The sequence below is a fragment of the Tamandua tetradactyla genome, chromosome X (genome assembly GCF_023851605.1).
Source record: "Tamandua tetradactyla isolate mTamTet1 chromosome X, mTamTet1.pri, whole genome shotgun sequence".
In the NCBI taxonomy this organism is placed as follows: Eukaryota; Metazoa; Chordata; class Mammalia; order Pilosa; family Myrmecophagidae; genus Tamandua; species Tamandua tetradactyla.
The window spans coordinates 118,518,892-118,663,070 of NC_135353.1; the positions used below are offsets into that span (position 1 = coordinate 118,518,892).

A 144,179-nucleotide genomic window follows, 5' to 3' on the forward strand; every position below is an offset into this window, starting at 1 on the left:
ATCTCACTGCTCCAAACTACTCCTTCTCACAACAAAGTTCTCTGGACATATCACTACATACATATGAGGACACATAGCAGTGGAAAGAAGTCAGGCTGCCTAGGGACTTTGAGACTTTAGAAACAACACGGGCAGTTATTTCTGAGTTTATTGCCTCCCATATAACCAGCATAGGGCTCTGCAGAAGCCTCCAATCCAGAACCACCAATAAACACAGGAGAAAAGCTCCAAGATAAGCTGCTCCCCCTAGCCAAATGACTGTAAAATGGTGGTCTAACAACAGGAAACCTTGTTGGCAATGCCATCCCAAATTGGAGCCAAACACCAAAAGAACAGCAATGCTCCCTCATTCCATAGTGGTATCCTCCTTATTTATCCACCCAGAGGTGTTGACAAGGCTGAGCAGGGAGCTAATCTTCCATTTCCTGCCTGGAAGAAGCAAACAATGCTTTGATTACCCCACTGGAACTTGCTGGCAGTTCAAGAGAGAAACTGTTCTTCCATCCACATTCATAAGAAGCAGGTGATGATGTTTTGATGATTCTCCTGTAGGAAGAATGTCTGAAGACAGATGGGAGTTCTTAATCCATTCCTGCATTAGGTGCTCAGATGACCCTAATACAATAGTTTCAATGGGATCTAGTAGTGAGCTGATTGTCCAAACCCATAGGGCAGCAAAGGGACTTAACAAAGCAGTTCAAGATAGAGCTACTCATCACTGGGCTTCACCTCCCTGCTGCCAGTGACAGCATGGCCCATCAAGGAGCCAAACCTGCAAGTTCATCCAAAATCAATGAGACATAATGAGATGATGCAAGGTTGTTAGATTCAGTTGTCAACTTGGCCAGGTGAACGTGCCTAGTTCTGTTGCTGTGGACATGAGCCAATGGTACGTGAACCTCATCTGTTGCTCATGCAGTCGGCTGCATGTCGGCTAGGAGGCATGACTGCTGCAATGAATGATGTTTGAGTTAATTGGCTGGTGCTTAAATGAAAGAGCTCAACGTAGCACAACCCAAGCAGCTCAGCATACCTCAGCTCAGCACTCGCAGCTCAGCCCAGGCCTTTGGAGATGCAGAAAGAAATCACCCCGGGGAAAGTTGTTGGGACCCAGAGGCCTGGAGAGAAGACCAGCAGAGACCATCCTGTGCCTTCCCATGTAAGAAAGAACCTCAGTGGAAAGTTAGCTGCCTTTCCTCTGAAGAACTAATGAAATAAATCCCCTTTTATTAAAAGCAATCTGTCTCTGGTGTGTTGCATTCCAGCAGCTAGCAAACTAGAACAGTTGGCATAGTTAGCATACCACTTTCCAACCATTTCTCACTTGTCAAAAAGGCCAAGTGGTGAGCAGGAAGAAGTTAGTGGGGCAAAACAGACAGTTCAATATCTAACCTACCTACCTGCCTTCAATGAGGCAGCGTGAGTGCCTACTTTTGGAAAGGTTATAGGTGAGGAGCCAAATGTGAACAGCTACTTGGCTCCTCTACTACACTTCAACAGGAATGATGTCTGCTCAAAAAAGAAGACTAAACAGTATCCAGTGTCTCATAATATAATATTCAATATGTTCAGTATACAATAGAAAATCAACCATCATACAAAGAACCAGGAAAATCACAGCATGAATGAAAAAAGATAATCAATAGACAAGACTGAGAGGAAACAGATGTTGAAAATTATCAAATAAGGATTTTAAAGCAGCCATCAAAAAGTGCTTCAACAAACAATTACAAATTCTTTAGAAAGAAATGAAAAATTGTAAAATCTCAGCAAATAAATAGAAGTTACAAAAAAAGGAATAAATGGAAGTTACAGAACTGAAAAAATGCAATAACTGAATTTACCAAAACAAAAATCCTTACAAGATGGGCTCAATAGTAGAGTGGAAATAAAAGAGTGTAGAATTAGCAAATTTCAAAAGGGGCCAATAGGATTTATCCAATTTGAACAGAGAAAAATTGAACTTAACACCACCACCAACAACAAAACACAGTCATAGGGACTTGTGAGAGAATAAAACAAGAGCTGACATTTGTATCATCAGAGTCCGAGAAAGAGAGGACAAAGAGAGAGAGACTGGAAACAATTCAAAGAAATAATGGCTGAAACTTTCCCAAAAGAAAAATGTATGGATTCACTCTTATGAGTGAATAAGAGTGATTTTATGATTTTATGATTCACAGTGATTCATAGTGATTTTATGATTCACTCTTATGAGTGAATAATAAAAACCCAAATAATTCATACCAATATGCACCATAAATAAATTTCGGAAAACTAAAACAAAGAAAAAGACTTTAAAATCTTATAGCAGCGTGAAAGGGTGCATGGGTAGTTCCATGGTAGAATGCTCGCCTTACATGCAGGAGACCCTGGTTCGATTCCCGACACCCGAGAGGGAAAGAAAAAGAAAAACAACCCAGAAACATTCAAAAAATCTTATAGCAGCATGAGAAAAATACTTATTAATTATAAATACTGACTTGAAGACAATCAATTTCTTATTGAGACTATAGAGACCAAATTGAGGTGGCACAACATTTTTCAAGTATTGGAAGAAAAGTAGTGTCACCCTACACTTCTATAACTGGTAAACATATCATTCAGGAATAAAGGAAAAATAAATATATTATAAGATGAATAAACTAAAAGAATTTGCTTCTAGCAAACCTACCCTTAAATAATGGATAAAGGAATATTTCTGAAAAGAAAGGAAATGATAACAGAAAAAGTATTGGAACTTAAGAAGGGAAAAAAATCACAAGAATTGGTTAGCATAAATGTAAATATATTAAATTACCTTTATTCTCATGAGTTTATGAAATTACATTTGATGACTGGGCATATCAATTGTGGTGCTCAATGCATGTAGACAAATGATTAAGAATGCTTATATTTAATAATCAGGGAGAGAAAATGGACCTACATGAATGATTTCTACCCTTCACTTGAAGTGGAAAAATGTTGAATCCAGTAGACTGTGATAAGTTAAGTATGTAAATGTTAATAACTAGAGGAACCACTAAGAAAACTATATAATTACTATACTAAAAACACTTTAATTAAATCATGATTGAATTCTAGTAAACGTTTATATAACTCATGGAAAGTAAGAAAAAAGAAACAGAGGAATGAGAAACGAAGAGAATTGACAGAAAAAAATAATAAAATAGCAATCTTAGGCACTAAAATACTAATCTAATTACCTGAAATTTAAAAAATCTAAACAATTCAGTGCAGAGTGAATAAGAGTAGATAAAAAAACAAGAAAAATGTGATTCCAGTATATGCTGTCTACAAGAAACTCATTTCAAGTAAGAAGTTTAGGTAGGTTTAAAGTGAAAGGTAAGAAATGATATACCATGCAATATTATTTTAAAAAGCAAGAATGGCTATATAATATCAGATAAAGTAGACTTCAGAACAAAATAAAATCACTAGAGACAAAGAGAGACATTATATTATGATAAAATGATCAGTCCACATGGAAGATAATGATTCTATGTGTGTAAATACCAAGCAAGAAAGCCCAAAATACATAAAGCAAAAACTGATAAAGGTGAAGGAGAAAAAGAAATTATGAAATTATAGTTCAGGTCGTCAACAGCCCATTCTCAGCAATTGGTACAACTACTGGAAAGAATTCAGCAAGAGCATAGAAGAACTAGAACAATGCAATTAATCAACAGGGTCTAATTAATATATTTTGAATATTCAACCCAACAACAGCAGAATACTCTTTTTTTTTCAGATTTCAATGGAGTATTCATAAGGATAGGCCACATCTTGGACCATAAAACCAGCTTAATCAAATTTAAACAAAGAACACCAGTGAGGGTAATTTAATAGGTAAATTAAAAGGCCAGTATTATTGTATTTTCCTTTTGTCACTTCTCTTTTTTTTATATATATAATTGAAACAAAGAATGTATAAAAGTATAGTTATATATCTATGTTTATGGGAACACAATGGGCAAAGATGTAATTTATGACAGTAACAACATAATGGGGAAGACATGGAAATATATAGCAGCAGAGACTTTTTATGTTATTGAAGCTAAGTGGTATTAATGCAAACTATATCACTATAAGTTTAAGAGATTAGCTGTGAACCTCAAAGTAACCTTAAGAAAATAACTAATAAATATGCAGAAAAGAAAATGAGAAGCGAATCAAAATGATGTACTGGAAAAATAAAATAAATACAAAATAAGGCAGTAATGGAAAATTTGAGGAACAACAAAAAAGACATATAGAAAATAAGCAAAAAAAGATGGCAGAAATCCTTCCTCATTGGTAATTACTTTACATGTACATGAACTAAACTGTCCAATTAAGAGGCACAGATTGGGAGAATGGATTAAAAAAACATGATCAAGAGACTCATTTTAGATCAAAAGACACACATAAGTTGATAGTGAAAGGATTAAAAAAGATAGTTCAGCTGAATTCAAGTGACAATTCAGAAATCACTTTGTTAAATATTTAGGAAATATATATATAAGAAATTTCAAAACGGAAATGCAAACACACTTTACACGCAAAAAATATGTATGGGATATTCAAACTGGCAGAAATAAAATGTAAAAAACTGAAACAGAACAATAAATGGGAATGTTTATTAAAGAAGTCCTCCTATAAAGAGAGGGCATATCCTCATGACTTTATTCATAAAGACTTCCACAGTTTCAAAGAATACATATTTCTCCTGTAATACTTTCCCTTCTGAAACCCAGAAAAATATGAACACACAATCTCATGAGAATACCATGAAATATTTTTAGCAAAACATTAACAAATAAAATATAGCAGTACATTTCTTAAATGCACAATATGTATAAATTGGGATTTGTGCAAAGATAAGAACATACACATTATATATTTCCCAAGCCAAAAGTGATTAAATGTGAAGAACTATATGAGAATAACTATAAAGCTAAACTAAAAACATAAAAAGAAAAAAAAATAGTCCATGAATGTATAAACCAAAGAGAGATGAGGAGGTATAGTAATATAAGGAAAATTAGAGTTTACATTCAAAATTGTGTCAAAAGACAAAGAAGGAGATTATACAATAATGAAATGGTGCATCCATCAAGAAGATATAGCAATTTAAAGTGTATATACACCTAACGGTAAAGTCCCAAAATACATGAAGCAAAACCTGCCAGAATTGAAGGGACAATAATAGTTGAAGACTTCAATTCCCTAATATCAACAATCGCTAGAACTAGACAAAAAATTAATAAGTAAATAGGGGGCTTGGACAACACTATAAACCACCTGGACCTATCAGGCTTCTAGAGAAGTTTTTACCCAACAACAGCAAAATGCACATTATTCTCAAGTACAAATGGAACTTTCTCCAGGCTATACTATACTTTAGGTCATGAAACAAGTCTCAATAAATTCCAAATGTTTGAAATCATACAAAATCTCTTTGATGACCACAGTTGAATGAAAACTAGAAAGTAAAACAGAAAAAATATTGGAGACTTAAAAAATATGTGGATATTGAACAACACACTCTTAAACACCAAATAGATCAAAGAACAAATCACAAGGGATATTAGAAAATACTTTGAGACAAATTAAAATGAAAATATGAAATACCAAACCTTATGGGATACAGAGAAAGCAGAGCGCAGAAAGAATTGAAAACTATAAACTTCTACTTTAAAAAAAAGGAAATTGATAATCTTCCAATTTTAAGGAACTAGAAAAAGAAAAGCAAACATACCAATACCAGTCAATGTAGTATACTACATCAATGAGGTGGAAAAACATGAACATCACATTTGATGCAGAAAAAGCACTTGATAAAACCAAATACTCAATAAATTAGGAATAGATTTAACTTCCTCTCATGATAAAGTGGATTTATGAAAAACCCACAGCTAACATCAAACACAAAAGTGTGACTGAAAGTTTTCCTCCTATTATTAGGAACAATAATATTCATCACTTATATACAACATTGTATTGGAAGTTCTAGCCAGGACTAGAAAGAAACAAGTCTAGCAAGAAAAAGAAATTAAAGGTATGCAAATTGGAGAAGAAGAGGTAAAAGTATATCTATTGATAGATGACATGATCCTATATACAGAAAAGCCCAAAGAACCCACAAAAAATATTAGCACAAATAAATTCTGCAAAGTAGCAGGTTACAAAATCAATAAAAAAATCAGCTGAATTTCTATATACTAAAAATGAGCAATCCAAAAATCAAATGAAGAAAGCAATGACTTTTATAATAGCATGAAAAAATAAACATTTAGGAATAAATTTGAGATATTGCAAGACTTGTAAACCAAATGCTACAAAATGTTTCTGAAGGAAATCAAAGATTATCTAAGTAATTGAAAGGTATGTATTCATGGGGTGGAAGACTTATTGTTAAGATGACAATATTATTTCAAGTGATTTACAGATTGAATGCAATGCCTTTCAAAGTGTTAATGGTATTTTTTGCTGAAATGGGAAAACTGACTACAAAGCTTATATGAAATTTCAATGGATCCTGAATAGCCAAACCAATATTGAAAGAGAAGAACAAAGTTGGAGGGCTCATATTTCCCAATTTCAAAACTAACTTCAAAGCTACAGTAATCAAAATCCTGTGGTTCTGGCATAAGGACAGACATATAGATCAATGGAAGGTCATTGAGTGTCTAGATATAAACTCACACATCTGTGGCTATGAATTCCAAAAAAGACTGCCAAGACCCTTGAGTGAAGAAATAATAGTCACTTCAAAAATGGTGCTGTTTTCACGGTATGCAAAAAAACAAAGTTGGACACTTACCTCACACCATTTACCAAAATTAGCATATAATGAATGGATCAAAGATCTAAATAGAGAGCTAAAATGTTAAAATTATAAAACTCTTAGAAACAAAGAAGAAAATTGTCATGAATTTGGATTTGGCAAAGATTTTTTAGATATTAGAACTCATAAAAAGCACAAGCATGAAATACAAAACTGATAAATTCTGTGATAAATTGGAGTTCATCAACTTAAAAGCTTTTGTGCCCCCAGCCCACACAGGCACAACACCAATCCACTGCCCTGAGCTCTTCGCATGCACACAAAATATCATGTGCCCTAGACAAGTGCACACCAGGGCTCCACCCACAGACCCGTGCACCTGAAGAGCCACACCCTCCCACAACTGGGTGCCCATGCTCACAGGCACCAGCATAGCATCCACGACCTGTGCCTATACCTGTGCTGCAACGCATCACTCCACTGTTGTGTCCAACCCTGCATCTTGCATCTTGCTCCACATCCATCCTGCAAATACCAGGCTTAAGACTACTGAAGGAAATCAACTTCCAAAGTAAACCAATCAACATATTTACATGCCATGAAAACAGCAGAAGATCACTAAGCATATCATGATGCACACAGAAATAGCCCAGCCTAATGACCAAATTAAAATGCCAGAGGAGACACAGATTTGGAACAACTAATCAAAGGTGTTCGTATAAATCTACTAAATAAAATAAATGGGATGGCTAATGATGTAAAGGAGATCAAGAAGACACTGGAAGAGCATAAAGAGGAATTTGAAAGAATAATTAGAAAAATAGCAGATATCACAGAGATTAGAGATGGCATAGATCAAATAAAAAACACACTAGAGATACACAACATCAGATTTGAAAAAGCAGAAGAAAGAATAAGTGAACTAGAGGATAGAACAACTGATTTCGAATACTCAAAACAGTAAATGGTTAAAAAGAGAAAATTTGGGGGGAAAACTTCCCAACCCTTATAAAGTCAAAGAAGCTCAATGAACTCCAAATAGAATAAATCCAAATAGGTCTTCCTCAAGACTCATACATACTATTCAGTCTGCCAAAGATTGAAGAGAGGTAGAAAATCCTGAAAGTGGCAAGAGAAAAACAGTCTACTACATACAAGGGTAACCACATAAGACTGAGTTCAGACTGCTCAACTGGCAATATAGAGGTGAGAAAGCAGTGGTATGATATATTTAAGATCCTGACAGAGAAAGACTCCCAGCCAAGAATTCTGTATCCAGTGAAACTGTCCTTCAAATCTGAGGGAGAGATTAAGATTTTCACAGACAAATTCTGAAAGAATTTGTCAACTAGATACTAGCTCTACAAGAGATACTAAAGGGAATTCTGCCAGATGAAACAAAAAGATAGGAGAGGGAGGTCTGGAGGAGGGCACAGAATTGAAGAGTACCAATAAGGGTAACTTAAAGGATAAAAAGAGAAAGAATGACACTGTTAAATAATTTCTATTCTTTTCTTTATCTGCTCTTTGGACTGTATACAATTTTGATTATCCTGTCTTCTAACCCACTGATTCTTTTGCCTTTTCAAATCTGCTGTTATATGCCACTAGTGTATTTTCAATCTCTACTATTGTTTTCATCCCCATAATTTCTGCTGTTCCTTTTTATAGTTTCAAATTGTTCTTTATACTCACACATTTTCCTTTTAATATCCCTTAACTCTTTATCCATATTTTATGCTTATACATATTTTCCATATTTTCAGCCCAGCTGAAATAGTTGACCTGCAGAACTTTCACCAAAATAAATTATTATTTTTTATGTCACTAATTTTAGGGGTGGTTCTAGGTAGCAAAAGCTAGCTGATACAACCATTAACTGCCATCCATCAAATCCAAATAAAAGTACTTAGATAGGGGGAAACTATTTTTCATAGTAGAAATTTAACCTCTGTTTAAAGAGTTTGACATTTTCCCTGGAGTCAGAAGGAAAGGGATAAGGTTAAAGCTTCTAATATTGTTGAGTCTAGTCTATGTGCCAAGCCCTGTAATAAACCTGCTGTCTCATATAATATTCACAGCATCTCAGTGAGGCTTATTATTTCCATAATTTATATAAAGGAAAAAAGTGTACAATGGACTTGGGATTTGAATTCATGTCTTCAAGTCTCCTTATCCTGTGTGTTCATGACAGGACCATGTCCCATCAAAATAAATATTTTTTCAAGGGAAATGGTTGGTTATGACATTGCTTGATGATGTTAATAGTTGACTTCTTAGGTAAGGTGCTCACTCACTTGTCAAGAAACACTGAGTTCAGAGAGAGGTATTTTCCATCCTCTTCTTAACAATGTATAGTGAAAAGAGCACCTGAGTGCCTAGCTCACTTCCACCAATTAATATCTATGTTACCTTGGTGCTTTACATAACAATTTTGAGCTCCAATTTCCACTGCAATGATATAATAGAATGAAGTGACACAAATGAAGATATTCTATTTTTCGTCACCCCTGGCAAAGATTTTGATAAAATTTCCGCCTTCATAAGTGACTCACTGATGTTTGTTATGGGTTATTATGATATTTTTGTATTGACTCTATATTCTGTATCATAATGGGTGTATGTATCATGTCCGGTACATGAGAAGTTCCTGTTGAACTGACTCACACTCTGATTAGTCTGACTTCAAAGCTAATTGAATACCACTCAGTTAGTTACATTTCACTTATGTTAAGAGCGGCTGAGATTTAAAGGTCATTCCTATTGATGCACTCTTCCTCCTCTTAAAATCTTTTTCAGCTGGAAAATTTACACATCCCAGATAACAAAGTTTCCATTGAAAAGTTCCAAGTCACCCACAATCAAATCAGGGTGTATCTGCGCTGGATCAAACAACTCTGTGTTCCATCTGCATTTTCTCTGATTTAGGAAGGAGCAGGCAGATTGAAAAGTGACAGCAACGTTTGAAGCATTATTTTGTGAAGTTGGGTGCCTTACTTAATGATGTACATTCCTAAGAGAGAGAACCTCCCCAGAATCATGTGTTACCTGGGACAGGAAAAGTTAGTGGTTAAATACCATGTCAGAACCCTAAGGTGTGCTCACCTAGGCCCATCATTCAGGGGAATGGTCCATGACATACTGGAGAGATTTACAGGATATATTTTTTCATAAGCATTTTAATGCAGTTTTATTGAGATATATACACATACCATATAATCATCAAAAGCTTACAATCAATGGTTCATAATGTCATCATATAGTTGTACATTCAATAACACAATCAATTTTTGAACATTTTCATTATTCCAAAAAAATAAAAATAAGAATAAAAATAAAAGGGATCACCCAAAACATCCCATACCCCTTATCCACCCTATTATTTATTTATATTTTGTTCTTATCTTTTACTCATCCATCACTGGATAAAGGCAGTGCCAGCAATAAGGTTTTCACAATCACATGATAACTCTGTAAAAGCTATAGAGTTATATAATCATCTTCAAGAATCAGGGCTAAAGGGATTACAAGTTCAACACTTTCAGGTATTTCTTTCTAGCTATTCTAATACACTAAAAACTAAAGAGGGATATCTATAAAATGCATAAGAAGAAACTCCAAAACTATCTCTCTACAGTATTTGAAGTATCTCATCCACTGAATATTTATTGTTTCATTTCTCTTCCTCATTTTGCTCAAGAAGGCTTTCTCAATCCCACAATGCAGGGTCCAGGCTCAACCCCAGGAATTGTGACCCACGTTTCCAAAGAGACTTACACCTCTGGGAGTCATGTCTCACATAGGGAGGGCAGTGAGTTTATCTGCAGAGTTGGCTTAGAGAAAGAGGTCATATCTGAGCAAAAAAGAGGTTCTCTGTTGGTGACAACTTAGGCATAATTATAAGTAAACTTAGCTTCTCCTCTGCAGGATTAATTTTATATGGGTAAATCCCAAGATTGAGGACATGGACTATTAAATTGATAGTTACCAATGCTTGCGAGAATATCAGGAATTCCCAGGTGAGAGCATACAGTACTAGTCCTTTTGTTTCTGGTAAATTTTACTCAATATAATGTCCTCAAGGTTCATCCACGTTGCATGCTTCATGACTTTATTTTGTTTTATTGCTACGTAATATCCCATATTTGATATACAACGATTTGCTTATTCACTCTTCAATTGATAGACTTTTGGGCTATTTCCATCTCTTGGCATTTGTAAATAATGCCACTATAAACATTGCTGTGAAGTATGTCTATTTGTGCCCTTGCCTTCAGTTCCTTCAAATATATACATAGTAGTGGGATCGGGGTATTATATGGCAATTTTATATTTAGCTTCCTGAGGAATGACTAAACTGCCTTCCAGGGTTGCATAATTCTACATTCCCACCGACAGTGAATAAGTGTGCCTCTATTTCTACAACCTCCCCAGCACTTGCAATTTTCTGTGTGTTTTTTATAATGGCCATTCTAGTAGGCAAGAGATGATATCTCATTGTGGTTTTTTGTACATTTCCCTAATAGCCAGTGAAGTTGAGAATCTTTTCATGTTTTTTTTTTAACATTTTTATTGTGAAATATAACATATACAAAAAAAATTTCAAACTACATTGTAACAAGTAGTTTTAGAACAGATTTCAGAGTTTGGTATGGGTTACAGTTCCACAATTTTAGGTTTATCCTTCTAGCTGTTCCCAGATATTGGACACTGAAATAAATATCAACATAATGATTCAGGAGTCATACCCATTTGTTAAATCCTATCTACTCTGTTATAACTCCTCCTTCTCCTTTGATCCTTGTCCCAATCTTTTGGGCTATTTTGGATATGCCCACTCTAAATCTTTCATGTCGGAAGGGCTGTCATTTATATGGGATGGGGGATGGAACTAGTTGATGTTCTTGGAGAGGCTGGCCCCTCTGCATTTCAGGACTTATATGGCCTAGGAACAGCACATCTGGAGGTTGTAGGTTTCTGGAAAGTAATCTTAGTGCATGAAACATTTGTAGAACCTCAGATAGAGCCCTAGGTGTTCTTTAAGGTTAAGAAGAATGGTTGTGGCTGGGGTTTGGGAAGCCCTCATGTGCTGGTTTGAAAGGATTATGTATTCTAGAAAAGCCATGTCTTAGTCCTGATACAATCTTATGGGGGCAACCATTTTTTTTTAAATCCCTATTCAGTGCTATAGTTTAAAATCTTGATTAGATTATTTCCACAGAAAAGTGACTCACCCAACTGTGGGAATTAACTTTGATTAGAGGGTGATCCACTTAGTCCAGGTGGGTCTAGATTAGTTTACTGGAATCCTTTAAATAAGGAAGCATTTTAGAAAGAGAGAGAGAAAGAGAGAGCGCCATGAGAACCAAGAGAACCCACGCAACCAGAGACCTCTGGAGATGAAGATGGAAAATGCTCCTGGGGGAGCTTCATGAAACAAAAAGCCTGGAGAGAAAGCTAGCAAATGTCACCATGTTCACCATGTGCCTTTCTAGTTGAAAGAGAAACCCTGAACGTCATCGACCTTCTTGAACCGAGGTACCCTTCCCTGGATGCCTTAAATTGGAGATTTCTATATAATTGCTTTAATTCGGACAATTTCAAGGCCTTAGAACTGTAAATGTGCAATTTAATAAATTTCCTTTTTAAAAAGTCATTACATTTCTGGTATATCACATTTCAGTAGCTAGCAAACTAGAACATCTTGTGTGCTAGTTTAATTCTATTATGTACCCCAGAAGAGCCATGCTTTAATCCTGATCCAGTCTAGTGGGAGCAGTCATTTCTTTTAAACCTGATTCAATATTGTAGGTTGGAAAATTTTCATTAGATTATCTCCATGGAGATGTGACATACCCAATTGTGGGTGTGATCTTTTGATTAGATCAAGATATGGCTCCACACATCCCAGATACATCTTGATTACTTTATTAGAGTGTTTTAAAGGGGAAACATTTTGGTGAAACTTCAGATATGACAGAGCTGACAGAAATTTTGTAGCAGAGCTGACACAGATGCCGACACTTGGAGAACAGAGACATGGGTATTTGGAGATGCTTGGAGCCCAGCAGATGTTGCCATGAGATGTTAAGGAAGCCAGAACCTGGGGAGAGCCAATGGAAGCCAAGAGATAAAAGCCAGCCCCACAGAAGCAAAGTGAGGCACACCCACAGGACCAGAGGCTGAAAGAAATAGAGCCCAGGAGCAAGGGAGCAGCTGATGCCAACCACATGACTTCCCAGTTGACAAACACATTCCAGACCCATTGGCCTTTCTTGAATTAATGTGTGTTTCCTTGGATGCCTTAGTTTGGGTATTTTTATAGGCTTAGAACTGTAAACTTGCAAACTTAACAAATTCTCTTTTTAAAAGCCATTCCATTTCTGGTATATTGCATTCTGGTAGCACTTAACAAAGATTTTGGAACAAGAAGTGGGGTGCTGCTGCAGTTTGCAAATACCACACATGTTCGAATAGCTTTTTAGATGGATGAGGGGAAGATTCTGGAATAGTTGTGAGGAGTTTGAAAAAGAAGGTCTAGAATGCTTTGAAGAGACTGTTGGTAAAAATGTAGACTCTCATGATATTTCTGATAAGGCTTTAGACAGAAATGATGTACGTGTTATTGCAAACTCTTGTTTTAAGGTGGCAGAAAATTTACAAAATTGACTACTGGGGAAAGTGTGGCCTGGTTTCTCCTTACAGCTTATAGTGAAATGTGACAGGAATGAGATAAGCTAAGAACTGAACTCTTGGGTACAAAGAAGCCAGAAATTGATGGTCTGGAAAATTGTGGGCTTCCTGAAAGGGAGACCCCAGAGAATAGTTCCCCACATGAGAATTTAACCAAAGATGGAACCAGTTAGCCATTTCAGAAAAGACAGGATTGGAGATGGAGTTATCCAGAAGGATTTGTGGGATGTCCTATTACCTGATGGTCATGATCCCTGTATACTACATAGAAAACCAACAAGAGTGTTGTGAGATTTGTATAAACAGAACTACTGCCAGGCTGAATCAAAAGTGACAGAAAAGGGACAAATTGAAGGCAAAATGGCTTCAGAGGCAGAACCATGGAAGTTAAAGTCTGGAGCCAGGAAATCTTGGGCCAGGATTGTGGCCCCATCCATGAATGTGGAGAGGGTGAGTTTGCCCCAGAAGCAGAGGGGAGGCCTTCCACTTCGTTGCCAAGGAAGAGTTATACCTAGAGTGGATTGCATAAAGCAGGGATTGGTGGGAGTCTGGCTGCAACCCCATTGTTCTGGAGGGGTTGATCATGCACCCTGGAGATGGCAGAGATCCTGGGTGCTACCTAGATGTATGGAGAGGGTATAGCTGAGAAAAAGGTGGTTCCCCCAATGAAGCCCAGTGTTGCAAATCAACACAGCATTTGGAAAGAGAGAAAAGCCACTGTGTAGCCCCTTGGAAAGGGTTGGGCCACCACTTTCTAAAGCCCCGAGGATAAATGACTCAGACTTTGAAATCAAATGGAGTTTGCCCTGCAGGTTTTCAGAATTGTTTCAGTCCAGTGGCCCCTGTTTACCTTTCAAAATTTCCCTATGGAAATGGAAACATATTCTATGACTGTCCCTGCTTTGTGTGCTTGCAGCAGATAACTTGTTTGGAGTTTTACAAGTCCAAAATCAGAGAAGAAATTTGCCTTTAGAACAAACCATGCCTGTAGCCGACTTTGATGAGATTTTATACTGGTTTTAAATTTGTATTGTATTTGTATTGTTACTGAAATGTTTCAAGGCTTTGCATTATTGTAATGGGGTGAATGTATTTTGTATATGGAAAAAAAAAAACATTTCATTTTTGGGGTCCAGAGGGTGGAATGTGTTGGTATTATTCTATTATGTATTCCAGAAAAGTTATGTTTTAAACCTTATCCAATCTTGTGGGAGCAGCCATTTCTTTGAATCCTGATCCAATATTGTAGGGTGGAATCTTTTGATTAGATTATTTCCAAGCAGATGTGATGCACCCGATCGTGGGTGTAATCTTTTGATTAGATGGAGATGTGACTCCACCCATTCCAGGTAGGTATTGATTAGTTTACTAGAGCCTTAAAAGGTGAATCATTTTGGTGAAACCTCAGAAATGACAGAACTGACAGAAACTTCATAGAAGAGCTGACACTTGGAGAACAGAAACATGGATATTTGGAGATATCTGGTGCCCAGAAGATTTTGCCATGAGATGTTAAGCAAGTCAGAATCTGGAAAGAGCCAAGAGAAGCCAAGAGATGAAAGCCAGACCTAGAGAAGCAAAGTGAAGGAACCCACAGGAACAGAGTGTGAAAGCAGTAAAGTCCAGGAGCAAAGGACCAGTAGATGTCAGCCACATGACTTCCCAGCGGACAGAAGAGCTTCAGACCTATTAGCATTCTATGAATTAAGGTGTATTTCCCTGAATGCTTCAGTTTGGACATTTTTATAGGCTTAGTACTGTACACCTGCAGCTTAATAAATTCTCTTTTTAAAAGCCTTCCCATTTCTGGTATAATGCATTCTGGCAGCATTTAACAAACTAATACACCTGGTAATTTGGTAATTAGCAATGTCTTGCTGATGCTAGCATGAGTGTAGACTACAGAATAGCCTCTTGATTCTATTTGAACTCTCTTAGCCTCTGATATGTTATTTTGTTCCAGTTCTTTTGCCTATTTTTGTCAGGAAAGTATTGCCAATCCCACAGTGCCAGGACCAGTCTCATTCCGGTGAGTTATTTCCCACATTGGAAGGGAGATTTCCATCCCTGGATGTCATGCCCCATGTAGGGGGGAGGGTAATGATTTTACTTGTGGAGTTGGGCATAGACAGAGAGAGGCCACATCTGACAACAAAAGAGGTTTTCTGGAAGTAACTCTTAGGCATGACTGCAAGTAGACTTAGCTCCTCTGCTACAGAAATAGGATTCACAAGAGAAAGCCTCAAAATCAAGGGCTTGGCCTATTGACGTGGTAGTCCCTAATGTTTGAGACATTGTTCTAGATTTAGCTAAAGTGACAAAATGTAATATACCAAAAACAGAATGGCTTTTAAAAAGGGGATTTATTAAGTTGCAAGTTGACAGTTCTGAGGCCATGAAAATGTCCAAATTATGGCACCAAGAAGAGGTTATCTTCACTTAAGAAAAGCTGATACTGTCTAGAACACCTCTGTCAGCTGGGAAGGCATATGGCTGTCATCTGCTGAGGTCTCTGGCTTCTGGGTATCTCCCTCATCTGGGAAAGCACATGGTGATGTCTGCTAGCTTTCTCTCCTCATTTCATAAGGCTTTCCTGGGGGTGTTTTCCTTCTGTGTCTCGGAAAATCTCTGGCTGTGTGGGCTCTGTTGGCATTAATGCTGTTTTCAAAATGGTTCCCTCTTAAAAGACTTCAGTAAGCATTAACATTCAATAGTAGTTTTCCCTTTATACCCTGATATTATAAACTCTTTGTACAAAATGCATGCCTTTGAAGTAGTTCATACAAAAACTTATTTATCTTATTTATATGTGTAGTGATAATCTGTTCATGGAAGATCTTATTTTTAGTGTTATTGGTGGGATATATGGCTCTATACAACCCTTTTCAATCATGTTCACCTTCAATATGGCAATATTACCTATAGACCCACTAATGAATCACCTTCACTTCCGTCCATCTCCTTACATTTAAGTTCAACCTCATTAGCGAACTGTTCACCCATCTCTAGCCTCTGGGTATCTCTAGGATCCTTATATTCTACATTATAAGCCTCTGAGTTTACCCTTACAAAGGTCATAATGGTGAAATTAGACAGTATCTATCCTTTTGTGTCTGGCTTCTTTCACTCAGCATTATGTCCTCAAGGATCATCCATGTTGTCATATGCTTCGGGACCTCATTTCAACTTACTGCCTCATAGTATTCCATCATATGTATATACCACATTTTGTTTATCCACTTGTCTGTTGATAGGCACTTGGAATTTTTCCATCTTTTGCAATTATGAATAATGCTGCTAGGAAAGTCGGTGCGCAAATGTCTGTTTGTGTTACTGATTTCAGGTCTTCTGGGTACATACCAAGGAGTGGTATTGCCAGGTCACCAGGCAACTCAAAATATTTAGTTTTCTAAGGAACCATCAAATGTCTTCCATAGTGGCTGTACCATTGTATATTCCCACCCATAGTGCATAATTGTTCCAATTTATTGACATTCTCTCCAGAATTTGTAGTTTCCTGTTTGTTTAATAGCTGCAATTCTTACCCATGTGAGGTGATATCTCATTGCAGTCTTGGTCTGCCGTTCTCTTATAGCTAATGAGAATGAGCATCTCTTCATGTGCTTTTTAGCCATATGTATTTTCTCTTTGGAAAAATGTCTATTTATATCTTTAGCCCATTTTATAATTGTGTTATTTGTCCTTTTGTTGTTGAGTTGCATGATTTCTTTATGTATACAGGTTATTAAATATTTAGCTGATATGTGATTTCCATATATATTCTCCCATTGAGTTGGCTGCCCTTCATTGTTTTGACAAAGTCTTTTGAGGATTTCTCATTCATCTATTTTTTTCTTTTGTTGCTTGTGCTTTGGTATAAAGTTCAGGAAGCTACTTCCTTGTGCTGGTTTGAAAGAATTTGTGTACCCTAGAACAGCCATGGCTTAATCCTAACCCAATCTTGTGGGAGCAGCCATTTCTCTTAAACTCTATTCAGCACTGTATATTGGAGATTGATTAGATTATCTCCACAGAGATGTGCCTCGCCCAATTGTGGGTATTAACTTTTGCATAGAGGCAAATGTGACTACACCTATTCCATGTGGGTCTTGGATCTGTAATTTTAGGTCTTTCATAAGAGTTGGGAAATTTTCAGTGATAATTTCTTCCATTAGTTTTTCTCCTCCTTTTCCCTTCTCTTCTCCTTCTGGGACACCCACAACACGTATATTTGTGCGGTTCATATTGTCCTTGAGTTCCCTGATACCCTGTTCAAATTTTTCCATTCTTTTCCCGATAGTTTGTTTCTTTTTGGAATTCAGATGTTCCATCCTCCAAATGACTAATTCTATCTTCTGTCTCTTTAAATCTATCATTGTAGGTATCCATTGTTTTTTCCATCTTTTCTACTTTATCCTTCACTTCCATAAGTTCTGTGATTTGTTTTTTCAGTTTTTCTATTTCTTCTTTTTGTTCAGCCCATGTCTTCTGCATGTCCTCCCTCAATTTATCGATTTCGTTTTTGAAGAGGTTTTCCATTTCTGTTCGTATATTCAGCATTAGTTGTCTCAGCTCTTGTATCTCATTTGAACTATTGGTTTGTTCCTTTGACTGGGCCATATTCTCAATCTTCTGAGCGTGGACAGTTATCTTCTGCTGCTGGCGTCTGGGCATTTAGTCAGATTTCCCTGGGTGTTGGACCCAACAGGTTGGAAGATTTTTCTGTGAAATCTCTGGGTTCTGTTTTTCTTATCCTGCCCAGTACGTGGTGCTAGTGGCACACGTTTGTCTCACGTGTTTGGAAGGGATCCCCCCGGTTTCTCCGCCGCCTGGGGATTTCCGATCCAATTCTCTCAGTTGGTCCAGGGGGCCGCGCGTGGTGGGGGCGCCAGCCGCCGCGGCTTGAGGGGACCCTGTGGCTCCTTTATTAATGCCCCTATTGGTGTTTGGTTGGACCCAGTCCCTGCCACTGTCGGAAATTCCCTCCTCTCCCTAGAGGGGTGCCGGTTGTCGGCCACCGCGGCCTGGGGAACTTGCCACCGGACCAGGAAGCCGCCTGTGGGGGAGGGGCACCGGTCGCCGGCTGCCGCGGCCTGGGGAACTCGCCACCGGACCAGGAAGCCGCCCGTGGGGGAGGGGCGCCAGTTGCTGGCCACCGCGGCTTGGGTAGCCCTCTGATCCGAGACTCGTAGCCGGTCCAGGAAGCCACCCGCAAAAGAGGGGCGCCAGCCGCTGCGGCTTGGGAAACTTGTCTCTCCGAGACTCTCAGCCGGCCCGGGAAGGAGGGAGGGAGGAGCTCCGGCCGCCAGCTGCCGTGGCTCGGGGAAGTGCGCGCCGCTCGGGGATCTCACCGCAGCAGAGTCTCGCAGTCAGTCTAGCCAGTCCAGACTGGGGTACGCTGTGTGTCCATTCCCTGCTGTGGCCCCGGGAGCTGTTCTGCACTGTTTCTGTTCACCTAGTAGTTGCTCTGGAGGAGGAACCAAGATGCGCGTACCTCACTAAGCCGCCATCTTGGCCCCTCCATGTGGGTCTTGATTAGTTTATTGGAATCGTTTAAAAGAGGAAACATTCTGGAGAAAGCTTGAGAATGACAAGAGAACTACAGAGTCCACCAGCCAGTGACCTTTGGAGATGAGGAAGAACGCCTCCAGGGAACTTCATGAAGCAAGAGGCCTGGAGAGGAAGCTAGTAGATGTTACCATGTTCGCCATGTGTCTTTCCAGTTGAGAGAGAAACCCTGAACTTCATTGGCCTTTCTTGAGTGAAGATAACCTCTTGTTGGTGCCTTAATTTGGATGTTTTATAGACTTGTTTTAATTGGGACATTTTCTTGGCCTTGGAATTGTAGGCTGGCAACTTATTAAATTCCCCCTTTTAAAAGCCATTCTAGTTCTCGTATATCACATTCCAGCAGCTAGCAAACTAGAACATTCCTATTACTAGGTCTTGATATTTTCCTATATTTTCTTCTAGATTTATGGTACTGACTCTCATATTTAGATCTTTGATCCACTTTGAGTTAATTTTTGTATAGGGTGTAAGTTAAGGGTCCACTTACATTCCTTTGGCTATTGATATTCAAGTCTCTTATGCCCATTTATTTAAAAGACCGTTCTATCCCAGTTCAGTAGATATGGGGACCTGGTAAAAGATCAATTGACCATAGATTTGGTGGTCTATCACCACACAATCGATTCAATTCCATTGGTCAATATTTCTATCTTTGTGCCAGTACCATGCTGTTTTCACCACTGTGGTTTTGTAATAATCTTTAAAATCAGGAAATGTTAATCTTCCCATTTTGTTCCTCTTTGTAAAGATGTTTTTAGCTATTTGAAGTCTCTTTCCCTTCCAAATGAATTTGATACCTAGCTTTTCCAAGTCTTCAAAGTAGGTTGTCAGAATTTTTATTTTTATTGCATTGAATCTGTAGATCAATTTGGGTAGAATTGACATGTTAACTACATTTAACCTTCTTATCTTTGAGCATGGAATGTCTTTCCACCCTATTTAAATCCTTGATTTCCTTTAGCAATGTTATGTAGTTTTTAATGTGCAGGTCCTTTACATCCCTGGTTAAGTTTATTTCTAGAGACTTGATTCTTTTAGTTGCGATTTTGAATGGAATTTTTTCCTTAATTGTCTCCTCAGTTAGGTCATTGGTTGTGTATAGAAACATTACTGATATTTGCACATTAATCTTGTATCCTGCAATTCTGCTGAATTTGTCTTTTAGCCCAAGAAGCTTTGCCATAGATTTCTCAGGATTTTCCAAGTATAGTATCATGTCATCTTCAAATAATGAAAGTCTTATTTCTTCCTTTCTCATTTGGATGCCTTCTATTTCTTTGTCCTGCCTGATTTTCTAGCTAGAATGTCTAGTACAATGTTGAATAATAGTGGTGACAGGGGGGATTTCTTGTCTTATTCTCAATCATAAGGGGAAGGCTTTCAGTATCTTTCCATTGAGTACAATGCTGGCTATGTGCTTTTCATGTATGCCCATTATCATATTGAGGAAGTTTCCTTCGATTCCTGCTTCTTGAAGTGTCTCTCTCAGCAAACAATGGTGAATTTTCTCGAATCCTTTTTTCAGCATCAATTGAAACGATCATGTGATTTTTCCCTTTCGATTTGTTAATGTTGTATATTACATTGACTGATGTTTTCGTGTTGAACCACCCTTGCATTCTTGGTATAAACCCCACTTGGTCATGGTTTATAATTCTTTTAATGTATCTTTCAATTCAATTTGCTAGTATCTTGATGAGAATTTTTGCATCTATATTCATTAGTACGATTAGCCTGTAAGTTTTCCTTTCTTGTAGCATCTTTACTCAGTTTTGGTATCAGAGTGATGTTAGCTTCATAAAATGAGTTAAGTTGTATTCTTTTGTCCTCATTTTCTTTGAAGAGTTTGAACAGGATTGGTAGTTCTTTGATAAAATTTCCCTGTAAAGTCATCTGGCCCTGGGTCTTTTTTTGTAGGAAGATTTTTGATGACTGATTGAACCTATTCACTTTTGAGTTGTTTGCTGAGATCTTCTATTTCTTCTTAAGTCAGTGTGTGCTTTTAGAATTTTGTCCATTTCATCTATGTTGTCTAGTTTGTTGGCATATAATTGTTCATAGTATCCTCTTATGATTTTAAAAAAATTTATTCAGGGTCCATGGTAAGGACCCCACAGTCATTTCTGATTTTGGTGATTTGCATCTTCTCTTTTTTACTTTGTCAGCCTAGGGGTCCATCAGCTTTATCGATTTTCTCAAGAACCAAATATTGGTTTTATTGATTCTTTCTATTGAGTATTTGTTCTCCAATTCATTTATTTCAGCTTTAATCTTGTTACTTCTCTTCTATTTGCTTTGTGGTTAATTTGCTCTTCTTTGGTTCCTCCAGATAAGCCATCAAATCCTTCACTTTTGCTCTTCTTCTTTTTAAATATAGGCTTTTACAACAATTAATTTCCCATTCAGCACTGCCTTTGCAGCATCCCATAACTTCTATGTTATATTCTCATTTTCTTTAGTTTCATATTTACCAATTTTTCTTACAATTTCTTCTTTAACCCACTGATTATCTAAGAGTGTATTATTTAATCTCCATATATTTGTGAAAGTTCTGTTTCTTTGATGGTTATTGATTTCCAGCTTCATTTCATTGTGATTAGAGAAAGAGCTTTGAGTAATTACAACCTTTTTAAATTTATAAAGATCTGTTTTGTGCCCCAGCATATGATCTGTTCTGGAGAATGTTCCATGAGCACTAGAAAAGAATGTATATCTTGGTGTTTTGGGGTGTAACAATCTATATATGTCTGTTAGGTCTAATTAACTTATCAAATTATTTAAGTTCTCTATTTTCTTGTTGATCTTCTGTCTGGTTGTTCTATCTATAGAGGAAAGTGCTGTATTGAAGTCTCCCACTATTATTGTTGAAATGTCTATTCTCCACTCAGTTTTCCCAATGTTTGGCCCATATACTTTGGAGATCCTTCATTGGAAGCATACACATTAATAAATGATTTTTCTTGATGAATTATCCCTTTTATTAGTATGTAGTACATTAGTATGTAGCTTACATGGACCATCTTTTTCCATCCTTTCACTTTCAATCTATTTGTATCCTTGCACCTAAGATGAATCACTTATAAGCAGCATATAGATGGATCAAATTTCTTAATCTACTCTGCAATTCTGCAGCTTTTAATTGGTGAATTTATTCTGTTACCATTCAAAGTTATTACTGTAATGCATTTCTTGGAATTTTTTCCTTGATGTCCTCATCAAATTGCTCTATACTAGTGTATAGACACATTATTGATTTTTGTATGTGGACCTGGTATCCTGCCACTTTGCTGTACTCATTTATTAGTTCCGCTTGTTTGGGTGTAGATATATTTGGATTTTCTCCATATAGTGTCATGTCATCTGCAAACAGTGAAATTTTACTTCTTCCTTTCCAATTTGGACACTTTTTGTTTCTTTTCTTGTGTAATTGCTCTAATTAAAACATCCAGCACATTGTTGAATAACAATGGTGGCATTGGGCATCCTTGTCCTGTTGCTGATCTTAGAAGAAATGCTGTCAGTCTTTCCCCATTGAGTATGATGTTAGCTGTGGAATTTTTTTAACCTTTTTTTATTGTGTAGTATAACAAAGTAAAGAAACAAAAAAGCAATAGTTTTCAAAGCACTTTTCAACAAGTAGTTACAGTACAGATCCTGAAGTTTGTCATGGGCTACCAGACATTCCACTCAGATTTTTTCCTTTCAGCTGCTCCAGAATATAGGAGGCTAAAGAGCTTAAATACTTTTTTATCATCACAATTGACTTTTTTTTCTTCTTTTTTGTGAAAAATAACATATATATATAAAAAAGCAATAAATTTCAAAGCACAGCACCACAATAGTTGTAGAATATATTTCAGAGTTTGACATGGGTTACAATTTCACAATTTTAGGTTTTTATTTCTAGCTACTTTAAAATACTGGAGACTAAAAGAGATATCAGTTTAATGATTCAGCATTCATATTCATTTGTTAAATCCTATCTTCTCTGTATAACTCCACCATCACCTTTGATCTTTCCATCCCTCTCTTTAGGGGTGTTTGGACTATGGCAATTCTAAATGTTTGCTATTGGAAGCGTCTGTCACTAATATGGGGTAGGGAGATGGAACTATCTGATATTCTGCAGAGGCTGGGCTAGGTTTCAGGACTTATCTGGGCCAGGGACCCAACTGGAGGTTGTAGGTTTCTGGAAAGTTACTCTGGTGCATAGAACCCTTGTGGAATTTTATATATTGCCCTAGGTGTTGTTTAGGATTGGCTGGAATGGTCCTGGTTGGGGGTTGGCAGATTGTGCTTTGAAATTTATTGCTTTATTGTTTATATGTTATTTTTCACAAAAAAGAAAGAAAAAAGTCAATTGTGATAAAAAATATTTAAGCCTTCTAGCCTCCTATATCTGGAGCAGCTAGAAGGAAAAATCTGAGATGCTTGTATAGTAACCCATGACAAACTCTGGTATCTGTCCTATAACTACCTGTTGAAGAGTGCTTTGAAAACTATTGCTTTTTCTGTTTCTTTGCTTTGTATGCATGTTATACTGTACAATAAAAATATTAAAAAAAAACGGAAGACAGGATAGATCATTTAAACAATCCAAACACAAGGAGCCCAGAATAATAATGAAGCCCCTTAAACTTGTATAGTTTAATGTAATGCCTGGATACATCCCAGAGTTTATTAAGCAGGTAATCAAAAAGTATTGGCAAAGTCCCTTGAGGGATGGGAGAAAAAATAAGGAACTATTAAACTTTACTACTGGGGAAACCCTGGATACTGTTCCAAACATTAGGTACACCCAAATTAATAGGCCAAGCCCTTGATCTTGAGGTTTGCTCTTGTGAAGCTTATGTATGTAGTGGAGAAGCTTAGTCTATCTATAGGTATGCCTAAGAGTCACCTCTGGAGGACCTCTTTTCTTGCTCAGATGTGGTCTCACTCTCCTTAACCCCAATTCTGCAAGTGAAACCATTGCCCTCCCCACTACGTGGGACATGACATCCAGGGGTGAAAATCTCCCTGGGAGGTGATCCCAGGAATGAGCCTGGCCCTGGCACTGTGTAGTCAACAATGCCATTCTGACCAAAATTAGGAAGAGAAGTGTAACAAATAAGGTATCAGTGGCTGAAAAAGTTCAAATGGAGTCGAGAGGGTACTTTGGAAGTCACTCTTTTGCATGCTTCAGTTAGACATTGCTACCTATTATAACTTGCCAAATCCCAACCGAAACCATTCCTGCCAATCATAAAGAACACCTAGGGCATTATATAAGTTTCTACAAAGGTTCCATGCACTAGTGTAACTTTTCAGAAACCTACAACCTCCAGATGTGTTCCTGGACCAGATCAATTCTGAAATGCAGTGGGGCCAGCCTCTCCGGAACGTCAACTAGTTCCATCCCCCATCCCATATTATTGACAGCCCCTTCTGACATGAAAAATCTAGAACTGGCATAGCCCAAATACCCCTACAGAATGAGAGAAAGAGAAAAGGAAATGGTGGAGTTATACAGAGAAGGTGGGTTTAAAAAATGAATATGAAGACTGAATTATTATATTGATATTTCTTTTAGTCTCCAGTACCTTAGAGCAGCTCAAATTAAAAACCTAAAATTATGGAATTGTAACCCATAACAAACCCTGAAATCTGTTGTACAAATAATTGTTGCGATGTGCTTTTAAATTGTTTTAAAATATATGTTACTTTTCACAAAAAAGAAAAAGAAATGATTTGATGATAACTGCACAGCTATATGATGAAATTAAGAGCTATCAGGCAACTTAAATTTTTTTCTGCGAAGGTATTATGACAGTAGATACCCACAGTTCACAGATGTAGCTTCAGTATTTTTGGAAGCCCCACTGGCTCATTTTGGAAAGCCTATCCACTGGGCTTGTGTCTAAAGAATTCTTACCAATGTGAAGTACCTAGGACCTATTTAAATTAGAATGTATTTTTAAAAATAAACTATTCAGAAAAACAAGCATAATCATTAGGACTGATGTATGTGACAACATGGATGGATGAACCTTGAAGACATCATGTTGAGTGAAAGAGGACATATTGTACGATCTCACTGATGTGAAATAATCAGAATAAGCAAGCAAATGGGGGTTAGAATCTAGAAAATAGGTTTCCAGAGGGCAGGGTGGGGGTAGGAAATAGGGAGTTAAATCTTAATACGTACAGAGTTTTTATTTGGGATGATGGAAAGTTCTGGTAACGGATGGTGGTGATGGTAGCACTATATTGTAAATACAATTCACACCACTGAATTTGAAGGTGGTTAAAAGAGGAAATTTTAGATTGTACATTAAAAACAAAAGTCCATGAATCTATAATACAAACAGTGCACCCTAAATTATACCACATACTATTGTTAATAGTACACGTACTTTCATCAATTATAACAAATGTGCCATACCAATGCAAGGTGTTAACACTAGGGTGGTAATATGGGCATTCTGCATTTTATGTATGATTGTTCTCTAAACCCACGACTTTTCTAATAATAAATTATACATATAAAAGGAAGAAGGAAGAAGGAAAGAAAATCAAAAACCTAATTGCACACCTGAAGAAACTAGAACAAGAACAACAAAATGACTCCAAAGCCATAAGAACGAAATAAGTAACGTAGATTAGAGAAATAAATGAAATTAAGAATAAAAAATGAAGAGAAATAACAAAACCAAAATTTGGCTCCATTTTAAAGATCAATAATACTTACAAGCCCTTAGCTCGACTGACAAAAAAAAAGAAAGAAGACACAAATAAACAAAATGAGCATTGTGATAGGGGACATTACTACTGAACCTATAGAAATAAAAAGCATCATACGAGGATACTATCAACAACTGTACACCAACAAATTAGACAACCTAGACAAAATGGACAAATTTCTAGAAACACATGACAGTCAGCACTGACTGTAGAAGAAACAGAAGATCTCACCAGACAAATTACAAGCATAGAGACTGAATCAGTCATCAAAAATCTCCCAATAAAGAAAGCCCAATACCAGAGGCTTCACAGGTGAATTCTATCAATCATTCCAAGAAAAACTGAAGAGCATGGAACACTACCTAACTCATTCTATGAGACCAACATCACCCTAACAGCAAAGCCGCATACAAGAAAAGAAAGTTATAGAATAAGTTCTAAAAAATCCTCAACAGAACAGTTTAAATAAAATCTAACAGCAAGTCAAAAGAATTATACCCCATAATTAAAGGGGTTTTAGCCTGGGTATGTAGGGGTAGTTCAATATAAGAAAATTAATGAGTGTAATACACCACATCCACAAATTGAAAGGGAAAAAACACATGCTCATCTAGATTTATGCAGAAAAGTCATCTGACAAAATCCAGCATCCCTTCTTGATAAAAACAATTTGAAAAATAGGAACAGAAATAATCTTCCTCAACACTATAGAGGACATATGAAAAAACCCACAGCGAACAATGTACTCAATGGTGAAAGACTGAAAACTTTCTCTCCCAGTTCTGGGAAGAGACAAGAATTCCCACTGTCACCACTGTTATTTGACATTCTGCTAAAAGTTCTAGCTAGAACAGAGTTAGGCAAGAAAAAGAAATAAAGGTCACCCAAACTGCAAAGGAAGAAGTGAATCTTTCCCTATTTGCAGATGACATGATCCTATATAATTAAAGCCTGGAAAAATCTACAACAATGCTACTAGAGCTTATAAATGAGCTTGGCAAGTGGCAAGATCAACAAGCAATAATCAGTAGTTCTCCTTTACACTAGTGATGAGCAATCTGTGGAGGAAGTCAAGAAAAAAATCATATTTACAAGAGCAACTAAAAGAATCAAATATGTAGGCATAAATTAAACCAAGGATGTAAAGGACATGAACACAGAAACCTAAAAAACATGGCTAAAAGAAATCAAAGAAGACCTAAATAAATGGAAGGGCATTCCATGCACATGGATTGAAAGACTAAATATCATGAAGATGTCAATTCTACTCAAATTGATTTACAGAGTCAACACAATTCCAATCAAAATTCCAATGGCTTACTTTGAAGAAATGGAAAAGTCAATTATTAAATTTATTTGGATGGTTAAGGGGCCTTGAATGGCCAAAAACAATTTGAAAAAGAATGAAGTTGAAGGACTCCTGATTTAAAAGCATATTACAAAGCTACAGGGATCTAAACCTGCATGGTACTTGCATAAAGACAGGTATATTCACCAATGGAATAGAATTGAAGTTCATAAATAGACTCTCACATCTATGGCCAATTGATAATTGGCAACACTGCCAAACCACTCAACAGGGACAAAATGGACTCTTCAACAAATGGTGTTGAGAGAAGGAGATATTCATATGCAGAAGAATGAAAGAGGACCCTGTCTCACACATTATACAAAAACTAATATAAAATGGATCAAAGACATAAATATAACAACCATAAAACCCCTAGAAGTAAAATTAGGGAAGTATCTTTAAGATACTGTGGTAGGCAATGGTTTCTTAGTCTATACATCCAAAGCACAAGGAAGAAAAGAAAAAAACAGATAAATGTACGCTCTACAAAATTAAAAACTTTCTCTTCTCACCTGCCATGCCAGAGGCCCGGGTTTGATTCCCAGTGCCCGCCCATGCAAAGAAAAAAAAAAAAGAAAAAAAACTTCTGTGTTTCAAAAGACTTCGTCAAGAAAGTGAAAAGAAAATATTTCAAACCCCATATGCTGGTTTGAATCTGTTATGCACCCTAGAAAAGACTATGTTCTTTAAATCCATTCTTGTGGGGGCAAACCTGTTGTGGGTGGGACCTTTTGATTGGTTGTTTGCATGGAGACGTGATCCACCCAGTTTAAGATGAGTCTTAATCCTTTCCTGGAGTCCTTTAAGAGTGTTCTTGGAGAGAGAGAGTTTAGCTCGAAATGCCCCAGAAGAAACCAGCAAGGACCCACAGGAGCCCTGAGACATTTTGGAGAGAAGGAACAGCAGACGTCACCATGTGGCTTCTCCTGTGACAGAGGAACTCCAGATGCCCTTGGCCTTTCTTCAGTGAGATATCCTCTTTTTGATGCCTTAATTTGGACATTTCCATGGCCTTAGAATTGTAACTTGTAACTTAGTAAGTCCCCATTGTTAAAAGCCAAACCCTTTCTGGTATATTGCATTCTGGCAGCTTTAGCAAACTGAAACACCCTAAATCCAATAAGGCTTTAAAATTCTGAATATATGAAGAAATCCTCCTTTTCAGCAATAAAAAGAAAAATAATCTAATTAATAAGTGGGAAAAAGACTTGAATATTTATTTTTCCAAAGAGGAAATGGCTAAAAAAGCACATTAAAAGATGCTCAACATCACTAGTTATTATCGAATGTAAATCAAAACCACATTAACCTATACTTTCACACCTACTAGAATGGCTGCTTTTGAAAAAATAGAAATCTACAAGTGTTGGAGAGGATGTGGAGAAATAGGGACACTCATTCATTGCTGGTGGGAATGTAAAATGGTGCAGCTGTTGTGGAAGACAGTGTGGGAGTTCCTCAGGAAGCTAAGTTTAGAAATGCCATATGATCCAGCGATCCTGCTACTATGTATACACCCAGATGAAATGAAAGCAGGAATTCAAACAGAATTTGCCCACTGATGCCCACAGAGGCATTATTCACAATTGGCAAAAGATAGAAGTAACCCAGTTGTTCATCACCAATGAGTGGATAAATAAAATGTGTAATATTATGCAGCTGTAAGAAGGAATGAAGTCTTGAGTCAATGTGACCAGTGGATGAACCTTGAGGACACTATGTTGAGTGAAGTAAGCCAGACACAAAAGGACAAATATTGTATGATTTCACTGATATGAACTAATTATAACAAATAAACTGGTAGAGTTAGAATCAAGAATATAGGTTACCAGGGGATAGAATTGGGGTAGACTATAGGGAGTTGATGTTTAATTTATCAAGAATTTCTATTTAGATTGATTGTAAATGCTTTGAAGTATTCATCAGTGATGGTAGCACATTATTATGAATGCAATTAACAATGCTGAATTATGTTTGTGAATGTGGTTGAAAGGTGAAGTTTGGGGTCGTGCATGTTACTAAAATGAATATTAGAAGATAAAACATGGAACTGTATAACACAGTGAACCCTACTGTGGACGATGGACTAGAGTTAGTAGTACAAGTATATGAATGTTCTTTCATGAATTATAACAAATTTGTGACACTATTACAAGGTGCTGATAATAGGTAGGTATATGGGGAAAAATATACCTAATGTAATCTATGGATGACAGTTAACAGTAATATTTTAATATGCTTTCATCAGTTGTAACAAAGGTACCACATTAATGCAAAGAGTCAATAATAAGGGTATATGGGAACACTGTATTTTTTACATGACTTTTCTGTAAACTTACTTCTTTAATTAAATAAAATAACAATATTTTAAAAAAATTATGCTAAGTGAAGAAACCAGACAGAAATATACATTTTGTAGGATTCCATTTACATAGAATGTAAATATAAATAATTCTATAGAGACATAGTTAGAGTAGTGGTTATGTAGAGATGTGGAAAGATAGAGTGTTGAGACATGACTGCTAAGGGATACGGGGTTTTTCTTTTTGGAGTAATAAAAGTGTTCTAAAATTGATTGTGTTGATGAATGTCCAACTATGTGATTATACTGAAAGCCATAGATTGTACCCATTGGATGGATTGTATGGTATATGAATATATCTCAATAAACTGTTTTAAAAACCAGTAGTGTTTCCATACAATAGTGATGAGCAAGCTGAGGAGGAAATCAAGAACAAAATTCCATTTGCAATAGCAGCTAAAAATGAAATATTAAGCAATAAAGTTAACCAAAGATGTTACAAACTTGTACATAGAAAACTATAAAACACTGCCAAAATAAATCGAAGAAGATCTCAATAAATGGGAGGACATTTCATGTTAATGGATTGGAAGACTAAATACGATTAAAATGTCAATTCTAACCAGACAGATTCAATGCAATCCCAATCAAAATTCCAACAGCCTACTTTGGAGTAATATAAAAATCAACTATCAAATTTATTTGGATGAATAAGAGGCTTTGAATAGGCAGAAACATCTTGAACAAGAAGAACAAAGCTAGGGATTCACACTTCCTGACTTTAAAGCATGTTACAAAGCTACAGTGGTCAAAACGGCATAGCACTAGCATAATGATAAATATATTGACCAATGGAATTGAATTGAGAGTTCAGAAACAGACCTTCACATCTAGGGACGATTGATATTTGACAAGGCTGTCAAGTCCACTCAATTTGGAAAGAATGGTACTGGGAAAATAGGATATTCGGATATAAAAAATGAAAGAAGACCCCTACCTCATGCCTTATATAAAAATTATTGAAGATTTTAATGTAAGAGCCAGAGCTATAAAATTCTTGGATGAAAATGTAGGGACACATCTTTGGGATCTTGTGTCAGGCAATGGTTTCTTAGACTTTACACCCAAATCATAAGCAATGGAAGAAAAATAGATAAATGAGACCTCCTCAAAATTAAAAAAAAACTTTGCACTTTGAAAGGTTTTGTCAAGAAAGTGAAAAAAGAACCTACTCAATGTGAGAAAATATTTGGAAACCACATATCCAGTAAGGGTTTAATATCCAGAATATATAAAGAATTCCAACAACTCAGCAATAAAACACAAACAACTCAAATTAAAAGTGGACAAAAGACTTGAATAGACATTTTTCCAAAGAACGTATACCAATGCCTAAAAAGCACATGAAAAAATGTTCAACATTGCTAGCTATTAGCGAACTGCGAATCAAAACCCCAATGAGAATTCTCACACTTACTAGAATGGTTATGATTATAATAACAACAATTTACAAGTGTTGGGAGAGGATGTGGAGACATAGGGGCATTCATTCATTGCTGGTGAGATTGCAAAATGGTGCAGCCACTGTGGAAGACAGTTTGGCAGTTCCTCAAGAAGCTAAGTGCAAAATTTCCATAAGACCTGGCAATCCTGCTACTAGGTATATACCCAGAAGAACTGAACACAGACTCGAACAGATATTTGCACACCAATGTCCAGAACAGCATTATTTACAATTGCCCTAAAATGGAAGCGTCCCAATTGTCCATCAAACAATGAATGGATAAACAAAATGTGGTATATACATATTATGGAATATTATTCAGCTATTAAAAGGAATGAAGTTCCGGTGTGTAGGACAACATGGATAAACCTTAAGGCCGTTATGCTGAGTGAAATAATCTGGCACAAGAGGGCAAATATTGTATGATCTGACTAATAGGAAGTTTAATTATAATAATCACATTCATGGAGATAGGCTATAGGATATAGGTTATTAGGGGATAGATGGTGGTAAAGAATGGGGAACTGATGCTTAATTTGCACAGATTTTCTATTTAGGATGAATGTAAAGGCTTGGAAATGGATGGTGGTGATGGTAGCGCATCGTGAGTATAATCAACATTGCTGAACTATATATGTCAGTCACCATGACTCCTAGCAAAAGTCACTTAGAAAGCAGATGTGTGGTAAGGGCTGGCCCAGGGGAACAACAAGATCAGTGAAGCACAGTGGCTTTGTCCTAAGAACCCTGCTTATTGCAAACCAATGTGGGTAGCATGTCACCCTTTCTGTGAAAAGATGGCGGTTCCTCAACAGGACATGTGTTTTTAGTCTTTTCTCTGGGAGGGCAATACATTTGTGGGAGTCCATTCTCCCTCTACATCCTGTGCTCTTCCTGGTCAGCAGCAGGGACATACATGCCAGGATGCCTGGGAAGAATTAGACAGATTCTTTCATGGAGGTGTGGCCATTGGCTCAGCCTCATCATCGCAGCTCTGCTTACTGAGCTGGGGGATTCCCCACTCCTCTCACCTCTGAGGTTCCTCAAGACCGACATAACTTCAGAAGAAAAGAATGGAAACTGTTGGATGTGCTAATGTGAGAGGTGGGGCTAAACAGGAAGATGTGGTAAGAGAAAGGGCTATGGCAGGTACAAAGCATAATAGCACACATTGTTTGTTAACTAGGAGTCAATCACTTTAGTGAGTACTGACTTCTTTTTTTAAAAAGCAGTTTATATTCACATTCCATCAAAACTGTACAATTGATGGATTTTAATAGATTCACAGAGTTGTGCATTCATCACTACAATCAATTTTAGAACATTTTCTTTACTCCAAAAATAAAAACCCCATACCCTTAAGCAGTAACCATTCAATGTCTCTATACTTCCCAAGCCTATATAACCACTAATCTATTTCTGTCTCTATTATTTATACTTACATTTTATATAAATGAAATCATACAATATGTAGTACTTTTTGTCTGATTTCTTACACTCAGCATAACGTTTTAAAAAATTATTATTTTTAATCACAGAATTTGTAGGTTTGCGGAAATGTCATGTAAAAAATACAATGTTCCCATATTCCCCCTATTATTGACACTGCATTAGTGTGGTACCTTTGTAACAACTGATGAAAGAATACTGAAATAGTACTATTAACTATAGTCCAAAGTTTGTGTTAGGTGTATTTTCTCATATGACATCCTATTATTAACACCTTGTATTAGTATTGTACATCTGTTATAATTCATGAAAGAATATTCTTGTACCATTAACTCTATGTTTTCGGCTAGGAGGAAACAGGTGTTCCCCATTTCAGAAGACGGGAAGGGGTCTAAGAACTGTGGTTAAGTGGCAGCCATGTGTATAGATGGGGGTTACCATAGGAACTTGATTGCCATGAGGTGCTGATGTGCAAACATACTTCTGAGAAGGAATGAGTATCTGGAGACCAGGGGTTTCTTTCTGACTGTGGGACCCTGAGCAAATTACCGATCTCTCTGAGGTCTCAAATAAATTAAAGGCAATAAAACTTGTCCTCGTCGATTCTGCAGATTTGCAACCCTCCTGGAGATTTCACGTGTAAAAAACTATTCTAAACCACTTATTATGGTAGCAGTGTTTTCTTTGTGCAAATTTCCCCTTTTCAAGGGCTACCTGCTCTGCACAGCTCCTGTCATAAAATTCCACATTTGCAGTTGGGCATCTCAGATTGACCCTTATCCTGTGGCATGTGCTCTTCCTAATTTTAATCATGCAAGGCTCCCGTTGCCTACAAAATTAATTTTAACCCCTTGGAATGAAATTGAAGCCCTCCAAATCTGATCCTAGCCTTAGTCTGTCTTTAGTCCCTTATGCAAAGTTTCACTCCAACAAAACCAATCTACTCATTGTCCCCTCAACATACTATGTGCAGTTCCACCTTTACTTCCAAGGTTTTCTTTAGCCTGAGGTCTGCACTTCTCCTCTCCCCTCCCCACCTCATCTCCATTTCTGCTTTGTGTTAGTTTTCATTCTAGGAAGGCCAGATTCAAGTTCTACTCCTCCAGGAAGCCCACTCTGACTTCCTCATGTCACAGTGATTGCTTCTATTTTTGAACTCCCCTCCCATAGCAGACCTGGCTGTCTTATCCATTTGGTAAATGAGTAAAATGAGATATAATAGTTTTGGATATTGTTACCTATGCTGTCACATTTATATTCTGCTTCTTCTACTGGATAACAACACACTTCTTTATATCAGAGACTGTTTTACCACCTGTTTTACCCTCACTTCTTAGGATGATGCAGCATAAGTTACAGTGCTCAAAAAAGGTTGGTTGAGTATAATAATGAAAAAGTTGTACTATGAAAACTATTTTCTCCCTAATTACTTTTCTTGGATTTTGATGAGTGGAAATTAAATTAATGATTCTATCAACTAGCTTTTGCTGCCTAACAAATCACCCCTAAATTTAGTGACATTAAACAACAATAACTTATTTTCCTCAAAATTCTACAGGGCAACTATTTCAGCTGGGCTCAGGTGGACATTTTTTCTGCTGTTCTCAGCTAGGCCCACTTATGCATCTGTGTTCAGCATCTTCAGCCAAGTGAGGCTGGATGGTCTAGGACGGCCTCACCCACATGTCTGGCAATTGGCTAACAGTGAAATGGTGCTCTATGCTCTTGAAAATGGGTTTTACTCTTTCAAAAAAGGCATAGTTTCCTGGCTCATGTACCCCTCCCACCCGCCACCCCCCAAAAAGGCATAACTATCATTGCCTTATCGCTCTAACTAATTTGAACATTTCATTGCCATTGTTTTAGACCTGTAAGTTGTGATCTCCTTATCCAGAAACATGCTATAACTTTGCCAGTACTAGGCCAGCCTATGCCTCTTTCCCTATTATTATGTTTCTAATTCTCTTGTTTTCAATCAGTAAACATAGATATAATGTGATGCAAAAGTGATTGGATAGATTACAAAATTGCACCTCTAGTGAAACGAGGGGTTAGTGCCTGGTAATTGGGAAACAGACCTGGGATATGGTTGGGGCCAAGTATGACCATTGATGGCTTCCTCCCCATTCGAGACATCAGCCCAATCCCTGCCAATCCCTGGCTTTGCTAGCGTGCCTCTTCATTTATTCAAGTCCTCTTTAAAAGCGTTGACTAAAAAAATGTATTGTTTTCTACTACCAAGTCCTAATCACTTATTTTGATAACTTGGTGTAGTATTTGTTTTGTGGTGAATATCATCATTCCCCCCCATTATATTTTCTACGTGACTGTGGTTGGTATATATGAAAGCTATGGATACTTTTATACTTCGTTCTACCATTAAAAGGAATTTATTTTTACATTGTTTCTCAAGTAGTGAATTTTTGGCTGTGGGGTGCCACTTCTCGGCGGGGTAAACAGGATAACCTGAGAGATGATAAAGCAGCAAGTGTCCTGGATTCTGAGTCGGAGATTTTTAGAAACGGACGTGAAAAGGGTTTTCCATAAACATGTTTTCCAAACCCCCACCCAGTCTATCAGTGTGAAAGACAGAAAAGGGTGGAGAGCATTGAAGGTGGAGAGTCTTTGGATTTAATAAAACTTCATTTCCGGTGTTTCTCCAGTTGTTAGGGGTATGTAAGTCAAAGTGAACATGGCCTAAAGAAATAGGTGAGGAGGTTACTGATGAGGACACTGAGGAACGGAGTTTTGGTAAGGTAAGGAGGGGTTTAAGAAAACTGTTTCATTCGGGGCTGTGCCAAGACTCAGAACCTGCACCCGCTGATGAGATAAAGCCACATGATGTGAGTCAGCAAATATTAGATATTGTTTTGCCAAGCATACCGTCGATCACTGTGACAAAACCAAGCCTTCATAGAAGTGAATTTACGCTATACGTTACGGGGAATGATGATAATGGCTTGGCCTTTCCGTGTGTAAAACAATCTCGTGTTGGTTTCGTACAACCTGGTTGGGAGGGTGAGGAGAAACGTTCAGCTGCTCCACAGCCACATTCACCTCAAAGAGACACGTGGAAACAATCTTGGCCACAGTCACCAAGTGGTGACTATAACTCCACGGAAAGGAGATTCCTTGCCCCAGAGATCCTGGGCGCCTGCGCAGTCAGCCCGAGGCGTCGGGCGCGGTGGAGCCGGAGACCCCCGCCCCGCCCCCTCCCTCCAACACGAACACGCCGGTGCACGGGAACGCGCACGCGCACGTGATTGCGCCTCAGCTCGCTCCATCCCGCCGGGGGCGAGCAAGAGAGGGCGCCGGACCAGGGCCAGAGAGGCGAGTGGGCTCCGTGGAGGGTTGCGGACTCCCGGGCGGTGGCGGTGGTGGTGGCGGCGGCGGCGCCGCTTCCACCCAGGCGTCTGGGCTCTAGGGATCCGCATTTCGCTCCTCTGGCCCCCGCACGGCGCTGGACCGACCGGCTGGCCTCCCAAGAACGGACTGACTGACGTACCTCGCGCTCTCCCGCCCCCGCCTCGCGCTCTCCCGCCCCCGCCTCGCGCTCTCCCGCCCCCGCCTCATCTTTCCCTCGGTTCGGCTGGGCTCGCGCGCCAGGCGCCAGTCTCTCCCCGCCCCACGCCTCGGCCCTTTCCCTACCCCAGCGCCTCGGCCGGCGGCGGCGGCGACCCGAGCAGCAGCAGCGGCGGGAGGAGTCGGCCTTGAGGATGAAGTGCAAGCCGAACCAGACGCGGACCTACGACCCGGAGGGGTTCAAGAAGCGGGCGGCGTGCCTGTGCTTCCGGAGCGAGCAGGAGGACGAGGTTCTGTTAGTGAGTAGCAGTCGGTACCCGGACCGCTGGATCGTGCCGGGCGGGGGCATGGAGCCCGAGGAGGAGCCGGACGGTGCGGCGGTCCGAGAGGTGTACGAAGAGGCGGGAGTCAGGGGGAAGTTAGGCCGGCTCCTGGGCATATTCGAACAGAACCAAGATCGCAAGCACAGAACGTATGTGTATGTACTGACGGTGACTGAGATCCTGGAGGATTGGGAAGATTCGATTAGCATTGGGAGGAAGCGAGAGTGGTTCAAAATCGAAGATGCGATCAAGGTTCTCCAGTGCCACAAGCCCGTGCATGCCGAGTATCTGGAAAAACTAAAGCTGGGCGGTTCCCCAGCCAATGGAAACTCCATGGCCCCGTCCCTGCCAGATAGCGATCCCTAGTATGTACCGATCCTGCACAGACTAATGATTCCCCCCCCACCTTAAAAGGTGCTCCAGGAACGATTCCTGGAGCACCTTTAACACCATGTGCAGGGTAGAGGGAAGCTTCTTTTGTTTCCTTGGCAAATCTCTGAATCACGCTTGCAAAGTGTCTCGATTGCCAGGCAGTGCTTTCAGACAATTTGCGCGTTTTTCAGATGCTTTGAAAATACCTTCTTGGTAGCGTTATAAAATATTTCAGTAAGCCAAAGACGACACATGGGGTTTTTAAAAAAGATGCCTTAACTGCCCACCCTGCGCTTGGGGGACGGTGGGGTGGTATGCACGCATGTTGTGTTTCTTTTACATTTCACATCTTAATATGTGAGTGTGTGTGTGTGTGTGCGCGCACGTGCATTTTTGATACCATTTTTGTGGTTTGTTTTGTAGTGGAGGCTTTTAAAATCCAGTCGGCTTGATTGTGTTCACATCTTTTATCCCCCTACCCCCTTAACTTGTTTTCTCATTCATGTCATTAGTTCTTGACAGCAGGTTCTTTCTGTTTTCAATTTAAAAAAAAAAATCCTTAGAGACATTTTATGTCTGGTGCTCTTTCTGCATGGGACAGTTTTGTCCTGAGAAATGTTATCCAATTTGTGCTTTTCAAAAATTTATTTGTTTATTCATATATAGATAATTTGATTTTCCAAAAATTTCCAATTAATGATTTATTCACTGTTTACTTGTAATGACCATTTCTCCTATAGCTCGAGTGTGGTTTAACAAATTATTACGTTATAAGTAGATATTTTTCATGGAGCTATTGTTTGCCAAACACATCTAGACATATACATCTTATCATGAAAACTACTCATGAAATATGCTATAGCATGCTCAAGTTCATCTGTTGCTCCTTTTACAATACCCTAGAAGAACTATGGTTATCTCAGTATAAACTAGTTTCTGGAAGAAGGCTGTTTCACATATTTGAATTTAATGACATACAGTTGAATTTCTCTGGCTACCAGTAGTCACAGGAATGCAATCTTATATGGTGATTACATTACTATTGAATAAGGTTGCTGTCTTAATTTTCAGCTGTTGAAGACATCTTAAACTCTCAGGACACCTGAACTATACTTTTTAAAGATTGTGGATAAGTGTTTCATCTCACGAAAAACTTATTTGGGTGCCAAATTAAGAACTGTTACATTTTCCTTGAAACTTGCTTAAAATCAGGAGCCCCATTTAAAAATACATAGGTCCCTCTTCTGGAGCTCTCTGTTCTCCCAGCCATGTCAGAAATTAGAGGGAGAGCCAACTTTGTGAAAGGGTATTAGAGAGGAAAGATCATTCCATATATAATCCTTAAGCATTTTGAAAACATTCTACTAATAAATAATGAGTACAAAGTGGAAAATAATGATTATTTAAACATTTTGTTACCTCTCAAAGTGATCTTTTTTTAAAGTTACTGCTAAACATGTAATGTTGCACTTTAAAAAAATTTTAATGTTTTATTGATATGCAATACACAAGTCCTTATCATAGAACAATGAATTTTTACATAGTGAGCACACATAATCAGTGTCCAGTTCAAGAAATAGAACATTACTTTTAACTCAAAAGCCTACCTCATGGGCAGGCCACCGCGGCTCAGCAGTCAGCAGGTTGAGTTCTTGCCTGCCATGCCGGAGACCAGGGTTGGATTCCCAGTGCCTGCCCATGCAAAAAAAAAAAAAAAAAAGCCTAACTCATGCAACTTCCCATTCACTACCTTGTCCTCCTGTTTTCTAATCCCACTGAAAAGTTTTGTTTGTTTTTGAACTGTATATATTATTTTTGATACCGCTTATATGTGTTTCTTTTACGCATCATAGCATTCAAATATGTTTCTGTTTGATTTGTGCTGAGTCTACAAATTGAAAATATTTTATGATTACTGCTAAAACATGGGGCTATTGCACTTTTAAAGGAAGTTTTGTGCCACTGTTTTGAATATGAATCTTTTTACACATTTACATCCAGTTAAACAAAGTATAAATTTCAGCAGTTCACAAATTTGTTTCTGTGTTAAATCTGTCAAAGAAAAGAGTAAACTAGAAAATGAGTGACTTTTTAAAGCCAATGTCAGTTTCATTATCTGAATTATGTAGTCTAATCAAATATGGTTATTGAGTATTTTTCTTTTTCTCTAACACCAATATTGTTTGAATTTTTGAAGCATATATTTTTAATTCTGAACTAATTTACTTTTTCTGTTCAGTCTCAAGACTAAAATATTTTTCCCAAGAACCTACTTATTCAAAAAGATTCTTAAATTCTACATTAACACAGCAGATATATTGGATCCTTATTTTATAGATGTTTTTCTAAATAAATTTTCCTGAAATGCTGTCAGAAGTATTTTGGAGGCTTAACTTAATATTTTTATTTGTAACAGGGCATCATCTTGTTTGCTTCCTTAATTATGTATTTAATAAAGGCAAAAATACACAATATTCTTATTAACCAATTCTTAAGAATTGTTTGCCTGAATATTTATATTTATATTTCCCCCAGAAACATTTAGGGTGAGTAGTTCTGTTTATAAGGCTTGATAGTCAAGTTCATGTAAGTAGTTCTTGTGAAATATTCTCTGGAATCTAGTCAAAATAATTAAAGGATCCAAGGAGATTTTTTTTTCCAAAGACTTAGGTCAAGAGTTTCAGGCTAAAACACTTGACCAGAGGGAGTATATAGAAAATTTCTACCACCTCAGTTCTCCAAAGATTGAGGTACAGTTGAGATTTTCACCTTCTAAGAGCATGTTTGGTGATGGCACTAAAAATGTACAGCTAAATTTTTTTGCTCTCTCCATGACAAAAATACACAATATTCTCCACAGATAATTGAGGTTTGCTGACATGAGAAAGTAATTTTCTGCATGTTTTATAAACAGCTGTTATTTTCAGCTGGTCAAGTGCTTTATTACAGTTAATGGATAGAGAAGAAACATTAGAAAAAAGTTAATAAAATACACTGAATACATGAATACATCATTGTTACTGTTTTTGTAACTAAATTTTTTTCAAGAAATCGTATGTATGGATATAGATAGGTACAGATATATAAAATCTGTTGAACACACTGAAAAGAAGCAAACTGAAAGGAGAAAATTGTTATAAAATAACTCATTTCTTTATTGCTTTGCATAGATTCCTTTGAGACAGTTGATAGAAAAGTTTTTGTCTTGCTTGGCTTTCATTTAAAAAGGTTAGTTAATGCCAATTTGTTTATGTTTAGAAATATACAGGCAGGAGCAGTCATCTTGAAACTGATACTAACATTGGAGGCTCCTTCCAGGTAACATGGGGTCTTTACTCAGTGGTAAGGACTTGGAAGCTGGAGTGGTTTCCAGTCTTCAGAGAGAGTACCTCAGAATCATTTGTTTATCTGGGAAAAGGCAGGTGAAAGGCCTTCCTCACTAAACTGGGCAAAGCTTTCATCTCCAGATTTCCATTGTAAGGGAGTTACCAGTCTCTACCATAAAGAGTTTTATCAATGTTTTCTTGTTTTGTTGCCTCCTGATAAACTACTGTACTGTATTTACCAGATTTTAAACACTTATGGGCAAACAGCACTATAAGACTTGAAGTAACTATGGTGACTGACATTATAAGAGGTAGCTGGATGTGCTAGAAACTGTATTGGAGCTTTGAGATCATACAGACCTAAGGTTGAAAATCAGTTCCTAATTATTGCCTAGTTATTAAACTATTTGATTTTTTAAAAATCTTTCATTGGAAAATAGCAAAAACAGATACTTGATGAACATCTCACTATGAAAAGCCTTTCCTGCCCACCTGGGTTAAGAAGCCATCTTTGGCGTCATGATTCTCACAATTTATTTTAATTATCTATTTGCATGGTTGTGTGGCCACAAGAATGTAAGTTCTTTGTTGGGTGGGAACCAGCCTGGATTATTTCTGTAAGCCTAGAATCCAGAACCTGGAATTTAGGATTTTTTTGTGGCTTAAATGTCTGCCCACTCGCCATTTGCAAAACTTCTAATACAAGAATTTTTCTGGTGTTTTTGTTTCAAAATATTTATTAGCCAGTTACTCCCTTAGCTATTGATCTAGACTTGCATCTGCATTAGATATTTCTGTGAAGGCTCTCCAAATGCAGTGTTTGATGCACATAGTAGGCCCTCAGTAAATTTGTTGATTGGAATAATTGTGAAGTTAGTGTAAGCCTGCTAATTATATGTTGATTTGTTTTTTCCAGATGAACAGCAAAGATATTCAGGATTGCTTTGAAAGAACTATTGATGTGAACTCACTGTTCAATGGAATTGTCAAGTACAGGTGAGCATTTCCATGTTCCCAAGGAGACAGCTCACCTGATTTTCCTCCTACATCTTGAGACACTCTTTCCCTGACTCCTTTTGCCCTAGTTGTTGTACTATTGTATGTGAAAAGATAATTATTTCAGCACCTGTAGCCTTTGTTGTATTTTAATGATGTATCTGCCTTCTCCATTAGCCTATGATATCCTTGCGAGTAAGGACCTTGTTTCTTAACTCTGCAAGTCTCCTGCACCTGTGACACTACTTGAAATATGGTTGGCATCACTGAAGGTTCTTTTATTCAATTAATGTTTTTGTAATCACTGTGTGGGAAAAAATTCCCCTTCCAATCTGGTGCTAATAGAGTATCTGCTATCTAGGCACCATGTATGTGGCTTTTGTGTATTGGGTGTTTCAAAAACATTTTGAGGCAGTTTTAAGATATCTGAGGACAAAATATTATCCATATTTCTATGTCATATCCCATAGTGGCTAGCACAGTTTTAAGATTAGTCCATAATTTGGGGCAACATTTTGTAGAATCAGTCCTTCGCATAACAACTTTAGTGTTTTTATACTACTGTTAATTTGCTTAAACTTTTATTCAAAATATATCATTTACTATAAAGGTAACTGTAAAAATGAATACAATGAATACAATATAATATTGTGAGGTTTTATAAAACTAAATTTTAAAACTATATACAAATAATCAAATTTAATTTTTTTGCAGTGTCCTAGCCACTTCTTACATCTTAACTTAACATCTCTTTGAAGAAAACATTGTTTTTTTTCATTTTATACATTCTGGATACTGTATTATTTGATGCCAGAGCGGATAAAGACTGCAGCAGAGGCAGTTTCCAAGTTAATTATGCCATTTAGTTTTCCTGGGTTTCTTTTGCTTCTGCTACTGATTCATTTGACTACAATTTTCAGCCCCCTTTCCAATACACTCAGCTAGCTCCACCTCCCACTTGGTCGTTCTCTGTGTGAGAATGCGAATAAAGGGCTGAGACAGAGCTAATTTGTTGTCACTGGGAAAAGGCTTGGGGAAAGAAGTCTACTCTCAGTGGAGAAAAGGAAATAAAGGGTTTAAAAGAGAGAATTTGGGTCAGCTGCCTTTAAGGAATTGACAAACATGTTTAGAGGAAATTTTATAGAATTTTTTATGGGGTGTATGATGACAGAACTCTTTCCCAGCTCCAAGATTCCTCTAGAATGGCTTTAATATGAGAGTTTTTTTTTTAATTAAAAAGCAATTACAACAGGAAAATTTCAGTCTCCATTTTAGTGTTGTACCCATCCTCATGGTACCAGTGAAATGCATTGATTGTGCCCCAAATCTTTCAGAATTTGAAAAAAATTCTTCATAAATTACTGCTATTCTTTTTTAAGATTGTGATATGGTATTATAGTTATGTTTTAAAAAACTCCTTATCTTTTAGAGAAATGTACTGAAAAACTGTCAGATCATATGATATGCTGCTGTTATTTGCTTAAAAATAATCTGAGGGTGGGGCAGGTGAGAGCATAGATGAAACAAGATTGGGTATGAATTGATAATTGTTAAATTTGTGTGATGGATATTTGGGAGTTTATTTTACTATTCTCTATACTTTTGTATATGTTTGAAATTTTCCATAATAAAAATTGAAAGAAAAAACAAGTTTCAGATTTTACTTGTAGGACCCCCTGTTTTCCTAAGATTTATGTAGAGAAGGCTGGTCAGTCAAGACAAATCCATAACCCAGAGAGAACCTAGGTTTTGTTCCTCTAAAAACCCATATTTTGCTCCTGAGCTAAACTTGTTGACAAACTTCCGCTTCCCTTAGACTGAACTCCTTCCTTGGAAGCCCCCCAGCTCCATATGCAAAAAAGATTTGTAACCCCACCAATATGCCACACACGGCCGGAAAACTATAAACCCGAGTGGTGGACATCAGCTTAAGTTCCACATAAGACCACACTTTATCCTTTTACAAAATGATACTGATTTTTTTCTGATTACAATGTTAGTTCGCCTTAATTTCAGAAAATTTGGCAAATTCCAAAAGAATGTATGAATTAAAAAAATAACACTTGATACCAGAGATAACCAAGTTTAGAGATTAAATATATATTCATTTCCAGACTTTTTTCTCTGCATGTATAAATATATGTAAATAAGTATGGCATAAGTGAGCCCCATCTACCTGAGTATTTCCCAAAATCCATGACTTTTTTATTGTCAGTCATGTACCATACACGTACCTTATTATTTCTCAGAATTTTCTAGGCTAGTGCTCAGGGCCATCATGGAATTTGTGCTCTGCCATGCACAAGAGCAGCAGGCCCAAGTTTTGCTGCAGGTAAAAATTGGCTGGTTCTTTGTTTTCATAATTCTCTCACAAACTTCTTACCAACCAAGCATTGAGTCTAGGGATTGGGGCATCAGTTCAGAGGGGGTACCCGTTTTAATAATTCATGCAGTTATAATGTATAAGCTAAAAGTAGGCCTTACCTGTTTTCCAGAAAGATCCTCCTGTCTTCTCTGGATCCTCAGCCAGTTACCATAACACTGCCTCTCTACAGCTTCTGACCCTCATGTGGTTACTGCTCCTCTGGGCACAGCAGTTTCAACTGGTGAACAAGGACACCACCAAACTGGTATCAGGAAAAGGGAATCTTGCTCACCTTCTTCTACCTTTTTACCCCAAGAATGTGTCCTTAACCTTCCCTAATTTCCTACAAGACACAAGAGACCAGGCTGTAACTTTTAATGAGAAATTGTTGAAGACTACCAGATTATGTGAGGGGCATGTAATACCAAAAACACAATTTACAGCTACACAAGTCCTTTCTAGGTTCTGTCACTAGATTGGTTCCTTAAACAGGCTGACTCTAAACTACCTGGAGAAGTCTACCCCAACCCTGCCCTCCCATCACCACCACCAAAAACTGAGTTTATAGTTTCAAATCATGGATGCACTGATTCCCAGACCCATGGAGAAGAGAAAGCTTTTCGTGCATCTTAGTCAGCAAACAGTGTCTCAGACTTACATTCCCAGAATCAAAGGTATACACTGAAATCAGTGTAATGGATCAGAGAGCTAGAGTGTGGAGGATTGGGGGTGGACATTCAGTTTTGTCTTACTCCAAAACTCATGTTCCATGTTATGAAGAAGACGACTATTGACAATATAGTGAACTCAGTGATCCTCTTCTTTCTGGGATGAGAAACTGAGAGAACCTAATAGCCCATACGTGGTCCAAGAAGAGCTATTAACACTGGTCTGTGAAGTTTACACACAGGTTTGAAGGAGAAGCAGGCCAAGACCTTTGGCAGATTAGACTTCTCTGAGACGAGTGCTGAGGGGATAGAGGGCTTGGGGCAGGTTTTGTAACTGTTTACTCTTTTCTTTTTTATCTAACCACTCAAAATTTAGAGCTTGCTTCTTAGGTGTTATTAAGACACAGACTGCCAAGTCAATCTTAGCCCAGGGTAATAGCAATGGCATCACACTCTCTAGTGGACATTTTAGGAGTTAGCCCAGTCCAGGATGTATTCTTTTTAGAGCAAGGAAACTTTTCCTAATACTTCTGCCCAGAAACACTCTGCTGCCCAAGCCTATTTATAATTAGCTTTCTCTAATCCTGGATGAAATGTATGTATATTCCATATATGCAAGAGCCTCTGTTATGTCCCAATCAGTAAAATATTGAGTCCTTTAAGCTGTGTGTTTTCATCTAGTTTTAACCAGGTAGATAAATAGGAAAGTATTTGTATTTCTCTAGTATCTCCATTCTTGCAACTGAGCTGTGATAAAGCTATTTAGAACTGTATGCCAATAATTCCTTTACCTCCAGGGATTGATATGGCCCTGCCTTCATGGAGCTTTTGGTGTTTTGTGGACACAGATAATAAAACAAGAACTTCCAACAAAGTGTACTGTGTTCTTTAGACTAGTAGGAATTCAGAGGTCTCTGCCAGCACATAGCAGTGGGGACTAAACTAGTTTAGGGGGAAAGATAAAAAGATTCTCAGAAGAAGTGCCATTCACCTGAAGGATGAATAGGACATAGCCAAGTCCTATGGAGAATGGTGGGAGGGTGTTTCAGAGAAAGGAAACAGCAGACATGAGTTTCTGGAAGCCAGATAAACGGTGGTGTTTTCTGAACTGGAACATGTTCATTATATCTAGAACATAATCTGATAATGTGGAAAAGAAGGAGGGATCTTCTATAAATAAAGCTGATGGGGTAAGATTAAGGCAGATTATAGAGGGTCTGATGTGACTTTTTCAGGGATTGGAAGAGAGGAAACAACATATCAATTTGTCTGAAGAGTAGAGAATTATTAAAAAGGCGATAAGATGTTCTGATAATAATCCAGGTAAGAAATGATGGTGACCTGAATTAGGGTGTTGACAATGTTGAAAGAAGTCATGTTTAAGAAATATGTAAGGTTTAAAGAGTAGATGTGGGAGATGAAAGAAAGCGTATGTCATGGATATATTTAAAGATATTTGAATGAAACGACTGAGTTAATGGTACCATTCACTTAGATGGAATATAATAGAAGGAAAACATTAGTTTTATAGGAATTAGAATAATGAAATTGCTTTTATATATATGTTAGTTTCTTGGTACTCGAGATACATTAACTTGGAGATATCCAACAGACCAGAGATACCAAGCAGTACAGCTTAAAAGAGAATAATAAGCAGGTAGATTTTGGAGTCATCAGCAGGTGGGGAGAAGGTAAAGAGATGGGTGTACATAAGTGTATGTAGAGAGAGGACAGCAAAGATGACCAGTATCCTGAAGAGTATCAACATTTCAGAGGTGGATGCAGGACTTCCAGAGTGGTTTTATGAAGCTAGTGGTGGATACTTTCTCTAGTGAAACAACACATACATACACATACACATATATATATACATATAAAGTCATTGGAAATTGTCATAAGGGTGTACAGCAAATGAAGAAACATTTATTCAAGAAAATCTACTAAATCTCAGCATTTGTGGCATTTGAGTCATGACCTATTCCCATCCTCCCCAACTCCATGTGACAAAAACTACACTCCAGATCTCTACCATATATGTATATGATCAAGAAGATGAGGACTACCTTTGCTCCCAGCATCTAATCTAGGGCTCTGGTTTCACCCCAGGAGGGGAAGGTTACCATGATCTCTTATACCCCTAGCTCAGTGTCGCAGAAGTGCTATTCTAGTTAAGTCTTGGCTAGAAGACTAGCTCCAAATCATAGGGTGAGGGCTGTGCCTGAAGTGTGACATACCAAGAATAGTGGGGCCCCAATGTCCTGTGCCATAAATCCTTTAAGGCTGAAGTTTCCACATGGAGCAGGGTAACCTGACAAAATCATTGGCTATCATGTCCTCCAGGACCCATTGGTACAGCAAGGCCATCACTGTGGAAGGAGAGGGCTACCTATGCCATTTCTGGTGCTGTAGCCAGGGTGGAGGGGAAGGCCATAAGAACCTAAGCTCAGCACCTACCCCAACCCTGCCCTCCCGTCACCACCAGCAAAAACTAAGGGGACTGAATTTATTTGGAAAAGAGCTTGGAGAAGTTCATGACTAAGAACGTTATTGAGAACAATAGACATCTTAGTGGCAAACAATTAAGAGGTGGCTAATAGCTTTAAGATACTAGTAGCAACATGGAAAATAGTAGACCAGCCCGAAATTTAACAGACTGAACGGCAAAAAGATAGTCAAGAGGGTGGGGCATGGTGGCTCAGCAGGCAGAGTTCTTGTCTGTCATTCCTGAGACCCGGTTTTGATTCCCGGTGTCTGCCCATGTGAAAAAAAAGGATAGTCAAGAAAGATTCTCCTTAGATCACACTCCTCCCTGGGAGTCCAGAAGGCAGTTTACATGTTCTGGGCTAAATCCATTTAGCCTCAATCTGTGGAGCATAGTTGAAATCATTTCCCATGCCATACACAGGTCTATCAACAAAACACTGAATTCTTACTGGCTTGAGCACAGCCTCGGATGAAGCCTTATCTGAACAATAAACCATTCTTTGCAGGCGTGACTCCTAAGAAGACAAGCTTAAAAACCTAATGGTTCCAAAGATGGCAGCATAGTGAGGTGTGGAAATTAGTTCATCCTTCAGAGCAGCTAGTAAATAGCCAGAAATGGTACAGAACAACAGCAGGGTGAACGCCAGTTGCCAGAAACACAGCATACACCAATCTGGACCAGCTGAGATGGCTGAGATCGCACATAGAACTGTAAGTCCCCCAAGCCATGGAGGCTGGTGTCCCTCCCCCACAAGCATGGCAGACTGGTTCCCCAAGGTGAAAGGAAACAGACTTTACTAGTAGCAAGGGCTTAGTGCAACCAAGTTCCAGTTGCAGAATTAATTAACAAATCCTAACTATGGAAAACAGGCCCCCAACACATATAAAACTGGAACAAGTACTAAAGGAACTAGGAACTTTTTCCCTAGCAGAGAGAAGGCAGGGTTGACAGGAAAAACAAACAAACAAACAAAAAGCCCAGAGGCTTTTTGAGTTGGACAGAACAAAATACAGGAAAAAGGTGGTACCACAAGAAAAGGGGGCACATACAGCCTGGAGATACTTAGAGCCACATGCCAATTCAAGGCTCTGATTGGCAAACTTGAGGAATGGGAGTCCTTCTCTGAAAAGACCGTTTTGCTTTCTTTGACTTCTTAAACAGCTCATTAGATAGAACTGCAAGCACTCTCAGGCTCCAGCAATGCCCCAGGCAAGGGTGGAACTAAGGGATGTCTAAGAGAAAATGTAACTAGTCAGGTGAAATGGGTTAATTCCCTAAAGGGCATATCCTCCTTCAAGGAATTGAGGTCCCAGGGGCTGGAAAACAGAAGCAATCAAAGCCTACCCACTGTCTCACCTCTTCCTCAGCCATGACCCTAGCAGGGAGAATCTGCTGAAATTAAAGGCACCCCATTACTTTAAGCTGGTGGAAAACCACAGGCAGACAAGTGCCACAAGCTGGACAGGATAGGAAAAGCACCAAGTCTAGAGGCTTCATAGGAAAGTCTAACAACTTGCTGTATCTTACCCTCAGGGAAAACTGATGCTGGCTACTCTTTCCTCCAGAGACATGGGCCTGTCTGGTCTGGGAAAATCTGACTGCAGACTTTAATATCTGAGGAGACCCTCCTCAAAATAAATAAATAAATAAATGTTCAATATATGCAGGGCAAGAAAGAGAAGAACAAGAAGTGAAAAATTCTGATTAGTTAAACAGAACCTATGCTAGAGGTCTAGAATAGGTCAAACTGAATGTCAAAGAACAGAACAAAGCCATCCAGCAAGAAAACCCTAGGCAAAAGAGTGAAAACTTCCAGAATAAACTAATTAAGGAAATCAAATGCCTACATACTAGCAAAAAATAATGAGTCATACTGGTGAAATAAAAAATATGGCCCAGTCAAAGGAAAAAAACACTTCAAATGAGATATATGAGTGGAAACAACTAATTTGGGATGTTTGAACAGACATACAAAATCTCATCAAAATCAAATCAATGAGAGAGTATATAAAGAAGACATTGGGAGAACATAAAGAACTTGAATTTTGGAAAAACAAATCGCAGAGCTTATGGGAATGAAAAGCACAATAGAAGAGATGGAAAAATAACCAATGGAAACCTACAACAATTGATTTGAAGAGGTAGAAGAAAGGGTTAGTGAACTACATGATTGGACATCTGAAATCTGACATACAAAAGAAAGTACAGGGAAAGGAATGGAAAAATTTGAGCAGGGTCTCAGAGAACTGAATGACAACATGAAGTGCACAAATATATGTGTTGTGGGTGTCCCAGTAAAAGAGAAGAAAAGGGAATAAGAGCAGAAAGATTAATAGAGGAAATAATCAATGAAAATTTCCCATCTCTTTGAAAGAAAAAAAATTACAGATCCAAGAAGTGCAGCACACCCCAAACAGATTGGGTCCAAATAGAACTACTCTAAAACACTTATTAATCAGAACATCAAATGCAAAGACATAGAGAGAATTTTTAAATCAGCAAGAGAAAAGCTACCTATCACATACAAGGGAAGCTCGATAAAATCGTGTGTGGATTTCTCAGCAGAAGCCATGGAGGTGAGAAGACAGTGGTAGAATATATTTAAGATACTGAAAGAGAAAACTGCTGACAAAAATTCTATATCCAGCAAAACTGTCCTTCAAAAATGAAGGGGAGGGTGGTGCAACAGTGACTCAATGGCAGAATTCTCACCTACCATGCTGGAGGTGAAAAAAATGAAGGAGAAATTAAAATATCCTCAGACAAACAACCACTGAATTTGTGACTAAGAAATTGGCCCCTCAAGAAACACTAAAGGGAATACTACAGGCAGATAGGAAAAGGCAGGAGAGAGAGAGGTCTGGAGAAAAGTGTATAAATGAAGACTATCAGTAAGGTAAAAATAGAAAAAAAAATTAGATGTGACATATAAAATCCAAAAGACAAAATGGTAGAAGAAAGTACTGCCTTTACACTTATGGGTTAAACTCTCCAATCAAAAGACAGACTGGCAGAATGGATTACAAAACAGTACACATCTATATTTATCTACAGGGACTCACTTTAGACCCAAGGACAAAAATAGGTTGTAAGTGAAAGATTGGAAAAAGATATTCAAAAAATAACCAGAAAAGAGCAGGGGTAGCTATACTAATATCTGACAAATTAGACTTCAAATGTAAGACAATTAAAAGAGACAAAGAAGGACACTATGTATTAATAAAAGGAACAATTCAACAATAAGACATGATGACCATAAATATTTATGCACCAAGCCAGAGTGCTCCAAAACACATGAGGCAAACATTAAAGGGAGCAGTAGATACTTCTACCGTAATAGTTGGAGACTTCAATTCCCCACTTTCATCAGTGGATAGAACATCTAGACAGAGGATCAAAAGGAAACAGAGATTTTGAATAATACAATAAATGAACTAGACTTAACAGACATTTATAGAACATTACACCCACAACCGCTGGATACAGCTTTTTTTCAAGTGCTCATGGATCAATCTCAAGGATAGACCACATGCTGGGTCACAAAGCAAATCTTAATAAATTTAAAAAGATTGAAATCATACAAAACACTTTCTCAGATCATAAAGAAATAAAGTTGGAAATCAGAAACAGGCAGAGGGCCAGAAAATTCACAAATATGTGGAGGCTGAACAACACACTTAAACAACCAGTGGGTCAAGGAAGAAATTATAAGAGAAACCAGCAGTATCTAATGGCAAATGAAACTGAAAACACAACATATCAAAATTTATGGGATGCAGCAAATGCAGTGCTAAGAGGGAACTTTATTGCCTAAAATGTCAATATAAAAAAGAAGAAAGAGCAAAAATCTAGGAATTAACTGCTCACTTGGAAGAACTAGAGAAAGAATAGCAAACTAACACCAAAGCAAACAAAAGGAAAGAGATAATGAACATTAGAGTAGAAAAATGAAATTGAGATCACGAAAACAATCAAGAAAATCAACAAAACCAGAAGTTGGTTCTTTGGGAAAATCAGTAAAATTGATGGACCCTCAGCAAAGTTAACAAACAGAAAAAGAGAGACGATGCAAATAAATAAAATCAGAAATGGAATAGGAGACATAACCACTGACCCTGCAGAAATAAAGGAGGTAATGAGAGGATACTATAAACAACTATATGCTAATAAACTAGACAATGTAGTTTAAATGGACAACTTTCTAGAAATGCATGAACAAACAACATTGACATGAGAAGAAATAGAGAATCTCAACAAGACAATCACAAGTAAAGAGACTGAATCAGACATTAAGAAGCTCCCCCAAAAGAAAATTACTTGACCAGATGGCTTCACATGTGAATTCTACCAAGCATTCAAGAAAGAATTAGTACCAAACCTGCTCAACGTCTTCAAAATAATTGAAGAGGATGTAAAGCTACCTAACTCTTTCTATGAAGCCAACATCACCCTAATACCAAAGCCAGACACATACTACAAGAATAGACAGTTACAGTCCAATCTCTTTAATGAACATAGATGCAAAAATTCTCAAAAATACTTAAAAATCGAATCCAGCAGCACATTAAAAATTATACACCATGACCAAGTGAGGTATGCGAGGCTGGTTCAATGCAAGAAAGTCAATTAATGTAATACACCATATTAAGAAGTCGAAGCAGAAAAAGCACATAATCATCTCGATGGATGCAGAAAAGGCATTTGACAAAATTCAACATCCTTTCTTGATGAAAACACTTCAAAGGATAGGAATAGAAGGAGCTCTAGTTTGGAAGCTGCCAGAATGTGATATACCAGAACTGGAATGGTTTTAAGAAGTGGAATTTAATAAGTTACAAATCTAGTTCTAAGGAAGTAAAAGTGTCAAAATTAAGGTGCCAACAAGAGGTTACCTTCACTCAAGAAAAGCCGATGGGTCTAGAACACCTCTGTGAACTGCACAGTCATGTGTCTGGCTCCTGCTGATGCCTTGCCTCTTGCTTCTGTTTGCTTTCAGCCTCTGTTCCTGTGGAGTGTTCCTCACTTTGTGTCTCCAGGGCTGGCATTCATCTCTTGGCTTCCCTTGGTTCTTTCAAGATTCTGGCTTGCTTAATATGCCATGGTGATATCTGCTGGGCTCCAGGCATCTCCAAACATCTGTGTCTCTGCTCTCTCTGTTAGCTCTGAAGTTTCTTGTTTCTGTCATTTCTGACTCTCTACAAAATGTTTCCTCTTTTAAAGGATTCCTGTAAACTAATCAAGACCCACCTGGAATAGATAGAGTCACATCTCCATCTAATCAAAGGTCACATCCATGACTGACATGTCACATCTCTGTGGTGATAACCTAATAAGAAGTTTCCAGTCTGCAGTATTGAATTAGGATGAAAAGAAATGGCTGCCTCCACAAAATTGGGTCAGGATTAAATATGTCTATTCTAGGGTACATAATACCTTCAAGCCAGCACAGAAGGGAACTTCCTCAACATGATAAAGGAAATATATGAAAAAACCCACAGTTAATATCATCCTCTATAAGCTTTCCCTATAATATCAGGAACAAGATAAGGATGCCCCTGTCACCATTGTTATTCAACATTGTCCTGAAAGTTCTAGTCAGAACAATTAGACAAGAAACATCTACAGCAAAGCTACTAGAGCTAATAAATGAATACAGCAAAGTGGCAGGGTTCAAGATGAAGATGCAAAAAATCAGTTGTGTTTCTATACAACAGTGATGAGCAATCTAAGGAGGAATTGAAGAAAAAAATTCCATTTACAATAGCAAACAAAAACATCATATATTTTGGAATAAATTTAACTAAAGATACAAAAGACCTATACACAGAAAACTATAAGAAACTGCTAAAAGTAAATCATGAAGACCTAAACAAACCAAAGGGCATGCCATGTTCATGGGTTGGAAGACTAAATATAGTTAAGATTCAGTTCGAACCAAACTGATTATAGAATCAGTGCAATAACCGTTAAAAGCCCAACAATTTATGTTGCAGAAATAGAAAAGCCAATAAACAAATTTATTTGGAAGGACAGGGTGCCCTGAATAGCTAAAGATAGCTTGAGAAAGAAAAATGAAGTGGGAGTGATTACACTACCTGACTTTAAAGCATATTAAAGCTACAGTGGTCAAAACAGCATGGTGCTAACATAGAGATAGATATACTGACCAATGTAATCAAATTGAGTGTACAATAATAGAACCTCTCATCTATGGACAATTGATCTTTTTTTAAATAATTTTTTATTAATTAAAAAAATTACAAGAAATGCAAACATCCTTAATATATGCTCATTCCACTCTACATATATAATCAGTAATTCACAATATCATCACATAGTTGCATACTCATCATCATGATCATTTCTTAGAACATTTGCATCAATTCAGAAAAAGAAAAAGACAACAGAAAAATAAAACAAAAACAGAAAAAGAAAAAAAGAATTTTACATACCATACCCCTTACCCCTCCCTTTCATTGATTACTAGCATTTCAAACTGAATTTATTTTAACATTTGTTCTCCCTATTATTTATTTTGATTCTGTATGTTCTACTCATCTGTTGACAAGGTAGATAAAAGGGGCATCAGACACAAGGTTTTCACAATCACACAGTCACATTGTGAAAGATATATCATTATACAATTATCATCAAGAAACATGGCTACTGGAACACAGCTCTACATTTTCAGGCAGTTCCCTCCAGCCTCTCCATTACATCTTGGATAACAAGGTGATATCTACTTAATGCATAAGAATAACCTCCAGGATAACCTCTCTACTATCTTTGGAATCTCATAGCCATTGACACTTTGTCTCACTTCATTCTTCCCCCTTTTGGTTGAGAAGGTTTTCTCAATCCCTTGATGCTGGGTCTCAGCTCATTCAGAAGTTTTTCTCAATCCCTTGATGCTGAGTCTCAGCTCATTCTAGGTTTTTTGTCCCACGTTGCCAGGAAGGTCCATACCCCTGGGAGTCATGTCCCACGTAGACAGGGGGAGAGTGGTGAGTTTGCTTGTTGTATTGGCTGGAGACAGAGGCCACATCTGAGTAACAAAAGAGGTTCTCTTGGGGGTGACTCCTAGGCCTAATTTTAAGTAGGCTTGACCTATCTTTTGTGGGGTTAAGTTTCATATGAACAAACCCCAAGACTGGGGGCTCAGCCTATAGCTTTGGTTTTCCATACTGCTTGTGAGAATATCAATAATTCAACTTGGGGAGGTTGAATTTTCCCCCATTCTCACCATTCCCCAAAAGGGACTTTGTAAATACTTTTCCACTCACTGATCAAATCACTCTGGGATTCATCGGGACATCACTCTGGGCAAACCAATAAAATCTAATGTCCTACCCAAGGTTCCATGTACTTATGTTGTTCAACCAACTATCTACATAAGTTATATTAGGAGATACACTAGTCAAAATATAAATTTTGTACCAAATAAACATTTTTTGCTTTAGTCTCACACATAAGTTGAAATTTTAAAATATTAATTACCATCTATTTTCAGCACCCTGCAGTAATGACATTCCTTTGTTCTTCCTCATGCAAAAACATTTCAAAATTTGTACATTTAGTCATTATCATTATACACTCTAGGCATTCCTAGATTATACCATCTCAATCTTTGTTGTCTGTCTTTCTTTATGATTTCATTTATGCCCCCAGCACTCCTCCCTGTATCATTCTCACATTCAGCTTCATTCAGTGCTTTAACATAACAGTTAGGTAGTGTTGTGCTGTCCATTTCTGAGTTTTTATATTCAGTCCTGTTGCACAATCTATATCCCTTTAGCTCCAGTTACCCAATATCTTACCCTAATTCTATGTCCTGATGGTCTCTGTTACCAATGAAATATTCCCAGTTTATTCACTAATGTCAATTCATATCAGTGAGACCATACAGTATTTATCCTTTTGTTTTTGGCTAATCACACTCAGCATAATGTCCTTAAGGTCCATCCATGTTGTTACATACTTCATAACTTTATTCTGTCTTACAGCTGCATAATATTCCATCGTATGTATATGCCACAGTTTGTTTAGCCACCCATCCGTTGGTGGACATTTTGGCTGTTTCCATCTCTTGGTAATTGTAAATAATGCTGCTGTAAACATTGGTGTGCAAATGTCCATTTGTGTCCTTGCTCTCATGTCCTTTGAGTAGAGACAGCATATAGATGGGTCTTGTTTTTTAATCCATTCTGCCAGTCTATGCCTTTTGATTGGGGAGTTTAATCCATTAACATTTAGTGTTAATACTGCACAGGTAGACTTTCTTCTACCATTTTGCCTTTTGGATTTTATATGTCATATATAATTTTCCTTCTTTTTACCTTTACTCATAGTCTTCCTTTCTACACTCTTCTCCACATCTCTCTCTTCTGTCTTCATATCTGTCTCTAGTGCTCCTTTTAGTATTTCTTGCAGAGCCGGTCTCTTGGTCACAAATTCTCTCAGTGATTTTTTGTCTGAAAATGTTTTAATTTCTCCCTCATTCTTGAAGGACAGTTTTGTTGGATATAGTATTCTTGGTTGGCAGCTTTTCTCTTTTAATAATTTAAATATATCATCCCACTGTCTTCTCGCCTCCATGGTTTCTGCTGAGAAATCTACGCATAGTCTTATCAGGCTCCCCTTGTATGTGATGGATTGCTTTTCTCTTGCTGCTTTCAAGATTCTCTCTTTCTCTTTGACCTCTGACATTTTGATTAGTAAGTGTCTTGGAGTACGTCTATTTGGATCTATTCTCTTTGGGGTATGCTGCACTTCTTGGATCTGTAATTTTAAGTCTTTCATAAGAGTTGGGAAATTTTCAGTGATAATTTCCTCCATTAGTTTTTCTCCTTTTCTCTTCTGTTCTCCTTCTGGGACACCCACAACATGTATATTTATGTGCCTCATATTGTCTTTCAGTTCCCTGAGTTCCTGCTCATATTTTTCCATTTTTTCCCTATATTTTCTTTTTCTTGCCGGATTTCAGATGTTCGATCCTCCAGTTCAGAAATCCTATGTTCTTTTTCTCGAAATCTACCATTGTAGGTTTCCATTGTGTTTTTCATCTCTTATACCATGTCTTTCATTCCCATAAGTTCTGTGATTTGTTTTTCCAGATTTTCAATTTCTTCTTTCTGTTCATTCCTTGCCTTCTTTACATCCTCCCTCAATTCATTGATTTGTTTTTTGATAAGGTTTACCATGTCTGTTCGTATATTCTGAATTAAATATTTCAGCTCCTGTATCTCATTTGAATTGCTAGTTTGTTCCTTTGACTCGGCCATATCTTCAATTTTCCTAGTGTGATTTATTTTTTGCTGGTGTCTAGGCATTTAATTACCTTAATTAGTTTATTCTGGAAATTGCTTGCACTTCTTTTACCTAGGCTTTTCTTGCTGGATGAATTTGTTGTCTATCTGTTCTTTGACATTCAATTCAGCTTTATCTGGGTCTCTAACTTAAGTTTTGTTTAACAGAGGAGAATTTTTCAGTTTTTGTTTTCTTGTTTCTTGCCCTGCTTGTATGGTGCCTTTTCCCCCCACATTTAGGAGGGTCTACTTAGGTATCATAGACCCCAGCCGGATTTTCCCAGACCAAACTGGCCTCCTATCGGGAGGAAAGAGTCACCTGTGTCAGTTTTCCCTGAAGATCAGACCCAGCAGATTGAAAGACTTTCCTGTGAAGTCTCTGGGTTCTGTTTTTCTTATTCTGCCCAGTATGTGGTGCTTGTCTGCCTGCAGGTCTCACCAGCATAAGTTGATGCGGTACCTTTAACTTTGGCTGGGGGCGTGGTGGAGACGGAGGAGAGGTTGTAGGCTGGTTTTAATGGTTTCAAATTACCACGCCCTGTTGTATGAATTCCTTGAGGGAGGGATTCCACCTGAGTTGGGCTTCACCCCTTCCCTGGGGAAGGCGCTGGGGCAAAAATGAGTGACCTCTGCTTTGACCAGGTTCACCTGAGCTGGGGGCCTATTTTTAGTGGTCAGAATTTGTTAATTAATTCCACAATTGGTGTTTGGTTGGGCTCAGCCCCTTCTGCTGGTAAAGTCTCTTTCCTTTCCCCTCTGGGAAGCAGCCTGTGGGGGAGAGGTGCCTGCCGCTGTGGCTTGGGGAACTCACGGTTCTGGGGGGGCTCACAGCCAGTCCAGCTGGTCCAGATTGGGGTATGCTGTGTGTCCAGTCACTGATGTGGCCCCAGTTGCTGTCCTGTATTGTTTCTGGTTATTTAGTAGTTGTTCTGGAGGACAAACTAAAGTGCACACATTGTTAAACCACCATCTTGGCCCGGAACTGACAATTGATCTTTGATAAGGTGGTCAAGCCAACCCCCCTGGGACAGAGCAACCTCTTCAATAAATGGTTTCTGGCGAACTGGATATCTATATGCAAAAGAGTGAAAGAGGATCCATATCTCACACCTTATAAAATAATTAACTCAAAATGGATCAAAGACCTAAGCATTAGAGTTGAGACCATAAATCTGTTCGAAGAAAATATAGGGAAATATCTTATAAATCTTTTAATAAGAGGTGGTTTCCTAGACCTTACCCCCAAAGCACAAGCATTGAAAAAGGAAATAGATAAATGGGAGGTCCTCAAAATTAAATACTTTGGTGCATCGAAGAACTTTGCCAGGAAAGTAAAAAGGCAGCCTATGCAATGGGAGACAATATTTGGAAACCACATATCAGATGAAGGTTTAGTATCCAGAATATATAAAGAGATTCTTCAACTCCACAACCAAAAGAGAAACAACCCAATTTGAAAATGGGCAAAAGACATGAACAGACAGTTTTCAAAAGAGGATATACAAATGGCTAAAAGGCACATGAAAAATGCTCAATTTCACTGGCTATTAGGGAAATGCAAATCAAAACCACAATGAAATATCATCTCACACCCACTAGAATGGCCATTATAAAAAAAAAATAAAAGAGAAAATGACAAGTGCTGGAGAGGATGTGCTGAAAGAGTCACACTTATCCACCACTGGTGGGAATGTAAAATGGTACAACTACTCTAGAAGGCAGTTTGGCAGTTGCTTAGGAAGCTAAGTATAGAATTGCCATATGACCTAGCAATCCCATTATTAGATATATATTCAGAGGAACTGAAGGGAAAGGCACAAACAGACATTTGCACCCCGATGTTTACAGCAGCATAATTTATGATTGCCAAGAGATGTACACAGCCCAATGTCCATCAAGGAACAAGTGGCTAACAAGCTGTGATATATATGTACAATGGAATATTACGCAGCTGTAACTCAGAATAAAGTCATGAAGCATGTAACAATGTGGTTGAACCTTGAGGACATTACATTGAGTGAAATTAGCCAGACACAAAAGGACAGGCACTGTACAGTCTCACTGATATGAACTAATATTAATGAGTGAACTTTGAGAGTTAAAGTTAAGAACACAGGTTATCAGGAGATAGAAAGAGGGTAGAGATTGGGTAATCAGTGCTGAAGGAATACAGGTTGTGCAACAGGACTGACTGTAAAAATTCAGAAATGGATAGTACCATACCACATGATGGTAGCACAATAATATAAATGCACTGATTGAAGCTGAATGCAAGTATGGTTGAAGGAGAAGGGCTACAGGCATATATCAAACGAGAAGGAAAGATAGAGGATAAGGACTGAGAAGGTAAAACTTAGGAATGCCTAGAGTGGACAGTGAGGGTGTTTGTACAAATATGAAAACGATTTTGCATATAGGAGAACAAATGAATGTGAACATTGCTGTGGGTTAAAAATGGGGGGTATACAGGAAAAAGTAGAATCAATGCAAGCTAGGGTCTGTAGTCAGCAGTAACATTGTAATATGCTTTCGTTGAATGTAACAACATAACAAAGCCTTACACCAAAATTAAAGGTCAACAAGGGAGGGTGGGTCATGGGGGAGGGGTAGCATTCTAGGTAGAAGGGAAGTAAATGTTTCCATATAGATAATGGTGGTGAATACATGTCTATTTACTTAGATTGGATTGTACAGTGTGCAGATGAAATTGTAAAAAAGAATCAAACACTCTTTCCTTGTAGTCTCAAAGATTATGTGCATGCCTATGGCTATGCCCACTGAGGAGTTACCCGAAAGAGAATTCCCAATGTACTTCTGGCTGAATGCAGGACAAAATTGTAAACTTCCTGAACTATGAGAAAAGTTTCCAAGACACATACACACACAGAAACACACATACACAATAGTAAGGGGTGAAAACTTTCTGGCCCTGAGGAATTAGGCAAATAAGTGGAATAAATGGCTTTTACACTCACAGGGGTGATGCGTAGGAACTAGGCTAAATGATAACAATAAAGGAAACCATCTGAGCAGTGACATCAGAGGCCACAATCTATGTGGGAAATAGTTATCACAGAATCTGTGAAGACAAATCATTAAGCAAGTAAACAAGTACAACAAGCTACATACTTGGATAGGAGGGTTTTAAGAGTAGTATCAGTATAGAATTACTATGATATATTCTCTAAAATTCTGGTTTTCAACAAAAAATTAGTAGACATACAAAAAATAAAGCCAGGAAGCATGATGAGTGTATATGGTACAATGCCAACAACAGAAACTATCTTTGTAGGGGTCCAATAATTGGACTTATCAGACAAAGATTTCAAAGCAGCTATTATAAATATTGTTAAAGAACTAAAGGAACCATATTTAAATAATTAAAGTAAAGTATAATAGCAATGCCCACGAATAGAGAATAAAATTATGAGAAGAGAACCCAGTGGAGCTGAAAAATACATCCTGAAATAAAAATTCACTAGAGAATCTCAAAAGATTGAGTTAGCAGAAGAAAGAATGAGCAAATTTGAAGATAGATTAACAAAGATTAAGTTATCTGAAGAGAATAAAGAAGAAAACGAAAAATATAAACAGATTCAAAGAAATGATGAACACCATTATGCAAACAAATATGTGTAATAGGAACACCTAAAGGAGAGAAGAAAAAGGGAGATAAAAAATATTTGAAAATATAACTGCTGAAAACTTCCTAAATTTGGTGAAAGGATTAATCTACACATTCAAGAATTTCAATGAATGCCAACTAGGATAAATGCAGAGACCCACACCAGATATACATAATGGACAAACTGTTGAGAGCCAAAGATAAAGAAAAAATCTTGAAAGCAGCAAGAGAAAAATGACTCAGCACACAGGAGACACAAAAAGATTAATAACTGACTTCAACATCAGAAACAATGGAGGCCAGAAAGCAGTGAGACAACATGTTTAAAACATTTAAAAAAAATTCTCATTCAAGAATTCTGTGTCCTGTAAAGCCATCTTTCAATACTGAAGATGAAATAATGACATTCCCTGATAATCAAAAAACTGAGATAATTTGTTGATAGCAGACCTGCCTTACAAGAAATAAAAGGAAGTTTTTCAAACCTAAACGAAGTGATTTGAATCTTCATAAATAAATGGAGATTTCCAGGAAAGGTAATTTGTAGGTAACCATAAAAGTAAAAGTAAGAAATAATTACATATTTCTTTTCTACTGTCACTTAACCAATTAAAAATGTAATTGCATAAGAAAATATTTATAAAATTGTATTGTTGGGCTTGACACATAAAGGAATGGTATATATTTGATAATAACAACCCAAAGGCGTGGTGTGAGACTGAAGATGTATTAGAGTAAGGAAATGACACCAGATGGTAACTCAAATCCACAGGAAGAAAGAAGAAAAAAATGGTAAAATTACACACACACACACACACACACACACACACACACACACACACACATATATATTATAGAGTGTATTTATACATACACTCTATAAAGTATATTCATGTTCTCCTTTCTTCTCATACATTCTTTAAAGGCCATAATACTATATAAATCAATTAATCTATCCAAGTATTTTGGGGGTTGTGACATATATAGAGGTAATATGTATAACAATTATGACCCAAGAAAGGTGGAAATGCACCAACAAACAAAAGGCAGAGATTGTGACATTGGACAAGATCCCATTATATGCTGTTGACAGCAAACAAACTTTAGATTCAAAGGTACAGATAGGTTGAAATTAAAAGATTGGAAAAAGAAATATGCAAATAGCAACATAAAAGAGTTGGAATAGTTATTACTAATATCAGATAAAATATACTTTAAAACCAAAAAATTTTTTACTAGAGATAAAGAAGCACATTTTATAATAATAAAAATGTCAACCCAAGATAATAATTATAAACATATATGACTCTGAAAACAGTGCCTCAATATACATGAAGTAAAACTCGACAGAATTGAGGGGAGATACAGATATCAAACTTAAATGTTTAGAAATTGATAGCGGTGACAGTAGCATGTTATTGTGAGTATAAGTAACAGCACTGAATTGCGTGTGAATATGGTGAAAAGGGGAAGTTTAGAGTCATGTATGCCACCAGAAGGAGATCTGTAGGTTAATAATGTATAACAAACAATGAATCTTTTGATGGATGACAAACTGTGACTAACTGTACAAATATAAAAAAAAGTTCTTTGGTGAACCAGAACAAATATATGACACTATTACAAGGAGCTAATAATAGAGGGGTATATGGGAAAATATAACTGTTACAAATTATTGACTACAGTTAACAATAATATTTTAATATTCTTTCATCAATAGTAGCAAATGTACCACAATATTACTAGGGGTCAATAACAGCAAGGCGAAAAGCAGTATGGCATGTTTGTGTTTGCTTTTTTTCTTTTTATTTATTTTCTAGAGAATGAAAATGTTCTAAAATGAATCATGGTGATGCATGTACAACTATGTGATGCTACTGTGAGCCATTGATTGTATACCTCAGAAGGATTGTAAGGTGTGTGAATATATCTTAGTAAAATTTCATTAAAAAAAATAAACACTGCCTCTGGTGTGGTAGAATGACAATATGGAATAAAACTTGGACCCTGAATGACTAAGGAGAAAACCTGCCCTGCTGCCCTGGAACACTCATCTCAGGACTGTTAAATAAGGGTAAGTAGGTCAACCTTTTTCTGTTTTTTAAAAAATACTTGACTATTTGTATTTTTTATAAAGTATGAACACCAAAAAAATTAACATTGTATGAAGATGGAAAGTGTGAATATGCACTCTCTTTACTTTCACAAAGTGTTTATTACTGACAGGAAATTCAATTTGAATTGAACTTTATTAATAGAATAATATGGCTTATTTTAAGTGTATCTGCATTGATCAATGACCTTTCAAAAGCATATATATATATATATATATATATATATATATATATATATATATATTTTATGTGCAGGGTCCAGGGATGAAAAACATATTTTAAGGAAATGGAAGGAAATAAAATGTATCTTCTTCAAACATATTTCATGGAATCTCTTACCACGTATACTTTATGAGTTCTTGTGCTGTAGGGTTTGGTTTTATTTTTGATATTTTATGTTGTATATGAATTTTTTTTTAATTTTATTGTGAAATGTAACATATATACTAAAAACAATAAATTTCAAAGTACATTCTAACAAGTGGTTATAAAGCAGATGTCAGGAATAAAAAAACAGATGTCAGAGTGTGGTATTGGTTACAGCTCCACAATTTCACGTTTTTCCTTCTAGTGGCTTCAAGACACTGGAGACTAAAAGATTTATCAATATAATGATTCAGCAGTCAAACTCATTTGTTAAATACTAATTTCTCTGCTATAACTCCTCCTTCTCCTTTGATCCTTCTCCCACTCTTAGGGGTATTTGGGCTATGCCAATTTAAAATTTTTCATGTTGGAAAGGAGTGTCGATTATATGGGATAGAGGGATGGTAGTTGATGTTCTTGGAGAGGCTACCTCCTCTGGGTTTCAGGACTTTTCTGGCCTAGGAACCATCTGGAGGCTGTAGGTTTCTGGAAAGTAATCTAAGCACATGAAAATTCTGTAGAATCTCAGATAGATCCCTTGGTATTCTTTAACGTTAACATGAATGGTTATGGTTGGAGTTTGGCAGACTGTGCTAATTAGCAATATCTAGCTGAACCTCACAATAATTAGAATAGCCTCATAGCTCTATTTGAACTGTCTTAGCCACGAATACCTTACGTAGTTACATTTCTTTTCTCCCCTTTTGGTCAGAAAGGCACTGTTGATCCCATGGTACCAGGGCCAGGCTCATCCTCGGAAGTCATGTCCCACGTTGCCAAGGAGACTTTCACCCCTGGATGAAAGTGCTGACTTTCAGAGTTCCAGAACTCCAACTCTGAGTCTTCGGTGTCACACAGATAGCCAAAGTTCCAGGGAGATACTGGGTTATTCATATATAGCACAGCATCTCACAATCTGGAAATAACATTTACAGCTCCAGATTAAATGTGCCTGCTATAAGAGTTTACAATCTAGGCCCCAATTTTATTATAAGTATTTTCTAAAAGAGACCATACAATATTTGTTCTTTTGTTTCTGGCTTATTTTGCACCACATAATGACTTCAAGGTTCATTCACCTCGTTGTATGCCTCACGACTTAGTTCTTTTCTGTAGCTGCACAATATTCCATCTTATACTTATACCACAGTTTGCCATTCTACTTCTCAATGTATCCTTCTGCCATCTCCATCCATTGGGCATCATATATAATGTCCAAAGTAAAGAATCCATGTTTCACATTATTCTTACATAGTTGTACAATCATCAACACTCTCCATGTTAGACAATATGCATTGCTCCAAAGAGAAAAATAACCAATAATCACACCCTCAACAAATAGAAAATCCAAACCTCCCCCTAACTCTTTTCCTTTCCCTCCAATTATTTCTCCCTGGTGTTGCTGTGGTACTATTGATATTTTCCTGTTAAATATAGACCAAAGCATGCAATAGTAGTCTTCCCCCATACACCTCTAATACTGACTCTCTATATAAGATTCATACCATTGAAGTAGTTCATGCAAGAACTTATTTATATTTATAGTGTTAATTGGTGGGATGTATGGCTCTTTTATAACCCTGATCAATCATGTTCACCTTTAATACAGCAATATTGCTTATAAACCCATTAATGAACTACCTTCACTGCTATCCACTCCCTTACATTTAAGTAAGAACTCATTAGCTAACCATTTACCATCACTTACTTCTGTGCATCTCTAGGTCCCATACATTTTACATTTTAAGACTCTGAGTTTACCTTTACCAAGGTCATAATAGCAATAGCATACCATATCTATCCTTTTGTGTTTGCCTTATTTGACTTAGCATTAATGTACTCAAAGTTCATCCATGTTGTAATATGCTTTAGGACCTCATTTTATTTTATTACTACATAATATTCCATCATTATTTATTTATCACATTTTGATTATCCACTCATCTGTTGTAGGGCACTTGGATTGTTTCCATCTTTTGGCATTTGTGAATAATGCTACTATGAATTTCGGTGTGCAAATATCTGTTTGTGTCCCTGCTTTCAGCTCTGCTGGGTATATACCAAGTAGTGGTATTGCCAGGTCATAAAGCACCCCAACATTTGGTTTTCTAAGGAACCACCAAACTGTCTTCCACAGTGACTGTATCAGTATATAATCCCACCAGTAGTGAATAAGTGTTCCAGTTTATCCACATTCTCTCCAAAATTTTGTTTCTTGTTTAATAGCAACCATTCTTATAGGTGTGAGGTGATATCTGATTTTGGTTTGGATTTGCATTTTCTTTGTAGCTAATGAAAATGAGCATGTCTTCTTGTGCTTTTTAGCTATCTGTATTTGCTTTTCAGAAAAAAATGTCTACTCATATGTTTAGACTATTTGTGCTGGTTTGAAACTATTATGTACCCCAGAAAAGCCATGTTCTAATCCTGATCCAGTTTTGTGTGGGCAGCCATTGTTTCTTTTAATCCTGAGTCAATATAGTAGGATGGAAACTTTTGATTACATCATCCCCATGGAAATGTGGCATGCCCAATTGTGGGTGTGGCCATTTGATTAGATGTAGATGTGACTCTGCCCATTCAGGGTGGGTCTTGATTAGTATACTAGAGTCCTTTAAAAGGGCAAACATTTTGAAGAATCTCCGACGCAGATTCTTGGAGAACAGTTGCTTTGGAGCTGACAGCAAGACAGATATTTGGAGATGCTTGGAGTGCTGACAGAGAGAGCAAATGCCTACACATGGGCAGAGTCCAGCAGATGACACCATGTGCCTTCCCGTGAGATGCTAAGTGAGCCAGAACCCAGAGCTGTATCCCATAGGAGGTAAGTGACAGCGCACAGATGCTTAGAGAGGAATTCCACTGGTATGCGAATCTGGAAGCAACAGAACCAGGAACAAAGAGCAGCAGATGCTAGCCACATGTCTTCCCAGCTGACAGTGGGAAGACGGCATCAGCCTTTCGTGAGTGAAGGTAACCTCTTGTGGGTGCCTTAATTTGGACATTTTCACAGCCTTAGAATTGTAACTTGCAATTTATTAAATTTCCTTTTAAAAAGCCATTCCATTTCTTGTATATTGTATTCCAGCAACTTTAACTAATGAGTACACCATTTTATAATTGGTTCCTTTGTTCTTTTGTTGTTGTTGTGTTGTTTGATTCCTTTATGTATACATGATATCAAACCTTTATCTGATTCATGATTTCCAAATATTTTCTCCCATTGAGTTGGCTGCCTCTTCACCTTTTTGACAACAAAGTCCTTTGAGGCACAGAAACATCTGATTTTGATGAGTTCCCATTTATATTTTCTTTCATTGCTTGTGCTTTAACCTATTACTAGGTCTTGAAGTATTTCCCTGTAGTTTCCTCCAGGAGTTTTGTGATACTGGTGCTTATATTTAGGTCTTTGATCCAGTTTGAATTAATTTTGTATAGGGTGTAAGGTAAGGGTCCTCTTTCTTTTGGCTATTGATATACAGTTCTCCCATGCCCATTTAGTGAAAAGATTATTCTGTCCCAGTTCAGTAGATTTTGGGACCTTGTCAAAGATCAATTGACCATAGATTTGGTGGTCTATCACCTCACACTTGATTCAATTCCATTGGTCGAAACTTCTATTTTTATGCAAGTATCATGCTGTTTTGACCACAATGGCTCAACTAGTCCCTGGACCAGATAAGCCCTGAAACCTAGAGGGCCCAGCCTCTCAAGAACATCAGCTAGTTCCATCTCCCTACCCCATATTATTGATAGCCCCTTCCAACATGAAAAAGTTAGAATGGCCATAGCCCAAATACCCCTGAAGAGTGGGACAGAAAGATCAAAGTTGATGGTGGAGTTATGCAGAGAAGGTAGGGTTTAACAAACGAATATGATAGCTGAATCATTAAATTGATACTTGTTTTAGTTTCCAGTATCTGAGAACAGCTAGAAGTAAAAACCTAAAATGGTGGAATTGTAACCCATACCAAACTCTGAAATCTGTTCTACAACTAATTGTTGTGCTGTGCTTTGATATTTATTGCTTTTTTGTATATATGTTATTTATCACAAAAAAGAAAAAAAGTCGATTGTAATGATAAAAAATATTTATTCCTTCTAGCTCCTTATATTCTGGAGCAGCTAGAAGGAAAATCTGAGATGATGGTATCGTAGCCCATGACAAACTCTGGGATCTCTCCTGTAACTACTTGTTGAAGAGTGCTTTGAAAATGATTGCTTTGTTCTTTCTTTGCTTTATATATATGTTATATTATACAATGAAAAAGTTAAAAATCCATTTATAATAGCAACTAAAAGAATCAAATATCTAGGAATAAATTTAACCAAGGATGTAAAGGACTTATACAGAGAAAACTACAAACATCGCTAACAGAAATCAAAGAACACCTCATGGAAGGACATTCCATGTTCATGGATTAGAAGACTAAATATCATTATGATGTCAATTCTACCCAAAATGATTTATAGATTCAATGCAATCCCAATCAAAATTCTAACAGCCTACTTTTCAGGAATGGAGAAACCAATTATCACATTTATTTGAAAGGATAAGGGGCCCCAAATAGTAAAAAACATCTTGAAAGAGAAAAACGAAGTTGGAGGACTCATGTTTCCTGACTTTAGAGCATATTACAAAGCTACAGTGGTCAAAACAGCATGGTTCTGGCATAAAGATAAATACATTGACCAATGGAATCAAATTGAGAGTGCAGAAATAATCTCTTACATCTATGGTCAATTGATATTTGGCAAGGCTGCCAACAAAAGAAAAAATAGATCAGTGAGATCTCAAAATTAAAACTTTTGTGCATCAAAGAATTTTGTCACGAAAGTGAAGACAAAAACTACTCAATGGGAGAAAATATTTGGAAACCACATATCCAGAAGGGTTTAATTTCCAGAATATATAAAGAAATCTGGGCCAGGGCAAGAGTAGCTCCTGTTAGAATTCTTGTCTGATAAGTGGGAGACCTGGGTTTGATTCATAGAGCCTGCTCATGCCAAATGTATACATACATAAAAGAACAAAACTTACAATGAACAAACATGTAAAGAAATCTGACAATACAACAATAAAACAACAAACAACTCAATTAAAAGAGTTGAATAGCCATTTCTCCAAAGAACATATACAAATGGGTAAAAAGCACATGCAAATATGCTGTTAGGGAAATGGAAATCAAAACTACAAAGAGATATAACTTCACATTCAGCTAAAATGGCTAAAATTTTAGAAAAAAATTAAACTGTTGGAGAGGATATGGACACATAGGAACACTCATTCGTTGCTGGTGGGATTGTAAAATGGTGCAGCTACTGTGGAAGATTGTTTGGCGGATCCTCAGGAACCTAAGTTTAGAAGTGCTGTATGATCCAGCAATCCCACTACTAGGTATATAACCAGAGAAAATAAAAGCAGGAACTTGAACAGACATTTGCAGGTCGATGTTTATAAAAGCATTATTCACAATTGCCAAAAAATGGAAACAGCCCAAGTATCCATCAACTAATAAGTGGATAAACAAAATGTGGTATATGCATACTATGGAATATTATTCAGCTGTAAGAAGGAATGAAGTCCTGATGCATGCAACAACCTGGATGTTCCTTGAGGACATTACATTGCATATATATAATAAGCCAGACACAAAAGGACAAATATTGTATGATCTCACAGATATGAATTAATTGTAATAATCAAGCTCATAGAGTAAGAATCTAAAATACAGGTTACTAGGGGATAAACTGGGGTAGAAAATGGGGCATTGATGCTTAATTTGTGCAGAATATCTATTTAGTTTGATTGTAAGAGTTTAGAAATGGGTGGTGGTGATGGTAGCACATTTTTGTGACTAATTAGAAGGATTGAATTATGTGTGTGAATGTGGTTGAAAGGGGAAGTCTTGGATCTTGTATGTTACTAGAAGGAAAATCAGAAGATAAAACATGGAGCTGTATAACACATGAACCCTATTGTAGATGATGACTGTGGTTAGTAGTACATGTCTAAGAATGTCCTTTCATTAATTATAACAAATGTATGCTACTGTTAAAAGGCATTGACATTAAGGGCAGTATATGGAACAGAATACACCTAATGTAAACTATGGACTATGTTTAGTAATATTTTAATGTTTCTTCACTTGTAACAAAGGTACCACACCAAAGGAAAGTTTCAGCAATAGGGGGGTATATGGGAATGTTCTACTTTTTCCATGACTTTTATGTAAACCTACAACTTCTCTAATTAAAATAAAACAATAATTTAAAACATTATGCTAAGTGAAAGAAATCAGGCACAAAATACTACATACTGTATGATGCCATTTATATAAAATGTAAATATAAATAAATCTATAGAGGCAGAATTAGATTAGTGGTTTTATAGGGCTGAGGAAGGATAGAGGGATTGAGAGGTGACTGCTGAGGGGTATAGGGTTTTGCATTTTGGAGTAATGAAAATGTTCTTAAATTGATTGTGGTAATAAATGCACACCTCTGTGATTATAAAAACAAACAAACAAACAAACAAACTATGGTATTGGCACAAAATATTGATAAAAAATATTGATCAATGAAATCGAATCAAGAATGCATAAACCACCAAATGTATGGTCAACTAATCTTCAACAAGGCCCTCAAATCCTCTGAACCGGGACAAAATAGTCTTCTCAATAAATGGGCATAGGAGAACTAGATATCAATAGCCAGAAGAATGAAAGAGGACTCTTACATAACACCCTATACAAAAATAAACTCAAATTGGATCAAACACCTAAATACAAAAGACAGTACCATAAAGTTCCTAAAAGAAAATGTAGGGAAGCATCTTTAACACCTAATAATAGGAGGTAGCTTCCTAAACTTTGCACCTAAAGCACAAACAAGAAGAGAAAAAATAGATAAATGGGAACTCCTCAAAATTAAATTCTTTTACGCCTCAAAAAACTGCCAAAAAGATGAAGAGGCAGCCAACTCAATGGAAGAAAATACTTGGAAACCACATATTGGATAAAGGTTTGATGTCCTGTATTCATAAACAAATCATAGAACTCAACAACAAAAGAATAAACAATCCAATTATAAAGTGGTCTAAAGATATGTGTAGGCATTTTTCTGAAGAGCAAATACAGATGGCTCAAAACACATGAAGAGATGCTCATTTTCACTGGTTATAAAGGAAATGCAGATCAAGACTACAATGAGAAATGAGATACCACCTCACACCTATAAGAATGGCTGCTATTAAATAGGGAACTACAAATGTTGGAGAGGATGTGGAGAAATTGGGACACGTATGTGCTGCTGGTGGAAATGTATAATGGTATAGCCACTATGGAAGACAGTCTGATGGTTCCTCAGAAAACTAATTTTGAGTTGCCCTATGACCCGGCAATACCACCACTCGGTATATACCCAGAAGAGCTGAAAACAGTGACACAAACAGAGATTTTCACACCAATGTTCATAGCAGCACTATTCACAATCACCAAAAGATGGAAATAATCCACGTGCTCATCAAGAGATGAGTGGATTAACACAATGTGGTGTATACATATGATGGAAAATTATACAGCAGCAAGACAAAATGATGTCCTAAAGCACAAGACAAGATGGAGTCTTGAGGATATAATGGTGAGTGAAATAAGCCAGACACAAAATGATAGATATTATATGATTCCCCTTTTATAACTATGATAAAGGTAATATCAGAAGCTTGTAATACAGAATATAGGGGACCTAGAGAAACACGGAAGTTTGAGATGGGTGAAGAGTTAGCTAATGAGGTTGAATTTAATTGTAAGGGAATAGATAGAAGTGAAGGCAGTGCACTAGTGAGTCTATAAATAATATTACATATTGGAGGTGAACAAGATTGAAAGGTGTTCTATAGACTCATGTGTCCCACTGATTAAAACTACAAATAAAAATAAGTTCTTGCATGAACTACTGCAAAAGTATGAATCTTGTACAAAGAGTATATAGTTTCAGGGTATGGGGGAAAACTGCTACTGCATGCTATGAGCTATGTTTAACGGGAAATCAGTAGTACTGCAGCAATACTAGGGGTTCATAATGGGGGGAGGAACAAGTCTTAGGGGGAGGTTTGGGTTTTCTGTTTGGTAAGGGTGTGTTTATTGGTTATCTTTCTCTTGTGAATAATGAAATTATCTGAAATTGAGAGTGTTGATGGACTGTGGACTTTGGACCTTATACTAGAGGCCCAGCAGTTGGAGGTAGCTGAAAGATGCACTGACTGAGAAGTAGATTGGTGAACGATGGTGTATACATATGATTGAACATTGTGCTGCTACAAAAGGAATGAAGTCGTGAGGGATGCAACGATAGGAATGACTCTGTAGGACATTTGGTGAGGCAAAATAAACCAGAAACAAAAGACCAAATATGGTGTGATCTCATTTAGTAAATACTTATATGAAAACTGGGTCCTAGACTATAAGATCTTATAGCAGCCACATTTAGTCCAGAGCAGTAATTGTTACTTTGGATTTTGAGAGGTTGTTTTATATATGTATAACCTGGTATTCAGAGATTAGAATGAAGTTGGTCAGGTCGGGATTAAGGTAATTCAGAATACAGATGTAAAAAAGACATTGTCTGTATTTTAGAACTTCACCTACTTTTGAGATCAAAGGAAGAAAGGTTTATTTTGTCCAGAACCTAAATTTTCTGTAGCACATAATCTAACTCAACCTGTCTGGATAGATCATTTAAACAATCCAAACACAGGGAGCCCAGAATAAAAATGAGAGCCTTTAATCCTATAAAGCCTGGATACATCCCAGAGTATATTAAGCAGATCATCAAAAAGTTTTGGCAAAGTCTCTTGAGGGATGGGAGAAAAAATACGGAACTATTAAATTTTACCACCAGGGAAACCCTGGACAGTGTCAAACATTAGGGACACCCAAATCAATAGGCCAAGCCCTTGATCTTGAAGCTTGCTCTTGTGAAGTTTATGTATGTATCAGAGAAGCTTAGCCTATACAATAGGTATGCCTAAGAGTTATTTATGGAGGACCTCTTTTGGTTGCTCAGAAGAAGCTTCTCTCTCTCTAAGCCCAACTCTGTAAGTGAAACCATTGCCCTCTCCCCTATGTGGGACATGACATCCATGAGTGAAAGTCTCCTTGGTGGCGTAAAAGATGACTCCCAGGGATGAGCCTGGTCCTGGCACTATGGGATCAATTTGCCATCCTGACCAGAAGAGGGAAAAGAAATGCAATAAATCAAGGTATTCGTGGCTGAAGGAGTTCAAGTAGAGTTGAGAGGCTGATGTCACTCTTACGCAAGCTTCAGTTAGGCATTGCTACCTATCATAACTTTCCAAACCCCAATCAAAACCATTCCTGCCATTCCTAAAGAACACCTAGGGCACTACATAAGATTCTACAAAGGTTTCATGCACTAGGGTAACTTTCCAGAAATCTAAAGCCTTCAGATGGGTCCTTGGCCAGATAAGTCCTGAAATTCACAGAGGCCAGACTCTGAGAACATCAACTAGTTCCATTCCCCTATCCCATATTATCGACAGCCCCTTACAACATGAAAAAGTTAGAATGGCCATAGCCCAAATACCTTAAAGTATTGGAGAACGATCAATATTTATGGTGGAGTTATGTAGAGAAGGTAGGGTTTAACAAAAGTATGAATGCTGAATCATTATATTGATATTTCTTTTATTTTCCAGTATCATAGAGCAGCTAGAAGTAAAAACCTAAAATAGTAGAATTGTAACCCATACCAAATTCTGAAATCTGTTCTACAACTAATTATTGTGATGAACTTTGAAACTCATTGCTTTTTGATTATATGTTATTTTTCACAAACGAAAGAAAGAGAGAAGGAGGAGTATAACAGAAAAAATAGGATTTAACAAGTGAGTATGACTGTTGAATCATTACATTGATATTTCTTTTGGTCTCCAGTGTCTTGGAGCAGGTAGAAGAAAAAAACAAAAACTTGTGGAACTGTAACCCATACCAAACTTTAAAATCTATTCTATACCTACTTGTTAAAATATACTTGGAAATTTCTTGCTTTTTTGTATATATGTTATATTTCACAAAAACTTTAAGAAACCAATTTTATATCTTAATGAATAAGAAAAAACCCAACTTTATATTTTAATGAATAAGAAAAAATGGAGATCTAAACCAAAACTTGCTGGAGGAAAGAAATAAACATTAGTGTGGAAATAGACAAAATTTAGAAGAAAAAAGCAATAGAGAGAATTAGCAAATCCAAAAGTTGCTTCTTTATATGATCAACAAACTTGATAGGCCTTTAGGTAGATGCACCAATGGAAAGAGTTAAGACATGTTAATCAGAAGTGAAAGTGAAGATATTACTACTGACTGTATATAAATCAAAAGAATTTAAATAAGCATTATTAATAGCTGCACACCAAAAAATTAGATAACCAAAATGAAATTTAACAATTCCTAGAATCACACAAATTACTAAAACTAATTCAGGAATAAATGAAAATTCTTATTAGATATATAACAAGGAATTAAATTGAATTTGTAATCAAATCCTCCCCTCAAAAAAGCCATGGAACAAATGGCCTCACTGGCGAATTCTACCAAATGATTTGAAAAATAATTAGCACCAATCCTTTGCAAACTCATCAATAAAACAGAAGAGGAGGGAACGTATCCTAACTAATTCTGTGAGGCCTGCATTACTCTTATATGAAAGCCAAAGACAGCACAAGATAAGAAAAGTGAAGACCAATGTCCTCAATGGATACAGATTCAAAGCTCCTTAACAAAATCCCAACAAATTGAATCCAGAAACATACGTAAAAGATTTTATAGCATTATCAAAAGGGGTTTATCCCAGGAATGCAAGTTTGTTTTAACCTATGTAAATAAGTCAAGCCAAAATGCGATATAAATATAATGAAAGAACACAACCACATGACTATCACAATTGATGAAGAAAAAGTATTTGCCAAATCCCAACCCTCTTGCATAATAACACTACTCGATATTCTAGAAATAGAAGGAAATTTCAACTGCCTAGTAAAAGAGAATTTTACATTATAGTTAATGGTGAAAACGGAAAGATTTACCCCAAATATCAAGAATGAGACAAGGATGCCCACTTCCACTTGTATTAAACATTTTACTGAAAGTTCTCACTAAAACAATAGGCAAGAAAATAAATGTCATTCAAATTAGAAAAGAAGAAAAACTATCTCTTCACATATAACATGATCTTATATATAGAAAATTCTAAATAACCTACAAAAATATTACATCTAATAAATTATTTCTGAAGCTAGTAAAATTTCAGCAGTTTCATAATACAAATTCAGCACTGAAACATCAGTTGTGTTTCTATACATTAACAACGAGCAATCCACAAAAAACATTAAGAAACAATTCCATTTATGGCAGCATCAGAGTTTAAAATACTTAGGTGTAAATTTAATGAAGGAGGTTTGATGGTTAGGGTCATGTATCAATTTGGCCCAGGTGATGGTGACAGTTGTTTGGTTAAGCAAGCACTGTGAGAATTTGTTGTAGAGTTAAATCATCAGTAAGTTGATTGCTTCTGTGACTGATTTTATCTACCAACAATGAGAAGAATGCTTTCAACAGTAAGCTAAGTCTCAGCCAATCAGTTGAAGACTTATATTGAAAAATGATGATTTCAACAGTCAGAAGATAGAATTTCCATCTCTGTTTCAGCCAGCCAACTTCTCCTGGGAAACTGATTGAAACCCTCCATTGGAGTACCCAGCTTGTGAACTTCCCTATGAAATTTTGACTTTGCATCCCCAGAGACACATGTGACAATTTTTAATAAAAGTCTCATATTTAAAGATATCTCCTATCAGTTCTGTTTCCATAGACAACCCTGACTAATACAGAAATGATAGACTTTTATGCTAAAAATTACAAAATATTGCTGAAAGAAACTAAAGAAGAGCTGCATAAATGTAAAGACATCCTGTGGACATGGATTGGAAGACTTAATATTAAGATGACAATTTTCTCCAAAGTCATATACAGATTCAGTTCGATCCCTATCTATATCAAATGCTTTTTTTTATAGAAATGGAAAAGCAGATCTTAAAATGCATATATAAGTGCAAGGGGGGCATACTAGCCAAAGCAAATATGAAGAAGATTACAGTAGAGGCCCTACACTGCCTTATTTCAAAAACTACTACAATGTCATAACAATCAAACCAGTGTGTTACTGGTATAAGGATAGACAAAGATTAATGGAATACATTCAAGTATTAAAAAATAAACCCATGTATCTGTTGTGAATAAAAGAGCAATATCTTCAACAAATGGTGCTTGAATAACTAGGTATCCACTTGCAAATGAATCATTGTTAGTCATATAGTTCACTCCATAAGCAAAAATTAATTCAAAACGTATCAAACAAACATGTGCCAAAATTCTAAAATTGTTAAAAGAAAACACAGGAGTAAACCTTTATGACCTTGCATTTAGCAATGCTGTATTACATATAACCCAAAAGCATGAGCAGCAAAAGTAAAAACAGATCATTTGAACTTCACCAGTATTAAAAGATTTTGTGCTTCACAGAATACCATTAAGAGAGTGAAAAGACAACATTGAGAATGGTAGATATTATTTGAAAGCCGTATATCTGGTAAGGATCTAATTCCAGAATATATAAAGAATATGTACAACTCAAAACAGAAAGACAAATAACCAATGAAAAAATTGACAAATTTATTTAACAGTCATTTCTCCAAAGAAGATGTACAGGGGCGGGCCGCGGTGGCTCAGCGGGCAAGAGTGCTTGCCTGCCATGCCGGAGGACCCCGGTTCGATTCCCGGCCCCAGCCCATGTAAGAAACAAACAAACAAACAAAATATAATAAAAATAAAGATGTTTCCCTTTCTTCCTCCCTTCCTTCCTTCCATCCTTCCTTCCTTCTCTGTCTTTCTTTCCTTCCTTTAAAAAAAAAAAAAAAGAAGATGTACAAATGGCATATTAGCACATGAAAAGATGCTAAAAATCACTAGAAAATGCAAATTAAAACAACAATGGGTTACTACTTCATATGCATTGAGTGTTGATCATAAATTTGGAATGCTAAATAGCTTTACTAATTATCTTGATTTGCTTAAACTCCCATTTTAATCAGGAATCTACAAAGAAACAAAAAGCAACTGAGGCAGACTGACATGCTTAATATCCCTTGCAGTGCTGATAAACATCTCTTGCTGTAATAAAACAAGTCAAACTGAAGGCAGCAAGTCTACCAATCTTCACAAGATAAACCATAACCTTGCATAAATAGTCCTGCTTGTGTGGGTTGCTAATTAATGGACTATGTATGACCCAAAGGCACCCAACCCTTGCCCCTTCACAGTTCACACAGCCCATGCTTTCCTTGCAACTCATATCTTCCTTTCCTCTCCCCTCTCCATACTTCCGCATTCTCCCTTTATAAACTGCCTTCCTGAACCCAGCCCTTTTAGCACCAACTTTCTTTTAGTGCTGCTCTACACGCATGCTACTTTAGATCAATAAACTTCTTCTGTACTTTGGTTTTCAGAGTCTGTGCTTTCTGTTTTTCAGTATAACAATCTGGTGTCATAAGGGGGATATGAAGGTGGATGCCAGGACGACTCTGGGATGGCAGCTCAGAGAAAAGTGTGTTACCAGCAGGAATCTTTTGTGTTCCCTCTTCTCCGGGCTCATCTAGTTAATTTGGTGAGCTCCTCTCAGATCTTTGAACTCACTACTTTGCTGGCAGTTGAAGTCAAGTCCATTTGTAAAGGTAAAAGTTTGATTGACCCTCTGTTATGGTCTCTGTTATTTTCAGCCATCACGTAACAGAATTCTCTACTCTTTCTCTTTTTGAGCAAATAGCCTGGCAAGGCCTTTGTGGATTCATTACTGAAACACCAAGTAAGAGTTCTCTGTTTTAGTGACTCTGTTTTGTTTTGTTACAAATGGCCACTTATTATATGTATAAGAATTCTAATGTCAACAGTTGCAACTATCCTAATAAATGAGTTAAACTAACCTCTGATAAACCTAAATGTATGCAGACACAGTGGGGCTGTTTTGATCAGGCTAGACTTAATCTTTTCAAGGAAATACTTAGCCCCAAATTTAAAATTGTTTGCTGAGTGGGATGCTTTTAAAAAATACCAACAGATGAAGGTGACTCAGTCTATCGACTGATGAGCAGAAGGGCAAGCTGTAGTGTATACGGATGATGGCATATTCTGCAACTGCATAAAGGAATGAGTCATGAGGCATGCAATGACGTGAATGAACCTTGAGGACATTATGTTGAATGAAATAAGCCAGAAACAAAAGGAAAAATATTGTATGGTCTTACTAATATGAGCTAACCATAATGAGCAAACTCAGAGAATTAAATTTGTGAGGATAGGTTAGCAGGAAATAGAAAGTGGGCAGAAATTGGGGAATTGATGATTATGGGGTACAGAATATTCAATAGGGTTAATTGTAAAGGTTTGGAAATGAATAACACAATACTGTGTGATGGTAGCACAATACTGTGAGTGTAATTAAGAAAGCTGAGTGTAATGGGGTTGAAAGTGGAAGGCTAGAGTTCTGTATTTCACTAGAAGGAACGCTAGAGGATAAAAACTATGACTGTATAACTTTGCGAAACCCAGAGTGGACAATGATGGTGGTTAATTATATATAAGATATATATATATATATAACTATATATACAGTTCATGAACTATAACCAACTGTGCTGGTTTGAAATGATGTATGCACCCTAGAAAAGCCATGTTTTAATCTTAATCCCATTTTGTAAAGGCAGCCATTTGTTCTAATCCCTATTCAGTGGTGTGTGTTTGAAACTGTAATTAGATCATTTCCCTGGAGATGTTATTTAATCAAGAGTGGTTGTTTAAGCTGGATTAGGTGGAGGTGCATCTCCACCCATTTGGGTGGGTCTTGATTAGTTTATTGGAATCCTATAAAAGAGAAAACATTTTGGAGAAAGAGGAGATTCAGAGAGAGCAGAGAATGCTGTAGCACCACGAAGCAGAGAGTCTACCAGCCAGCGCTTTGGAGATGAAGAAGGAAAACGCCTCCCAGGGAGCTTCATGAAACAGGAAGCCAGGAGAGAAAGCTAGCAGTTGACACCGTGCTCACCATGTGCCCTTCCAGCTGAGAGAGAAACCGTGACTATGTTCACAATGTGCCTTCTCACTTAAGAGAGAAACCCTGAACTTCATCGGCCTTCTTGAACCAAGATATCTTTCCCCAGATGCCTTTGATTGGACATTTCTATAGACTTGTTTTAATTGGGACATTTTCTTGGCCTTAGAACTGTAAACTAGCAACTTATTAAATTCCTCTTTTTAAAAGCCATTCCGTTTCTGGTGTATTGCATTCTCGCAGCTAGCAAACTAGAACACCAACATACATCACTATTACAAGGTGCTAATAATAGGATATTATATGGGGAAAAAAATACAATTAATGTACACTAAGGTCTATAATTAACAGTAACATTGTAATATTCTTGCATTAATTGTAACAAAGGCACTATACCAAAGCTAAATGTCAATAATAGGGGGATTTAAGGGTTATGAATATATTTTTCTGAAGAAATGAGAATGTTCTCATATCGACTGTAGGGGCAAATGCATAACTATGTGATTATACCAAGAGCCATTAATTGTAGGCTTAGGATGTATTTCAGTTTGCTAAAGCTGCTAGAATGCAATATACCAGAAATATATTGGCGTTTTCAAAGGGGATTTATTAAGTTACAAATTTACAGTCCTAAGGCCATGAAAATGTCTGAATTAATGGATCCAGATAAAGATACCTTGACGCTGCAGAAAGGTGTCCTGGTTTCTCTGTTAGCTGAGGAGCACATGGCAATGTCTGCTGTCCTCTCCCAGATCCTGGTTTCAAATGGTTTTCTCAACTTCTGTTTCCAGTGGCTTTCTCTCTAAGTGTCTGTGGGTCCTCACTTAGCAGCAGACTATGGGTTTCATTCATCTCTTAGCTTAGCATCTCCAAACGTCTGTCACTGGTTTTATCTCAGCTCTCCAGCTCTGCCTATGCTTTCTGCCTTTTATTCTTGTCATATAGAGCTCCAATAAAAAGGATTAAGAACCACATGAATTGGGTATGTCACATCTACATGGAAACAATCTAATCAAAAGGTCCTACCCAACAATAGGTTTGTACCCAGAAGATTGGATTAAAAGAACATGGCTTTTCTGGAGTACATAACAGATTCAAACCATACAGGATGATGGACTGTATGGTGTATGAATAAAACTGTTTTTTTTTTAAACTATTTATACAAAATTCAAAGCAGCACTGTTCACAATAGCCAACAGGTGGAAACAACCAAAATATCCATCAGCTGATAAATGGATAAGCAATATGTTGTATATCTATACAATAGAATGTTATTCAACTTAAATAGGAATGAAATATTGATACAGGCTACAACATGGATGAGCATCATGCTTTGTAAGGGAAGCCTGAAACAAAATGCCATATACTGTATGATTTTCATTATATGAAATATCCCCAATTAGACAAATCCACAAAACAGAAAGTACATTAGTCTTTACCAAGGGCTTGGGGGAGAGGAGAATAGCACGTGATTGCTAATGGGTTTGAGATTCCTTTTGGGGGTGAAGAAAATGCTCTGATAGATAAAGGTGATGGTTGTCCAACATTTTTAATGCACTAAAACCTTTGAATTCTAATACTTTAAAGTTGTTGAAGTGGTGAATTTTATGTTATATGTATTTTCTTCAATTAAAAGAAAAGAAAGCCAGAGACCAATATGCCTTATGAAGGTAGAAACAAATACATTCAGTGAAATAGTAGCAAACCTAATACAGTCACATACAAAAAGGATTATATACCATGACCATATAAAAGTTATACCAGGGATGCAGGCCTGATTCAACATATGAAAATGTACCAATGTAATACACCATATTAAAATCAAGGACAAAACCATATGATCATATCAATTGACACTGAAAAAGCATTAAATGAAAGCTAATACTCTTTTATGATAAACACTAGAGAAATTAAGAATAGTGAGTGCACGGCGCATCTGGTGGCAATTAGGCTTTTGACTATTGGACGCTGGTATTCACTGGGTCTCCCAGAGCACCTGGACTTGAGCAGGCACCAGTGAGCCAGGGGCATTGCCCATAGTGGCCAAACTCATGTCTAGCTGAGCTGGACATCGCCTCTACCTCAGCCACCACCTCCCTGCCTCCTCTTCAGCTGGTGTTGGCCAGGGCCCAGAAGCCATGGCTGAAGACTACTGGGACAGGTGCCTGAAACAAGCAAGAGGAGAACGATGAGGCCACGTGACCTCCTTCGCTGAGGTTGCACATGCGCCCCTGCCAGTCACCATGGATCGGATGAAGAAGATCAAATGGCCAGCTGTCACTGACACTCAGAGTGGCTCAAGGTATAGACAAGACCAGTGGTGCCCCTGATTAGACAGGTCTGAGCAAGACTAGTGGAGGCAGTGACCCTGGAGTGTCCTCCACATGTGCTGCCCCTGGTGAGTCTTGCTCTGGATAGGACCCACTCACCTGTGTACCAGAGATTGTGTACAAGGACTTGAAGATGGGGTCTGATAAGGAGAGTGACCAAGCTTCAGCTACATCCACAGGTAAGGTGCACATATGCAACCATTCACGAGGCAAGATCTCCACGGAGCACATCAACATGCATGTTTGACTACCAGCAGACATCCTGCTGCCTGAGAAGCTGATCCTTAATAGCCCCATCTTCAACAACCCATCAGCTGCCACCTCCACCATGTCAGCCTGTCTGAGATTGGCTTTGGCAAACTAGAGACCTACATCAAACTGGACAAGCTGGGTGAGGGACCTATGCCACTGTCTACAAAGGCAAAAACAAGTTAACAGACAACCTTGTGGCACTCAAGGAGATCAGGTCAGAACATGAGGAGAGGGCACCCTGCACCCCCATCAGGGAAATGTCCTTCTCAAAGATCTCAAAGATACCAACATCATCATGCTACACAATATTATCCACATGGAGAAGTTCCTCACCCTTGTCTTCGAGTACCTGGTCAAGGACCTGAAGCAGTACCTAGATGACTGTGGGAACATCAACATGCACAACATGAAAATGTTCCTGTTTCAGCTGCTCTGTGGTCTGGCCTACTGCCCTCAGCAGAAAGTGCTACACAGAGACCTCATGCCCCAGAACCTGTTCATTGATGAGACAAAAGAGCTCAAACTGGATGACTTTGGCTTCAAGCCAATCCCAACAAAGACATACTGTAATGAGATGGTGACGCTGTGGTACCAATCCCCTGAAATTTTGCTTGGGTCCATGGACAGATTGACATGTAGGCTGTAGGCTGTATCTTCTGTGAGATGGCCACAAGCCAGCCCCACTTCCCAGGCTCCACAGTGGAGGAACAGCTGCACTTCATCTTCTATATCTTGGGAACCTAAAGTGAGGAGACATGGCCAGGAGTCTTGTCCAATGAGGAGTTCAAGACAAACAACTACTCTGAGTACTGAGCCGAGGCCCTTTTGAGCCATATCCCCCAATTTGACAGTGACAGAGCTGATCACCTCACCAAGCTGCTGCAGGTGGATGGAGGATCTCAGTTCCATTTCTGCATAGGATGCCATGAAACATTCATTCTTTCAGATTCTGGAGGAGTGGACCCCACAAATTTCTTGACACTACTTCCATATTTGCATTAAAGGAGATACAGCTACAAAAGGAAGCCAGCCTTCAGTCTTTGTAGATGCCTGACTCAGGCAAGCCAGCTTTTTGTGTGGTGGACACCAAGCTCTAAGCCACAGACCCCAGACCCTAGCAGGCAGCATCGAGAGAGCAGCCCCCAACTACATTCCCCCTGCTTGCTGCCTGCCTACTGCCTAGCCTATGCTGACCTGCCTACATGTTCCTTGTTGCCTGCCTGAACACCTGACCATTGGCCTGTTTGCTGGGTGCTAACAAAGATCTCATACTCCTTTGCCAAAAAGAAGAAGAAATTAGGAATAGAAGAGAATAGCCTAAAGCTGAGAAATGGAATCTAAATAAATATCCACAGCTAACATCATACTTAAATATAAGAGAGTGAATGCTTTCCCCCCAAGAGTAGGAACAAACCAAGGATGGCTTCTCTCCCCATTTCTATTGAATATTGTACTGGAGCTCCAGAGAGTTTAAATAGGCAAGAAAATAGATATCTAGGTTAGAATGAAAGAAAGAAAAACTATTTCTATTTTCCTGTAAAATGCTCTTATATATAGAAAATCCTAAAAAATTCATTAAAAATCTTTTGGAGCTAATTGGTTTCAGCAAGAATCCATGAATATACAATATACAAAATTTAATTGTACTTTTTGTACCCTAGCAATCAACAACCCAAAAACAAAATTGCAGAAATAATTATATTTACAATAACATAAAAAAGAAAAAAAAAACACTTAGGTATAAATTATCCAAAGGGGTGTAAGAACTCTATACTGATATCTACAACAAATTGTGGACATAAGTTATAGAAGACATGTAAAGACAACCTGTGGCTATGAATTGGAAGGCTTAATATTTTTAATATGTCAGTATTATTTAAAGTGATTTATGGATTCAACATAATTCCAATCAAATTCTCAGCTAGATTTTTTTAAAGAAATTGGCGAGTTGGATCAAAACATCATGTCAATAAAGATGGTAGCATAAGACACTCCAGGGTACTGTTGCCCCACAGAATCACTGGATAACTAGCACAAAACTGTCAAAGCCATCTGTATTGGTTTGAAGATTATGTAACACAAGAAACCATATTCTTAAATTGAATCCATTTCTGTGGGTATGAAACCACTGTAGGTAGAACTGTTTGTTGAGGTTACTTTAGTTAAGGTGAACCTGTTACAGGAGTCCTTTATAAATGGAATGAAATTCAGACACACAGAGAGAAAGCTAGAAGGACCAACAAGAAGCTGGACATCAATGGGATGTGGAAGAGAAGGGAGAGGCTAGTAGATGCCTTGCCATGTGTTCTAGTTTGCTAGCTGCCAGAATGCAAACCACTAGAGACAGATTAGCTTTCAACAAAAGGGGATTTATTTAGTTGAAGTATAGTTCTTTAGAGGAAAGGCAGCTAACTTTCAACTGTGGTTCTTTCTTATGTGGGAAGGCACAGGGTGATCTCTGCTGGCCTTCCTTCCAGGTCTCTGGGTTCCAACAACTTTCCCTGGGGTGATTCCTTTCTGCATCTCCAAAGGCCTGGGCTGAGCTGCGAGTGCTGAGATGAGGTATGCCAAGCTGCTTTGGCTGTGCAATGTTGAGCTCTCTCACTTAAGCATCCACCCAATTAAATCAAACATCATTCATTGCAGCAGGCATGCCTCCGAGCCGACTGCTGATGTAATCAGCAACATATGAGGTTCACATGCCATTGGCTCATGTCCACAGCAATAGAACTAGGCACCTTCACCTGGCCAAGATGACACCTGAATCTAACTACCACAGTATGTGACAAGCTAAGGACCAAGGATCATCAGGAACCAGTCCCAGAACACCTTACTCTTTGGGGTGAAAACATTGCCTTGATAATGCCTTGATTTAGACTTTTCCCTAGCCTCAAAACTGTGAGTTAATAAGTTCCCATTAACTTGACCCATTTTATGGTATTTACTTGAGCAGCCCAGGACACTAAAACAGATTTTTATACCATGAAAGTGGGGTACTGCTATGAAAAATATAAAAATGTGGAAACAGCTTTGGAACTGGGAAGAATTGCAATGGCTCAAAAATGAGTGAGAGCTATAGAGAAAGTTTGTATCATCTTAGAAAATACATATTTTATCAAGAACAGAATGTTGGTAGAAATATGGACATTAAAAGTAGTTTCAGCAATGCCTTAGAAATCATAAATTTGTTACTGTAAACTGGAGGAAAGGCAATACTTGTTTCAAAGTGGCAGAGAACTTGGCAAAACTGAGTTCTGATGTCAGATGGAAGGCAAAACTTGAAAGTGATGAACTTGGATATTTAGCTGAGGAGATTTCCAAGGTAAATGTGGAAGGTGCAGCTAGTTTCTCCTTGCAGCTTATATGGAAATGAGAGAGGAAAAGGATATGCTGAGACCTGAACTCCTAGGCACAAAGAAACCAGAAATTGATGGTAAAAAAAATTTTGAGCTTCAAGAAAGTGAGTCCCCACAGAATAGTGCTCCATGTGAAGGTCTGACTGAACATGGAACTGGTCAGAAATTTCCATGAAAGTCAGGACTGGAGATGCGGTTATCCAGGAAGGATTTATGGAAGGTCCTTCTGTCTGATGATGTGGACCCTGTGAACTACATGCAAAACTGAAAAAGTTTTTTCAGAGATTTTTATGAGAAGAACCATTGCCAGCATGGACTAAAGGATACAGAAAAGGGACAAACAGAAGGAAGAATGGCTTCAAGGGCGGGACCATGGAAGCTGAGGTTGGGACCATATATCTCTTCCAGCAAAGAGAACGGACCCACCCATGTGTGTGAAAAGGGTGAGTGCTTGGAGAAGACAGGACTTCCATTCCATTGTTCAGGAAGTGTGCTAACACCTCAATGCTCAAAGAGGGTGGGGCCTGTTCCCCAACATTTGAGGAGAGCCTAGCCACCGTCCAGATGTTTGGAGAGGTTGGAGCCTTCACCCCAGTGTTTGGGGAGAGCATGGCCATAGTGCAAGCCCTTGGAAGGGGTGGGGCTGCTCCTCCATCAGGCCTGAAGAATAAAACATTGATCTATATGGCCTTCAGACCTTGAAATCTAACGGAGTTTGTCCTGCTAGGTTGCAGAATTGTTTGAGACCTGTAACTCCTATTTTCCATCCAATTTCTCCCTTCTGGAATGGAAATTTTATCCTATGCCTGGAGTTCCATTATATATGAGAAGCAGATTACTTGCTCTCTAGATTTCACAGATCCACAGACAGAGATAAATTGTACCCCAGGGAAGACCATACCCATAACTGATATTTTCAAGTGAGAAAAGTTTATTGAAACATAAGTACACATTCAAGGTTTGAGAGCAGATGTGCTCAAGAGAGAGATGCACCTGATTTTTATTAGATTTTATACTTAGCATTGTTTCTAAAATAACTTATAGCTTTTGGGATGTTGTGATGGAATGGGTTCATTTTGCATGTAGAAAGAACATGTATTTTGGGGTCCAGAGGGTAGAACGTGGTGGTTTGAAGCTCTATATATCCTAGAAAAACATGTTCTTAAATCTAATCCATCCCTATGTGTGTGAACCCATTGCAGGTAGAACCTTCTGATGAGGTTACTTCAGTTAAAGAGTGGACCACTTCAATCAGGATGAATCTTAATCCTGTTTACATGAATCCTTTATAAGTAGAATGAAACACAGACAGAGAAAGAGAAAGCCAGAGGGAGCAGCCAGAAACTAGTCATCAATAGAACCCAAAAGAGAAGAGAAAAACCAGGAGATTCCATCATGTATCTTGACATAGGACAAGTTAAGGACCTTGGATCACCAGCAACAAGTCCCTTTATGTGAGAGTCTTTGGGGAGAAAGCACAGCCTAGAGGATGCTTGATTTGGACTCTTCCATAACCTCAAAATTATGTGCAAATAAATTCCCTTGTTTAACCAAATTCATTTCTTGAGAAGCCCGAAAAAGTAAAACGCCACATTCCTTCAAACACCACAAAACATTTAAATGGTTGCAGTAACTGGGCAAGTGATAACACAAGAAAATGCAGATTTATAAAGGGTAGGGGAAGTTCTGGGCACACTTGCTGGTATCTCCCCCACCCCCACCCCAGCATGCCTTCCCATTGTGGGTCCCTGGTGCTGTTCCAAAGGTAGCAGAGTAATCCCTGTGTGTATACTGGAATGCATGTATATTGTTGCCAATTTATCAGGTAGCAACATGAAAGAACCAGTACACTCATCTGTAGTTCACCCTCCCAGAACCTGCCTTGAAAGCTAATACAGCTAAAGCAGTATAAAATACAATTAAGTCAAAGTGAGCTGGAAGAGAGGATTATCTGTTTAAAGAAATACATTACACCACCCTGTATGTAGGGAAATTCTTCTCCATAGCATGTAGAGGGGTGTACTGGTTTGAAATAGTTATATACCTCAGAAAAGCCATGTTTTAATCCTAATCCAATCTGGTGGGGCCAGCTATTTATTTTTATCCTGACTCAATATAGTAGGGTGGAAACTTCTGATTAGATTACCTCCAAGGAGATGTGACATGCCCAATTGTGACTTTTTGATTAAATGGAGATGTGACTCCACCAATTCAAGGTGGCTCCTTGATTAGTTTACTAGAGTCCGTTAGAAGGGGAAACACTTTTAAGAATCCTCAGATGCAGATGCTTGAAAAACAGTTGGTTCAGAGTTGACAGAGACATGGATGTTTGGAGATGCTTGGAGTACCAACAGAGAGAGCAGATGCCTAGACAGGGACAGAGCCCAGCAGGCATTGCCATGTACCTTCCTGTGACATGCTCAGCAAACTGGAACCCAGAGTTGTGAAGGCCCACAGATACCAAGTGAGGAACCTGCACTGGAAACAGAGACTGAAAGTAACAGAGCCCAGGAGCAAGGGACCAGCAGATGCTAGCCATGTGCCTTCCCAGCTGATAGAGGTTTTCCAGATGGCATCAGCCTTTCTTGAGTGAAGGTAATCTCTTGTTGATGCCTTAGTTTGGACATTATCTCAGCACTAGAACTGTAGACTTGTAACATTATTAAAGACCCTTTTTAAAAGGTTTCCCAGGGTGCATGGGTGGTTCAGTGGTAGAATGCTCGCCTTTCATGTGGGAGACCCGGGTTTGATTCCCGGGCCATACACCTCCTCCTCACCCACCAAAAAAAATGCTTTTCCATTTCTGGTATATTGCATTCTAGCAGCTTTGGAAAACTAAAACAAATTTTGGTACCAGAGGAATGGAGTGTTACTGTGATTTGCAAACACCAAACCTGTTGGAACAGCTCTTTAAATGAATAAGGGGAAGATTCTGGAAGAGTTGTGAGGAGCTTGATAGAGAAGGCCTAGAATGCTTTGAAGAGACTGTTGATAGAAATGTGGACACTAAGGATTCTTCTGAAGGCTTTAGACAGAAATGATAAATATGTTGCAAACTGGAAGGAAGGCATTCTTTGTGGATGCAAGGCAGAATTTCAGAGTGATGAACTTGGATATTTAGCAGAGGAAATTTCTAAACTAAATGTGGAAAATGCAGTCTGACTGCTCCTTATTAGCAAAATGTAAGAGGAATGAGATAAGTTGAGACCTGAACTCTTGGTAAAAAGAAAACAAAACCTGATGGTGTGGAAAATGCTGGGCTTCCAGAAAGTGAAACCCACTGAGCTGCACAGGAGGATTTAATCAAATGTGAAAGCGCATCAGCCATTTCAGGAAAAGCCAGGATTGGAAATGGAGTTACCCAGAAAGGATTTGTGGAAAGTCCTATCGTCTGATGGTTATAATGGTTATGATCACTGCATACTACATAGCAAATTGACAAGAGTGTTGTGGGATCTGTATAAACAGAAGCACTGCCAGTCTGTATTAAAAGAGATGGAAAAGGGACAGTTGGAAGGAAAAATGACAGAACCATGGAAGCTAAGGTCTGGAGCCTGGAAATCTCAGGCTAGGAGAATGGACACCCACATGTAGGGAGAGTGGGCCTTCCTCTTCATTACTCAAGAAGCTTTGTGCCATAGCAGGCCTCCGAGAGGGTGGAGTGCATAAACTAGTGTTTGCAGGGAGCCTGGCTGCCACCTCATTGTTCTGGAGTAGTTGAGTATGTGCCTCAGAGATGGGAGAGATCCTGTGTTGGCCCTGATGCTTGGAGAGAGTGGAGCTGAGAAAAAGTTGGTCCTGCCAATGAGCCCCAGTTTTACAATCTGCATCCCAGTATTTGGAAACAACAAGACAGCTGCATAGGCCCTTTGAAAGGGCAGGACTGCTGCTTTCTTAAAGCCCCAAAGATAAATGACTCTCAGACTTTGAAATCCAATGGAATTTGCCCTGCAGGTTTTGGGAACTGTTTAGGTCTGGTGACTAATGTTTACCTTTCAATTTCTCCATATGGCAATGGAAAAATTTTCTATGAGTATCCCTCCTTTGTATATTGGCAGCAGATAAATTGTTCTGAGTTTTGCAGGTGCTCAGCCAGAGGAGAATTTTTTGCCTTAGAACAAACAATGCCTGTAACTGACTTTGATGAGATTTTGTACTGTTTTTTACTTTCTACGGTACTTGTATTGTTATTGAAATGGTTTAAGGCTTTTGTGATATTGTGATGGAGTGACTGTATATTGAATATGTAAAAAACATGTCTTTTGGGGGGTCCAGAGAGTGAATGTGCTGGTTTGAAGCTATGATGTACCTCAGAAAAGCCATTTGTTAATCCTGATGCTATCTGGTGGGGACAGCCATTTCTTTTAATCATAATTCAATGTAGCCGAGTGGAAACTTTGATTAGATTATCTCCATGGAGTTGTGACATGCCAAATTGTAGGTGTGACCTTTTGATTCGATGGAGATATGACTCCAACCATTCAAGGTGGGTCTTTAGTAGTTTACTAGAATCCTTAAAAAATGGGAAACAGTTTGGAGAATATTCAGACACAAATGCTTGGAGAACAGTTGCTTCAGAGCTGACAGAGACACAGATGTTTGGAGATGCTTGGAGTGCCAATACAGGGAGCAGATGCCTAGACACAGGCAGAGCTGAGCAAACATCACCGTGTGCCTTCCTATGAGATGCTTAGCAAACCAGAACCCAGAGTTGTGTCCTGGAGGAGCTAAGTAAAGGCCCACAAATACCAAGTGAGGATTCCCCACAGGAAACAGAGGCTGAAAGCAATGGAGTCCAGGATCAAGGGACCAACAGATGCCAGACATATGCCTTCCCAGCTGGCAGAGGTGTTCCAGATTGCATCAGCCTTTCTTGAGTGAAGGTAATCTCTTGTTGGTGCCTTAGTTTGGACATTTTCTCAGCCCTAGAACTGTAGACTTCTAATTTATTAAATTCCTTTTTAAAAGCCATTCCATTTCTGGTATACTGCATTCCAGCAGCTTTAGCAAACCAATACATGGGAGCCAGCTTAAAGCCTGCTCTATGGAATTTGGACTCATACATCCCCACAGTTGTGTGAGACACATATAAAATCTCATATTTACAGGTATATCCTGTTGGTTCTGCTTCCTTAGATAACCCTGATTAATACAGATGTCTTCCTGGAGGTGTGCTTTCTTCACTTGCCAGAAAATGGCACTTGTTGGCAACCTATCCCCTCAGCCCTCAGAATCCAGGCTCTTCTTAACTCTACCATTTTAAGACAATGGCATAACCTTGTCAGGCAGGGGAGGTTTAAGCCACCAGTGCTTCCAGAAGTTTAAATTTGCTGGCCCAAAGCTGGCACAGTGCTAAATCATGTCCCACTCTGTTGTGGGGAGAGTGGACTTCCACTGCTCTTTCAGTCTGCAGCTGCCTCCCAGCCTGGAGATGAGAACCAGATGCTTTCTGCCCTGACAGTGGGGATTGGGTGCCAAGAGCTGGGGCTGAGGGGGGTTTCTCATGATCTCACTACAGCTTCTGCATCTCTTCATCCTGCACTTTCCTGGGTGTTATAGAGCATGCACCTCTAATCTCAGAGCCCCAGATCCGCTGTTGTGGACAATTTCTGCCTTACTCCTTGTTGTTTTTTTGGAGAGGATTGAGCCCATGCTCTCCCCAATTGGTCATCTAAGATTAACTCTAACACACTCTATGTTGTGCCTTTCATACCCATAATTTCTGTTCTTTCTTTCTATGATTTTTTGCAATTTTGTTGATTTATATTCACATACCATACAAAAATCATAAGTATACAATCAATGGCTTAAAATATTATCACATAGTTGTGCATACATCACCATGATCAATTTTAGAACATATTCTTTACTTCAGAAAATAAATAAAAAGTAAATTGGAAACCCAATTCCCTACATACCCCTGAGCACCCCTATTGTTGGCACTAGTACAGGTGTGGTACAATTGTTGCAGTTACTGAAAAAAAATAAAAATATCACTGTTAACTCTAGTCCATAGTTTGCAATAGGTGCATTTTTCCCATATATCCTCTATTATTAACTCCTTGAAATAGTGCCAAACGTTTGTTTTAGTCTATGAAAGAACTTTAAAATTTTTTTTATATTTGTACAGTTAATCACGGTCATAGTCCACCACAAGATACACTGAGTTATGCATTTCCATGTTTTAACCTCCAACTTTCCTTCTGATGACATACATGACTCTAAATTTCCTTTTTCCTCCACAATCACACATCATTTAGTACTAATAATTATTCTCATAATAATGTGCTACAGTTATCCCTATCCATCTACAAATGTTTATGTTCAAACTAAAGTTTTCTGCACATATTAAGCAACCACTCTCCATTCTTTAGCCTCAACTCTCTATCCTGGTACCCATAGTCTTTATTTTATGTCTATGAGTTTACATATGATAACTAGTTCATATCAGTGAAATCATACAATATTTGTCCTTTTGTGTCTGACTTATTTCACTTAACATAATGTCCTCAGAGTTTATCCATGCTGTTGCATGCTTCAGGGTGTCATTCATTCATTCTTACTGCTGAATAATATTCCATTGTTTGTAAATACCACGTTTTGATTACCCATTCATCTGTTGATGGACACGTGGGTTGTTTCCATCTTTTGGCAAATGTGAATATGCTGCTATGAATATTGGTGTGCAAATATCTGTATGTGTCCCTGCTTTCAAATCTGGATATATCCCAAGTAGCAGGATTTCCAAGTTGTAAGGCAACTCAGTACTTAGCTTCCTGAGAAACCATGGAACCAACCTCCACAGTAGCTGCCCCATTTTACATTACCACCATCAGGGAATAAGTGTGCCTATTTCACCACATCCTCTCAAACTCTTGTAGTTTCCTGTTTGTTTACTAACGGCCAATCTAGTAGGTGTGAGATTGCATCTCATTTTAGATTGATTTGCATTTTCCTAATAGTTAGTGAAGCTGAGCATCTTCTCATAGGCTTTTTAGCCTCCTATATTTCCTCTTTAGAAAATTACCTACACATGTCTTTTGCTTATTTTTTAATTTGGCTATTTGTCTTTTTTATTGCCGGGTTTTAGGATTTCTTTATATATCCTGGATATCAAATTCTTATCAGATATGTGGTTTCCAAATTTTTTCTCCCATTGAGTAGGCTGTCTTTTTACACTTTGAACAAAATCCTTTGAAGCACAGAAATATTCAACTTTGAGATGGTTCCATTTATTTTTTCTTTCATTGCTTGTGCTTTGGGAGTAAAGTCTAGGAAACTACCACCTATTACCAGATCATGAAGGTGTTTCCTTACACTTTTTTCTAGAAGTTTCATGGTACTGGCTCTTATATTCAGGTCTTTGATCCATTTTGAATTAATTTTGGTAAAGGGTGTGATATAATGATCCTCTTTCATACTTTTGGACATGGATAAGAAATGCCCCCAGGACCATTTATTGAAGAGACAGTTCTGTCCTAATTGAGTGGATCTGGGAGCTTTGTCAAAAATCAATTTACCGTAGATCTGAAGGTCTATTTATAAACTCCCAATTTAATTGCATTGATCAATATGTCCATCTTTATGAAGCACCATGCCATTTTGACTACCATGGCTTTATGGGTATGTTTTAAAGTTAGGAAGCATGAGGACTCCAACTTTATTTTTCCTTTTCAAAATGTTTTGGCTATTTGAGGCCCTTTACCTTCCAAATAAATTTGATAATTAGTTTTTCCATTTCTTGAAAGGAGGCTGTTGGAATTTTGATTGCTACTGCATCAATTTGGGTACAATTGACATCTTAATGATATTTAGTCTTCCTATCCATGAACACGGGATGTTTTACCATTTATTTAGATCTTTGAATTATTTTAGCAATGTTTTGTAATTGTCTGTACACAGGTCCTTTACATTCTTAGTTAAGTTTATTCCTAGATATGTAATTTTTTCAGTTCCTATTGTAAATGGATTTTCTTAATTACTCCTTTAGATAGCTTATTAATGGTGTATAGAAACCATACTGATTTTTGTGTGTTGATCTGATATCCTGCCACTTTGCTGAACTCCTGTATTAGCTCAAGTAGCTTTGTCATTTTTTTTCAGGATTTTTTAAATATAGGATCATGTCATCTGCAAATAGCAAAACTTTTACTTCTTCCTTTCTGATTTAGATGCATTTTATTTATTTTTTGTTACTGAATTGCTCTAGTTAGAATTTCCAGAACAAAGTTGAATAACAGTGGTGATAGTGGACATCCTTGCCTTGTCCCTTATGTGTTTCAATTACTAAATAAAGCTGCCAGGATGCAATATACAAGAAATGGATTGGCTTTTACAATGGGGATATACTAACTTAAAATTTACAGCTCTAGGTCCCAATTAAGGCATCAACAGGATGATGCCTGGACTCTGAAGACAGGCTGCTGGCATCTGGGAAACCTCTGTCACATGAGAAAGCACATAGTGATGTGTCTGCTGATGCTTCTCAAATGGGTTGTGTTTCCAGCTTCTAGTTCCAGTAGCCTCCTCTCTGAGTTTCTATGGGTACTCTCAGCTTCTCCAGGGCTTTTCTCTCTAAACTCTCTCAACTTTTTCTGTCCTTTATCTTCTCATAAAGAACTCCAATAAAAGGATTAAGACCCACTGTGCCAGTTAGAAAGTATTCTGTACCCCAGAAAAGCCATGCTTTAATCCTGATTCAATACTGTAGATCGGAAACTTCTGTTTAAATTATTTCCATGGAGATGCGACATGCCCAATTGTGGGTCTGATCTTTTTATTACATAGAGATGCGACTCCACCAATTCCAGGTACATCTTGATGAGTTTACTGGAATCCTTTAAAAGAGGAAACATTTTGGAGAGAGTAAAAAATGACAGAAATGAGAGCACCAATAGAAACTTCAGAGCTGAGCTGACAGAGCAGAGCTGATACAGATGCTGACACTTGGAGAACAGAGACATGGATGTTTGGAGATGCATGGAGCCCAGCAGATGTTGCCATGAGATGTTAAGTAAGCCAGAACCTGGAGGAGCCAAAGGAAGCCAAGAGATGAAAGCCAGTTCTGGATAAGCAAAATGAGGAACCCCTGAGGAACAGAGGCTGAAAGCAATGAGCCCAGGAGCAAGGGATCAGTAGATGCTAGCCACATGACTACCCAGCTGACAGAGGTGTTCCTGTGTTCTAGTTTGCTAGCTGCTGGAATGAAATATACCAGAAATAGAACGGCTTTTAAAAGGGGGAATTTAATGAGTTGCTAGTTTACAGTTCAAAGGCCGAGAAAATGCCCCAATGAAAACAAGTCTATAGAAATGTCCAGTCTAAGGCATCCATCCAGATAAAAATACCATACCGGTCAAGAAGGCCGATGAAGTTGAGGGTTTCTTTCTCAGGTGAGAAGGCACATGGTGAACACAGTCAGGGCTTCTCTCTCTCGGTTGGAGGGCACATGGTGAACATGGCATCATCTGCTAACTTTCTCTCTTGGCTTCCGGTTTCATGAAGCTCCCCAGCAGGCATTTTCCTTCTTCATCTACAAAGGTCACTGGCTGGTCTCTGCTTCGTGGTGCTGCAGCATTCTCTGCTCTCTCTGAATCTCTCATTCTCCAAAATGTTTCCTCTCTTATAGGACTCCAGTAAACCAATCAAGACCCACCCAAATGGTTGGAGACATGTCATCACCTAATCCAGCTTAACAACCACTCTTGACTAAATCACATCATCCAGGGAGATGATCTGATTACAGTTTCAAACATTCAGTATTGAATAGGGATTATTCTACCTTTATGAAATGGGATTTTGATTAAAACATGGCTTTTCTAGGGGGCATAATCCTTTCAAACCAGCACATCCTGACCCATCAGCCTCCCTTGAATTAAGGTATTTTTCACTTTATATTTTATCCTTAGATTGGATATTTCTATAGGATTAGAACTGTAAACATGTAACTTATTAAATTGTTCTTTCTCAAAGCTATTCCAGTTCTGGTATATTGCATTTCAGCAACTTGCAAACTAATATATCCACCTTGGATGGGGTGGTTCACATCTCAATTGAAATAACCTAACCAAAAGGTCTCACCCACAATAGTCTGCACCCAAAGGAATGGATTAAAAGAACATGGCCTTTTCTGGAGTACAGAAAAGCTAGCACATTATGTAAGTGGGAAAGTCTTCAAACACTCACCATTGAGTATGATGTTAGCCATGGGTTTTCATATATGCCCTAATTTATCGAGGAAGTCTCCTTTGATTCCTGCCTTTTGCAGTCTTTTTCTTAACAAAGGATGCTGAATTTTGTTAAATGCCTTTTCTGTATCAATTGAGATGACCATGTGGTGTTTTCTATTTGATTTGTTAATGTGGTTATAACATTGATTTTTTGTGTTGAACCACCCTTTTGTACCTGGAATAAAAACCACTTGGCCATGGTATATAAATTCTTTTAATGTGCCATTGGACTTGATTTGCAAGTATTTTTGAGGATTTTTGCATCTATATTCATTAGAGAGATTGATCTATAGTTTTTTTCTTATAGTATCTTTATATGGCTTTGGTATGAGGATGATTTGGCTTCATAGAATGAGTTACATAGTATACCTCTTCTTCAATTTTTTGGAAGAGTTTGAAGAGGAAGAGTAATAATTCTTCATGGAATGATTTGTATAATTCACTTGTGAAGCCATATAATCCTGGGTTTTCTTTGTTGAAAATTTTTGATGTCTGATTGAGTCACTTTACTTCTGACAGTTTTGTTGAGGTCTTCTATTTCTTCTTGCCTCAGGGTAGGTTATTCAAGATTTTCTAGGGATTTGTCCATTTCGTCTAAGTTGTCTAGTTTGTTGGCCTAGAGTTGTTCATAGTATCCTGTTATGATCTTTTCTATTTCTTCAGGATCTGTGTTAATGCCCCCCCCCATTTGGATTTTATTTCTTTGCATCTTCTCTCTTTTTGTCTTTGTCAGTCAAACTAAGGGTTTGTCCATTTTATTAATCTTCTTAAAGAACCAATTTTTGGTTGTATTGATTTTCTCTATTGTTCTTTTGTTCTGCAATTCAGTTATTTCTGCTCTAATCTTTGTTATTTCTTTCCTTCTGCTTGCTTTGGGATTAGATTGCTGAGCCTTCTCTCATTTTTCCAGTTGTTCAGTTAGGTATTTGGTTTTAGGTCTTTCTTCCTTTTTTTTTTTTTCCCTGCATGGGAGGCTCCAAGAATCTAACCTGGGTCTCCTGCACAGCAGGCAAGAATTCTGCCACTGAGCCACCATTGCACCACCCTTTCTTCCCTTTTAATTTAGGCATATAGGGCTATACACTTCCCTCTGAGCTATGCCTTCACTGCATCCCATAAGTTTGATATGTTGCTGTCTCACTTTCATTCACCTCGAAATGTTTACTGATTTCCCTTGCAATTTCTTCTTTGATGTATTGGTTATTAAGAGCATGTTTTTTAATCTCCATATACTCTTGCAATTTCTGGGTCTCTGATTGTTATTTGATTTCCAGCTTCAATTCATTAGGTTCAGAGAAAGTGGTTTGATTAAATTTACTTCTTTTAAATTTATTAATACCTGTTGTGTACCACAATGTGGTCTACCCTGGAAAATGTCCCATGAGCACTTGAATAGAATATATATCTTATTGTTATGGTGTGCAATGTTCTATATTTGTCTATTAGATCAGGTTCATTTACAACATTATTCAGGGTCTCTACTTTCTTATTAATCCTGTGTTTAGATATTGTATCTATTGGAGAGAATGGGGTGCTGAAGTCTCCAAGTACTATTGTATAGAAGTCTGTTACTCCCTTCAGTTTTGCAGTATTTGACTCATATAGTTTGGGACACTTGATTAGTTGTATAAATAGTTATAATTGTTATTTCTCCTTGGTGAATTGCCCCTTTCATTAGCATATAGTGTTCGCTCTTTATCTCTTATAACATTTTTTGCATTTACAGTCTATTTTGTCTGATATTATTATAGCTACCTCAGCTTTTTTTTTTGGTTACTACTTACATGGAATATCTTTTCACATAGTTTCACTTTCAGCCTTTTTGTATCTTTGGGTCTAAAATGAATCTCTTCTTAACAGCAAAATAGTTGGGTCATATATTTTATCCATTCTGCCAATCTTTGTCTTTTGATTGGGGAATTTAATCCATTAACATTCAGTATTATTAAAATAAAATCCATCTTTATTTCACCATTTTATCCTTGGGATTTTATTTGTCAAATATATTACTTCTCTCTTTTTATCCTTTCAGTTACACTTATTGATAGACATCACCTCTATACTCTTCCCAAAGCCCCTGTCTTTTTTTTTAATCAGCAGACTAAATTCCCTTTACTATTTCCTGCAGATCAAGTCTCTAATCAAAAAAATCTCTCAGCTTTTGTTTATCTGTGATTATAAGCTCTCCCTCACTTCTGAAGAACAGTTTTGCTGAATAAAGAATTACTGAATGGCAATTTTTCTCTTTAAGTATCTTAAATATATCATACTACTGCCTTCTTGCATCCATGGTGTCTGATAAGTCAGTGCTGACCCTTATGTGGCCTCCCTTGTGTGCCAATTTGAAAGGATTACATACCTTAGAAAAGCCCTGTTTTAATCTTGATCCATCTGTGGAAGCAGCCATTTCTTTTAATCCCTATTCCGTACTGTAAATTGGAAACTTAATAAGATTATCTCCATGGAGATGTCACACCCAATTGTGGGTATTAACCTTGGATTAGAGGGAGATGTGATTCTACCCATTCTAGGTGAGTCTTGATTAGTTTACTGGAATCCTTTAAAGAGGAAACATTATAGGAAGCCATAAGAACCACGAGAGACCACACAGCTAGAGACCTTTAGAGATGAAGAAGGAATACACCCCTGAGGGAGCTTCATGAAGGAAGAAGCCTGGAGAGTAAGCTAGCAGACATTGCCATGTTTGCCATGTGCCTTTCCAGTTGAGAGAGAAAACCTGAACATCATTGGCCTTCTTGAACCAAGGTATCTTTCCCTGGATGCCTTAGATTGGACATTTCTATAGACTTGCTTTAATGTGGACATTTTCACAGCCTAGAACTGTAAAGTTGCAACTTAATAAATTCCCCTTCTTAAAACCCATTCTGTTTCTAGTATACTGCATTCCAGCAGCTAGCAAACTAGAACACCTTGTATGTGGTGATTCAGTTTTCTCTTGCTGCTTTCAGGAGGCTATCCTTCTCTTTGGCATTTTAGTCTGATTACTATGTGTCTTGGAGTGGGCCTATTCAGATTTCTTCTATTTAGAGTATGTTGGGCCTCTTGGATTTGTATATTTATGTCTTTTCTAGGAGTTGAGAAATTTTCATGTGTCAACTTGGCCAGATGATGTTGCCCAGTAGTCTGGTCAAGCAAGCACTGGCCTAACACTTACTGCAAGGACATTTCCTGGATGGATAATAAACCAGAAGGCTGGTGTAGTAAATCATCAGTCAATTGATTGCATCTATGGATAGATTACTCTGTGATCAACTGAGAGGAGTTTACCAGTTTGAATCTTTTATGTACCCTAGAAAAGCCAAGTTCTTTCATCTTCATTCAATATTTCTGGTGGGGATCTTTTTGTTTCCATGGTGTGCTGGTTTAAAATGATGTATGTACCCTAGAAAAGCCATGTTTTAATCCTAATCCCATTTTGTAAAGGCAGCTGTTTCTTCTAATCCCTATTCAGCATTGTATGTTTGAAACTGAAATTAGATCATCTCCCTGGAGATATGATTTAATCAAGAGTGGTTGTTAAACTGGATTAGGTAGAGGTGTGTCCCCACCCAATTGGATGGGTCTTGATTAGTTTCTGGAGTCCTATAAAAGAGGAAACATTTTGGAGAATGAGAGAGATTTGGAGAGAGCAAAGAATGCTATAGCACCACGAAGCAGAGTTCACCACCCAGCGACCTTTGGAGATGAAGAAGGAAAACTCCTCCCAGGGAGCTTCATGAAACAGGAAGCTAGGAAAGAAAGCTAGCAGATGATGCCATGTTCACCATGTGCCCTTCCAGCTGAGAGATAAGCCCTGACTGTGTTCGCCATGTGCCTTCTCACTTGAGAAAGAAACCCTGAACTTCATCAGCCTTCTTGAACCAAGGTATCTTTATCTGAATGGATGCCTTAGACTGGACATTTCTATAGACTTGTTTCAATTGGGACATTTTCTTGGCCTTAGAACTGTAAACTAGCAACTTATTAAATTCCCCCTTTTAAAAGTCATTCCATTTCTGGTATATTGCATTCCGGCAATTAGCAAACTAGAACACATGGAGATGTGACCCACCCAATTGTGGGTGGTAACTTTTTTTTTTACATGGGCAGGCACCGGGAATCAAACCCGGGTCCTCTGGCATGGCAGGTGAGCATTCTTGCCTGCCCCCCCCCTTTTTTTATGGGGATAGTAACTTTTGATTAGATGGTTTCCATGGAGATGTGTCTCCACCCATTCAAGGTGGAGTTGTGTACTAGAGCCTTTTAAGAGAGAACTATTTTGGAAAAAGCTTTAGAGCCACCAGAAGCAACAGTGCCAACAGAAGAACAGAGCCCCGGGGGAGCCATTGAAGAAGCTATGAGAGAAAGGTAGTACACATCACCATGTGCCTTTCCATCTTAGAGAGAAAGCCCAAATGTCATCGGCCTTCTTGAACCAAGGTATCTTTCCCTGGATGCCTTAGTTTGGACATTTTCACAGCCTTAGAACTGTAAACTTCCAACTTAATAAATACCCCTTCTTAAAAGCCATTCTGTTTCAGATATATTGCATTCTGGCTGCTTTTACAAACTAAAACAGGGAGTGTCTTCTGCAATAAGAGAATTCAGTCAATTGGATTTGATTCAATCAGTTGAAGACTTTTAAGTGAGAGATGCAGATTTCAGCTGTCAGAAGAGAGAACTTTCATCTCCGCTTCAGCCAGCCAGCCTCTCCTGTGGAATTCATTGAAAACCATTGTTGTTGCCAGCCCATGGCATGCCCTACAAAATTTGGACTCATGCATCCCAGAATTCAGTGAGACACTTTAATAAAATCTCATATTTACAGATATCTCCTGTTTGTTCTATTTCCCTACAGAACCCTGACTAATACAGTTTGGCACCAGAGAAGTGGGGTGCTGTGATTAGCAAATATCAAAAAAGTTGGAAAGACTTTATAAATGGAAAAGGGGAAGATTTTGAAAAAAATGTTAAGAGTTTGATAAAAAAAGGGGGGGGCTTTGTTTTCAAGAGAATTTTGGTAGAAATTTGGACTGTAAAGATATTTCTGATTAGGCTTAGAGAGATATGATGGATGTGTCATTGCCAACTGGAAGAAAAGTGATCCTTGTTTTAAAGTAGCAGAGAATTTGGCAAAATTGAGTCCTGGTGTTGGATGAAAGCCAGAAAATTTTTAACGTTTTTTATTGTACAATACAACATATACACAAAGAAAAGAAAGAAAAAAAGCACTAGCCGGAAAGGCAGAATTTGAAAGCAATTAGCTGGATATCTAGCTGAGGAAATTTCCAAACTAAATGTGGAAAACGCATCCTGGCTTCTCCTTGCATCTTACATAGTAAATTGTGGCAAGAAATGGATAAGCTGAGAATTGAACCCTTGAGTACAAAAAACCAGAAATTGATGGCCTGGAAAATTTTGGGCTTCCAAAAATGAAATCCCATAGGCTGGTGCCCCATGTGAGGATTTAACCAAACATGGAACCAGTCAACCATTTCAGAAAAAGCCAGGATTGGAGATGGAGTTATTCAGGAAGGATTTGTGGAAAGCTGTATTGTCTGACAGCTGTGATCCCTGTATACTGCATGAAAAACTGATGAGTGTTGCAGGCTCTGTATAAGTGGAACCAGTGCCAGTCTGGACTAAAAGGGACAGAAAATGGACAAATTGAAGGAAAATGACTTCAGAGGTAGAACCATGGAAGCTAATGTCTGGAACCAGGAAATCTCGGGCCAGTAGAGTGGATAAACCTATGCATGTGTAGAGAGTGACTTTGCCCCAAAGGAAGAGGGCAGATAGATAAATATTGCTGCTTCAGGCCTCAGAGAGGGTGGAGCACATTACCTCAGGATTGTGGAGAGCCTGGCCACCACCCCACTATTCTGAAGTGGGGCTCTGCCCTGGAGATGGCAGAAAGTCTAGGTCCCACCTAGACACTTGAGGAGGATGGGGCCTGGAAGAAGGTGGTCTTCCCAATGCCCACCAGTGTTGCAGCTCTCATCCCAGTGTTTGGAGAAAATGGGACTGTTGCATCAGTCCTTGGAAAGGGTGAGACCGTCACTCTCTCAAGCTCTGAGGATGAAGCATCACTCTATAAATGGCTCTCAGTCTTTGAGATTTAATGGCACATGCCCATGTTGCCAGGGAGGTTTACACCCCTGGGAGTCATGTCCCATGCAGAGAGGGGGAGGGCAGTGAGTTTGCTTGCCATGTTGGCTGAAAGATAGGCCACATCTGAGCAACAAAAGAGGTTCTCTGGGGTGACTCTTAGGCCTAATTTTAAGTAGGCTTAGCCTATCCTTTGCGGGGATAAGTCTCATCTGAACAAACCCCAAGATTGAGGGTTCGGCTTATTGACTTTGTTGTCCTCACTGCTTGTGAAAATATCAGGCCTTCTCCAAGTGGGGAAGTTGAGTTTTCCCTTTTTCTCACCATTCCCCCAAGGGGACTTTGTAAATACTTTTTTATTCACTGTGCAAATCACTCTGGGATTTATCAGGGCATCATTCTAGACAAACTTACAAAATCTCATGCCCTACTCAAAGTTCCATGTATTCACAGTATTCCATTAAACTGTTCGTATAAGTAATACTAGGAGATGCACTAGTCAAAATAGAAATTTTGTACCAAATAAACATTTTTTTGCTTTAGTCTCACACATAAGTTAAAGTTTAAAAATATGAACTACCATCTATTTTCAACACCCTGCAATATTGACATTCCTTTGTTCTTCCTCATGCAAAAACAGTTTTTAATTTGTACATTTAGTCACTATCATTGTAAACTCTAGGCATTCCTAGATTATACTATCTCAGTCTTTATCATCTATCTTTATTTCTGATTTCATATGTGCCCCCAGCCCTCCTCCCTCTATCATTCTCACATTCAGCATACTAACATTATTGTATTATAGTTAGGTAGTACTGTACTATCCATTTCTGAATTTTTACAATCAGTCCTGTTGCACAATCTGTATCCCTTCAGCTCCAATTACCCAATATCTACCCTATTTCTATCTTCCAATGGTCTCTGTTCTTAACTGAAATTCTCCAAGTTCATTCATAAATGTTAGTTCATATCAGTGAGACCATACAGCATTTGTCGTTTTGTTTCTAAGCCATATTCTTTTTTTTTTTTTTTTTTTTTTAGGGAGGAAAGGAAGGAAAGACAGAGAAGGAAGGAAGGGAGGAAGAAAGGGAAACATTTTTAAACATTTTCTTGTTTTATTATATTTTGTTTGTTTGTTTGTTTGTTTGTTACATGGGCTGGGGCCGGGAATCGAACCGGGGTCCTTCGGCACGGCAGGCAAGCACTCTTGCCCGCTGAGCCACCGCGGCCCGCCCAACTAAGCCATATTCTTTTAATCCAGTCTTGTGGGGGCAAACTTATTGTTAGGTGGGACCTTTTGACTAGGTTGTTTACATGGAAAATTGACCCACCCAACTGTGATTAGGTTGTTGCCATGGATATGTGACCTCACCCATTCAGTGTAGGTCTTAATCCACTTACTAGTGTTCAAAAAGAGCGAAACCTTTTGAGGAAAGCACAGATGTTTGATACTTGGAGAACTGACACAGAGAGTAGACATTGGAGACAGAACACGAAAGGGTGTGCTAAAGAAGGACCCACAGGAGGTGAAAGAGCCATTTTAAACCAACCAGAAGAGAAGGGCCAGCAGACGTTGCCATGTGCCTTACCAGGTGACAGAGAAACCCTGGACATAATCAACCTTTCTTGAGTGAAGATATCCTCTTGTTGGTGCCATAATTTGGACATTTTCACAATCTTAGAATTGTACCTTGTATCTTAATAAAACCCCTTTATAAAAGCCAATCTATTTCTGATATATTGAATTCTGACAGCTTAAGCAAACTGAAACAGAAAGGCTTTCCCTCCCATAAGACATCATACTGGTTCATTATACTGATGGTGTCATGTTGATTGAAACTAGTGAACAAGAAGTAGAAACTACTCTAGACTTATTGGTAAGGCATTTGTATGTCAGAAGATGGGAGATGAATCCAACAAAAACACAGGGGCCACCCACCTTAGTGAAATTTCTATGTATCCAATATTGTGGAGCATATCGTGATATCCCTTGTAAGGTAAAGAATAAGCTGTTGCACCTGGCCCCTCCTATGACTAAAACAGAGACACAATGTCAGGTTGCCCTCTTTGGATTTTGGAGACAACATATTCCTCATTTGGGTGTGCTACTCTGGCCCATTTACCGATTTACCAGAAAAGCTGCTAGTTTTGAATCAGGACCAGAACAAGAGGAGGCTCTGAGACAGGTCCAGACTGCTATGCAAGCTGATCTGCCACTTGGGCTATATAAGCCAACAGATCCGATGGTACTCGAAGTGTCAGTGGCAAATAGAGATGCTCTCTGGGGCCTCTGGCCAGTCCCTATAGGTTAATCACAATGCAGAGCCTTAGAATTTAGGAATAAACCTTACCATCCTCTGAAGATAACTATTATTCTTTTGAGAAACAGCTTTTGGTCCACTACTGGGTCTTAGTACAGACTGAATGCTTTAACATGGGCCACCAAGATACATGACATCTGAGTGGCCTATCATGAGCTGGGTGTTGTCTGTTGTCTGACCCACCAAGACATAATGTTGGGCATGCAGAGCAGCACTCCATCATAAAATGGAAATGGTATATACAAGATAGGGCTCTAGCGGGTCCTGAAGGCACAAGTAAGTTACATAAAGAAGTGTCCCTAATGCCCATAGCCACCACTCCTGACATGTTACCTATACTTTTCCAGCCCAGAGGATATGGTCTTGTGGGGAGTTCCTTACAATCATTTGATTGAGGAAGAGAAAACTTGTGCCAGTTGCACAGATGGTTCTTCATGATGTGCAGGTATCACCCAAAAGTGGAGAGTTGCAGCACTACAGCCCCTTAGGGTTACAGCAGTACAGCCCCTTTCTGGGATGTCCCTGAAAGATAGTGGTGAAGGGAAATCCCCCCAGTGGGCAGATCTTTGAGCAGTGCATCTGGTCATTCATTTTGCTTGGAAGGAGAACTGGCCAAAGGTGTGTTTGTATACTGACACATGTGCTGTTGCTAATGGTTTGGCTGGATGGTCATGGACTTGGAAGGAGCATGATTGGAAAATTAGTGACAAAGAGATCTTGGGAAGAGGTATGTGGATATACCTTTCTGACTGGGCAAAAAAATGAAGATATCTGTGTCCCATGTGAATGCCCACCAGAGGGTGACTTCAGCAGAGGAAGGTTTTTAAAAATCAAGTGGATGAGATGACCTATTGTGTGGATACCAGTCAGCCTCTTTCCACAGCCACCCCTGTCATTGCCCAATGGTCTCATGAACACAGAGGTTGTGGTGCAGAGATGGAGGTTATGCATCTGCTCAGCAACATGGATTTCTACTCACCAAGGCTGACCTGGCTACAGCCACTGCTGAGTGCCCAATCTGCCAGCAGCAGAGACCCACACTCAGCCCCCGATATGGCATCTCCCCCGAGGTGACCATCCTGCTACCTGGTGGCAGGTTGATTACATTGGACTACTTCTATCATGAAGGGGGCAGTGATTTCCTCTAACTAAAATAGATACATACTCCAGATATGGGTTGCCTTCCCTGCATGCAAAACTTCTGCCAAAACTACCATCCATGGACTTATGAAATGCCTTATACACCATCATGGTATTCCACACAGCATTGCTTCTGATCAAGGAACCCACTTCACAGCAAATGAAATGTGGTAATGGACACATGCTCCTGGAATTCTCTGGTCTTACCATGTTCCCCATCATCCAGAAGCAGCTGGGTTGATAGAATGGTGGAGTGGCCTTTTGAAGTCTCAATTACAGCACGAACTAGGTGGAAATACCTTGCAGGGGCAATGTTCTGCAGGAGGCTGTACATGCTCTGAATCAGTGTCCATTCTAAGGTGCTGTTTTTACTACAGCCAGGATTCACAAGTCCAGGAATTAAGGGGTACAAATGGGAGTGGCACCACATAGTATCACCTCCTAGTGATCCACTGGAAAAAAATTTGATTCCTATCTCTGCAACTACAAGTTCTGCTCATCTACATGTCTTAGTTCCAAAAGGAGGATTGTTTCCACCAGGAGAAACAACAATGATTCTATTGAACTGGAACTTAAATCTACCATCTAGCCACTTTGGGCTTCTCATGCCTCTGAATCAACAGGCAAGCAAGGGGATAACTCTAGTGGCTGGGGTGATTAATCCTGACTATCAAGGGGAAAGAAAACCGTAACTATACAATGAGGTAGGGAAGAATTTTCCTGGAATACAGAAGATCCCCTAGGGTATTTCTTAGTACTGCCATGCCCTGTGATTAAATTCAATGGAAAACTGTAACAACCCAATCTAGGTAGGACTCCAAATAGCTCTGAAACTTCAGGAATGAAGATTTGGTTCACCCCACCAGGCAAAGAACCACAGCCAGCTGAGGGTAAAAGGAACATGGAATGGGTAGTGGAAGAAGGTAGTAATAGATGTGAACTATGACCATATGACCAGTTACAAAAATGAGGACTGTGATTGTATTTCTTCCTTTCTTTGTTGTGACTATGTTTGTTATCTGTATATAAAGTGGATATCTTTATTTTCTTCTTAATCTTATCCCTTTATCACGTGACAGAAGTTGTACTTTTCATATTGTATTATTTAGGTATAGAATATCAAGTTTGAGTGAATGTTACCCAAGGTTGAACCCTATTCTAAAGATATTTGGTGCATTTCTGGTTGTACAGAGGACAGTGGAGTATTTTTAGGCAAAACATGTCTGTTATTGTGTTCTATTTAGGGTTTATATATGTTTTAATGTGGTGTGTATGGTTGCCAAACTGACAAGGGGGGGACTGTGATTGCTAGGTTCATGTGTCAACTTGGCCACGTGATGGTGCCCAGTTGTCTGGTCAAGCATGCACTGTTCTAACAGTTACGACAAGGACATTTCCTGGCTGGTTAATAAACCAGAAGGCGGGTTTATTAAATCATTGGACAGTTGATTGCATCTATGTCTGATTACACATCTACAATCAATTAAAGGGAGTGTCATCCACAATGAAAGAATCCAATCAGCTGGTTTTAATTCAATCAGTTGGAGACTTTTAAGGGAAAAGCAATGATTTCAGCAGTCAGAGGAGGAAATGTTCATCTCAACGTCAGTCAGCCAGCCTCTCTGGTGGAATTCATCTAACGCCTTCATTGCTGCCAGCCTGCGGCCTGCCCTACAGAATTTGGACTACTGTATCCCGACAGTTGCATGAGACACTTTAATAAAATCTCATATTTTCAGATATCTCCTGTTGGTTCTATTTCCCTAGAGATCCTTGACTAATGTAGAGTGGGTCTATTTGGAGTTATTCTATTTGGAGTATTGGGCTTCTTGGGTTTGCATATTTTCATCTTTTATAAGGGTTGAGACATTTTCAGCCATTATGTTCTCAGATATCCTTCCTGGCTCTTTACCCTTCTTTTCTCATTCTGACTGAAGTATTCATTCTGGGTAATGTATAATGTACATATTTGAACATTTTGTGTTGACAGTCATTTCTCTGAGATCCAGCTCAAATTCTTTTTCTCTGTTTGATCTTGTATGTGTTTGAGTTCAGTTGCTCTGTCCTCTATTTTACATATCCTTTCTTCTACCTCTTCAAATCTGCTGTTCCGTATCTCTAGTATATTTTAATCATCTACAGTATCATTCATTTCTGTAAGATCTGCTGTTTTTCTATGTAATCTTTCAAATTCTTTATGCTCTCCTTGTGTCTTCATAATATCCTTTATCTCTTTAACCATCTAATTGAGATCATTGAGGAGATTTGTTTGACCATCTTTGATTAGTTGTTCCAAATTCTGTATGTCCTCAGATATTTAATTTGATCATTTGGCTTGGTAATATCTTCTTGTTCCTTAATATGCCTTGTGGTTTTTACTGGTTTCTGGGCATCTGATTATCCTGATAAGAATACCTTCAAAGTTGGTTTCCCTCTTAAGATTTTGTGGTGGATTGGGATCATGTCAAAAGTCTCCTTTAGCACTTGGTTTGACAGTATTTCACAGCCAAACCAAGGCCAACGTCCTACATGGGGGGGGGGGGGTGTAGAGCCATACTGAAGGTCCCTAGGAGAAAGGATCAGAAAATAGCTTCTCAAAGTGTACTTTATCAGCATTCCCAGCATATGGCACTCTTCACTAACCTATTTTCCATAATTTTACTGCGGTAAATTACTTTTTTATCTCTCTGACCTCTCTGTTTCTACAGTGAGCTGGGATAAAGGCCCCATGGTGCTGTGGGCACCTGTTCAGAAAGGACCAAGCCTGTGAGGCCCTGCTGTCCTATTTCACCAACCAAAGGTTGAGACAGGGAGCCTCCCTGTCTCTCCCAGACTGCTGGAGGCCACAGGGCAAGACCCAGGTATGCTTGGAGCTGTTGGCCTTAAGGATGGGGGGAAAAACGCGTGGAGCTCATTCACCTGCAGCAGCTTCTCTGTCTGTGGGAATAATAGGAGTGCAAGCACATTGGGCTGCTGAGTAGAAAGGTTCAAAGCTGTGAGACCCAGAGGTTCACCCTCTCTGACCAGCAGCTGCAACAGGACTGTGCTGCACCACCCCCCCCCCCCCACTTTTCCCAAGGGAGGGCCTCCCTGTCTCTCCCAGCCCGCTGCAGCCAGCTAGATGGGATCTGGAGGTGGGGGATGGGTGCTAGGCACACTGGTGAAGATCAGTCTCTCACCACAGTCTCTGAGGTTGTGGAATCAGTAGAGCTGTAGGTGCCTGAGCTGCCACACGGAAAAGCTCTAGACTGCGAGACTGAGAGGGTTGACTTCACTGGCCAAAAGTTTGCCCAGGATTGCACTGCATCCACTGGCCTGGGAGGGGCTGTTGGGGGACAGGGGTGAGATGGGAACAACAGTGGAGATTAGCCTCTCACCACAGTCTCTCAGTTTGTGAGATTAATGGAGCCATGAGCTTTGTGGACAGACTCTAGGCTGCAGTACTGAGAAGGTTTACTTCACTAGCCAAGAATTCACCAAGGACTGTGCCCTGTCTGCATGCCTCCAGGGTGGTGAATAGGCAATTGAACCACAATGGAGATTAGGCTCTCACTGCATGTAAAAGGTCTAGGCTGCAGGACCAAGAGGGTTAACTTTGCTGGCCCTCAGTTGGAGCCAGGCTGCACCACACCTCACCAGCTCCTGAGAACCAAGCTATCCCCCATCTGCCAGGCTTAACCAGGAGGAAGGGCACCAGGTGCTGTGATTGAATTCATTCACCAAAATTCCTCAATCATATGTCTCCATTTTTTCATTCAGCTCTTCCTTACATGTGGCAATGGTCCTTCCCTGGTCTCCTGAGTCCCAGAACTGCTGCTTTGGATAATTGTGATTTCTAGGTGCTTTTGATGGAGGAGTGAGATCTGCCTGTCCTTATTCCACCATATTCCTCGACGTTCTCCCCTGTTATTTCTTTTATAGTTGGAAGTGTCTCTTTATGCTCACACATTGTTTTCTTAATATCCTTTATCTCTTTGTGCATATTTTCCTTCATCTCCTTAAATTGATTTAGGATATTTGAAATTCTTTGATTAGCTCCAAATTCTGTTCTTAAGTTTTAATTTTCCTTGACTAAGCCATATTGTAACCTAGAAATCAGAATTTAAGGGTTGATTTTGATTACTGAATCATTATATAGATATTCCTCTTTGCTTTCTGGTATATTGGAGTAGACATAGGGAAATTCCTGAAATCTCTAAATTGTAATCCAGCTGCCTTGATCTCTAATAATGATTGTATAGCCTTTATCTTCTGCCCCTGTGATTGTAAAAACTTTGTAACTAACCTTCATTTGTGCCCAGTTATCCAGTTTTTCAACATTAGAGTCTTGTATTCACTAAATACAGCCCCTAATGTTTATTAATGAATGACCTTAGGTCACCCAGAACTAAACCACTCCAAGTCCAAAGTTATCTTCATAACCGAGATTGGATCGAACCAAAGTGGGCCTGCCTGACATGCACAGTAGCTTAGACATTAATCTACCAGCCACCAGTACCTCATTCCACCATTTTCTTACACATATTCTGTGACTAAGCATGTAATCAATCTGCACATGCTCAATACTTAGAGCACCTGTAATTACATAATCTGGGGCAACTGTGCTCACTATCCTAAAGCCTGCCCATCTCTTTCTCTAATAAAACTGTTAGAATTACTGTAGTACAAAGAGACAGATTTTGGGCCGAAAGGCCATCTGCTCTCCTACTACACACCTAAGAAACTTCTCTCTTTGAAACCCTGGTGTCTCAGGAATTGGTCACTGAGCACAATGGGCAAAAGAATCCACTGCCTTTGTCTGGTAATAATTTCTTCCTATTATCTTAGTATAGCTTGTAATTTTTGCTGATGTATTAGCATCTGATTATCTTGATGAGTTAGTTCTGTAGGTTAGTTTGTGCTCTTGACTAGGGTTTTATTGTTGATTGGTTTTGTGTTAAGGCTATTCTTTGACACTTGGTCCAACTTATTCTAGGCCTTTAGAATAGTCCATATTTAACTGATCAGATTTTCTCAGCTATTCTTCATCTGTTTTTTGCTCTTGATATGTGGTACAATTTTTAAGATTGCACTTTTTCTGTAATTATTTCTTTAGGAGTAAACTTCCTTTCTTCTGTTCCTTCTCCAGGAATTTTTTTTTATTCATGTATTTGTTCCACAGTCAAAAAAAATTATAATTTAAAGCCATAACATTTTTACTTAAAGGAGAATTTGTGGCACAGTTGCTTTAAGAAAACAGGCATTGGTCTAAAGTGCAACATTCAACAGGTGTTCTCTGTTCCCATAGTGGAATAAGTACATAACAGTTACAGGTGAAAAGTCACTAAAGATCTGAGATGAGGCAAATAACCCTTTGAAACAAACTGCCCAATGAATAGATGCAGGCTGCAGGGAATTTCTATTAACAGTTTACTACAAGATGGAAAAATACCACAGAGTGACTACCCCTCATTTCAAGCACCCGTCCTTGGCTTCTGTCTTTCTTCCTTAGTCACATCCAAATCCAGAAAGGCTTTTGCACCCCATGCTCAAAACCACAAACCCAAATCCCCGAGGTCCTCAACCCAAACTCATGTTAATGAGCCTGTGTTCACCTGGAATCTCCAGGGAAATCAGGAGCCCAAATACAGAGAGCAGCATCATTTGTTTAAACAGTCTTAACTGTCCAGTGAGTTCTGACAGGCCATACACATTTCATAAACAAACCAAAACATTTACCAGAAACAAAGAAAAATGAAAATTCAAAGGGTTTATGCCAAGAAGCAAACTAATCCTCTGCAGCCTAACTCATTTGTTTTTGGGCTGTGAAGCCATGCAGAGAGCAATCAGGCAGTAGAAAGTCCCTCCCAACGTCAGCACCATGGTGGTCCGGTAAAGCACTTGGGCTGGCAGGCCTCGTTTCAGATGGAAGGGCACACCATCAGATTTCTGGAAAAACTTCTGCAGCTCTGGAACTTTGTTTTTCCCAGCATAATCATATGCAGAATCAGAGGTCAGTTTAGTTGGTGTAGCAAATATGATAGGCAGTGCTTCTGTGGCAACCATAGGCTTTAATCCCTGTGGGCTATAGGCCTCAGGAGCCCGTGCTCCAGCCAACTTCTGCGTGAAGCCCCTGAACTTGTGGAACAAGATGCCGGTGTCCTGCTTCCTACAGCGGCTGCCTGAGTGACCGTCCCAAAAAAGGCCTTCTCCAGGAATTTTAATATGTTTCTGTGTAGAATTTTCTCTCTAGCTCCTATGATTTGTTTAAACTCTCTCCCTCTCTCAGGCCCCGTTTTCCTTACTCTTTTCAGTTCCAGGATCCTCCTGCCTTACAGTATTTCAGTTTAACACCCTCCCTTTGTTTCTTCTGTGAGGCTTTTCTGCCTCCATTTTCTTCACCAATAAGGTATCCTTATATCCCTTAGGAGCCATATAAGGTCAATCCAGAAAAGGTGGGTCACTCCAGCAGTCCATTTAGCATTTAGGTAGTACAGTCAACAGAAACTGGATTGAGTAATTACAGCACTTTCCAGATGCATTTTTACTGTGGTCTCTTTTTTTCCTTTGCAGCACTCTTCAGTAGCCTGCATTCTGCCCCGAGACTCTGTGGACTTGGGTCCCTGTGCTTGAATATGTATAGGGTTTCTTTTTGCTACTGTCCCCAATGGGAGGTGGGAAGGACCTAAGTCATGTTACCTCTGAGCAACTCCCTAAGCTGTGCAGGACCGAGTGAGAGAAAGCGAGTGGACCGACGGTCTGGTAAGGAATTTCCTCCTGATATTTTCCTTTTTTCTTTGATTCAGCATTTGTGGAATCTTTCTCCAGTCTCTACTGTCCTCAAGAGTTCTAAGCATGTGAGATTTGTCGTTTTATTCACTGGTCCTCTTGTGTGGGGGGGCATTTCATGGAATTCCTAACATCACCATGTTGATGATGGCACCCAGAGTCAACTGTTTTTTGACAGACATGCAAAGATAACTCAATGGAGCAAGGATAGTCTTGCCTTCATAGAAGTGTGTGACCACCCTCATGGACATTGCCTGGATCAGCAACAGAAAGAAGAAGAGCACCCAGAAGCCCATGGCAGATACTGCCACCATGTTGCTGCATGCAGGCTAAGGAGCTATATCCCCGGCCCCCCAGCTTTCTTTAGATAAATGCATGGTGTGTATTTTTCCATCTTTTTATTTTTAATTATGTTATTAAATAAAATAAGTTAAAATATCATTGTATTTGAAGTCAGTTTCTTATAGAGATTATGCAGTTCAGGATATTTCCCTCTCTCTGTTTTGACAATTTCTACCTTTCAATTGGTGTGTTTAGATCATTTACACTCAATAAAATTATTTTATATTTGGATTTCAGTTGATTTTATTATTATTTTTTATTTATTTCTTCTGGTTTTCATTTCACTTTTCATATGCCTGCCTTCCAGTATCTTATATGAACATTTTTTTAGTATTCCTTATCTTTCTCTTCTGATTTTGACTATATCTCCTTATATATAGTCTCCTTATATATAGATTTTAGTGATTGTTCTAAAGTTTTAAAATACATAATTTTTTCATCCTATTTAGTACCAATATTGTAAAACTTACACTGGGATATAGCAATCTTATCAGAGTATAGGTCACTTGAACCCCTCAGTCTATACTATATTTGTCCTATTTTACTCTCACTTAATGTACTACAAAACCTCGACAGAATGCATGGAGCAGCTATTTGAGGACTGGAAAAATAAATAGCAACAGGATGATTGAGTAAGAACACCAGAATATGAAGTAGCAATGAACCAGCAGTGATATTACCATTGTTTTTCCTTCTGCTATCCCTGAACTTAATGCAGTAGGAAAAATTGAAATGAAAGCTGAATGCAGAAAGGAAGAGTTCCAGGAACAACAACAAAAAAAACCCTCTAGTTTTGGCTCAAAGAGTGGCAAAGTAGACCATTAAAACTGAGGAATGTGAAAATCCCTAGGATTACTTTCCTTTTCTATCTCATGCCCTAGTTTCCAAGCAATCCTGTGGGAGTGGTGACATCTGTGTCATCTCATTATCAGTGCCTGTCGAATGAAAGGGCCTAGAATCAGTGACTAACTCAGTATTAATAAGCACATTCAGCTCCCAGGTCTTGAATTCTAAATACTATCTATTCTCTAATAAAAAGGAACCAGGGCTTCTTGGAGAAATGGGCGACTTTACAACTGGGGTAAGGTAAATGTAAGATGAGTCTGGAACATCTTGTAGTGCCAGAAAGTAAGAGAATGCTCGGCAAATAAATTCACAAAGATTGTAGGTATATTAAAAGGAACTAGTCACCTTGAAATAGCTCCAAACTGTTAAAGCTGGAAAAAACTGAACAAAATAAATAATGATAGTAGTGGAATACATACCAAATAATTAAATAACTATCTATGAGTCATCAATATGAGGAATAAATAAACAAGTAGTGGCAGGTTTTCCTTACAGGAAATTTCCTAATGATATATACATAGATGCACCCTCCTACCCTGAATATGACTGGACATACTGACTTGCCTTTAGTAAATAGAAGATGGAGAAAGAAAACAGTAACTTTACAAGGGAGAAATTTGACAGATACCATCTTAACCAAGTGATCAAAGTCAGTATCACCAGTCATAAGTCATATTTATATCAGTATATCCTGTAAATACCACTTCACCTCTGTGGTATCACTACATAAAACTCATAACCCTAATCTAATTATGAGAAGATATCATGCAAATCCAAATTTTGAGACATTGTACAAAATACCTTACTTGATAAGCGTCAAAGTCATCAAATACAAAGATTAAGAAACTCACAGATTGAAGACTAATGAAACATGAAGACTAAATGCAATGAGGATATACTGGATTGGACTCTAGAATCCAAACAGTACAACTGTGGGGAAAAACTGGTGCAATCAGTTTAGTGTAATTCACTTTAGTTTAGTTAATAGTGTTTAACAATGGTTATTTCTTAGTTTTGACAAATATAACAATTACATGAGATGTTGTTAACATTAAAGGAAGCTGGGTGGGTGATATCCAAGAACTTTATTATCCTGAAGTTTGTGGTAATCTCAGATTTTTCCAAAATAGAAAATTTATTTTAGAAAACATGTGTACCATTCCATGAATTGTAACCAGAATCAAAATCAAGGAACAGAACATTGCTAGCACGCCATAAACTTCCATCATGCCAACTTTCACTTACCATCTTCCATGTTTCACCACTATCCTAACTTCTAAACATCATACAATAGTTTTTTCTTTTTCAACTTTATATGAATGGACTCATACAACATGGTCTCTTTTCAGTCTTGCTTCTTTCACTCACCATTATATTTGTGAAACTTACCCTTACCATTGAATGTAATTTTAGTTCACGAATCCACATTAATGCAATGCATAGTATTCATTTGCACTACCATACCACAATTATTCATCCATTCTGTGGTTCATTGGCATTCAGGTGAGTTGTAGTTTGGGGCTATTATGAATAGCTCTCCTGTGAACATTCTTGTATGTATCTTCTGGTGGATACATGCATACTTTTCTTTTGGGCATACACCAAGGAGTGGGATTACTGAATCCAAAGTTATGCATATTTTTAGCTTTAGAAGATATGGTCAAACATTTTTCAAAGTTTTTATACCAATTTACTTCCAATGGCAATTATGAAAGTGCTCCACATCCTTACTAAAAGTTGGTATTTTTTGTCTTGTACATTTTAGCCATTCTGGTAAGTATGCAGTGATACCACATTGCAGTTTTAATTTAAATTTCCCTGATAATTAATGATGCCTAACTTTTTTCATTATACTTACTACTCATGGATATCATCTCGTTTAAAGTGCCTATTCATCTTTTGCCTATTTTCCCATTGGGTTGTCTTTTTCATTGATTTGTAAGAGCTTTTTTTTAAAAAAATATTCTGGATTGAAGTATTTTGTTTGATATATAGTTGTGTGTGTGTGTGTGTGTGTGTGTGTGTGTGTGTGTGTGTATAAAGTATCTTGTGCCGATTTGTGGCTTGTCCCTTTACTATCTTAATGATAAAATAGTATCTTTTGATAAACAGAAGTTCCTATTCTTAATATAGTCCAATTCACAATTATTATTGAAATATTAACACTTTCTACATCTGGTTGAAGGCATATCTGCTGACCTCAAGGTCGTAAAGCTACTTTGCAATGTTTTCTTCTAAGAGTTTTATTTTATTAACATTCTAATTTAGATTTGCAATGCATCTAGAATGAAATTTTTTATAGTATGAGACAATCAACTTTTATTTCCTATATGGATATTCAGTTAACTGAGCACTATTTATGGAAGAAATCATCCCTTCCCTGCTGCTCAATTATTTCCGATGCTTGAAATATATGTATAAATAAAATGGATGGTGATTATGATACAGAAAGGAGGTGGGAGTAAATGGAGTGCAACTGTTACTGGTTTCTAGCTTTATCCTAGAAATTGTGTGATTTATGCTTTTTATGAGACTCATAAGTACAGATAGAATGTTGCAACCTCTAGACTACTAATTAAGTTAATAGTACAAAAGTATAACATATTAGTTAGAAGGAAAATAGAATATAAAAACCTAAAGTGTAGGTTACCAGGGGTGGGGGTGGGGGTAGGGAATGGGAAGTTAGGTTTAAAATGTACATGGCTCCTATTTGGAATGATGGAAATGTTTTGGTAATGAATGATGGTAGCAGAACATTGAGAATGCAGTTAATAGCACTCAAATATGTATCTGAATATGATTAAAAGAGGAAATGTTAGATTCAGTGTATGGTAACAGAACACATCTAAAAAAAATCCATGGAACTACACTAAACAAACAGTGGGCCCTCAGATAAACCATGGACTTTTGTTAATAATACCATTTTTAAAATGTGCTTTCATCAATTATAACAAATGTTCCACATCATTGCCAGGTGTTGGTGGAGGGGTGGTATATGGGAATCCTGTATTTTATGCATGATTGTTTTGTAAACCCACAATTTCTCTTATAAAAAATATTTTTTTAAAATGCAATTTATAATGACCTGAGTGGGATCCATGGTATATCAGAAACAGAAAAAGCAATAGAGAAAGAGCAAGGATACTTAAATATTTATAGATAAAATGTCATTTGTTATCAGAACTCAATTCATTAAGACTAAATTTAGATAGACAGGAGAAGAGAACATCTATTTCAGGTTGCTTAAGATTTTGTCTCTAGGACATTACATCTGGACCAAGAATCTAGGATGCCCTAAAGTGAGGGTTCTCATGGTTCCTAGGGTGATGCATTATTAGAGTATCATGTGGCTTTTTTCTTTTTGTAAAGAAAAGATATCAGCTCATGAAATTAAGCTATCCTCATGTTATACACAGCTTCAGGATTTGGACAGTATAATGCTATATATCATCTCAGTTGATTCTATCCCCATTTTCCCTGGGAGAAAACAGAATGTCACAGATCTCTCATGATACAGGTCACATAGCCGGGACAGGAAGGTAAGAAGGATGGATAACAGGCCTTCTGGCTCCTCTTTCCCCTTTTGTTTAATTCATCAGACAATATCCAGTGTTTCTTCCCCCATTAATCTGCTCTTTTCCCCAGCAATTCAAGCTAATAACTGGAAAGTCACCTCAGATGGACCTTTCTCTTTTACCTCGCCATCTATCTCCTAACCCTGGTCAGACCAGTGGATTCTACTTCCTTACTTAACACCATCACACTCACCCCAGACCCCATTCTCCCACCAGCCATGATAAATTATATAAGGCTCTCTGAATCCAACATTTCTCTCTCTTCCACCTCCAGGTACCCTCCCTCACCTGAGGACATTTATTTATCTGCTAATTCTGGATTAATTTTATTCATAGCATTATTTACCCCTCAAATTTTTGTTTACATGTTTAAATGTTCATTGCCTGCCTTATTTGTTATAACAATATATTATTTTCCTATTCTTCAGAAAATGAAGTTCAGAAAGATTTGTAAAATTTCCAAAGATGACAAAAATAAAGTTTTAGATGCATAATTATATCCTGGCCTCTTTGAACCCTCAGGCTTCAAGTAAGAGTAACATTGCCAAATGGTGATAAGTGCTTCATAATAAAATATGAATTTTGTGAGGTTTTTGTATTTAATGAGATATTTATAAAGAGGAAGTTATGTCTAAACTGAATTCTGAAGGATTAAAAAAATGGCCAAGTGTAAGGGTAACCCTGAAGAGGCCTTAGTAGGATTCCCCTTCTTAGCATGGGATAGTGAGCTCCTTGAATTTTGCTCCCCAGCTCCCTGAACCATTGAAATCCCTGCTTTTGGCAGGGTTTCAAAGTTATATAGATGGCAAAAGGTTCCACAACAGATCTCAGTGAGGCCTCTTTCCCTTATCTCACGGGGAAGCTTTTTTGCAACTCTGGAATCAACTTCCACCACTCATTCCTACCCAGCCATGCAGGGAAACACATGGTTCTTGGAAGACTTAGCTTACCGGGTGACTGAACACGGGCTTACTGAGAACATGGCAGTGTCTTTTGCATGCAGGGGAGAGGAAAATTTCCTGGAGACCCCTAAGCTGTATGAACCTAAGCCTTTGTTAAGATTTCCCTGGGTTTGTTGAATGTCTTTATGTGACACAGATAGGGATGTTATGCAACATAACTGATAATGGTAATACATTTTATTTATTGCATGTCTACACAGTGCCAGTACATTACATGTACTTTCCCATTTAGGCCTTAAAACTACTTGGTGAGCTGTGTTACTTTTTCCTCATTATATAAATGGTAAATATCCGGCTTAGAATTGTTAAAGGAAGTCAAGATCTCACAGCTTGTTGAACTTGGTTTCAAAAGCAGGCATTGAAGTCAAACTATATGCCCCTGTGTGAAAACAGAATGTTTAAGCCAGTCACTTAGCCCCTTATCCTCAGATCCTTACTTACATAGTGGGGATAATCATAAGTCATAAGGTTAATGTAAGGATTAAATAATTCATTGCACATAATTTGGTTTCAAGAGTGTCTGGTACATATTGAACACTCTATAAAAGTTAGCGCTCATGATTCTTAGTAACATTATTATTTATAACTCAGATATTTCTCATACTAGTGAACAGCATCTTAATAATGTATTAGGCTGCCAGATACTGTGTGTTTCCTGGGGCCAGACAGTCACATTCTCATATCAACAGCTAATCTTTACTGAAGATTTTGGGCTTTTGTATGTGATGTCTGTATGGCATAGGAAATATTTAATTACTTTTTATCCTTTATTATGAACACTACACTATAGAGTAGAATAGCAGCTACCATTTATTGAGAGACAAGTGTATAAAAGCACTTACATCTGATGATAACCCTAGGAGGTAGGTTTTATTTTCCTCATCTCTTGGGTGAGCAAACAGGTTCAGAAGCATTGTGATCTTACTAGTCACAAAACCAAAAATGATGTAGCACAGGATACATCTGACTCCAAAGCCTTTCTGCTCAAATTGCTTTCAATTTCAACAATGAACAGTGCCACTACAGACTAAATTTCCAGATGGGCTATACATTCAAAGAGAGCAGTGACCACAGTGCATTACTCTCATCCTCAAAGAAGCAGATGCCAAGAAAGGATTAAATGTGCAAGAAATGTATTAAGTTAAACACCTGTATGAGAAAATATGAAAGGATCTGGGAGAAGATAGAAGAACTTTCATTCTGTGCTGCAATTTGATCTAAAGGGAAAAAAAGAGAACGAAGGCTGAATAAAAGCAACTTAAACTGCCTTGTAGTTCTAATGAAATTCCGGCAAGTCTATCATGAAGTTCTCAGTCCAAAGTCACCCATCAGAGGAGCTCCATGTCTCAAGGGGTGGACCTGCTTTAGTATCTCTCAATCACTGGCTTGGAGCAGCCCATGGGAAGCACGGTTTCAGTGTAAATTTGGCAATGGATTCTAGAGCACAACAACTAGTGCTCTTATCCAGTTACACTTTCTAAAGTTGGAGATTTGTAAGGCACATTCTCATGGTCCCAAAATAAGAGCAAGCGCATAGCAGGTACTCAAATAAGGCATGTTGACTCATTTACATGGGGATTTAATATGTCTTTGAAAACCAATCCTGGGAATAGTTTAGAAGTTTAAAATTATCATACAACCTAGCAGTTGCACTCTAGGCCATTTACCCCAGAGAAATGACAACTTATACACAAAAACTATACACAGATTTTCAATGCAACTTTTTACTTAATAACAAAGTACTGGATACAACCCAGATACCCTTCAATTTGAGAAATGTTAGGTAAATTGTGGTATATCCATAACATGGAATACTACTAAGCAGAAAAAAATAACTATTGGATGTATCTCAAGTGAATTATATTGAGTGATAAAATATCCAATCCCAAAAGGTTATATCCTGTATGATTCCACTTATATAATATTATTGAAATGAAAAAAGTAGAGCTAGAGAATATATTAATATTCAGGCTTAGGGATAAGCGGTTTGCATGAAGGAAGTGGGTGTGGTTCTAAAAGGGTGACAAGAGATCCTAGTGTTATTAGAACTTTTTTGTATCTTGCTTGTGGTGGTGGATACACAAACTTACACATGCAATAACATGATATAACAATTGCATAGAACTAAATACATACACACAAACGACTGCAAGTAAAATTGGGGAAATTTTAACAAGATAGGGGGGTGGTATCAATGTTAATATTCTGGTTGTGATACCTTACTGTAGTGAACGTGTATCTACAATAGTCTCAAAATAAAAAGTTTAATGAAAAAATTGATGTTATGTGACAAAACCGAATCTGAAATGAAATCCTGTGACCACAAGCTTCTTTAAAAGAGCCTCTCCCTGCCATCAGTGGGGAAAATGGGAGAATAATTCTAACAATAGCTTTGATAATTGTAAAGGTATTTCTTATTTCTGAACAAACAAGGTACAGGAAATTTGTTTATTGTAAGAGGAGAAGAGTGGTTAATAGTAAGGCCTCTGGAATTAGATAATTGGTTTGAATCCAAGTCCTGCCACTTTCCGTTATATAATATTACTATAGTTACTTAGGCTCTCTATGCCTCTATAAAACATTGATAATAACAGTACCTAACTCAGATTTGTAACTGTGATGATTCATGAGTTAAAGCATGCAATGGTGTTGGAATTTTTCATGGCACACTGACTTTGGAAGAAAGTGTTTCATATTTAAGCCTTTACATATTTTAAGGCTAGAGAAAAATCAGCAAAAGGTAAAATTTTCCATTTGGGTACATATGGTGGAAAAGTGTAGCAATCAGGATACCTGGATATAAGGAAAATGAGATTGCACTCTAAGAGTTAACTACAAAAATCAGAGCATATATATGCAAATCATATTTAAATATAAGTTGAATTCTCTGATCAGAGCAAGACTTAGAAATGACTGACGATATTACCATGGGTGTTCCTCAAACTTTTATGTGTATAAAAAACCTCCTGGACACACTGTTAAAAGTACAGATCCTAATTCAGTAAATCTAGGGTGGGACCTGAGATTATAAAATTTTAGCAAGCTCCCAGGTGATACCTATGGTTCTGTGCCTTAGACTAAACTTTGATTAGCAAGAGAGCCAAAATATTTTCCATATTTAGAAGCTGAATAGCATCATGAAAGAAACTTGAAGCAGAAGCATTTTTAAAACAAAGTTTGTCCTAGGAATCATGGATGTTATCCATCTAGCATGAGGAACAGGAAAACAGAAATAGATTGGGGATGACGGAGGAAACCAAACTAGGGATAGTCCAGGGGTCTTGTTATCTTATGGTCCTCTTTTCAAGAACCACAAAAAAAATCTGCTTCTGTGTCTTGAAGATCTTTAGTTGTACTTAAGAGTTATCAAATGATCAGGAGATATGAAAGATGGTAAAGAAAATAAAAAGGAAAGATGTGAGTTTTTTTCTTTTGTCTTAAAATGCCAGTGTTTCTGTATTAAAATGTGTATTTATGGTATTTCTTTTTGTCCAAGACAGGAATTTTTTCCAATTCAAGAAATATGACCCTGAAATTCCCTGTGACAAATGTGAATCAGTTAGAAGCTAACTGAATGAAAACCAATAAATAAAAGAATCAGATGTCATGGCTCACTTTAGATAAATCCTCCCAAAAGATTATAATTGAAATAATTATGAACATGCATGCTCATTGATGAAATTATAAGTGCAGACAGTTGGCTAAAATATGATTGGCAATGTCAGTGATATCAGCAACATGTAGAGTAAGATGTCCCTGGCTCATGTCTCTGCCTTAAAACAGGGAAAAATGAGCAGATTCTGTCAGAATCAAATTTCTCAGAACTGTGGAGAACACTCAAGAATAGACAACTCAATGAATGCTAAACCAGGAAAAAGAAAACTTCAAATGGTAGGAAAGTCAAGGAACACATTTACTTGTCTTCCCATCCTGTCTTACTCCATCTCTACCTTCAGTGCACTATGGGAGCTTGGTGGCTTGACAGCCATATGCATTCATGTGCACATCGTTGGTACCTGATGGCTAGCTCACCTAAATGAACAAATTGGGTTTCTGTGTACATTGGCCCAACTTGCTCCTCAGAAGACTGACTTAGGGTTCATGCTTGGGTCATCTAACCTGGAATTTACCCAGAGTGGAGAAGTGGTACAAAAATGTGGAGGGGGACAGGGAGCAGAGCCAAACTGACTGCAACCATCTGGGGCAAAAGACTAAATGAGACAAATAGCAAAGTCCAGGGCCCTGGGAGAAGTTGGGAAGAGAAACTCTTTTTTTGTAGGAGAAAACTGTCATGCTAACTAAGAAACTCTTGGAAGCTATTATGCATGCCCACAGCAAGACACATGTTCAGAAAGACCTGAGAGGAATCAAACTATTCAGCATGGGCTGATCCATAGGTTCAATATGAACTGGAGTAAGCATTGAAGAAGAGACCCAACAAATGACAATCTACACTAAAATCTTAAGAAAGAGGAAGAATCTGACTCTCAGAGTTAGCATACTGAAATATTTAACTGCACAGATGTGGCAGCTTGAATCTGTTATATACCCCAGAAAAAGCCATATTCTTCTTCTTCTTCTTTTTTTTTTTTTTTGCATGGACAGGCACCAGGAATTGATCCCAGGTCTCTGGCATGGCAGGCGAGAATCCTGCCACTGAGTCACCATTGCACCACCCAAAACCATATTATTTTAATCCATTCCTGTGAGTGCAGACATATTATAGCTGGGAGCTTTTGATTAGATTATTTCAATTGAAATGTGACCCCATCATTCAAGGTACAACTAGTCCTCTTACAGGAGTCCTTTATAAGAGGATAAAACATATACAAAAGCTAAGAGATGACATTCAGAGAAGCACACAGAGATACCAAGAGACATAGTTTAGAGAAAAGCCCCAGAGAAGTGAAGAGAACTGTGCTGGTTTGAAACTGTCATGTACCCAAGAAAAGTTAGGTTCTTTAATCTTCATTCAGTATCGCTGGGTGGTATCTTTTTAATTGTTTCAATGAGATGTAACCCACCTTATTATGGGTGGTAACTTTTGATTGGATACTCTCCATGTTAATGTATCTCCACCCATTCAAGGTGGGGTTGCTTACTGGAGCCCTTGAAAAAAGCTCAGAACCAACAGAGCCTACACAGCCAGAGACCTTTGGAGATCTGGGAGGAAAACACCCCTGGGAAAGCCTTATGAAATGAGGAGAGAAATAGCAGACATCCCCATATGCCTTTCCATCTGAGAGAAGTGTCCAGAAGCCAAATACCCCAGCAGATGCCAGCCATGTGCCTTCCCAGCTGACAGAGGTGTTCCAGATGGTATCAGTCTTTCTTAAGTGAAGGTAACCTCTTGTTCTTGTCTTAGTTTGGACATATTCATGCCTCAGAACTATAAACTTGCAACTTAATAAATTACCCCTTTTAAAAGCTGTTCAGTTTCTGGCATATTGCATTCTGGCAGCTTTAGCAAACTAAAACAGAATTTGGTACCACAGAAGTGGGGTGCTGCTGCAGTTTTCAAATACCAAACATGTTGGAATGGCTTTTTAAATGGAAAAGGGGAAGATTCTGGAATAATTGAGAAGAGCTTGATAGAGAAGGCCTAGAATGCTTTGAAGAGACTGTTGGTAGAAATGTGGACTCAAAAGGTACCTCTGATAAGGCCTTAGACAGAAATGATATGTGCGTTCTTCTAAAATGATGATCCTTGTTTTCAAATGGCAGATATTCTGGCAAATTGACTACTGGTTTTGGATGGAAGGCAAATTATAAAAGCCATGAACTTTGACATTTAGCAGAAGGGATTTCCAAATTAAATGTGGAAATGTGGCCTGGTTTCTCCTCATACCTTATAGTGAAATGCAACAGGAGGGAGATAAGTTGAGAACTGAATTCTTGGGTAAAAAGAAACCATAAATTGATGGTCTAGAAAATTTTGGACTTCCAGAAAGGAAGATCCCAGAGAAGAGTGCCCCACATGAGCAATTAATCAAACATGAAACCAGTCAGCCACTTCAGAAAGCACCAGGACTGGAGATGAAATTATCCAGGAAGGATTTGTGGAAAGTCCTATTGTCTTGTGGTTATGATCCCAGTGTACTGCATACAAAACCAACAAGAGTGTTGTGTGGTGATCTGTATAAACAGACTCACTACCAGTCTGAACTAAAAGACAGAAAAGGGACAAATCAAAGGAAAAATAACTTCATAGGCAGAATCATGGAGGCTATGGTCTGAAGCCAAGAAACCTCAGGTCAGGAAAGGAGAACCACCCAGGCACTTGGAGAGGTGAGTTTGCCCCAAAGGTAGAGGGTGGGCCTAACATTTTGATGTTCTAGAAGAGTTGTGCCACAGGCTTTGGAGAGGTTGTAGCACATTCTTTGGTATTGGGGAGAGCCTGGCTGCCACTTCATTTTTCTAAAGGTTTGAGCATATGCCCCCAGAGATATCAGAGAGTTCAGGTGCTGCACTGAAGCTTGGAGAAGGTGAAGCTGAGAAAAAGGTGGACTCTATAATGTCCTCCAAGTTTGCAAACTCCACACCGGTGTTTGGAGACAGGTGGGCCACTGCGTAGGCCCTTGGAAACGGTGGGACTTCCCTGAGGATAAATGACTCTCAGACTTTGAAATCCAATGGCATTTACCAGGTCTTCAGAACTGTTTGGGTCCAGTGACCCCTGTGTTCCTTCCAATTTCTCCCTATGGAAATGGAAACAAGTATCCATGACTATCTCTCCTTTGTATATTGGCAGCAGATAACCTCTTCTGATTTTTACAGGTCCAGAGTCAGAGAAGAATTTTGGCTTAGGACAAACCATGCCTGTAGCTGACTTTGTTGATATTTTGTACTGTATTTGTATTTTTGCTGAAATGGCTTAAGGCTTTTAAAAAAACATTTTAAGACAGAAACATTTTGGAAAAATTTGTAGAGCTGAGAGAGCCCACACAGCCAGAAATTTTTGCAGATGGAGAAGGAGAACACCCCTGGGGAATCCTTATGAAACAAAGCCAGGAGAGAAAGCTAGTAGACATCACCATGTGTCTTTACAGCTGACAGAAGTGTTCTGTACCCATCAGCCTTTCTTGAATCAAGGTATATTTCCCTGGATACCTTAGTTTGGACATTTTCAAAGCCTTAGAACTGTAAACTTGCAACTTAATAAATTCTCCTTTCTAAAAGCCATCCCATTTCTGGTATATTGCATTCTGGCAGCTTTAACAAACTAAAACAGTATATAATATACTCTCAAGAGTACATTTTATATTTAGACAAAATTGAGGCCTTTATAAATGATTCATTGCTGTTTATTATGAGAAATGGAATCATTGTATGGATTCTTTTTTTGTATTTATTAATTTTCCCTTCATTTATGTTTTTTATTTTTATAAGAGAAGTTGTAGGTTACAGAAAAGCCATGCAGAAAACACAGAGTTCCCATATACCAGCACTCACCCACAGTTTTCCCTATTATCAACAATTTGCATTAGTATAGTTCCTTTGTTACAACTGATGAAACAGTATTAATATAATTATACTATTAACTCCAGACCATAGTTCACATTAGGTGTCACAGTTGTCTTGTGCACTTACGGGTTGTTTTATAAATTTTTATTCTAGTAACATTTATCAACCTAAAATTTCTCCTTTTAACCAAATTCGAATATATAATTCAGTGGTGTTAATTATGTTCACAATGTTGTGTTACCATCACGAATATCCATTACCAAAAAATGTTCCAAAAACTCAAATAGAAACTCTGCCCCAAATAAGCACTAACCTCCCATTCCCTAGCTCCACTCCAGCTCCTGGTGAACTGTATTCTAGTTTCTGACTCTATGAATTTTTTTATTCAAATTTTTTCATATTGATGAGATCATACAATATTTGTACTTTTGTATCTGGCTTATTTCACTCAACATAATATCTTCAAGGTTCATCAATATGGTCCCATGTATCAGAACTTCATCCTTTTTTTTTATATGGCTGAATACCATTCTTTTGTATGCATTTATATATTGTGTTTATCCATTTACCTGTTGGTAGATACTTGGGTTGCTTATACCTTTTGGAAATTGGGAATAATCCTGCTATGAACATTGTGCGCAAATATCTGAGTAAATGCTTTCAGTTATGTTTGATATGCACCTAGAAGTGGGATTGTTGCATCATATGGTAATTCTATACTCAACGTTTTGAGGAATTGCCAAACTGTTTACCTCATTGGGTGGGACCATTTTATGTTTTCATCAACAATGAACAAGTGTTCCTATTTCACCACATCATCTCCAATACTTGTTATTTTCTGTTTTTTTCTTAATAGTAGCCATTCTCTTGGTATGTGAAATGTGGCTTTGATTTATATTTCCCTAATGGCTAATTATATTGCACATCTTTTCATGTACTTCTTGTCCATTTGTATATCTTCTTTGGAGAAATATCTATTAGAGTCTTTGCCTATATATTAATTGGAGTATTTGTCTTTTTTGTTGTTGAGTTGTAGGAGCTCTTTCTAAGTTCTGGATATCTGATATGTGATTTCGAAATGTTTTCTCTCACATTATGTAGATTGTCTTTTTACTTTCATGATGAAGTCCTTTCATGTTCAAATTTTTAAATTTTGATGAAAAGTTCCATTTATCTATTTTGTCATTCCTGCTCATGCTTTTGATGTAAAGTATAAGAAAATATTGCCTAATACAAAACCTGTAAATGACACCCTATGTTTTCTTATAGAAATTTTATAGTCTTTGTGCTTATATTTGGGCTTTTGATCTATTTGGAGTTAAATCTGGTGTTTGGTGTGAGGTAGGGGTCTACCTACATTCTTTTGCATATGGATATACAGTTTTCCCAGCATGATTTGCTGAGGTGACAATTCTTTCCCCATTGAGTGGACTTGGCACCCTTCTCAAAGATCAATTGGCTTTAGGTGTGAGGGTTTATTTCTGAACCGTCAAATCTATTCCATTCATGTATATGCCTGTCCTTGTACCAGTATCATGATGTTTTGATTACTGTAATTTTGTATAAAGTTCTAAAATTAGAAATTATGAGTCCTCCAACTGTTTTCTTCTTTTTTCAAGATGGTTTTGGTTATTCAGGGCCCCCTTACCCTTCCACATAAATTTGATAATTGGATTTTCCATTCCTGAAAAGAAGGCTGTTGTAATTTTGATTGGGATTGCATTGAATCTGAAAATTGCTTTGGGTAGAATTGACATCGTAACAATATTAATTGTCAAATCCATAAACATGAACTGTCCTTCCATTTATTTAGGTCTTTGATTTCCTTTAGCAATATTTTGTAGTTTTCAATGTGCAAGACCTTACATTGTTGATTAAATGTATTCTTGGATATTTGATTTTTTAGTTGCTATTGTAAATAGAATTTTCTCTTGATTTCCTCTTCAGATTGTTCATTATTAGTGAATAGAAAGATTACCGATTTGCACATGTTGATCTTGTACCCTGCCACTTTGCTAAATTTGTTTATTAGCTCTTGTAGTTTTGTTGTGGATTTCAGGATGTTCTATAGATAGGATCATGCCAATTACAAATAGGGAAAGATTTACTTTTCCTTTCCAAAATGGATACCTTTTATTTCTTTTTCTTTCCTCATAGTTCTGGCTAGAATTTCCAGTATGGTAACAGTGGCGACAGTGGCCATCCTTGTCTTGTGCCTGATCTTGAAGGGAAATCTTTCCATCTTTCACCATTGAGTATGACAGCTGTGGATTTCTCCTTTCTCTCACCCCCTCTCCTCTGGAATTCCCATTATGCATGCTTATGCATTTAATGGTGTCCCACATTTCTCTGAGGAGCTGTTTATTTTTACACATTCTTTGTTCTCTCTGTTTTTTGTTCTTTGGATTGCATACTCTAACAATCTACCTTCAAGGTCACTTATTCTCTCTTCTCTAAGATCAAATTTATTTTTAAGCCTCTCTAGTGTATTTTAAAATTTCATTTGTTTCACTTTTCAAGTCCATAATTTCCATTTGTTCTTTTTTATAATTTCTATCTCTTTATCAATATACTCTATTTAATGACTCATTATCATCATGCCTTCTTTTCCCTCTTAATCTGGTTTCCCATAATTCTTTGTACATGTTTATAATGAGTAATTTGATGTCTATTCTGTTTAACTGACTTCTGGTTGCTCTCAGTATTTGCTGCCTGCTATTTCCCTTGTGTATATGTCATACTTTCCTGTTTCTTCACGTTTTGTAAATTTTGTTGGAAACTGGGCATTTTCAACATATTGTACTGCACTCCCCCAGGGTCTTGATTATTATATGTTTGTTTGTTTAATGATTTGCTGGATTATTTTAGTGAAGTCTGTTTCCCCCTTGCAGTGTGAAGCCTTTGATGTTTCTGTTTCTGTTCACAAGGGTGCGGTCTTAAGTGTGCCCCCAGTCAAAATGGGTTAACAGTCATTTTGGCAGCCCTCTCTTTGACTCTTTCCCTGACTACAACCAGATGTTAAGCTATCAGTAATTGCTGGTTGCCTTCTGTAAGATTTTCTACAGTGCCCTATAGCCTAACTTTCCCTACAGACTAATCCCATCAATTTCAAGGGGTAGTTCCTGAGATACTAGTTTAAGATTTGTTCTGACCCTTAGCAGGCTCCTCCCAACTGCCTTTTACCTAGGGGCCCTTCCTCCCCACCCCCACCAGGCAATATCTCTGAGCCTGGGCTCTAGACGTGGATAATAGTATGCTTCTTTGAGTGATAGCCTGCTTTAGGAGCTGAACTCTCAGTGGGATGGGAAAGGGGTATCCATCCTCAAGTCTTCTCAAATTACCTAACTCAGGTAACATAAGGACTGGGACAAGGGTGAGCAAGGCCTCAGTATTCTCAAAAGCAGTACACCCAAGGTAGAGTTTCTACCCCCACCTCTTGACCACACTAACCCAGAACTCACTTGGAGGCAAGAAGAGTTAATATCTTTGTGTCCCTTGTTTATGTCTCCCCTTGGTACAAAAGCTATAAGATTTTTGGAAGAAGAGGAACTGAGGCCTCTTCATGTCCTAGGGTGCCTGCATGTCCACAATGAAGAACTAAAAGAGAGAGTGAAAAAACAGTGAAACAATTTACAGCCAGTCCTTATGTGGCCATTTTTAAAAATCACAAATTTGGATGTAAAAATAAACACTGAAGAGTGACTGTCATTTGAAGTAGCAGCTCTTTAGAAACATATACATATAAAAATTAAAAAGATGCTTCATACTAACACAGTTATGAAGAAACCTGAACAATTGAGAGTCAGGCATTTTCACTGCACTGGTTTATTTAACAGACTCCTTCCAACAATAACTTGCGAGAATGAACTATTTTGCTAATATTATTATTATTATAAAGTGATATTCTCTTTTACTGACTTAAATGTGAATGTCTATGTACTAATTAAAACAAAGATTTTATGATGCATGCTGAAAAAAGACTAAGTATTTTTATACAAAATATATGCATTCTTGCCCATCCTGGGAAGAGAGTCATCCGATTGGGAGCTCTAAGTAGAAAGATTCTTGTGTCTTTAGCTGCATAAATCTGGAAAGAAGATTTCATCTTACTGAATTGGAAACTCCACTTTCTTTGAAAGCACCTTTATGCTTGAAGTTTTCTACACTCCACTGCAAAAGAATTAAGTTCCTCTAAAGAGAGATCAGTAGCTTTCTGGTTTATGGCTGGCTTCTTCCCCCTAGCAAAATCTCAGAGCCATTGCTCTGAATCTGGGATCAAGGGATGCTGCCTTGACTCTGTCCTTGTTCGGGTGGCAGTTGCCAGGAATTCCCTGGAGAACAGGGGAGAAGAAAGGGCACCCCACAGGATGAAGAAACGACAGGTACAAGAAGTTAGTTAAGTGGGGTCAGGGGACCCAAGCTCATCAGGAGCAAGAGCCCCAAATATACTGACGTCCACATATTTTATTGTGCTCTCACATGGGAACTGCTTTAGGGAGTATAATCAAAGCAAGATTAGTTTTGAATATCTAATCATGCCTGCAAAGCTACAAAGTTTGGATCCCAGCTCCTTGTCCCAGGAACCATTTATTTCTTATCAGTATGCTCTCTGTTCAGGTCTCTTCGGGCTCTTGAGTCAGCGTCCTTGAGAACATTTGCTTCAGCAGTTTTCCATGTCAGTTGAGCATGGTGTTCCGATGCTCATGCCCTCGGCTCACAGCCAACTGCTCAAGCCCTCAGAGAACTATCTCCAACAAAGGGAAATGATTTTCTTCTCTCTGAGTAATATCTCTCAGCTTTAGTTGCTGAGTGCTCAGTGATTGGGACAGTAGCCTCATATTTTCTTGGCTCAATTTCAAGCTGGGACAATAGTGATTGGAATCCAAGCATTCATAGTGGTGCTGTGCCAAAATGGATCCTCCATCCCACCAGTTAGGGTTGGGTAGAAGAATTGAGTCCCCACCTGTTGGCATGATTAAGTCAGAAATTAGTTTCAGCAACAGATAGCTAGGGGAAAATGAGAAATACTGACTGTCTGTTTTTCCCAGGAAGACAACTCTTCAACAGGGAGCTAAAAGGTGAGGGAATCGTCCTCTTTTATCATACCTGCCTGGAGTGGAGTTTCCATATTCCTGAGCTGAAAAAGGGGAGAGAGAGAGAGTGGGCCTTGTTTAAACATCACAGACTCTCATCTTTCTTAACAACCAATGGTAGAATTTCTTGAATAATGTTTCTTCATTTGCTGCATACCCTCAGGACCATTTCCAGTGACTTTAAATGATTGTCCTTTTAAAATTTTCACCAGTTTTGCTGGAGAGAAAGTCCTTCAGAGCTTGCTATTACAAATACCTAAAACTATGGAAATGGATTGGAAAAAGGTAATGGGTAGACACTTGAAGTATTTTGAAGTACTTGACAGAAAAAGCCTAGATTGCTTTGAAGAAACTCTTGGCAGAAATATGGACATTAAAGATTTTTCTGGTGAAGGCTCAGAAACTCAAGATAGTTGTAGACGAAGTTTCTATCATCATAGAGAATACATATCTCAATATGAACAGAATGTTGGTGGAAATATGAATATTAAAGGTGCTTCCAAAGGAGGCCTTAGAAAGAGATTATGACTCTTAACAAGGCCTTCCCTGAGCTTCTAGGAGGCAAATTCCTAGAGAATGATGCTCTCCATGAGGGGGTGACAGAAAAAGCCCATCACTATAAAGAAGGTGTAACTGAGCAACACTCTGCTAAAGAATGTGGCTGCATAGTTGTTGGCTAAGCAGGTTAGGTGTATGACCCATAGATCCACCTCAACAACATCAGAGGAAGTCAAGATTGACAAGGCAGTTATCCAGGAAGGATCTGAGGAAGACCTTTTTGTCTGATGGATTGATCCCTGTTGAGTTGCACAGAAAAGAAAACATTTTTGAGAATTTTGTATGACCAGATCCTTCAAGCCATTCTTTTTATAATCCATCATGTTCTTCTCAGTCCAGCCTGGACTGGCAATAGAGGTATAGGCAGAAATGATCTCCTCAGGCCAAGAGATAGTGACCTCTGCTCCTGCATTTGAACGGACTGGGCCTCCCATCCTGCTGCTTAGAGGGTGTATGCCTTTTGTGCTGGTATTTGGAGAAGGCAGGCCTTCGATCCCAGCATTTGGAATGGGCTGACCTTCTACCCTGACACTCAGAGATGGGTGGGGCCAAGCGCTCAGAGATGGTGGAGCACAGGCCACAGCATTTGGGGAGAGCACTGCCACTGCCCCAACACTGAAAAAGTGTGAGGCTTCTACTCCAGCAGGCAAGAGGACAAGGTATCCATCCACAGATGATTCTCGGGCCTTAGAATCTAATGGAGTTTTTCCTGTTGAGTTTCAAATATGCTTGGGACCTGTAAACTATGTTTTCCTTCCAATTTCTCCCTTCTGAGAGAATGCCTATACTTGGCCCATCATTGTATTTTGGAAGCTGATAGCTTGTTTTCTAGGTTCCACAGGTCAAGAGATGGAGGGGACTTTTGTCCCAGGATGGACCACACATATAACTGATTTTGTTGAGAGTTTGGACTCAGAGTTGTTAGTGAAATGACTTAAGGATCTGGGGACATTGTAATGGGTGAATATTTTTTCCATACGGGAAGAACATGTCTTTATGAGGTAAAAAGGGTGGACTATTAACAGGAGATTGAATCATCTACTCCATAAAGACATGTGCAAGTCTTAATCTGCAGTTCTGTGCATGTGAAGCCATTTGTAAATAAGATTTCTAATGATGTCATTATTAGGTAAGCTGTGGCTAAACTGAATGAGGGCATTCCTTAATTCAATAAGTAAGGAAGAAGCCCTGCACCCTTGCCAGTCTCGGCTTTGAGCCATGTCCAAGAATGATAAGGGCAGAGGTGGCGCCCACAGCAGCAGCAGCGGCTCAGGCAGTGACAGCAGCAGCACAAGGGCCGGTGAAAGACAGAACATGGAGGACACGAGAATGGGAGAAAAGGAGGTCTCTCTGGAAGTTAATTTTTCATGTGGTTTATGGTGATTGCATTGCTGGGGTCTGGATCTCATTAGTCATCATTTGGTTTAATCTTGCTGATTGTGATGGAGATCTAGGAAAACTAGGGTTCCATGATGTCTATAGTGATGGGGATTTTGATTTGGGTAATGCCTAAGTTTTATTAGAACTAAAAGAAAGAGCTGCTTCAGAGCCCTCAGTACCAGTGGAAGAGCTAGAGCTGCAGATGCAGTGAGGAGTGGAAGGCTCCCGCGGTGGCAGAACCCCAGAACACTGAAGATGATTTAAAAGAACAAATTCAGTCTCTGCTCCATGAAACGGTACCAACAGAGCATGGAAAGGATCTACAGCAAGAAAAGGATGAACCAGCAAGAGAATATCAACTGGAAGATGAAGATTTCCTTACTGGAAGGTATGTAGATGTTAAATTTGAGAACCTGGATGTGCTGGTTTGAAAGTATTATGTACCCCAGAAAAGACATTTTAATCTTGATTCAATCTTATGGGGGCAGCCGTTTCATCTAATCCTAATTCAATACTGTAGGCAGAAACTTTTGATTAGATCATTTCCAGGAGATGCAGCACACCCAATTGTGGGTGTAACTTTTGGACTATATGGAGATGTGACTCCACCCATTCCAGGTGTGTCTTGATTAGTTTACTGGACTCCATTAAAACAGGAAACATTTTGGAGAGATCTTAGCTCTGACAGAGCGGAGCTGACACAGATGCCGACACCTGGCAAACAGAGACCTGATGCTTGGCGATGCTTGGAGCCCAGCAGATTTCGCCATGAGACGTTAAGCAAGCCAGAACCTGGAGAGAGCCAACAAAAGCCAAGAGATGAAAGTAAAGTGAGGAAGTAAAGTGCGGAACCCCCACAAGAACAGAGGCTGAAAGCAATGGAGCACAAGAGCAAGGGACCAGCAGACACCAGCCATGTAACTACCTAGTTGACAGAAGTGATCCTGACCTATCAGCTTTCCTTGAATTAAGTATCTTTCCCTGGATGCCTTAGTTTGGACATTTTTATAGGCTTAGAGCTATAAACTTGTAACTTATTAAATTCCCCTTTTAAAAACCCATTCCAGTCCTACTAGATCGCATTCAGGCAGCTTGAAAACTAAAACATTGGAAATGGAAACATTTTATGAAGAAACTGATGGTAACTACCATGTGGGAGAGACAGCTTCACAGGCTTTTAATCAGAATACAAAGGAGATATTGTATAAACAGGGAAATCCAGAGTCCAGCGAACCAGCAGTAGAGGATGAAAGATTGCACCAGGATGAAGATGATGTAACATACCAAGACCATGATGAACCAGTATATGAACCATAAAAAATGAAGAGATAGGACTTTCTGATAATGTTGTAGAAGGTTCAAGCATAATTTTAGAAGAAGTAAATATTTCCCTTGCAGAAGAACAAGAGGAATTACCACCAGATACTTCAAAAAGACTGCCCTCACTCTCACAGGAGGGCTACCTAACCGTATGCCCCAAAGATGACTGTGATAGATCTTGTGAAATAGTTCCAGAGCAAATCAAGATCTTGGGGAATGAAAACTAAAGCTGTTTTGAATAACTTGTAGTCCCCTGTCATTTTAGTATATATTTTTTAAAAAAGAAAAATTACATGTGATTTTACATTCCTGCGTGTCCTTTTTGGATAACATCAATGCATCTAGTCTATTTCTTTATTATTATTTTTATTTTTGTGAGAAACTTTTAGTCTTATCTGCATTTATGTATGTTTTTCAGGCAGTAGTTAATATTGATGATGTAGCACCAATCTCTTGACAGGATTTTAATATATATAATTAGTAATTAATATGAACTGTATTAACTGATTTGTGTTAATTCTGTGTTAAACATGATTTAAAAGCCGTTAAGAGTGTTTTGCACTGGTACTATTAGCACTAATAGAGTACATTGTTAGCTGTGACAGTTTGAGTTATATATATCTGCATTGATACTGTTATCAGAAACTTTTGCATTAGCTTTGGGTATTCAGGTTAAAATTCAGATTTTGAGATTTTTGAACTTTTAGCTGGTTAATTAAAAAAACAAGTAATATTTCAATAGAAGTCTTAAATTATCATGGCTAATTTAATTTTTAAAATGAGGGGAGAAAGCTAAAATCCCTTGTTAGGACATAGAGGAAAAAGAACGGCCAGTTGGATGGAGCAGAAACCTTTCCTGGCGCCTCAGATGCATCATGCCACAGCTGTAGTCCATTCAATATCTGTTAAGTTTTAGAAACTCTATATAAATTACCGGTGCATAATTTAAAGATTGTTTTGCCCTTGGCTAATTAAATAATACTCACAATACTAACCTTAGAGACTGCAGTGACCTTATGAAGTAAATTCAGTGATGTCCCAGTCATCAAATTTAGGATGTCTGAAAAGCAACCACAGAGCCAACCACTTTCTTCTGCTATTTCATATCATATGAGCCGTTTACTCTCTACGCTGAAGGCTTTCTTCTTCTTTTCTATGTGGTTTAATTTAGGCTCAGAAATAGTTGCTGTGATGAAAATATTCATTTGTTAGAAAAGAAGGTAGCTACATCATCATTTAAAAAGTACCATGAGCTTAAAAAGCCATAAGAATTGGTTTCCTTTATGTGCCAGGGGTAGCTCTTGATATGATGACTTTTTTTCCTGCATGTCAAGTTAAAATCAAAGAGACTTTACATCTTTATCATTATAGATCATACTTACGATATAGTAGGTTCTGCTACTCACTTTACTACTCAATGTAGTTAAAGCCCCAATAATAAGTCAGTTTTAGAAAAGCAATAATTTTCTAAAGCTGTGGCATGGGTGACACAGAGTTGATACTCTAATTTGAATAAGCTCTTAATTCATATTGTGAAATACAGAACACTACTTTTTATAAAGCTGTACTTTTTAGGGAAACTTAAGAGTGACATTCAACTGATAAATCAGTACATAAGTTGTGCTGGATTTATGTATATAATCATCTCTAGAATTCTAAAAATTGAGGATTCATTATGCTGCAGGCAATGTCAAATCCTTTTCAATTTCAAATATATTCATTAATGAGCCTTGTATTTACAAATACGTGCAAAGTTGCACAACATCAGTGGATTTTCTAAAAATCACATCAATGTCTTCTTTTAATGTTATCTGAGTGCAATAACTTGCAGGAGAAGAATTCTTCAAAAAATAAAAATAGTAAATGTGAACTAATCCTATCAAAGGGCAGACATTATGAGATTGGGTTAAAAAAAAACATGATACAACTCTATGTTGTCTATAGGACGAACATTTTAGATTCAAATATACAAATAGATTGAAAGTAAAAAGATGAAAAAAATTATTTCACGAGAACAGCATCCACGAGAAGCTGGAATGGCTATACTAATTTCAGACCAAATAGACTTTAAAACAATGTTAATAGAGACAAAGAGGGACATTTTATAAAAATAAAAGTGCCAATCCATCAGGAATATATAACATTTATAAACAAATATATGAAAGAGTACCAAAGTACATGAAGCAAACAATGACAGAAAGAAACAGGAAATAGACTTTTTTTTCGAGAATAATAGTTGGAGACTCCAATATACCACTTTTAATAGTGGATTGAACATCCAGGCAGTAGAATAATAAGGAAATGGAAGATTTGAATGATCTCCTCAAATGCACATGGAGCATTAAACAGGATAGACCATATGCTGGGCAATAAATAAATCTCAATAAATGGGAAAGAATAGAAAGTGTATAAAGCATAGTCTCTAATAACCATGATATAAAAATAGAAATACATAAACAGCAAGATATTTGGGAAATGCACAGATATGTGGAAATTAAACAACATGATTCTAAATAATCAATAAAAGAAGAAATCAGAAAGTAAATTGTAAAATACTTTTAAATGAATAAAAATGAAGACAGCATACCAAAACATATGGAATGAAGCTAAAGCAATACTTACACAGAAAATTATAGCTTTAAATGCCCATACTAAGAAAGAAGTATCTCAAATCAATAACCTAACTTTTCAAATTAAAGCATTTGAAAAAGAAGAGCAAATTAAATCTAAAACAGTGGAAGGAAATAATAAAGATCAGAGTGAAAATTAATGAAATACCGAATATAAAAACTATAGAAAAAAACCAAGGAAACTAAAAGTTAGTTCTTTGCCTTTGTAAAGTAAAATCAACAGAATTTACAAATATTTAGCAAGATTGGCCAAGAGAAAAGAGAGAAGACTCAAAATAGTAGAATCAGATATGAAAGAGGGAACACTGAACTAATTTGAGAGAAATGAAAAGTATTATAAAGAGATACAATGACCAATTGTAACCAAATAAGTTATATAATTTTTATGAAATGGATAAGTTCCTGGAAAAACACAACTACTAAATCTGGGTGAAGAAATAGACAAATAAAGTAGATCTTTAAAAAGTAGAGATTTGAATTCCTTACCAAAACTCTACCCACAAAGATTAGCCTAGGCTGAGGTGGCTTCAACACTGAATTCTAGCAAACAATTAAAGAAGAATTAATACCAATTTTCCCAAACCCTTCCAAAAACTAGAAGGGGGAAGAAACACTTTCTAACTTATTGTATAAGGCCAGCATTACCCTGATAACAAAACCAGGCAAGATATCACAAGAATAGAAAATTACAGAATATTATCTCTTGAGAATATGGGCTCAAAATTCCTCAATAAAAATCTAGCAATCTGAATCTAGCAAAAAAAAAAAAAAAAGAAAGAAAGAAATAATTATGCACCATGACCAAGTGGGAGTCATATCAAGTATAAAAGTGTCTTAATTACCTGGCTACTAAAGCAAATAAAACACAATGGTTTGGCTTGAACAATGGGAATTTACTGGCTAGGTATCAGCAAGGCAATACTTTCTTCTGGAAAATGTGGTGTTCTACTGCTGACTCCTGGAGATCCTTGGGTCCTTTGCTTTTCTTTCACATGGCAATGCACCTGGTCATGCCCTCTCTCTTCTGTCTTCTGGCTCATATAGTGGCTTTCTCTCAGTGTTTGAATTTCATTCTGCTTATAAAGGACTGTAGTAATCTAGATTGAAACCCAATTTGATTCAGTTGGCCACACTTTAACTAAAAGTAACATCTTCTAAGGATCCTATTTACAGTGGGGTCACACCTACAGAAATGGATTAAGTTTAAGAGAACATGTTTTTTTCTGGGGTAATAATTCAACCTACCACAACTAGTTAACAGCTGAAATTTAATTAGTATAATACATCATATCAATAGAAAGAAAACAAATCTGTATGATCATTTCAGTAGATACAGAAAAAGTATTTGACAAAGTCTAGAATCCTTTCATGATAAAAACAAATTCAACAAATTGGGAAAATAAGAGAACTTTCTCAACCTGATAAAGGGTATCTGTGAAAAACCCATAGCTAAAATCAAGCTTAATTGTGAAAGGCAATTCTACTAGTGACAAACTCTCTCGGATTTTGAGAATTCATTAGAGTGAAAAAGCATTCATGAAAGAAAAAACAAAGTAGTCATTATGTAGAATATTGAGATCCATACTGTTAAAAGTAGATTTCTCACTAGAGACCTACAAAATGCCTTTCCTGTTTCTGCCTGATCCTCAGGGTTATAGAGGAAAATACCCTAGGCATACCATTGGCACAACTAAAGGGTGAAGCTGTTATGTACCCCAAAAGTCCACATTCTTTTTATCCATTCCTGTGGGTGCAGATGTATTGCAGATAGGACTTTTTGATTAGGTTTTTCAATTGAGATGTGACCTGCCCCATTCAAGGCGGATCTTAACCCTCTTACTGGAGCCCTTTATGAGAGTATAAAGGACAGAAAAGTGCCCCCAGAGAAGTTTAGAGAAAAATCCCCTGGAGGAGATGAGAGAGGACACACAGAAAACAGAGAAGAAGCCACTGAAGCCAGAAGCTGGAAGTAATGAAATCCAGGAGAAAAGGACCAGTAGAGGTTGGCCATGTGCCTTCCTGTGTAACAGAGATGTTCTAGATACCAGCAACCTGTCTACAGAGAAGATGTCCAACTTTTGATGCCTTGATTGAGACATTTTCATGGCCTTAGAACTGTAAACTTGTAAGCTAATGAATCCCCATTCTAAAAGCCAGTCCATTTCTGGTATATTGCATCTCAGCAGCTTTAGCAAACCAAAATGGATTAGAGGTCTCTATGTGAAGATACTTATTTGACCCTTTCTGTAGGAAGTAATTTATAAATATGAGCAAGTAAGAGAGGACCTCCTCAAAGGATATCAAGTAATAAAACGGAGAGAGAGGGAGAGAGAGAATAAGAAGGAGGAGGAGGAGAAAGAGGAGAAGGTAAGAATAGGAGAAGAAGAAGAGGAAGAGGAGGAGAGGAGAGGGAAAAGAGAAACCTTGATAAAGAAGGGGAAAAAACTGAAACAGATGTCCACAATTTGACCCAAGTGGAAATCCAAAATTTACTCAATGAATGTTGCCTTAGTTTTCCAGAGCTGCTGTAATAAATAGTATGGTTTGAGACTAAAAGAAGTTCAAAAATCACAAAGCTTGCTTTCTCCTGAAATACTGTAGCTTTCTTGTGTTGGCTGGAGGCAATCTTTGGGGTACCTTGGCTTATGTAGTAGTCAGGGTTCTCTAGGGAAATAGAATTAACAGTAGACATCTGTAAATATGAGTCTCTATAAAAGTGTCTCATGCAACCATGGGGATGATGCATGAGTCCAAACTCCACAGGGTAGACTACAAACCAGCAACTCTGATGAAGGTTTTTGAGGAATCCCCCAGGAGAGGCTGACTGGCCAAAGCAGAAAGAGATTTTCTCTTCTGACTTCTCCTTTTAAGCCTCTGGCTGATTAGATTAAAATGTCACTCATTGCAGAAGGCACCCCCCGCCCCCAGCCGACTGCAGGTGTAATCAGCCATACATGAAATCCACATACTGATGATTTAAGTCCACAGCAACAGAATGACTGGGCCTATCACCTGGCCAAGTTGACACATAAACCTCACTATCACAGCTTATATTTATGCCTCCCATCACATGGTGATACTCTCTTTTCTGACTTCTGGGTTCTCTTTATAAGACCTCCATTAATCTGGATTAAGACACACCCTGGTTCAATTAGTCACACCTTGATAAAGTAATGTACCCAAGAGGGAGCACAATTAGCCAAATTTCAGGCAGTTTTCTTAACACTGAATAACCTGGCCATCAGTCATTCCCACCTTTGGAAATGACCTGAGCATCTGGTCTAAACAATGGCAGCAATAATTGTTTATCCAAGGTCACCTTTAAGGAAGCTGGGAATATATTGCCTCACCAATACCCAAAATATAAATCAAGATCACATGTGTTTCTACGTATACTAAAGGCACAATACAAAGCCTCACCAAGACACTATCCCCTTCTGAGATTCAGACATTATTGATAATGACTAAGGCACTCATTTCACCTTCACAATACATGGCTGTGAATAAGGTAGTCAATGTAACTTTCACCTCTCTTACTGGTTTCAGGCTGAAGACCTCACAGATCATCATCATGGCTTATATAATCAAATTGGATTAAATGCAAAAGGGCATATTACAGGAATCAAACATCAGGGATGAATTGCAATAGAGACTGACTCCATTTTTTTTTTTTATGTTTGAGCAATGACAGCTTTTAAGACTCATTCATCCCTCACCCATTCTGCCACACATTTGGGCAAGCTTATATGAAAGCCTGGATATTCTCTCCATTTTTCCTGGCAGGATGTTCAAACCAAGCAAGTTTCTGTCCACCATGGAAACCCTCAACCTGACACCATCTTCCAACCACCAAAAACACTCCAAGATAAATGCCTTTCCTTGCTCTCTCAAGACATTTAGGACTTGCTCAGGAGCCACCATTCTCTCTCCAGAAAGCCTCATTATGTGAGTAATAAATTTTTCCTCTTGGTGTTAGTGTGGAATCATTAATCTCAATTTATTAACCAATTTTGGATGTGAGTCTATCCAGTCACTGAGGAGTGTTCACAGCACTATAAAACATTTATAAAACTTTAAAAGACCACAAAACATGGAGAATATGATTGAAGATACAATATAGTACAGATGTTAATTCTCCCCAAATTGATCTATAGATTGACTACAATATCAATCAAAACCCAGCACGAAGTTTTGTAGATATAAAAAATTGATTCCAGGGTTTCTATGGAAGGACAAAAGAATTAAAATACATGAGAAAATTTTCTATAGAATAATAAGATGTAAGATTTATACTCTAATCACTACAAAGCTGCAGTAATCAAGACAGTGTGCCAATGGCTAAGTGATGGCCACATATATTAGAGACCTAGAAATTGTCCCCTAAATATATGACCATTTAATGCAATTAAAACGAAATAATCTTTTCAAAAAATGGTGCTGTAATAATCAGTCATCCATAGGTAAGACAAATGAACTGGAACAAAATCTGAAGTCTTATACAAAAATTAACTCAAGGAGATGGCTGAAGAAAGAATCAGGAAACTAGAAGATGAGACACTTAAAATGACTTAAGCTGAGAAACAGAAAGATAAAAGAAATATTAAAAATGAAAATGTCCTAAGACAGCTATGGGACACCATCAAGGCCACCAACATATGGGCGTCCATATGTTATGGGAGACACAGAAGGAGAAGAAAGAAAGTGAAAGGAATAGTCAAATAAATAATGACAGAAAACTTCACAAATCTAGGGAAAGATGTTCATATGCACATCCAAGAAACTCAGAAATCACCTAAAAGGATAAATATGAAGAAAAGTAAACTGTGTCATATTCAGATTACACTATCAAATTCAAAGTACAAGTACAAAATATAAAGTACAAGTTCAAAGTTGAAAGAGACAAGCAATGCATTGTACACAAGGGAGTCCCATTAGATTTGATGATATCTCATTGGAAACCATGGAGGCATGAAGGCAGTGGGTTGAAATACTTAAGTGCTGAAGAAAAAACAATGCCAGCCAAGAATTTTATATGTGGTGAGACTCATTCAAAAATGAGGGAGCGCCCATGCCAAACAAACAAACAAACAAACAAAAACCTGAGGGAGCTACCTCAGCTCTGGGAACATCCGTTTATGGCACTCCTAAACCTGTGCACACACATGGCCCCCAGTCACGCCCCCCACCTCTGGGAACGTGCTGAACTGCGCAGCTGGGTCACATATGCCCCCGGCCCAAGCAGGCATAACACCAACCCACTGCCACACATCTGTGCATGCGCACAACGATCCCTGCGCCATAGACCAGCACACACCAGGGTTACGCCCCAGACCCCTGCACCTGCACAGCTACATCCTCCCTGGCCACTGGGCATCCATGTTCACAGGTAACAGCATAGCATCACCAACCTGTGCCTATGCCTGTGCTACAATGTAGCACTGCACTGTTGTGCCCACCCCGTGCCCTGCATCCTGTTCCACATCCAGCCTGCAAACACAAGGCTTTAGATTACTGAAGGAACTCAACTTCCAAAGTAAATCAATCAAGATATTTACATGTGACAAAAACAACAGATCACTAAGCATATCACAATGCAGACAGATATAGCCCATTCTAATGACCAAATTAAAACATGAGAAGAGACAGACATTGGAACAACTAATCAAAGATGTTCATATAACTCTACTAAATAAAATAGGTGGGATGGCTAATGACATAAAGAAGATCAAGAAGACAGTAGAAGAGCATAAAGAGGAAACTGAAAGAATAAATAGAAAAATAGCAGATATCACAAAAATTAAAGATTATGTTAATCAAATAAAAAACATATTAGAGAAATACAACAGGAGATTGGAAAAGCCAGAAGAAAGAACACACAAACTAGAGGACGGGCTAATTGATTTTGAACACTCAAAACAGCAAATGGCAAAAAAGATGGAAATATTTGAGTTGGATGCATGGAAATGATGGACAAAACAAAGTTCACAAATATAAGAATCATTGGTGTCCGGAAGGAGAAGAGAGGAGTAAAGGGCTAGGAAGAGAAATTGAGGATATAATAGAGGAAAACTTCCCAACCCTTATAAAGGACATAAATATACAAGCCAAAGTAGCTCAACAAACTCCAACCAGAATAAATCCAAATAGGCCTCCCCAAAACACATACTAATCAGTCTGTCAAATGTTGAAGAGAAGCATAAAATTCTGAAAGTGGCAAATGAAAAGCAATCTACTACATACAAGGGAAGCCACATATGACTGAGTTCAGATGGCTCAACTAGCACCATGGAGGTGAGAAGGCAGTGGTATGATATATTTAAGGTCCTGAAAGAGAAAAACTTATAGCCAAGATCTCTGCGCCCAGACAAATTCTCATTCAAAACTGAGGGGAAGATTAAAATTTTCACAGACAAACAAATCCTGAAAGATTTGTCAACAAGAAACTGGCCCTACAAGAAATACTAAAGGGAGTTGCCAGTTGAAGAGAAAAGACAGGGCGGGGCGGTCTGGAGGAAGGTACAGAATTGAAGAGTACCAGTAAGGGTAACTTAAAGTATAAAAAGAGAAAGATGGAAAAGAATATATAGATCTGACAAATAAAATCCAGATGATAAGATGGTGGATTCAAGAAATACCTTTTGGGTGGACCACAGTGGCTCAGCAGGCAAGAATGCTTGCCTGCCATGCCAGAGGACCCGGGTTCGATTCCCGGTGCCTGCTCATGTTAAAAAAAAAATGCCTTTTTTAGTAATAACTTTGAATGTTAATGGACTAAATTTACCAATTAAAAGATACAGATTAGCAGAATGGATTAAGAAATATCCAGCTATATGCTGTTTAGAAGATACTCATCTTAGCCACAAGGATACAAATAGATTGAAAGTAAAAGGATGGAAAAAGATTTTCCATGCAAGTTGTAACCAAAGAAAGCAGGATAGCTATAATAATATTGAACAAAATAGATTTTAAATGTAAAGACATCGTAAGAGACAAAGAAAGACACCATATATTAATTAAAGAGGCAATTCAGCAAGGAGAAATAACAATCATAAATGTTTATGCCCCGAATCAGGGAGCTCCACAGTACATGAGACAGACAGTGGCAAAACTGAAGGGAGTGATAGATGTTTCAACAATAATAGTAGGGGACTTCAATACACCATTCTCATCTATAGCTAGAACAACCAGACAGAAGACCAAAAAGGAAACAGGGAAGTTAAACAACTTGATAAATGAGTTAGGCTTAACAGACATATATAGGTCATTGCACAGCAAAACGCAAGGATATACATTCTTCTCTAGTGCTCATGGAAGGAACATTCTCCAGGATAGATCATATGCTGGGCACAAAACAGGTCTTAATAAATTTAAAAACACTGAAATTATTCAAAGCCCTTTCTCTGATCACAGTAGAATGAAACCAGATCTCAATAACCCCCAAAGAATGAGAACATTCACAAATATATGGAGATTAAATAACACACTCTTAAATAACGAGTGGGTCAAAGAAGAAATTGCAAGAGAATTCAGTAGCTATCTGGAGACGGATGAAAATGAGAATACAATATATCAGAACTTATGGGATGAGGCAGAGGCTTTGCTGAAGGGAAATCTATTGCCCTAAATGCCAATATTAATAAACAAGAAAGAGCAAAATTTAAGGACTCAAATGCTCACCTAGAGGATCTTGAGAAAGAACAGCAAAGTAACCCCAAAGCAAACAGAAGAAGAGAAATACAAAGATTAAGGCAGAGTTAAATGAATGGTAGAACAAAAGAATAATAGAATCAATAAAACCAAATGTTGTTTCTTTGAGAAAATCAATAAAATTGATGGGCCACTAGTAAGACTGATAAGAAAAGAAAGAGAGATTGGGATGCAAATAAAATCAGAAATGAGAAGGGATGCATTACCACAGACCCTGAAGAAATAAAAGAAATCATAAGAGGATACTATGAACATGTATATGCCAACAAACTAGGCAACTTAGATGAAATGGACAAATTTCTGGAAACACACAAACAAACTACACTGACTCAGGAAGTAATAGAAAATCTCAACAAACCAATCATAAGGAAAGTGATTCAATCAGTCATCAAAAATCATCCTACAAAGAAAGGCCCAGGGCCAGATGGCTTCACAGAGGAATTTTATCAAACATTCCAAAAAGAACTAACAGCAATCCTGCTCAAACTTTTCCAAAAAATTGAGGAAAAAGGAAGACTACCTGACTAATTTTATGAAGCTAATATCATTTGAATACCAAAACCAGATAAAGATGTTATAAGAAAGGAAAACTATAGACCAATCTCCCTAATGAATATAGATGCAAAATTTCTCAACAAAATATTAGCAAATCAAATCCACTAACACATTAAAAGAATTATGCACCACAACCAACTAAGGTTTATACCAGGAATACAAGGATGGACCAACGCAAGAAAATCAATTACTGTAATAGAGCACATTAACTAATCGAAAGGGAAAAATCACATGATCATTTCGATTGATGCTGAAAAATCATTTGACAAGATACAGCATCCTTTTCTGATAAAAACACTTGAAAAGATGGGAATCAACGGTAATTACCCCAATATGATAAAGGGGACATATGAAAAACCAATAGCCAGCATTGTACTCAATGGAGATGAAAGCTTCTCTCCTAACATCAGGAATAAGACAAGAATGCCCACTGTCACCACTATTATTCAACACTGTGCTAGAAGTTCTAGCTACAGCAATCAGGAAGGACAAAGAAATAAAAGCATCCAAATTGGAAAGGAAGAAGTAAAACTTTCATTATTTGCAGATGACATGATACTATACTTGCAAAATCCTGAGAAATCTATAGGAAATTACTTGAGCTAATAAACAAATTCATCAAGGTGGTGGGATATAAAATTAATAGGAAAAATCAGTAACATTTCTATACATAAGCAGTGACCTAACTGAGGAGTCAGGTAAAGAAAAATTCTGTCAACATGGCAACTAAAAGAATCAAATACTTGGGAATGAACTTAATTAGGGGAATAAAGGACTTGCACACAGAAAATTAAATAACACTGTAAAAGAAAGCAAAGAAAATCTAAATAGGTGGAAAGACATTTCCTGCTCTTGGATAGGAAGGCTAAATATATTTAAGATGTCAATTCTACCCAAATTGACCTATAGATTCAACGCAGTACCAATCAAATTTCCAACAACCTATTTTGAAGTCTGAGAAAAGCTACTTACCAAATTCATCTGGAAAGGAAAGAGACCCCGAATAGCTAAAAGCATCCTAAAAAGTAGAACGAAGTGGGAGGTTTAACACTCTCTGACTTTAAAACCTATTATAAAGTCACAGTGGCCAAAACAGCATGTTACTGGCACAAAGATAGAAGCATTGACGAATGGAATCAAATCAAGGGTGCAGAAATAGACCACAAAATCTATGGTTAACTGATTTTTGACAAGGCCCCCAAATCCTCTGTATTGGGGCAAAATAGTATTTTCAATAAATGGCCACGGGAGAAAGGATATCAATAGCCAAATGAATGAAAGAGGACCCCTATATTACACCTTATACAAAAATTAACACAAAGTGGATCAAACACCTGAATATAAGAACTAGCACTATAAAGTTTCTAGAATAAAATGTATGGGAACATTTTCAAGACCTTGTAATAGGAGGCAGCTTCCTAAACTTTATACCCAAAGCACAAGCAACAAAAGAAAAAAAAGATAAATAGGGACTCCTCAAAATCAAAGGCTTCTGCCCCTCAAAAGACTTTGTCAAAAAGGTAAAGAGGCAGCAAACTGAATGGAAGAAAATATTTGGAAGTCACATATCAGACAAAGTTTTGATAAGGTGTATACACAAAGAAAATATACAACTCAACAGCAAAAGAACAAACAACCCAATCATAAAATGGACTAAAGATATGAATAGGCATTTTTTGAAGACCAAACAAAGATGATTCAAAAGCACATGAAGAGATGTTCATTTTCATTGGCTATAAGGGAAATGCAGATCAACACTACAATGAGATACCATCTGGCACCTATAAGAATAGCTGCTATTAAACAAACAGGAAACTACAAATGTTGGAGAGGATGTGGAGAAACTGGGACACTTATATACTGCTGGTGGGAATATATAATGGTGCAGCCACTATGGAAGACTGTTTGGCGGTTTCTTAGGAAACTAAATATTTCGTTGCCCTATGACCCAGCAATAGCACCACTTGGTATATACCCAGAAGAGATGAAAGCAATGACACAAACAAACATATGCACTCCGATGTTCATAGCAGCATGATTCACAATTGCCAAAAGATGGAAAGAAACCAAATGCCCATCAACAGATGACTGGATTAACAAAATGTGGTATATACATATGATGGAATATTATGCAGCAGTAAGATGAAATGATGTCCTGAAGCACATGAGAAGATGGATGAGCCTTGAGGACATAATGCTGAGTAAAGTAAGCCAGACATAAAAGGATAGGT

General features: G+C 38.0%; 1 protein-coding gene and 3 pseudogenes across 2 annotated transcripts; 3 read left to right on the plus strand and 1 right to left on the minus strand.

Annotated features, from left to right (window-relative positions):
- The first annotated feature begins 35,984 nt into the window (after positions 1-35,984).
- LOC143670444 (diphosphoinositol polyphosphate phosphohydrolase 3-beta) lies at positions 35,985-44,796 on the plus strand. Of its 2 annotated transcripts, XR_013169359.1 has the most exons (3): positions 35,985-36,572; positions 40,822-40,901; positions 43,397-44,796. XR_013169359.1 is itself a non-coding variant. In XM_077145239.1 (1 exon), the coding sequence occupies exon 1, from the start codon at positions 36,079-36,081 to the stop codon at positions 36,571-36,573; it is 495 nt and encodes a 164-aa protein (XP_077001354.1). In that variant the 5' UTR covers positions 35,985-36,078. The 2 variants fall into 2 exon arrangements, 1 of the variants encoding a protein (XP_077001354.1); XM_077145239.1 differs by lacking the exons at positions 40,822-40,901; positions 43,397-44,796 and having other exon boundaries at positions 35,985-36,573.
- LOC143672042 (cyclin-dependent kinase 16 pseudogene) lies at positions 43,180-80,640 on the plus strand (annotated as a pseudogene).
- A 27,895-nt stretch (positions 80,641-108,535) lies between these two features.
- Positions 108,536-109,269, minus strand: LOC143671005 (cytochrome c oxidase subunit 7A2-like, mitochondrial pseudogene; annotated as a pseudogene).
- A 20,305-nt stretch (positions 109,270-129,574) lies between these two features.
- Positions 129,575-131,283, plus strand: LOC143672043 (aspartyl/asparaginyl beta-hydroxylase pseudogene; annotated as a pseudogene).
- The last annotated feature ends 12,896 nt before the right edge of the window (positions 131,284-144,179 follow it).

Bases quoted from the DNA above. Each gene is read 5' to 3' on its own strand.
- LOC143670444 (XM_077145239.1), top strand. From the start codon at position 36,079: ATGAAGTGCAAGCCGAACCAGACGCGGACCTACGACCCGGAGGGGTTC.